Source organism: Hypanus sabinus, chromosome 6 (genome assembly GCF_030144855.1).
Source record: "Hypanus sabinus isolate sHypSab1 chromosome 6, sHypSab1.hap1, whole genome shotgun sequence".
NCBI lineage: Eukaryota > Metazoa > Chordata > Chondrichthyes > Myliobatiformes > Dasyatidae > Hypanus > Hypanus sabinus.
Window position 1 is genome coordinate 168,081,722 of NC_082711.1, and position 135,687 is coordinate 168,217,408.

Sequence of the window (135,687 nt, forward strand, 5' to 3'; positions counted from 1 at the left end):
CATCTCCCCTCTCCTCTCCCCCGTCCCCCATCTCCTCTCTCCCAGTTTGTAGGTGAAGCCACAAATCCCACAGATGGCATTGATGCTGCCTTCCCACAGGAGCTTCTCTCTCTGATTCTACATATAAAAGAAAAGTGCAATTAATTACGAGGAGTAGTCTGAATGCCTTTTCCTAAAGCTGAGAATGTTACCCCAAACCTTCAGTAGCAATTTATTCTTAACTACCACTTTCTTTAAAATTCTTCTTTGCAATCAACACAAAGTCTTGGTAGATAATTTACTTTTTAAAAAAAAAGCATTTTAATTAATTCCAAATAATTAGGATTACAAGAAGGTAGATTGGCAAGAATCAATTATATTCACCACACTTAAGATTCAGTTTAATATACTGTATATCAGGTTAAATATCACTGGCATACATAATGAAATTTGTTGCCTGTGATACTACATATACCACTGTTATATGTATGTTACAAATGATAAATGAGTAGGCGAGGGAGCACTGTAGCATCTCTCCTGGAGAGGGTGCTCTCTCCACTGCACCCTCTGCTCCATTCTTCATGCATATCAAAACGCAGACCTGCCACCAGGAATGGAAAAGTGTTTCACATAATCTGGTGGGGCTGATGGGAACACCTCAAAAATTAAATTAATTAGTGTTTCTAAGTACAAACTCATTAGACCCCACCATGTCCTTTATAGATAGTCAGACACTTCTCAGATTTTAGAATCTGCCAGAATTGGACTCTCAGTCCGCTTAGTCTCAAGCCAAATTGAGCTTGTGTCATATGCAAACTATGTGCTCAAGGATGAAATGTAGTCAAATCTGTCACTGGAAGCTCATGGGTATGAGGTGCTCAGTGCCAGGGACTACTGTAGCTCGGATGACGTGTACCAGCCGCTGTTCTCCTTTCAGCTTAGAACGTTGTATTCACTGCTCACAGGGCAGAGTCATCCACACTGGGAAGACCAAGAGTGTGCAATCACTCCTGAAATAAAGGGCTGACAAGAGGGTCTGAAACAAGATCAAAGTGAACCATGCAGCGTATTGATAATTGGTTCATTATTGTCACATGTGCAGAGGTACAGTGAAAAACTTTGATCTGCATGCCAAATTACTCCAAGTAGACTTTGTTGACCATTTGTCATCAAAAGTGACAAAACTTTGTACCTACATGTCCAAGATGGTGGCATGCCCAGTCATTGCAGCCACACCAGCTCCAACTCACGGTGTAATTGTTTGTCGGAGGTATTTATCAGGAGAACTGCATACACAGGGCCCTTAGCATTGTCAATGATCCCTCCCATCCATCCAACAATCTCTTTGGCCCCCTGCCAGCAGGCTGGAGGTACTGGTGTGTTAAGGACAAGAACTGTTAGGATCCGAACAGCTCTTTCTCCCAGGCTGTGAGACTATTGAACCTCCTGCCGCCACACAGGCATTGTCTCTTATGAAGTGCCAGTAGTGTGAACAGTTTACATTTTGACTTGCGGTGTAAATGCACCTTATTATTAGATAATTTTTTTGTGGTAAACTGTGCGCTGTGGATGAGTTACATGTACTGTATAGTGCACCTTGGTTTGGAGAATTGCTATTATTCAACATGTATACAATTGAATAACAATAAATCTGGATTTGACTAAAAACTGGATATGTTCATCATGGTATTACAAAGGGGAAAGCAGTGACAGATAAACAGGATATAGGGCTACTGTTACAGGAAAGTACAGTGCAGGTAGACAAACAAAGGCGTGAAGGCCATGAGAGATCAGGAGTTCATCTTTTATCGTACAAGCAGTCTGTTCAAGACTCCAATAACAGTGGTAGAAAGGATGAAATTATTAGGACTTCATTCCCTGGAGTGTAGGAGAATAAGGGAAGATTTGATATACAAAATTTTGAGGGGTATAGATAGGGTAAATGCAAGCAGGCTTTTTCCACTGAGGTTGGGTGAGACTAGAACTAGAGGTCATGGGTTAAGGGTGAAAGGTGAAATGTTTAAGGGGAAGATGAGGAGGAACTTCTCCACTCAGAGGGTGTTGACACTGTGGGATGAGCTGCCGGCGGAAGTGGTGGATGCGGGTTCGATTTCAACATTTAAGAGAAATTTAGATAGGTACAGTATAGTACAAAAGCCTTAGGCATATATATGTAGCGAGGGTACCATCTGCCCAGAGCAACTGGTTTTAAGGCGCCAGTGGCCTGCCTTTGCCCCTTCTCCTGTCAGTGAGAACAGCTCTGCCGGGCATAAGAGCTATGCCTCACGTAAAGGCCAGGAGTTGGACCTGGTTGTCAGAGGCTGTTTGAGACGCATGCCATGAAGAGCATTTGTTCAGCAATGGGAGCTCGTCCCCACTACCACCCTTTGGCTATGACTACCTTTGGTTGTGAACTATGCACAACTATACTGACACCTTTCTACAGACGTGCAGTAGAGAGCAACCCAACATGTACAGATTTAGAGTACAAAGAGTACAGATTTAGGAGAAAGGAGCCATGTGAATTTGATATACCAAGATCAGGTGCCAGGTACGGAGGGGCCACTGCATATGATCGGAAAAGGCTGCAGAGGGTTTAAACTCAGCCAGCTCCACCAGGGGCACAAGCCTCCCCACTATTGAGGACACTTTCAAAAGGTGATGCCTCAAAAAAGGTGACATCCATCATCAAGGATCCCTATCAACCAGGTCATGCCCTCTCCTCAATACTACATAAGAACTAGAAGCAGGTGTCGGCCATCTGGCCTGTCAAGCCTGCTCCGCCTTTCAATAAGATCATGGCTGATCTGGCCATGGACTCATCTCCACCTACCTGTCTTATTTCCATAACCCTTGATTCCCCTACTGTGCAAACCTCCGCTACTTCATTGGGCAGAGAATTCCACAGATTCACCACTCTCTGGGAAAAAACAGTTCCTCCTCATCTCCATCCTAAATCTTGAGGCTATGCCCCATCAGGGAGGAGGTGCAGGACCTGAAGACACACACTCATCATTTTGGAAACAGCTTCCTTCACTCCGCCACCAGATTTCTGAACGGTCCATGGACCCACGGATGCTGCCTCTCTACTTTTGCTTTCTTTTTGTGCTACATGTATGTATTTTTATTATAACTTATATTTTACGTATTTCCCTGTTCTGCTGCCACAAAGCCACAAAACAACATATTTCATGACACACAGAACTGTGCAAAAATCTTAAGCACAGATAGGGTTATTTGTCAACAAATAATATTTGTCAACTTGGAGCAGAGAGTGAGTTTGTAAAACTGGCGGGAGCAAAGGATGTTGGGGATGGCGAGGGTGGAGCACCGCAGGTGGGGTGTGGGACAGGGGGCAGAGGAGGAGAGCCAGGGCTTGGGGGCGTTGGGGGTTGCAGTGTGACGGGATGCAGACACACCCAGCCCTGAGGCACCAGGCAAGGTCATTTGACTCCAGCCAACTGGTTTATTGATCATTACGGAATGCTTCTCTGGTGCTTCCTGCTCCCTCCCTTCTCCCATCCCTTTTTCCCAACCATGATTCCCCTCTCCCTTCCCCTTTCCCAGTCTCAGTCCACAATAGAGACCCATATCAGAATCAGGTTTATCACCACTCACATGAAGCATGAAATTTGTTTTTTTTGGGGGGGAGAGGCAGCAGTACAGTGCAATACATAAAATTACTACAGTACCATGCAAAAGTACTAGACACTCTAGCTGTATATATGTGCTTAAGAGTTTTGCACAGTCCTGTACATCAACGATAAGAAGACTGATTCTGAGGGTGTGGAATAGCATGTCCTACCCAATGCATACATGTCTAATAGGCATGGATCAAACCTATTGCAAAACGTGGGATTAATGTCCAAATAGTTATGCAAGAAGCCTTCATAGAATTATTGAATTGTTGCAACAAGGGAAGAGCTCGTTTAACTCATTGGGTTAAGGCTGGCTGTATCGAGAGCATCCCGAGCAGCTGCATCACTGCCTGGTTCGGGAATTTCACTGTCTCAGATCACAAGACCCTGCAGCGGATAGTGAGGTCTGCTGAGAAGATCATCGGGGTCTCTCTTCCCACCATTACAGAAATTACACTACACGCTGCACCCGCAAAGCTAACTGTATTGTGAAGGACCCCACGCACCCCTCACACAAACTGTTCTCCCTCCTGCCATCTGGCAAAAGGTATCGAAGCATTCGGGCTCTCACGGCCAGACTATGTAACAGTTTATTCCCCCAAAGCCATCAGACTCCTCGATACCCAGAGTCCAGACTGACATCTACATCATTTATTATTATATTGTAATTTGTCCTCTAGTGTGCCTATTGTCTTGTTTATTAATTATTGTACTGCCCTGCACTGTGTTGTGCACTTTATGTAGTCCTGTGCAGGTCTGCAGTCTAGTGCAGCTTTTATGTTGTTTTACGTAGTCTAGTGTAGCCTTGTGCCGTCTCACATAGTCTAGTGTAGTTTTGTGTTGTTTCATGTAGCACCAGGGTCCCGGAGGAACGTTGCTTCATTTTTACTGTGTACTGTACCAGCAGTTTATGGTCAAAATGACAATAAACTTGACTTGACTAGCAGAGCAAACCAACATTCCCTTTCACTTCACATACAATCAGTGCCTACTTTATTAGTACAACCTGTGCCTAATAAAGTGGCCATTGAGTGTCTTCTGCTGCTGTAGCCCATGACCTTAAAGGTTTAATGCACTGTCTATTCAGAGATGCTCTTCTGCACACCACTGTCGTAACACATGCTTACTTGAGTTACTGTTGCCTTCTAGCAGGCTTGAACCAGTCCGCCCGTTCTCCTCAACGAGGAGTTTTCACCCACAGAAATGCTGCTCACTGGATGGGTTTTTTTTTTGTCTTCTGCGCCACCTTCTGTTAACCGCAGAGACTGATGTGTGTGAAAATCCCAGGAGCTCAGCAGTTTCTGAGATACTCGAACCACCCCGCCTGGCACCGTCATTCCATGATCAAAGTCACTTGGATCACGATCCTTCCCCCTTCTGATTTTTGGTCTGAACAACAACAAGCAGGTGTACCTAATAAAGTGGCCACTGAGTCTATATAGAAAGACTTAACATTTTTGAATGCACTCAGTACCCAAAGGCTCTGGAAGTGGCGTGGAAGGAGCAGGCAGCGTCATCGAGTTCCTGATTCTGGAACCAGTTATCTGGATTGCACCCCATATACTTAACCACAGAAGAGAATGAATGGCCCGCCTAACTCCTCGCCCTGACAGTGCCACCAAGCTCAACGGTGAGAGTTACTACTCGGTACTTATCAGCTTTCTTTGTTTCAAGTGAATGTTTACGCTCTCTAGGTCAAGCTGATAAGATGCAGTTCAAGGTGATAGATCTTAAGCATTTTATTAGGCCAAAGAACATTCAAGATTTGAGAATGTTTAATGTCACTTCCATTACACAGGTGTACAGGAGAATGAAAAAATTGTTACTCTGGGTAAAAAAAAACAAAATAAGATTAAAAAACACAATAAATATAAACACAACAAATAGCTTTTATGGGTATTCTATGTGTATGTACATAAAGTGTCTGTACCTAGGTGACTCTGACAGGAAATGGGGGGGGTAAATGTGGACAGATAGGTTTGTGGGAGGAGGTGTTGATCAGCCTTACTGCTAGAGGAAAGTAGCTGTTTTTCAGTCTAGTGGTCCTGACATGGATGCTACCTAGCCTCCTCCCTGATGGGAGTGGGACAAACCGTCCATGAGCAGGGTGCATGGGATCCTTCATGATGTTATTGGCACCGTTCGGTGTCTATGCCCTTGATGGCGGGTAGGTTGGTGCCAGAGATGCGTTGGGCAGTTTTGACCACCCGCTGTAGAGCCTTCCGTCCACTGCAGGGCAGTTTCCCTCCCTAGCAGTGATGCAGCATGCTAGGACGCTCCCTGCTGCATGTCCAGGGAATGATCTGAGGCTATATGTGCATAGTCTAGCTCTCTTCAGCCTCCTCAGAAAATAAAGATGTTGATAAGCTTTCCTGATTGTGTTCTGGGAGCATGAAAAGTTGTGCAAATCGTGTCCTCCCAGGAGTCTGAAACTGCTCACAGTGTCACCAATGTAAAGAGGGGTGTGAGTGGGGCGAGTTCTCCTGAAGTCAATGACCATCTCCTTTGTCTTGCTGACATTGAGGAAGAGGTGATTTGCCTGGAACCAGGCCTCGAGCTCTTCCACCTCCTCTCTGTAGGCCATCTCATCGTTGCTGGTAGTGAGCCCCACCACAGTCGTGTCACCGGTGAACTTGACAATGTGGTTGCTAGGGTGTTTGGCTGCGTAGTCATGTGTTAACAGAGCATACAGCAGTGGGCTCAGAACACAGCCCTGGGGGGCACCCATGTTGAGGATGGTGGAGCAGTTATGCATCTTGATTATCTGAGGGCTGTAGGTTGGAAAGTCCAATACCCAGTTACACAGCGGTGTGTTTAGACCAAGGGGGTGAAGGGTGTTCGCCAACATCTTACATTAACTTGAGAAGGGAGGTGCAGATTTAATTTCATGGGACAGAACTTACTGTCAGTGCTGAACACTTCTACTGTTAGCCCCCGGAGGGACGTACCGCAGAGAACCCCTTCTTCTGGGAACTTGTGAAAATCAGAATTGGAATCAGGTTTATTACCACTGACATGTCACGAAAATTGTTAACGCAAGGGATTCTGCAGATGCTGGAAATCCAGAGCAAGCCACACAAAATGCAGGAGGAACTCGGTGGGTCGGTTGGCACCTCTGGAGAGGAACAAAGTACCGATGTTTCGGGCTGAGACCTTTCATCAGGAATGGAAAGGAAGGAGGAGGAAGCCAGAATAAGAGGGTAGTGGAAAGGGAAAGAGTACAATTTGACAGGAGCTAGGTGAGGGAGAAGGTAGGTTGAAATTTATTGTTTTGCTGTAGCGGTACAGTGAAACACATAATGCAAAATATTATAAGATACAATAAGAAATATTAAAGAATAAATAAACTAGTGTAAAAAGAGAGCAAGATGGTGAGGTAGTGTTCATGGGTTCCTGGTCACTGATGGCAGAGGGGAAGAAGCTGTTCCTCAGACAGACACACTTTATTGATCCCGAGGGAAATTGGGTTTTGTTACAGTTGCACCAACCAAGAATAGTGTAGAAATATAGCAATATAAACCATAAATAATTAAATAATAATAAGTAAATTATTCCAAGTGGAAATAAGCCCATGACCAGCCTATTGGCTCAGGGTGTCTGACACTCTGAGGGAGGAGTTGTAAAGTTTGATGGCCACAGGCAGGAATGACTTCCTATGACACTCAGTGTTGTATCTCGATGGAATGAGTCTCTTGCTGAATGGACTCATGTGCCTGACCAGTACATTATGAAGTGTTGAAAGTGTGCCTTCAGGCTCCTGTACCTCCTCTCTGATGGTGGTAATGAGAAGAGAGTATCTCCTGGTGGTGGGGTTCCTTAATGATGAATGCCTCCTTTCTGAGGCATCGCCTTTGGCAAATGCCCTTAATGCTGGGGATGTTGGTGCCCATGATGGAGCTGTCTGAGTTTTTACAACCCTCCAATCCTGGGCACTGCTGTCTCCGTAGCAATGATGTAACTGGTCAAGATGCTCTCCATGGTACGTCTGTAGAAATTCGCCAGACCAAACGCCAAACGTACCAAATCTCCTCAAACTCCTAATGAAATATAGCCATTGGCGGGCTTCCATCATAATCACATCAATATATTGGGCCCAGGATAGATCTTCAGAGATGTTGACCAGCAGGAACTGTCCAAAGGGGAGGGATTTTTCCCCATGGCTAGATACGTGCTTCGTAAGAGCCCTTCTCATGTTGAAAGGGCAAAGAGGAGAACCAATTGTTTAGAGCCAGATAAAGAGCCACCCACAAAATGGGAAAAAATTAACAGCTGATTAGTTACGCGTTTTTGCTTAAAACACTCAAAAATTTTCCAAAGCTGTTACTGTGCCAGAAGGAGGCAATTTCCCAATACAGCTTGTGCTAGCTTAACATCCACGAATACCATCAATTCCTTGAGCCCACTCATCTCCATAGCTCGACAAGCTGTTCTTCCACAACTGCCTATTCTATTTTCTTTGTAGGCCTGGCTTTTTTTCTCCTCTCTTATTCACCATTCCTTGGCTCAAAACTGTTCTGAACAAAATCACATCTTCCTCACATCCCTGGTATGTTGGTCAAACGTTTACAAAATTAGCCTGTGATCCTTTTAACCATGAACTGAGATCTTTGAACCGGGCTTTGTTAACTGAGAAAACAGAGAATCAAGAACGTGAGATTCTGCAGGTGCTGGAAATCCAGAGCAATACACACAAGATGCTGCAGGAACTCAGCAGGTTTGGCAGCATCTATCTAGAGGAATAAAGAGGCAATGTTTCAGGCTGAGACTTTTCATCGGGACTGGAAAAAAGGGGGAAGACAGTGGGGGGTGGGGGAAGGAGTACAAGGTGATAAGTAAAACCAGGGTGGGGGAGGGGGAGGTGAAGATGGGAAAGGTAAAGGGCTGAAGAAGAAAGAATCTGGTAGGAAGGAGAGTGGACCACGGGAGAAAGGGAAGGAGAGGGGGCAGCAGGGCAGGTAATAGGTAGAAAAGGAGAAGGGAAAGGGAAAGAGGGGACCCAAAATGGCGACAGCAGCACAGACTGTGTTGGCTGTTGGTGGAAACGATGCATTTCATAGCATGTTTCGACATACAGGTGACAAATAAAGGTAATCCCTATAAGGTTAATACATTGCTTTTGAAGAGCGTTGCTGTTCTCCTGAAAATAAAATTATTAAGCACTGCTATGATTTTAACCTCATGCCATGGATAAGAATTTGAGCTGCATCATAGATTTCTCTCTGTTTCTGGAAGAGGTCCCAGCCACTTCCATCCCTGGGCATCTTTCCCAATGGATCTTTCCAGCAGCTCCTATCAATCTGTGAACTTTGGTGTAACACAAGCAAATAGTCCGTCCACCCGAGATCATGGGTGAAATGGAAGGGGTTGTGTGTAACCCGCTGTCCTACCGGAAGGGAGGATGGGTTTGCATAAACGAATGGTCACTTGATAGGCTCACGCTGACCAAGCTGATTAGATGTCAGATGTGGATCAATATCTCAACCCAGTTCCTCATGAAGAAGTAGACTATGGCAGGGAAATGATTCTAACAAACAAACTCAAATCATTCACTTATCATTCTTGTTCTGTAAAAGGGCCACACCATCAATCATCAATGTGTCACAGAGAGCGCTGGCAACACTGAACCCGGGTGCAGAGGAACAGCAGACTCCCATATAGAGATGGAACTAAGAGGTTGTACATGGGAATTCCTGCAGAACATTGGTAGCACAACCGAGTGACATTGTGAGACAAATCATTCTCAACACAAGGACCCTGAGATGAGCACTAAATGGGGGTTCACTTTAAATAATCAGAGTACGTGGAAAACCCTTACCAGTCACAAATAATGACAAGATTAAACAGAAGGGAGAATGGCTTAACGACTCTACTTAAGACAGCAATTAATGAATACAGGTGCTCAAGAAGCCCAACATTCTATGGTTCACTGCAGAGGCCCACAGGGCTCTCAACACCAATGCCAGAGCAAGGAAAATCAGAGATACACTGTACAAGAATTGGAGAAAAGCAATTTGGGTCAGATGTAGGTCACAAAAGACCCTGACTGGGATTTAAACACTATGAGAGTTTAAAATGATTATATTGTTGGTATTAAGATGAAGTAATTTCTATTGACACAGGTGATCATGGTCTCATAACCATTATCGTTCTTGATAAATTTTCCTACAGGAGAGGCTTGCCATTGCCTTCTTCTGGGCAGTGTCTTTACAAGACAGGTGAGCCCAGCCATTATCAATACTCTTCAAGGATTGTCTGCCCGGCGTCAGTGGTTGTATAACCAAGACTTGTGATCTGCACCAGCTGCTCATATGACCATCCGCCACCTGCTCCCATGGCTTCACCTGACCCTGATCAGGGGAGCTAAGCAGGTTCTGCACCTTACCCAATGGTGACCAGCAGGCTAGTGGAGGGACGGAGTGCCCTACACCTCCTTTGGTAGAGATGTACCTCCACTCCACCTTGCCACACAACAAGGCACAGAATGATGATGATGAATTTCTATTGGATCACTCAAAATTCCTTTGTAAAATTAAAAAATATTATTGTGGTTTAACAGTACAATTTAAACTATTTAATTTGCAATTCATGTTTTTCATCTGTGTAATTAAGCACATTTTAATGTGATGTTATAATGCAAATATATTAATCAACATATAAAATCTTCTTCGTGTTTCAGTTATTTCTTTATATTTATTTAATTACTGGGATACAGCACAGAATAGGCCCTTCCAGCCCTTTGAGCCATGTTGCCCAGCAATTTCCCCAATTTAACCCTAGCCTAAACATGAGACAATTCACAATGATCTATTAACCTACTAATCAGTACATCTTTGGACTGTGGTAGGAAACTGGAGCACCTGGAGGAAACCCATGTGGTAATGAGGAGAGTGTAAAAACTCCTTACAGACAGCAGTGGGAAAATTATGTCATAAACTTTTTAAAGTTCATATATCTTCTTCTCTATTTTGTGTTTTTGGTGCCTTTTTAAATTTTCTTTGCAGCTACTTGAGGATTTAACTAAATCCTTTTGAGTTTCAAAACTCCTGCACACAAGTTGGGATGAAAAAGGATATGAAAAGTGGAAAATGTCACTTTGGTGAAATAGATGGGGGAATTTCCCAAGAGGGATCATTTCTAGAGTGCCTATGAGATGGCTTTTTAGAGCAGCTCGTGGTTGAGCCCACGAGGGGATCAGCTATTCTGGTTTAGGGTTTGTGCAATGAAGAATTGATTAGAGAGCTTTGGGTAAAAGAACCCTTAGGGGAAAGTAAACCATAATATGATCAAATTCGATTCTCTGCTTAGGAGTGTGTGAAAATGAGTGGGCAAGGAAAAGGTGGTAAGGCTAAGAGCAAGCCCAAATCTCGCTCGTCCCAGGCCAGACTGCAGTTCCTGGTGGGCCACGTTCACAGGGACCTGAGAAAAAAATCACTTGAGGAGAAGCTAAAGTCAGATATACAGAAGCATGAGAAAGGAGTTGACCAGAATTGATTGGAAAAGAATACTGGCAGGGATGACAGCAGAGCTGCAATAGCTGGAATTTCTGGAAGGCAGAGGGTATATACATCCCAAAGAGGAAGAAGTTTTCTAAAGGAAAAGTCCCACAACTGTGGCTAACAAGAGAAATCAAAGCCAACATAAAAGCCAAAGGAACGGCATATAATACAGCAAAAATTAGTGGGAAGTTCAAGGATTGGGAAGGTTTTAAAAACCAACAGAAGGCAACTAAAAAGTTATTAAGAAGGTAAAGATGGAATACAAAAGTAAACTGGGCAATAATATTAAAGAACATACCAAAAGTTTCTTCAGATACATAAAGTTTGGAAGATGCAAGCGTGGATATTGGAACACTGGAAAATGATGCTGGAGAGGTAATGATGGGGGCCAAGGAAATGGCGGATGACCTGAATAAGTATTTTACATCAGTCTTCACTGCGGAAGACACTAGCAGTATGGTGGAAGTTCCAGATGTCAGGGTCATGAAGTGTGTGAAGTTACCCTTTACTAGAGAGAAGGTTCTTGGGAAACTAAAAGGTTTGAAGGTTGATAGGTCACCCGGACCAGATGGTGTGCATCCCATGGTTCTGAAAGAGGAGATTCTGGAGGCATTAGTAATGATCTTTCAAGAATCATTAGATTCTGGAAGGATTCTGGAAAACTGGAACATGCAAATATCACTCTACTCTTCAAGAAGGGAGAGAAGCAGAAGAAAGGAAATGATAGACCAGATAGTCTCACCTCAGTGGTTGGGAAGATGTTGGAGTCGATTATTAAGGATGAGATCTCAGGGTACTTGGGGGCACATGATAACATAGGCCATAGTCAGCATGGTTTCCTCACTGTAAACCCTTCTTGAGCTGCCAAATCTGTTGGAATTCTTTGAAGAAATAACAAGCAGAATAGACAAAGGAGAATTAGTTGATGTTGTGTACTCAGATTTTCAGAAGGCCTTTGACAAGGTGGTGCAAACACAAGGCTGCTTAACAAGCTACAAGCAAATGGTATTACAGGAAAGATTCTAGAATGGATAAAGCAGTGGCTGATAGGCAGGAGACAAAAAGTGGGAGTAAAGGGAGCCTTTTCTGATTGGCTGCCTGTGACTAGTAGTGTTCTGCAAGGGTCTGCTTAGGGACCAATTCTTTCTTCATTATACGTCAATGATTTGGATTATGAAATTGATGGCCTTGTTGCCAAGGTTGCAAATGATATGAAGATAGGTGGAGGGGCAGGTAGTTTTGAGGAAGTACAGAGGCTACAGAAGGACTTAGACAGATTACGAGAATGGGCAATGTAATAGCAGGTAGAACACAGTATTGGGAAGTAGATAGTCACACATTTTGGAAGAAGAAATGAAATGGATGACTATTTTCTAAATGGAGTGAAAATACAAAAAACATGAGGTGCAAAGGGACTTGGGTCCTTGTGCATGGTTCCCTAAAGGTTAATTTGCAGGCTGATTCTGCGGTAAAGATGGAAAATGCAACGTTGGCATTCATTTCAAAAGGACTAGAATATAAAAGCAAGGATGTAATGCTGATGCTTTATAAGGCACTGGTGAGGCCTCACTTAGAGTATTGTGAGCAGTTTTGGGCCTCTTACTTAGAAGGATGTGCTGAAACTGGAGAGGGTTCAAAGGAGGTTCAGGAAAATGATTCCAGTAATGAATGGTTTGTCATTTGAAGAGTGTTTGATGGCTCAGGCCTGTATTCACTGGAATTCAGAAGAACGAGGGGTGACCTCATTGAACCCCATTGAAGCCTTGATACAGTGGATGTGGAGAGGATGTTTTCTATGGGGGGGAGAGTCTCAGACCAGAGGATACAGCCTCAGAATAGAGGGGAATCCTTTTAGAACAAAGCTGAGTAGGAACTTCTTTAGCCAGGGAGTGGTGAATCTGTGGAATTCTTTGCCATGGGCAGCTGTGGAGGCCAAGTCTTTATGTATATGTAAGGCAGAGTTTGGTAGACTCATGATTGGTCAGGGCATGAAGGGATACAGGAAGAAAGCAGGAAATTGGGGGGCTGAGAGAAAAATTGGATCAGCCATGTTGAAATAGCGAAGCAAACTCGATGGCCTAGTTCTGCACCTATATCTTAAAGTCTTACGGTTTTATGGTTATTCTCTTCCCAGGTTGTTCTATTTCCTGCAGCACCTGACCAAAGGCCATAAATAGCCAAGTTTCTCTAAATTATAATCCCTGAGCAGAGGATTTCAAAAGATTTTGATTTCAATATCGCACTTTATACCACTGTAAACACAAACAGAATAGAACTTTGTACTTCATCATATGAGTGTACCTTTTGTGTCTTAATAGTTAATACATTAAATGCTATATTGGCCTAACAGACTTGGGCACTATACTTAACATTGCGCTATTGTAACATAATTGCCATTTGTTGGGAAAGCTGGAAGTTGATCCCTTTCATTGTTTCGGAAATAGGAAGAAGTGAAACTTATTTTGGGCTGTAGTCATGGAGAATTGGCAAGAGTGCCTTACACTCAATGATTGAAAGGGAATGCCAAAAGGAGGGCAAAATGAACCAATGACCTGCTACTCTCTAATTTGTGTTTACAGCTCATGTTTATTTCAGTCTTTTACTCAAGGTCAAAATGATGTTTTATTTTTATGTGCACAAGGACATAAGAACAGGTATATTGAGGCAGTATCACAGGCACAAAACATCATACACCCAGTGGCCACTTTATTAGGTACACATGTACACCTGCTTGTTAATGCAAATATTTACTAGCCAATCATGTGGCTGCAACTTAATGCATACAAGCATGCTGACATGGTCAAGAGGTTCAGTTGTTGTTCAGACCAAACATCAGAATGGGGAAGAAATGTGATCCAAGTGACTTTGACCATGGAATGATTGGTGGTTCCAGACACCATGGGTTTGGGTATCTCAGACAATGCTGATCTCCTGGAATTTTCATGTACAACAGGCTCTAGAATATCCAGAGAATGGTGCAAAAAAAATTAAAAGCATCCAGTGAGCAGCAGTTCTGTGGGCAAAAACACCTCCTTAATAACAGCGGTCAGAGGAGATTGGTCAGACTGGGGCTGTCAGGAACTCAGGTGGCCACACGTTACAACAGCAGTGTGCAGAAGAGCTTCTCTGAATGAACAACGTATCGGACCTTGAAGTGGATGGGCTACAATGGAAGAAGACCATGAAAGTACACTCAGTGGCCACTTTATTACGTACAGAGGTATACTCAATACTTACAAGAAAGAACACAATTAGAACAAAGAAAAATAATTCCATTTTAGTGCAAAGTGGTCATATGATTAAGGTTGTGCAACCTCTTTCTATGTTATATAGCTATGGAGCTATGAGGGAGGAGCTGGCCGAAGTTCAATGGAACAATACCCTAGCAGGGAAGACAGTGGAACAACAATGGCAGGTATTTCTGGGAATAATGCAGAAGGTGCAGGATCAGTTCATTCCAAAGAGGAAGAAGGATCCTAAGGGGAGTAAGGGGTGTCCTTGGCTGACGAGGGAAGTAAAGGGCAGTATAAAAATAAAGGAGAAGAAGTATAACATAGCAAAAATGAGCGGGAAACCGGAGGACTGGGAAGCTTTTAAAGAGCAACAGGAGATAACAAAAAAGGCAATATGCCAAGAAAAAATGAGATACGAAGGTAAACTAGCCAAGAATATAAAGGAGGATAGTAAAAGCTTCTTTAGGTATGTGAATAGCAAAAAAAATAGTTAAGACCAAAATTGGGCCATTGAAGACAGAAATGGGTGAATTTATAATGGGAAACAAGGAAATGGCAGACAAGTTGAACAGGTACTTTGGATCTGTCTTCACTAAGGAAGACACAAACAATCTCCCAGATGTAATAGTGGCCAAAGGAACTAGGGCAAAGGATGAACTGAAGGACATTTATATTAGGCAAGAAATAGACTGTTGGATAGACTGTTGAGTCTGAAGGCTGATAAGTCCCCGGGACCTGATGGTCTGCATCCCAGGGTACTTAAAGAGGTGGCTCTAGAAATCGTGGACGCATGGTAATCATTTTCCAATGTTCTATAGATTCAGGAACAGTTCCTGCTGATTGGAGGGTGGCTAATGTTGTCCCACTTTTCAAGAAAGGAGGGAGGGAGAAAACAGGGAATTATAGACCGGTTAGCCCGACATCAGTGGTGGGAAAGATGCTGGAGTCAATTATAAAAGAGGAAATTACAACACATTTGGATAGCAGTGGAAGGATCAGTCCGGGTCAGCATGGATTTATGAAGGGAAAATCATGCTTGACTAATCTTCTGGAGTTTTTTGAGGATGTAACTATGAAAATGGACAAGGGAGATCTAGTGAATGTAGTGTACCTGGATTTCCAGAAAGCTTTTGATAAAGTCCCACATAGGAGATTAGTGGGCTAAATTAGGGCACATGGTATTGGGGGCAAAGTTCTGACATGGATTGAAAATTGGCTGGCTGACAGGAAACAAAGAATAGCGATTAATGGGTTCCTTTTCGGAATGGCAGGCTGTGACCAGTGGAGTACCGCAAGGTTCAGTGCTGGGACTGCAGCTGTTTACAATATACATTGATGATTTAGATGAAGGGATTAAAAGTAGCATTAGCAAATTTGCTGATGACACAAAGCTGGGTGGCAGTGTGAAATGTCAGGAGGATGTTATGAGAATGCAGGGTGACTTGGACAGGTTGGGTGAGTGGGCAAATGTATGGCAGATGCACTTTAATGTGGATAAATGTGAGGTTATCCACTTTGGTGGCAAGAACAGGAAAGCAGATTACTATCTAAATGGAGTCAAATTAGGAAAAGGGGAAGTACAACGAGATCTAGGTGTTCTTGTACATCAGTCAATGAAAGCAAGCATGCAGGTACAGCAGGCGGTGAAGAAAGCTAATGGCATGCTGGCCTTTATAACACGAGGAATTGAGTATAGGAGTAAAGAGGTCCTTCTGCAGCTGTACAGGGCCCTGGTGAGACCCCACCTGGAATATTGTGTGCAGTTTTGGTCTCCAAATTCGAGGAAGGACATTCTTGCTATTGAGAGAGTGCAGCGTAGGATCACAAGGTCAATTCCCGGAATGGCGGGACTGTCATATGTTGAAAGATTGGAGCGACTGGGCTTGTATACACTGGAATTTAGAAGGATGAGAAGGGATCTGATTGAAGCATATAAGATTATTAAGGGATTGGACAAGCTGGAGGCAGGAAGCATGTTCCCGCTGATGGGTGAGTCCAGAACTAGAGGCCACAGTTTAAGAATAAGGGGTAGGCCATTTAGAACAGAGATGCGGAAAAACTTTTTCACCCAGAGAGTGGTGGATATGTGGAATGCCCTGCCTCAGAAGGCAGTGGAGGCCAGGTCTCTGGATGCATTCAAGAGAGAGTTAGATAGAGCTCTTATAGATAGCGGGGTCAAGGGATATGGGGAGAGGGCAGGAACAGGGTACTAATTGTGTATGATCAGCCATGATCACAGTGAATGGTGGTGCTGGCTAGAAGGGCCGAATGGCCTACTCCTGCACCTACTGTCTATTGTCTTTCAAGAACCAAATGGTTGAAGGGAAGTAGCTGTTCTTGAACCCAGTGGGACTTTAGGCTTCTGTACCCATTGCCTGACAGTAGTAATGAGAAGATCTCACAGCCCATCTGGTGGGGATCTTTGATAATAGATGTTGCCTCTTTGAGGCAGCACATACTGTAGATACTACAGATGGTGAGGAGGGATGTGCCCGTGAGGTATTGCCGACTATTCTCTGCATCCTGACACTCTTGTACATTCGAATTGACATATCAGACCATGATGCAACTGGTATACTTTCCGCAGGACATCTATAGTAGTTTACTATACTGTTTGGTGACAAGCTGAACTTCCTTAAGCTTCCTAGAAGTTAAGAATGCTGGACTGATCTTCCTAATGATTGCATTTATATGCTGGGCTTAGAACAGGTTTCAGAGAATGTGAAGCTGCCGCAGTTCCTGGTTGCTAAATTAAAAGGCAGGGTGGAGATACGTCTCTATTAAAAGAGGTGTAAGGCGCTCCTTTCCTCCTCTAGCCTGCAGGTCACCCTCGGGCAAGGTATACCACTTGCTCAGCCCCCTGATCAGGGAAATGCAAAGCTTGGGAGCAGCTGGTGTATATCACAAGACCTGGTTTTTCGACCACTGACACCAAGTAGACAATCTCTGAAGAGTATTGATAATGGCTGGGGTCACTCGTCTTGTAAAGACACTGCCCAGAAGAATTTAAATCACTTCTGCAGAAAAAAAATTGCCAAGAACAGTCATGGTCATGGGAAGACCACGATACACACACATAATACAACACAGTACATAACGAACAAGCGAAAGTGGAAAGGGGGTAAGAAAAATACAACACACCCTTCCATGGTGCCAGATTGGTTCACTAGTTCAGCAGATTGCATCTTCAAGCCCTGCTTCATGACTTAGCATCAGCTAAGTTCTAAGGGAGTGCTCCATGTTGGGGCGTGCTATCTTTCTGCTACGAGGTTAACCTAAAATATCTGTTTCAGCCAAGGCAAAGACCTGACTGAAGCCTACTTGATGAGTTGAAGAAAATTTTTAATAATCTTTTTAAACCCAGGGTTCTTGGATGCTCAGATGTCAAATATATTAAACACTGAGATAATGTTTTTTGGCACTGGAGGAACAATCTAGAAATATGGATGAGTCAGGCTGAAGGTGGAACGGCATATTAAACAATTCTGCCTCTCTGTAATATTTCTTATGATACAAAGAATAAGGCGTTTTCCTGGTCTTGTGAGAATATTTCTCAATGGTAGATTAAATTGCTAATTATCTCATATGCTGGTGGTAAGATTTTTTATTGCACACAGTAATATCAAGAAACTGTGGCGACCCACTTCCTAGTGCACTCGAACCGGCTCACAAATAGCCAGCGCGCTGGCACAAAGGCCAGTCCCAAAAGGGCGCCAGGTCTGCTTCACCAACAAAGGGAAAAGCCTGCGGGGGATTGTGAGTACGTGCCCCTACAGCATCCGCGCCCGGGGAGGGTGGGATCAGGGAGGCTTTAAAGCAAGGCTGTGAAGTTTGAATAAAATCTTTCTTTAACTGCAGTTTACCGACTGCGTGTCGTTATTTCAGCGCTGCATGTAGCACACCGCTACAAAACATGCATTTAAACTACATTATTTTGTTATGAAGTCTTCCAGTATATCTGCAGGGCATGAAAGCATCAGCAAGTGTAAGTTCCTTTTTAAGAGAGGTGGAATCCCAAACATTATCAGAATGCAAATCTTCATGATCTACCCACACCCTCTAAAATCTGTTGTCTTTTGTTAGACTTCCATATTACTAATTTATCAGGAAGATTTACATGTTAATCGTTGCTCAGCCGAAGGAAAGAGAAATTTGCAAGTAGATGTGAAACTAGTTGAATACTTGCAGAAGGACAAATCTAAATCCAGTTACAGCAGAGTAGATCCCACTGCTGAATTGGCATGTAGAATTAAGTTTCAAAAGGTACATTTAATGTCAAAGAAATGTATACAATATACATCCTATTTTTTTCTTCACATTGTTATTTTTCTTGTAGTTTAACTTTCCTATGCTTGTTTGTATTTCTATAACTGAACTTTGTAATTGTTCAGTGAATTTTCCCGTAATTACAGGGCAGTTGCTTCTGTAGTTTCTAGAAGTTCCTTACTTTTCTGCTGCAGAAAAGTAAGAAACTGGCTATTTTACAGGTTAGTTGTTATCACTGGAATTTTGTTATTTCCAGTCTGAGTATGGGATGACCACAACTTCTTTTTCCTTTGACTTTGTTTTCACATCCCTGCTGTTTTATTTGTTTCCAGCTCTTATAAGACTTGATAAAATGATCTTAAGCAGTGAGTTTTATAAGATCATAAGACATAGGAGTAGAATTAGGCTGTCTCTGAATCTGCCATCAGAGACTGTCTACCAGTCATCAGTGGTTGCATAACCAGGACTTGCGACATGCACCATCTGCTCATACGGTCTTCCATCTCCTGCTCCCATGGCCCTAATTGGGAGGCGAAGCGGGTGCCACACCTTGCCCAAGGGTGACCTGCGTGTTAGTGGAGGGAAGGAGTGCCTTACGCCACCTTTGGTAGAGATGTATCTCCACCCTGCCACCCCAAAGACTGTCTCGTACAGATTATTGATAAAACTATCAGAAGCAACAAGTTTTATGCCTTGTTCTTGACTTCTGAAGAGCCATTGGATCACAACGTCATCAGGATCCAACACCAGCTGTACTTGAGAAGGCAGGCAGGGGACTTCTAACCTACTCTCCAACTGCAGAGGCAGCAGAACACAAGGACAGCTTAAAATGCATTCCAGCCACTCCACTAAATAGGCCTCACAAATCTGGCTATGGGAACAGGGAACACTGCTGAACTGGGATATTCTGGACTGCATTTAGATCCAGAAAACTAGTGCCACACTCCAATGATTTTCACCCTTTAGCTGTGAGACTGTTAAAAACGATTTTACTTGTCAAGCAAAATGAGAACCTAGTTTCAGGAAACAAATAGTTAAACTGTATTGTAATATGCAGGGTGTACTGATTGAATTAAATGCGCTCGATAACTGTGACCCTGCTGTGCAATAAAACATTTTAATGACTTTTAACTGGCCTTGTTTTACCAGGTGCCTTTCATGTTCAATAAGATTGATGAGACACCCACTGAGAAAGTTTGGATATCTGGTTTTCATCTTAGCTGGGTGCATTTATGAGATCTTTGTTATGCTCTGCACAGTTACATCTTGTCCTTAATATAAGGTGCTAATAAGGGTCACTAATGAACACCATAGCCCTCCTAAAGAGGAAAAGTCCAAAAATTAATAATACTTCCCTATTCTATGCAGGATGGAAAATAAACTATTATAGATAAAAGAAATGCACCTTGGGTGTCTGAAACTATTTTGGACGGCCTTGGTTGATCCATACAACAGCTGGAATATCTATTTCAAAGAGTGAACAGGGAGCACAGAAGTGGGCACGTATAGCTATCTTATTGCTGGGATTTGCACCCCAGCTACTCACTTCACTTCATAATCACTGTTATTAAGAGTCATCTACCTAGAGCTGAACATCAACATCAGAATCAGATTTATTATCACTGACGTAGGTTGTGAAATTCCTTGTTTTGCGGCAGCAGTATAGTGCAGTACCTAAAAAGAAATACTGAAGTTACATTAAGAAATATTTTATCTTTCAAATCTTTTTATTATTATTCAAAAATAACACAGGTGCAATGCCTCAAAAAAAAAAGAAATTAGCTTAAAGATTGAACATTTTTGTGAATAAAGTAAAACCCTACTGAGCAAGAAAAGTGAGGGGAAAAAAAAAGAAACCCATTCGGGGTACAACCCCGGTGCCATGCGTCATACCGAAAGCTTCCAAAAATAAACATTAAACCGCCAACAAGAAAGAAAGATATATCAGAAAAAAATTTACACTTAGATTGTGAAGGAAATCTATCAGTTAACTGAAATGATAATAACAAGCAAATGAGCCCTATCTCTTCTCAAAATCAAATAAAGGTTCAAAGGTTCGACTTCTAATTTTCTCCAAGCTAAGACACAGCATCACTTGAGAGAACCATTGTGACAAGGTAGGAGCTGATATATCTTTCCATTTCAACAAAATGGCCCTCCTAGCGATCAATGTAACAAACGCAATAACATTCAGACACGATTTGAAAGAAGACATCAATCTGCCTTCTTTAAATACCATGGATATTTTGGGGAGTTATTCCAAAAAGCACAGTCAATTTATTAGGTTGTTAGGTATTCTAAAAAATTATTAGTACAAAGTAGCAAAATCATGAGGTTCATGGGTTTTTGTTCACCATTCAGAAACCTGATGGCGGAGGGGAAGCAGCTGTTCCTAAAACGTAAAGTGTCTGTCCTTGTGCTCCTGTACCTCCTCCCTGATGGTAGTAATTGGAAGAGGGCATCGGGACAGTGAGGATCTTTAATGATGGATCCATCTTCTTGTGGCGCGGCCTTTTGAAGATGTCCTCGAGGGAGGGGTGGCTAATGCCCAAGGAGGAGCAGGTTGAGTTTACAACCCTCGACAGCTTTTTACGATCCTGTGCAGTGGCGCCTCCAGACCAGACAGTGATGCAAACAGTTAGAATGCTCTCCATGGTACATCGGCAGAAATTCTCTTGGCAAACACACTCTTAATGAAGCTGAATGGAAACAGCTCCGCACCAGAAGAGCCAGTTTGATCTTGATCCCTGATCAACTGTTGTCTTTGCACAACAAATAATCATTAGATACATCATTAATGAGCTCAAGGACTCTTTATCTCATTTTGTTTTTGCTGCTTATCGCTATTTATTTATATTTGCATTTGCACAGTTTATTGTCTCTGCACTCTGGTTAATTCTTTCATTGATCCTGTTATAGTTACTATTCTACAGATTTGCTGAGTATGCCCGCAGGAAAATGAATTTCAGGTCTATATACGGTGACATATATGTACTTTGATAATAACATTTAGTTTGAACTTTTAAATGCTTTGATATGCAGGTCATTGAGGCACAGATGAACTTGTAATAATGCATTGTTCTTGCTGATAGTTCCTCTCCCATAGCAAAATAACTCATTTTATAGGACAAGTTATTTTATGTCTGATGGCTTCCCTCATTCTAGCTGTTAAATAATCCACATGTGACCACATGTGAAAAAAACTTGTCCAGTGGGATTCAATAGTTAATAGTCAGTATTCAGTGCTAATGCTGTTCCCACAATGGGGATGATTGGGTAATACACCTGTCAATCAAGTCAGGGGTCCACGTTGATGCAAAACTCAGAGATTCATTTTATGCACATAATTTGTATGTAATCACCCACCATTCTGTGCATTTTTGTTTCCTGGTGAAATCAGTCGGCTTATGTTGCACTGGTTTCTATCAAGAAGTTTCTATCCTCTGTTCTTACACTAAACTTAGCCCACTCAGAGAGCTGGAGAAACTCGGCAAGTTAGGCAGATTTCCAGCTTCTGCAGAATCTTGTGCTTACAGTAGTAACACACACAAAACGCTGGAGGAACTCATCATGTCAGGCAGCATCTTGAGAGAGGAATAAACTGTCAATGTTTGGGCCAAGATGCAGAGGAGAAAGAGTACAAGCTGACAGATGATAGGTGAGGCCAGGTGAGGGGGAAGTGAATTTCTACAGCATGGAGAGCAATCTAACTGTCTGGTCTGGAGGCGCCGCTGCACAGGATCAGAAAAGCCTGCAGAGAGTTATAAACTCAACCTGCTCCACCATGGGTACTAGCTTGCACAACATCATAAAGCTGTGCCTCAAAAAGATGGTGTCCATCGTTAAGACCCCTCATTTCTCAGGACATGTCCTCTTCTCATTATTACAATCAGGGTGGGGGGGGGTGGGAAGAAGCAAGAAGCAACTTGTACTCCTTTCCCTCCCCCATTTTCTTATACTGGCTTCCTCCCCCCTGTTCTTTCCAATGCTGGTGAAGGTTCTTGGCCTGAAATGTCAACTGTTTATTCCTCACCATAGATGCTGCCTGACCTGCTGAGCTCCTCCAGCACTTTGTGTGCGTTACTCTGGACTTCGAGCAACTGTCCAATCTCTTGTGCTTATGCTTAAAACATACTGTATTTTCTGAATGAATTGACTTTGTGGGTGATGAGTTTGTTTTCTGTGTGCTGGTGCTCTATCTACTCCATTGACATCTTGCTAAAAATAGACATTTTTGAGTATGCATGCTCCAGTATAGCTGTCTAATAACTGATTCAAAGAGTATTAGAGAAAGAAACCACATATTAGAGCATATAGCCCTAAAATTCAAATGTTTTGAAACTGTTTTATAATTGTAAAAGGGGAATTATTTTCTTACGATTATTTGTGCTGAAGCTAAATGAATTAATAGTTGTTTGCCTGAGTCTTCCACTAAGAACTTTTGTAGGTCATTGATGAGAACGAGTCACCACAGTAACAGGATGTTCAAAGTAAATTTATTATCAAAGTTCATATATGTCACCATATACAACCCTGAGATACATTTTCTTGAGGGCATACTCAATAAATCCGGTAACCACAGTAGAATAATAACTATAATACAATCAATGAAAGACAGCACCAACTTGAGTTTTCAACCAGTGTAAGAAAGACAACACTGTGCAAATACTAAAAGGAAAAAAAATAGATAAATAAGCAATAACGATCGAAAACATGAGATGAAGAGTCCTTGAAATTGAGTTGATAGATTGTGGGAACATTTCAGTGATGGGGTGAGTGAAGTTAAGCCCTTTAGTTCAAGAGCCTGATGGTAGAGGGGTGATAACTGTTCCTGAACCTGGTGGTGTGAGTCCTGAGGCTCCTGTAGCTTCTTCCTGATGGCAGCAGCAAGGAAAGAGCATGTCCTGAGTGGTGGGAGACCCAGATATTAGATGCCGCTTTCCTGAGACAAAGCTCCATGTAGGTGTGCTCAGTGGTACAGAGGGCTTTACCTGTGATGGACTGAGCTGTATCCTATACTTTTTGTAGGATTTTCCATACCAGGCTGTGATGCAGCCTGTCAATATTTTCTCCACCACACATCTATAGAGTTGTGAAAGTTTTTGATGTCATGCCGAGTCTTCGCAGACTCCTAAGGAAGTAAAGGTGCTGACATGTTTTCTTTGTAATTTCTGGGCCCACTACAGGTCCTCTGAAATGATAACACTGAGGAATTTAAGGCTGTTGACCCTCTCCACCTCCAATACCCTGATGAGGACTAGCACACGGGCTTTGAGTGAAATAAAATATCTATTTCAGTTTCCGCTCTATGGCATCCAGGAACCATTTCTCTAAGTGAGCAGCGGGGACCTGCCATTCTCTGAGATTATAGAAACATAGAAAACCAACAGCACAATACAGGCCCTTTGGCCTACAAAATTGTGCGAACATGTCCCTAACTTAGTATCATTCAAGATGCCTTTAAAGAGTCATAAACTAATAATTGTTGCTGTACAAGGGGATCATAAGAAATATCCAGATTCAGATTTATTTTCATTCAGTCACTGAAACATACAGTGAAATGTGTTGTTTGCACCAACATCCAACACAACCCAAGGATGTTCTGGTGGCGGGGGGTGGGGGGGGGGGGTCAGTCACCACACATTCCAGAACCAACATAGCATGCCTACAATTTCAATAGAACAACACAAGTGACAACAACAACAACAACAGGATAACTACAGCAAATAAAACAAGCCCCTTGTCTCCTTTTCTACCCCCCACACACACAGACAAGCCTCCAACCCCAGGACAGGCTGCTTCCAGCCTCCAGTGGACTCGTGGTCTTGCAGATGTCAGGTTATACACGCTGACCCAGGACTTCAATCACTGGGCCTCGACTTCCTGCCTCACTGACTGGGCTTTTGGCTTTTTGCCTTTGATCTTCAGAATCGACCGTACAACTTGCCAATGACATAACCCCAAACCGCAGGCGGAGGCTCATCTGTGGAGGGAAATGGACCGTCCATGTTTCGGGTCAAGATCCTTCATCCAGACTGAAAGGGTAGAGCAGGCACAGCTGTATAACAAGGGGGAGGGTTGAGGCAAGATCTGGCAGTGAGTGATAGGTGGGTTGAAGTGAGTACGGGTCTTTGGCAGATGGAGTCAAATGGGGGAGGGAGGGGTGGAGCAAGTGACAGAGGCTGGGAGGTTTTGGTTGGTGGGGGGGTGGCCTCAAAGTTAGATAAAAAATTACCCTCTTTAATTGCTTGCTGCACCTGAAGAATCTCCTTGAGCAACTTGAGCAAACACATCCAAGTTCCTCTGAATAAGTAAAACGCCCAATCTCTCAGCATCTGACAGCACAGTGGTTAGTGTAACAATTTATAGTGCAGGCGAACCGGATTCAATTCCCATCACTGCCTGTAAAGAGATTGCATATTTTCCCTGTGACCGCATGAGTTTACTCTGGGTCTAAAGATGTGGTGGTTAGTGGGTTATTGGACATTGTAAACTGTCCCTTGTCTAGGCTCGGGTTAAATTGGGGTTGCTGGGTGGTGCAGATTGAAAAACTGGAAAGGCCTATTTCGCACTGTATCTCAATACAACAAACATAAATAAAAATTAAAAGTCTGACTAACGCTCCCTCCCGTTTCATGTACGTGCACCAAAGTGGATAACCTCACTTTTTACCGCATTCCCTTCACCGTGTTCTTGTTCACTCACTCAGTTTGTCTATTGCCTCCTAAAGCCTCTTTACAAACTGCTCCAAGTTCACAATACCACTGAGTTTATTATCATCAATAAACTTAAAAATTTGACATTAAATTCTCCTCTGCCAAACTGTTGAGATAGATTATGAAAATCTGGGGCCACTGATGCTTACAGTAGCCCTCCTGTCACAGCCTACCAATTGGGAATGGCCCCTTTATTCTCACTCTGTAGCTTCTGTCCAATAAGGTCAGTGCAAGTCAGTACAGTTGTATGCGCCCTACCCCATGCCTGGCACATTAGTATCTGAGAGTTTGGGGCCAAGGACCTGAGAAGCAGCCTGTCTTGGGTTTGGGGAGGCCTGTGTTTGTGATGGTGAGAAAGGGGTTTGATTTGCTGTTATTGTTGTTGATGCTGTTTGTGCCGTTGTTGTGTTGAGTTCTGTGTTGTTTTGCTGAGCATTGTCAGCATGCTGTGTTGGAACCAGACTGTGTAGTGACACTACAGGCTGTCCCTTCCAGTGCAACCCCTCCCCCCCCCCAGCACATCCTTGGGTCTGACAAGTAATTTTACTGCATGTTTCAATGTACATGTGATAAATAAATCTGAAGTCTGAGGGGAATTATATGCGTTAGCATCAGAACAATACGAATGGGACCTTCATAGTTGGTGTGCAATGAATGGGCTGTGTCCATACTCCATAACTACTTCCTAGTTAGGATAAAGGACGAGTTGGAGGAGAACTTGCCAGTAATGGCATTCCTATGAATCCACTGATCTTATTCTTCAAAGGTGGTGGAGTTTGCAGGCTGGGGAGAAGCTCTATTTTCTCTTGGGAAGGGCAGATTTTGTAACTGTGTTATGTAAAAGTCTGAAGGAGTGGTGAGATCATTCAATTATGACAGTGTCTCAAATTACACACTAGCGAATACATTTCCTGTGTGAAGTTTTGAAGGTTTATGACAAATTTCACTCACATTCTGAGAAAAAATAACTCTGAACTTTTACCTTATAGAATCCATTGAGCCGAACATACTCAGGCAAAATAAATCACGTTTTTGCACTAGAATTTAGAAGCGATTCATTTTCAACACAACACATAAACGTAAGTTGTACGTTATGGAAGTTAGTATATCGTGACATAACAGTATACGTACATAATAATTTTGAACTCTGTAAATAATTATTCGGGAAAAAAATTTGTCATAATGACAAAAAATGTGCATTGAGTTGAAGCGCAGCCTTTGATTTTGTGCCTGGAAGACGAGGGTGACGCGAAGTGCTTTGTAGGTTTCGAAGGAAGCAAGATTGAGAAGTCCCGCCGGCGTTTGGGCGCCTTTCGCCAGCCGTACACAGGCGGGTCCGCCCACCCTCTTCTATTCGCCTTGGAGAAGGGTCGGAGGGTGGAGAGAGAGAGAGAGAGAGAGAGAGGAACCCTCCTGACACCACGTGTGTTGGCAGCCGAGCCGGCGCCGTCCTTCCGTCCGCTGTCCCCCCGCCGTGCGGCTGTTGACAGAGTTTGAACTCGGCGCACCAGCCCGCGGCTTGTGGCGAGCAGAGGCGGCCGATCCCGAGGCGATGGTGAGCAAGACGGACGAAGCGTGCCCGGCAGCGGCGGACACCGGGGAGAGCAGCGAGCCGGGACGAGACATTAAACGAGAGGCGGGTGAGTTAAAGGTCAAAGGGATATTAACCCTCCGGCCCGGCTGATTGACCGGGGGAAGGAGCGAGGCAAGGTTAGCGGGGGGAGTCATTTAAATCGCACCCTCCCTGCCCGTGCGGGGTTCGCTCCTTGCACCATTTCATACCTGTTTATTATTAGATAACGTGAGCTGCGCAGTGTAGAGTTAATTGGGGCTGGAGTGTTAACTTGATTATGAATGGGGTTAATGAGTTGCGAGCGGCTGAGGGAGGGCAACTCGTGGTGAATGGTTATACAATGATCCTGAAGTTCAAACCGAGCATTTGTGTGTTGGGGGTGGGGAGGGTATCCCTGGGGTGGTGGGCAATGGGGGAAGGTGGACTGTTGCTCTTTTTGCCGGGGAGGTGGGCAGTTGTGGGTTTTGTTTGGGATGGTGGATAGCGGAAGGAGGATTTCCCTGGAGTGGTGGGCAATGAGGGTGGGGGGGAAGGTGGACAATTTTCCGCCGGGGAGGTGGGCAGTGGGAGGGATTGGTTTGGGAGATGGGCAGTTGTGGGTACTGTTTGGAGTGGTGAGCAGTCGGGGGGAAAGGTTGCCCTGGGGGGTGGGCAGTGGAGGGTTATTTGCCTGGTGAAACGGACAGCTGGGGATTTCGCCCGGGGAGGTGGACAGTTGGAGGGTCTGTCTGGGGAGGTGGAGGGGTTTGGCCGGGGGAGTTTGGAGCTTCTGGATGTTGAATGAGGGCAGCTGTTTGAATTGTGGGAGCGTTGTAGTGGGTCTCGGGGAAGTGGGGGGCTTCTTGTGCAGGAACGGGTGCTGAGGGACCCTCGGAAAGGCAGACACGCGCGGAGTGACCGTATGGGGAGGAGGTCAGGCGGGCTGCGGGACCCCCGCGGCACCCTCAATGTTGCCGGCCCGGCGACCGTCATTGCCGACCGCCGCTCCGCTGGCGTGTGTGTCGGAGCCTGGTTATGATGCGCTCCCCCCTCCTTGTTTTCTACCCCCACCTCCCTCTCTGGTGAGTGTGGGGCGACCCGAGCCCGGGGACAACCTGTTACCCCGACCTCAGGCCGCCTGCTGAAGGTCACCTTCACCCTCGCTGCTTGCTTGGGAGAGCGGCCCCGCAGCCTTGATCGGCAAGCCTGGGGTCGGGCTGGAGGGTACCGGGAGGGGGAAGGGGGCTGCAGCCGCAGTAGGGAAGGAACACCACCCCTACCCCTCTTCTTGCCTCTTTAAACTGCCCCCGTGTTCTCCCCCTCCCCCGCTAAAGGAAATGTGACCCGGAAGCGAATGCTGGCTGGTTGCTGGGGGGGAAGCTGATGACGTAGGGGGCGGGGTAAGGTTACCAGGCCGCCTGAGTGGAGTTGCTGTCACCTCCCCTGACCTAGATGCCACCCTTCTGCCCGGACAGACCCCTACAGACATTGACCACCCCTCTGCCCCTCATGGATGCAGTTGGATGTCACCAGTGCTGGTCCCTCGTGAGTCTGGACATTCACTCTCTCCCCCCCCCCCCCCCATCTCCATTCCCCTGACCCCTTTCACCTGAACTTGATACTAAACCTTTATATATTTTCTTTTTGTCTAATCACCCACATCTGCGATGGTTCAAATAAACATTTGCACTGGGTAATATTAGAATAGAGAACAAGATTTAGGTCAGTAAACACAAAGTACACTGCAGATGTTGGGGGTCAAAGCAACACATACTAGCTAGAGGAACTCAGCAGGCCGGGCAGCATCCGTGGAAACGAGCAGTCAACGTTTCGGGCTGAGACCCTTCGTCAGGACTGAAGAGGGAGGGTGCAGGGGCCCTATAAAGAAGGTGGGGGGACCTGGCACCTACCAGCCTTCTTCCCACCCTCCCCCATTCTCTTCATAACTTTGAACAGATTAGATTGCATGGTCTGGGTTTTGGTGTCTCTTAAATAGTTATTTAATAGCACCAAACATAACTAATGATAATAACAATAATGCAGTTTTTTTGGTTATCCAACTGGGCATTATCAACTCGATTATAAATCTTTGGTTATTTCAGAGATCTCTTCATTTACCTGTTTTGTAAAAACAATTCATATTGCCTTACACCCTGATCACCTTTCCAATTTCTGAACCGTGCTTTTCTCTTGACTTTTCCTTTGCTGTGGACCACTGTACTTCTCTCCCTTTTGGGGAGGGGCGGGGTAGGGAGAGGGATAAATCTAATCAGAGTCGACTGTGAAATGTATCATTCACGTCAACGACCAAGGCAGTCTGAGGATGTGCTGGGGACAGCCCGCAGGTGTAGCCACATTTCTGGCACCAACATAGCATGTGCACAACTTATTAACCCTAACCTGAGCATCTTTAGAATGCAGGAGAAACTGGAGCGACAAGTTCATGGGGAGAATGTGCAAACTCTGTAGAGAAGCAGTGGGAATTGAACCCCAATCTTCTGATTGCTGGCTCTGTAAAGCATCACAATAACCGCTATGCTACCATGCATCTTGGATTCTGTCTCTTCTAGTTTCTTTATGCTGTGGCTACAATACACCGAGAGATCAAGATCTGCTGCTTACTTAGGGCTTGATATTCTTTTGCCTGGATTATCAATGAATTTGCCAGGCTTTACTGATCAGACGTGCATGGTCACTAACTTATAGCAAGGAAATCAAGGTTCATACTCTCTTTAAATTCCCATTATTTAGTTGGTCCCTGGCTTTTGTTTCTGATATCCTTTGTCATCAGTCTATTTTGCATCCATTCCAGAAGTAATCCTATATCTAATTCCTATTTCAGGAGCTTTGATCTGTTTTGGAAGGATGTCATTAAACTGGAAAAGATTCACAAGGATGATAGCTAGACTGGAAGGCTTGAGTTTATATAGAATTGCTTGAAAGACTGAGATTATTTCATCTGGAACAAAGGAGTCTGAAAGGGGACCTTGGAACTGTTTAAATCAGTAAGAATGTAGATTATGTGGAGAATCACAGTCTTTTCTCCCTGGATAGTGGGTCTAAAACTAGAGAATGTAGATTTAAGGTGAGAGGGGAATGATTTAAGAGACCTGAGAGAAAACTTTTAAGTTCAAGTTTAATTGTCATTCAGCCATACATGAATACAGCCAAACAAAAGTGTTACTCCATGGCCAAGGTGCAAAACGCAGTACTAACAGTCATACACAGCATGACACATATAAGACATCAGTAAAATACAGCCAGACAAAAAGGTGTAGGCCATGACCCCAAGTCCATAAATGTTGCAGCAATCTTCAGTTGAGTACTTTACAGCTTGTCGTCTTCCGAGTGAACACTGGCAGCACCTCCTCCAGCTTGGACGCTGCACCATGCTGCCACTGGTGGAGCGCAGTGACTCTGGCGCCTCTCTCCTAGGCAGCTGTAAACAGACAACACTTGAGACCTAATCCTTGCTATAACCGGGGATGCGTAGTTCCCCTGCCGTCCGCCAATAAATCAGTGAATCGGACTTGGAGCATTCTACATTAACAATGTCCACAGTGTCTTGCAATCACAGGGAAAGTGACTAAGACTCACAGTTAGATTGCCCGCGATCTGCACCATGTCCAGCTCCTTCAGTTTCTTTGCCAATGAGCAGTTCGCTGATGGGGTGGACCTGCAGTACTTTAAGTTCTTGATGTCCAGCTGTCGTTAAAAAATAAGTTTATAAAAGACAATAACACCTCTGGTTGACCCCTTAGAAGCTGCTGTGGTCAAACGCACCGCCATCTTACCAGAAATTCCACATAGTGGTCAGTTCAGGGAATAAGCTGTCAAAACAAAACTACAGGCGGGTATAATTACAGTCTTTAAAAGACAATAGCAGGTATATGGATGGTGAAGGTTTGGAGGGCTGTGGGCCAAATACAGAGGAGGGGACTAACTGGGATAGTCAGCTTGGGTGGCATGTATGCATTGGGCTGATGGCCTGTTTCGTACTGTGCAACTCTGACTGGGCTTCTCTCACCTACAACATGGTTATCTGTAACGCCTCTGATTTTCCCAGCAGGTGCTGTGCTTGTTCATGCCCGTCCTTCAGTTTGGCGATCCCTGCTTACCAAGAGTCTCCAAATCTGGCTGCTTCCTTGTGTCATTTATCTTGAAAATACTATTCACAACATGGATGATAACTGAAGGGCTTCTGCTTATTCTCAGCTATGTTCCCTTGGTGATCCACAGTCACTGGTTTGACACATTTAATATTCCTGACAACCTAAGATCCTAGGTCATGTAAAGAACGAGCAATTCTAAAGTCACCAGCATTATTGAAGATTTGCTTGTGGTCAGCCTGCATCATTTTGTATGAAGGATTCTTGATAAACAGCGTCCTACACCACTCATTGGGCTGAGCTTTCTGCTGCATACAATCTTCAGTTTCTAGATTATAGGACAGGTTGTACTTTTATCTTCAGCAGATTCTATCTCTCCCCACTCCTGATATCAATGTAAATTTCACTCTGAAGCATTGCCTTGATTGTACAAATCAGATGGTTGAAAAATCTCAAGTAAAACCTTTTAGTTTGCTGCTAATTCAACAGTGTTTCCCAAAGAATAACTATGTGTCATTGGAAAGCTGAAAGCTCACTTTAGTTTGGTCAATCATCTGAAAGTGAAAAGTTTCCTTTTTCCAACGACATTAATTCACCAGATATTTTTCCTTTGGTTTCAGTTCCAAGTTTGTCATTCAGCCATACATGAAAATACAGCAAAAGGATACAGTGATTCAAAACCAAGTTGCACAAATTCCTGAGTGTGATGGCCTGTAGATTGATGGTGCATGGGATGAATGTATTGGAGCCATGTTTCTGCAAGAACAAGCACACAACAGTTCCTCATCTCGCACAAGTGCAGCCGCAGATGAACAAATAGTATGGCTTTCACATGATCCGACTGATTCTGTTCAAGTTCTCAGTCTCTCTTTTAATCCAAGAATTCTTCTGCTTAAATTGTAGCTTTATTACCGGAAATCAAATTCTCATTTCCTCTAGACTAGCTAATATTTGAAACTCTTGGCACACTTCTGGATGAGGAGCGTTTGATGGCTCTGGGCATGTGCTCACTGGAGTTTAGAAGAATTAGGGGAGAATCTCATTGAAATCTACTGAATACGAAACTCTTAGAGTGGACACGGAGAAGATGCTTCCTGTACTGGGGGAGTCTAGGGGCAGAGTGTACATCCTCAGAATAGAAGGAGATGAGGAAGATGTTTAGTCAGAGGGTTGTGAATCTGTGCAATTCATTGCCACAGACAGCTGTGGAGGCAGTCTTTGGGCATATTTAAAGTAGAGGTTGGTAGGTCCTTGATTAGTAAGGATGTCAGATGTTATGGGAAGGCAGGAGAATGGCTTTGAAGGAGAGAAGTTGAATCAGCAATGTTTGGATGGTGGAACAGAATTGATGGGCTGAATGTCCTGGATCTGCTTCTGTTTCTTATGGAGCATCAGGAGCTGTTCTGATTCTTGCTGTTCTTGCATCTTTTGTGTTTTTCTCTGCAGTAACCTCTCTCTGCACTGTCATCCACTCGCTGGTTTCTGAAACTTACATGTTTAAGCCATTGTCTATGCTCCAGGTATTTCAGCTAATTGGAGGTTTCTTGTGTATCTTCCAAGCTAGCCTGCCAGTGTGCTCTTCAGTGTTTCTGGATCTCCTTGCTGCCCAATACTGTGATCCTTTCAAAAAGAGTCTTATCTGTCCAAAAGATTTAGTCTTTTCCTAAAATTTATAGTGCAACTGTCCTTGTCCAACACTTAACAGTCCTTGTCACCCAGGAATCAGTTTTATATGAATGGGAACAGTATCACAATCCAGCAAAATGAGAGATGGAGGACGTATTTGAACACCCTCGTGCGTTACAGAATGACTTGATATGGTGTCTACACTTATGTTAGTTACCTCAATCAACATTTGGCCTTTAAATGAATTAATATTTAGGTGATATATATATATATATATATACCAGTGAATATTCCCATTTCAGCCTCTTCATTCCCAGACTTGATGTTATGTTTGCTGCCCAGAGCTTGTATTCCGTTGACTTGTCCCTTTATCTTCAAGGTATACCAGGACTACCACCTCAATTGGCCTTTATCATCGTTTGGGGACTTGCATACTTCTGCAATGCGCCCAACCCTGTGGGACTTAATACTGAGCTATCTTGAATGCCTCAAAGTTGAGGTAGCACTGCAGCTATGTCCACACTATTGTACAGGTCAGAATGCTGGCAGAAAGCGACCTTGCTAAGCTGTCAATCATCCCATAGGTAGTAGTTAACTACTCGAATGGGCACTCTGAGGTGAGGTGGCTCCCATGCCCTCTGTATCAAGGCTTCTCACATTTTGTACCAATATGACCCATAGCTTTCTTGCTTCAGCACTCCTGCTTGACTGACCGCATCAAGCTTGCTCATGGCATTGATGTGATTCACCCTTTTAGGAGAGAGCCGTATCATCATTATGTTGTTTTGATCGGACCTCAGATTCTTGTTATGAGTGGAACTGCCTCATGTTCTTAAGCACTCACTCCATAGAGAGTGCACGTTCCTTCAATCTTCAGGTTCCCAGACCTTAAATCCCATCCTCGCTTTGAATACTCAAAAGTTTACAATAGAATCTGGTTAAAATGTGCCTTCAGGTTACACACTGTCTTTGTATATCACATTGGTGATTCTGGTGCCAGTAGATTTGCCAGCACTTCCAATGATTTATACCATGCAGCTAGCAACAGCTTAGTTTTCTCCAAATGTTTTATCGTATTGGAGAGGGTTTAAAGGAGGTTCACAAAAATGATTCTGGAATTGCAAGAGTGGAATATGAAGGGTGTTTGACTCTGGGACTGTATTGGCTGGAATTCAGAAGAATGGGGGGAGGGGTATTGAAACCTATCAAATGTTGAAAGGCCTTGATAGAGTGGATGTGGAGCGGATGTTTCCTATGGTTGGGGAGTCTAAGATCAGAGGACGCAGCCTCAGAATAGAGAGGCATCCACTTAGAACAGAGATGAGGGGGAATTTCTTCAGCCAGAGAGTGGTGAATCTGTGGAATTCATTACCACCGGCAGCTGTGGAGGCCAAATCGCTGGGTATATTTAAGGGAGAGGTCAATTAGTCAGGGCATGAAGAGGTACAGGGAGAAGGGAGGAGATTGAACTGAGAGGGGATCTCTTTGTGCAAATGGACCTTCAATTTACTCACTGGCAGACTACAGTTTGGATGAGCAACGATATTTCTTTCACACTTGACATCAGCACAGGTGCACCATAGGGCTGTGCGCTTTGCCCTCTGCTCTACTCTTTATACTTGTGATTGTGTGGCTAAGTATAGCTCTAACTCTGTATTTAACTTTGCTGATGACACCACTGTTATTGGCTGAATGAAAGATGGTGGTGAACTGGCATTTAGGAAGAAGTTTGAAAATCTGGTTGAATAGTGCCACAACAACAAACTCTAACTCAACATCAGCAAGACCAAAGAGCTGATTATCACCCACAGGAGGAAGAGGCCGGGGTCCATGAGCCAGAGGTGGAAAGGGTCAGTAAATTTAAGTCCTTAGTCTTATCATGTCAGAAGACTTTTCCTGGGATCAGCATGCAACTGTCATCACAAAGAAGGCACAGCAGCACCTCTACTTGCAAGTTTGTGTCGATTTGGCATGTCACAAAAAACTGACAAACTTCTATGGATGCACGGTGGAGACCATCGTAACTGGTTGCTTCAAGTCTGGTGTAGAAACAGCAATAACCGGAACAAAAAAGTTTGCAGGAAAAGGCGGACATGGCCCAGTTCATCACAGGCAAAGCTCTCCCCACCATTGAATGCACTTGGAGCACTCCCATAAGAAAGCGGCCTTTATCTTCAAAGAACCCATCCTGTCCCCCCAGCCATCTAGGCCTTGCTGTCTTCTCACTACTACACTACCACCATTGAGCAGGACAGAAGCCTTGGGTCCCACACCACCAGGTTCAGGATCCCCAGAACCATCAGGCTGCTGAATCAGGACAGTTAACTTCATTCACCACTGGTTCTTTGACCTGCTGTCACTTTCAAGATCTCTTTACAACTTGTTCTCAGAATTATTTTTTATTTGCACAATTTGTCTTTTGCATATTGGTTGTATGTCAGTCTTTCTTTCTATGTATAGTTTTCATGAATTCCATTGTATATCTTTTCCCCCTGTAAATGCCTGCAAGAAAATGAATCTCAAGGTAGTAAATGGTTGCATTTTCATACTTCAACATTAAGTTTGTTCACTACCAAGAACCTTCAATGATATTAATCATGAGGTACAACTCCACACGTTTCATTTTGCAACATGTGGCTAAATCTGCTTGTGCTTTAAATGAGACATCCACTTCTTAGCTGTTGTGGCTTCATTTTGAGAACCCTTTTCTCTAGTTCCATAAGCTAGATCACTTCCAGGGCTCCCTCAAGGAGCAGCATCCCTAATTCAATTCCAAGGCAGCAGTTTTGGCAAACAAAGATACTACTATAAATAGAAGACAGATTCTCAGCTAAGAGCAGTGTCATTTCATTTGATGCCAACCTTGCACAACAACATGAGTCTTAATTACTCTTTCAGCCTAATAGCTTGAGACTGGATGGTAAGGAATTGTACGCACTGAATCCAGTTGAGCTTGACAAATTGAAATACTCAGAAGGTCAAACTTCTCTTCCCTCAGACGCTGCACCGTGTTTGGCATTACGTACTTGCTGTACTGATGGAAGGCCTTTGTGACCAAATGTTGGTTGCTCCCTGAAATACTTGCTCTCTTTAGTTGAACCTGTAGGGTGTGTCAGTTCCTGGGAATGACAGGGTTAATGTATGAGGAGCACTTGATGGTTCTAGGTGTGTATTCATTGCAGTTTAGAAGAATGGGGGGGGGGGGGGAGGAGTCTAATTGAAATCTATCAAATATTGAAAGGCTTAGATAGAGTAGATATGGAGAGAATGTTTTCTATAGTGAGGGAGACCAGGACAAGAGGACACAGCCTCAGAAAGAAGGTCTTCCCTTTAGGATAGATAAGGAGAAATTTCTTTAGCCCAAGGGTGGTGAATCTGTGGAATTCATTGCTACAGACGGCTGTGGACGCCAAGTTACTGGGTATATTTAAAGCAGAGATTAATAGGTTCTTAATGTGTAAGGATATTAAAAGTTACAGGGAGAATGCAGGAAAATGGGGTTCAGAGTGAAAATAACTTGGCTGTGATGGAATAGTAGAATATACTTGATAGGGCGAATGACCTGATTCTGCTCTTATGTCTTATGGTTTGTATGCTCATTTAAAAATCCACGTGCACTCAAGAGTTGGGATTGGTATTCATAGATTTCTTGAATGCTGCATTGTTCACTAGCAACATTTGGTAATACAACACGGTTGACCACTCTACAGGTGTTCCTCAGAAATGCTGATAGTTTTTGCAATTATTTTTGTCTTGGGATGTTGTTGTTCTCTGTGTCCAGTCTTGTATCAGGATGGGCTACTTTTCTTGCCCCAGAATTCTTTATACTTTTAAACTGTCTACTGAGGCAGTGGTTTCACTCCCTGCCTTCAGACGCTATCTTGGGAGCTCTTCAGTCAGAAAGATGGATGAAGATGGGACTTGGCTGTGCTTGTGATGTCCTCCTCATGTAGGGAGATTACCAGCCCTCTTCATATTAAGCACTTGAAAAGCTGTTCACGTGTTGGGCAACAGATGAGGAAAGGAGACGAGACAAACCGGTCCATTCTGGGTAAGTTGATGTTAAGTTATGAAGGAAAAATTTGCCACTTTTTTTTAACTGAACAATTAAAGTTGTTTGATATCTAGCTGATATCAACTGGACCAAGAAATTGATCAATCACCCATTAATCTGAGCAATATACAGTACAAATGCATGCCTTGCTAGCTGAGAAACCTGTGTGCAGTCATTGATGTGAGGATATTGAAGAAAGATATCAAAGATTGGGTGGGCTCTGGGTGCGCATCTACAGGTGTCCTCTTTAAAGTTTAATGCTTCCTGCCTGTGAGGGTAGCTTGTGGGGTGTTCACATCAAAGCACCGATTGTGTTTTGATTGTATCTGCTAGGGTTATACAGGTCTTAATTGACAGCAGTGTCTGGCTTTGTGCATGTAGCTGTGTGCGCACATATCCTCCAGAAGGAGCAGTCATTTAAAACGTGAAGGTGGTGAGCACGGGTATGTTTTGTCATTGTACACTACAGAACAGAAACAGTTCCTTTGGCCTAGATGGTCCTTGCTGAACTATTAATCGACCTGCATCGGGACCATAGTCCAACATACCCCTCCCATCTACATATCCCATCCAAACCTCTTAAGCGTTGAAATGAAATCCGCATCCACCATTTCCACTGGCAGCTTGCTCCACACCTTTGCCACCCTCTGAGTAAAGTTCCCCCTTATGTTCCCCTTAACCATCAATACAGCTGCAAGTTCCCAGCCGTTGATTTTAAAGTGATTTTGTGTTCAATGCAGCACCCATTATCAGGGACCTCCTACCCGATCACTGTCCAGGACATGCTCTCCTCACTGCTGCCATCAGGTACAAGAGCTTCAGGACTCACACCACCAGGTTCAAAACAGTTACTACCCCTCAACCATTAGGCTTTTGAATCTTAAGAGGATAACTTCACTCAACTTTGTTTACCCCATCATTGAAATGTTCTCACAACTAATGGACTCACTTTCAAGGACTCTTCATCTCGTGTTCTCAATATTTATTGCTTATTTATTATTATTATTTCTACTTTCTACAAACCCCATTTCCAGAAAAGTTGGGATATTTTCCAAAATGCAATAAAAACAAAAATCTGTGATATGTTAATTCACGTGAACCTTTATTTCAGAATCAGAATCAGACTTTAATTGCCAAGTACCTGTGCACATACAAGGAATTTACTTCCGGCAGATGTTGCCTCTCTGCTCATAACAATAATAATGATAAATATAAATGAAAATATAGATTATACATACAGGTAGTGCAATCCAAGTAATAGTTAGCCGACAGTTAACCGGCAGTTAACTGTTCAGCAAAATGACCGCAGTAGGGAAAAAACTTCTCCAGTGCCTAATAGTCTTAGTCTGGAGGGATCTGAAGCGCCTACCAGACGGAAGCAGTTCAAACAGTCAGTTTTGTAACTGACAAAATTACAAAGAAAAGATTTTCAATAGTTTTACTGACCAACTTAATTGTATTTTGTAATTATACACAAATTTAGAATTTGATGGCTGCAACGCACTCAACAAAAGTTGGGACAGAGTTAAAATAAGATTGAAAAGTGCACAGAATATTCAAGTAACACCGGTTTGGAAGACTCGACATTAAGCAGGCTAATTGGTAGCAGGTGAGGTATCATGACTGGGTATAAGAGTAGAGTCCATCAAAGGCTCAGTCTTTGCAAGCAAGGATGGGTCATGGCTCACCCCTTTGTGCCAAAATTCATGAGAAATATGTTAGTCAGTTCAAAAGGAACATTTCCCAATGCAAGATTGCAGAGAATTTAGGTCTTTCAACATCTACAGTACATAATATTGTGAAAAGATTCAGAGAATTCAGAGACATCTCAGTGCGTAAAGGGCACGGTCAGAAACCACTGTTGAATGCGCGTGATCTTCGAGCCCTCAGGCGGCACTGCCTAAGAAACCGTCATGCTTCTGTGACAATTGTAGACACCTGGGCTCGGGAGTACCTTGGAAAACCATTGTCACTTAACACAGTCCGTCGCTGTATCCAGAAATGCAACTTGAAACTGTATTACGCAAGGAGGAAGCCATACACCAACTCTATGCAGAAATGCCGACGAGTTCTCTGGGCCCGAGCTCATCTCAGATGGACTGAAAGACTGGAACCGTGTGCTGTGGTCAGATCTCAGCTAGTTTTCAGAAAAACGGGTGTCGAGTTCTCCGTGCCAAAGATGAAAATGACCATCCTGATTGTTATCAGCGAAAGGTGCAAAAGCCAGCATCTGTGATGGTATGGGGGTGCATCAGTGCCCATGTGAAGGTATCATTGACTCTGAGGTGTATATTAGGATTTTAGAGAGACATATGTTGCCATCAAGGTGACATCTCTTCCTGGGATGACCATGCTTATTTCAGCAGGACAATGCCAGACCACATTCTGCATGGGCTACAACAGCGTGGCTTTGTAGACACAAGCGTGTGCTTGACTGGCCTGCTGCCAGTCTAGATCTATCTCCTATTGAAAATGTATGGCGCATCATGAAGAGGAGAATCAGACAACGGAGACCACTGACTGTTGAGCAGCTGAAGTCTTATATCAAGCAAGAATGGACAAAATTTCCAATTGTAGATCTACTACAATTAGTATCCTCAGTTCCAAAACGATTAAACAGTGTTATTAAAAGGAAAGGTGATGTAACACAATGGTAAACATGCCTCTGTCCCAACTTTTGTTGAGTGCGTTGCAGCCATCAAATTCTGAATTTGTGTATATTTACAAAATACAATTAAGTTGGTCTGTAAAACTATTGAAAATCTTTTCTTTGTACTTTTGTCAGTTAAATAAAGGTTCACATGAATTAACATATCACAGATTTTTGTTTTTATTGCGTTTTGGAAAATATCCCAACTTTTCTGGAAATGGGGTTTGTAGTTGATTGTACAGTTTTTTCAATTTAAAGTAATGGTACAGCGAATCTGCTGAATAAATCATATTCAATGATCTGTAAGTAAATTTATGATTGTAAACTAATTTTGCTTCATATTCCATCTGGAAGATGTGCAATATTATTGAATGTTTGTCGGTGAAATAATTCATTGTGTTGATTACCCAAGCTTGTATCATGATAAATGCTGACTTGTTTGAGGGTAACAAACTACAGACTATCCCTACGGAATCTGTGTGCTGTTATATTGTTTAATCCTTGTTGTCTAGCGTATGCCACAACTGCCCTCACTTAGAAAATAGTTCTGTCAAACCTACTACCATACATCTTAAGTTTTAATTGGTCTTTGATATTTGAGCCTTCTACAGTTGTAGACAATTTGCCAGGATCGTTGAACTTTGTGAATTCCCTTGTAATAATCTTCTCTAAAGAAACTAAACTGAGCTTTGACAGCCCTTCATCATGCAGTGGATATGAATGACCTTTGTGGTTTCTGCAACGGTCCAAGGACAGTCATGTTGGGTGACCAGAATTGAACGTGTTTCCTTTCATTTGCTGTCTTTCACTTTGAAATAAAACCCAGTATCTTAACTGTGACCCCAAAAAAAATCCTGGAATAATATATCATTTATAAGTAGTTAGGACAAGGACAGCAACATAATGTCTAAATGACTCAGTCCATAATAAATTTCCCTCCCTATCTCCAGAACCTCTTGCAGTCTGTTATCTCTGCAATCTTCCAACACTGGCCTCTTGCTCAGCCTTGAATTAAGCTGCCAAGGTAACACCCAAGAATTCCATCCTACTAAATTTTATCTTCTGTAAAACAGCCTTTACTGAAACTTGTGGTTATTGGTCCTAATATCTCCTTTTGATTTGGTATCTGATTCTGTTTGACATTGATCTTGTCAAGCATGTTGACCTGCTTTGTGGTGTTAAATGTTCTATACAATGTGGTTATTTTATTAGGTGTATGAGGTACCTCATAAAGTCGACGAGTGTATGTTCACGATCTTCTGCTGCTGTAGCCCATCCACTTCAAAGTTTGATGTACGTTCAGAGATGCTCTTCTACAAACCACTTTTGTAATGCATGGTTAATTGAATTACTGTTGCCTTTCTGTCAGCTTGAACCAGTTTTGGCATTCTTCTCTGACCTCTGTCATTAACAAGGCACTTTTACCCACAGAACTGCTGCTCATTGGATGTTTTTTTTTTGCACAATTCTCTGTAACCTCTAGAGCAGGGTTCCCAACCTTTTTTATTCAACGGACAAATACCCTTTAAGCAAAGGGTCCATGGAGCCCAGGTTGGAAACCCCTGCTCTAGAGACGGTTGTGCATGGAAATACCAGCAAAAATCACAATTTAATGGAAAAACTCAAACCACCCCGTCTGGTACCAACAATCATTTTACAGCCAAAATCCCCTAGACCACATTTCTTCTCCATTCTGATGTTTGGTCTGAACAACAATTGAACCTCTTAAACATATCTGTATGCTTTTATGCATTGAGTTGCTGCCATGTGATTGGATGATTAGATGTTTGCATTAACGAGCAGTTGTACAGAGGTACCTACTAAAGTGGCCACTTTAGTATGAAGGTAGGTTGGTGCTGCTAAGCAACAGCATACTGGTCACTCAGAAATGATATTCATAAATTGCATTGCACACCATGCAATATTTTCTTGTCAGGCTGCAATAGCAAGAACATTTATCCTGTTCTCCATTTTTAAATTATAATATTTAAGATGAACATTGGCTTTATTTGTCACATGAACATTGAAGCATATAGTGAAATGTGCTGTTTGCATCATGTTAAATCTTTGAGGATTGAGCATGGAACAACCACGAAGCAATTGTTGCCATGCTTCCAGCGCCAGCATAGCGCGCCCTCAACTAACAAACCCTAGCCCATACATCTTTGGAATATGGGAGGGATCTGGAGCATCCAGAGGAAATGAGGTGGTCATGGGGAGAATGTACAAACTCCTTGTAGAACGTGGTGGGAATGGAATTGCAACTGGTGATTGTTTGCTCTGTAAAGTGAATGCTCTCGTGCCGCCCCAAAATACTCTACCCATAGCAGGCATTGCTGAGATTTGAACTTGGGATCTCCTGGTTTACTAGACAGGCACTTTAACCAAATAAACCACAGTGCCTTCTCCATAATTTGCAATTAAAGATCAATATCAAATCTTGGTGAAGGTAATTAAATAATATAATTTTTCTTCAAGTTGCTGATGCATTACAATTACTTTGATTCATGTATTATACAAATATACACTAATTTATCCTTATTTTGCAATTCTCTGAACAGGATTATGAGTGTTAGATCACAAAAATATCCAATTTTATTGAAATCAATGTCTATTTTTATAAGTATGCTAACGTAAAAGGCAGGTGTATTGAGGTCACACGTGTGAGCTTAAATTTCTGTTCTGCCTAAACTAGTGTGCAGAGTCATGCTCGTAATCAGTGCTTGATAAGTTTTTGACCTGTGCAAGGTAGGGGATTTGATGGGGTCAAATGCTTCTACTGGAATCAGCGATGGAAAGAGTAAGAAAAATTGGATGTGACATGATATGTACATTTGTATCTTCCTGAAGCTAGCTGATTATGTAGAACTGGGTACTTTCAATACCTGTTGTAAAACTTGTAGAAAGATGGGATTGGGAAGAGATAGGAAACTTCATTTGTTACATTAAGCTGGCATGTTAAAATCTCTGTCATATCAATTGGAAGAATAAGCAAAACAATATTGGTGTCCTCTCCCAGCCAGCATTAAGACCATAAGACATGGGAGCAGAGTCAGCCTGCCAAATGTGCTCCACCATTCCATCATGGCAAATTTTATTATCCCTCTCAACTGTATTCCTGCCTTCTCCCTGAAACTTTTGATGTTCTTACTAATCAAGGACATATCAACCTCTGTTTTAAATATCCTCAGTGACTTGGTCTCCACAACTACCTGAGTTAATGAATTCCATAGATTTCACCATCCTCTGGCTAAATAAATTCCTCCCCATCTCTGTTCTAAAGGGATGTCCTCCTATTCTAAGGCTGTGCCCTCTGGTCCCAGACTCTCCCACTATTAGAAAAAAATCCTCTGCCTGTCCATTCTATCCATTAAGGCTCTCCCTGACAACTTTCTTGCGTTCACGTGCCCAACGTCAGACACATGAAAGACCTATTCTATTCCAAGTGTTATCCTGGAAAGACGTTGCCAGATGGACAAAGGAAAAGATACAAGGATGTCCTCAGGGTCTTTTAGTATAAATGCAACACCCCAATGATTCTTGGGTTTTTCAGGATGGAAAAGGAACATTTCCAATGGTTGTCAGAGCCACATAGCCATGTGTCAGCATCACAGAAACCCGATGTAGATACTGGAAAGAATGTACCACCTCACAAACAACCTATCTCTTTGTTCTGCTCAGCACCGTTGGCCTCATTGGCAGGATCTCCTAAGCTTCCAAGATGAATCCTCAGTCCCAGATGACCACCCAAGAAATAGTCACTGGAGCAACACATGGTGTTCTCCTGAGTCATCTAGAACTACAAGGCTGAAAATCTAGTTCCTGACAGATCAATACCAAAGGTTGGTACAGTGGCAGAATTGGCCAGTTTTAGGATTCAGGAGATGGGCTACAAGAGCTCAGCACCCATACTGATCCAGTCGCCTGTAGGTGAGGAGGGCATGCAGGAGGGTCTGGTCTCTTTATTCCTTGGAGCATATGAGACTGAGGAATAATCTTGCAGAGATACATATATAAAATCATGAGAGGCATAGTTAGGGTGAGTGGTTTCTTCCCACCCCCTGAGGGTTGGTGAATCAAAATTAGAGGACGTAGTTTTAAGGTTAGAGGTGAGGAAGGTTTAATAAGAACTTGAGGTGTAACGTTTTTTTTTCTGCACAGCAGGTCGTAGATATTTGGAACCAATTGCCAGAGGAAGTGGTTAGATGGGTAAATTAGAAGTATTGAGAAAGTTTGTAGTGTTTTAGGTCAGTATGGGTAGAAGGGCCTTTTCTGTGCTGTACAGCTCTATGTCCTACATGTAAAGTGCAAGAGACTGTAAACTAGAATCTCAGTCTGCTGTAGAGCAATGGGCCATTCTGCTCAGAAAGGGGAGAGGACAATCGCCATTATAATTTAGGTCATATTTTAAGAATTTAATTTTTTAGAAAATATCAAATTTATTTTTGCATTGCTTAAAATGTCAAATGTAAGAAAGCAGCTATTTGAATAGTTTTATGCTCTGTTTGTTCAAATATCTACTTAGATTCAGCACCAATTCTTGCCTTATTTACATGGCATGTATGTATTGATGTTAATATGCATGACATTTTTCACTCTGCAGTGTATTGCATTCAAAGATTTACTCCACCTATCACTACGAGTCTTAATATGTGCCTAATAAATCACAGGGACTTGTGTGATAATAAAAATAAATCTGGTTGTACCAGGGCAAGCTTGTGTCTCCCTAAAGACTGGTTGAAGAAATATCTGCGCAGCATTGTGTGGACAAAGGACGATAGTGTTCTGAACTTAGTGTGATCTATTTCGTCAGGGAATTGAGTTTTATTTCCTTCCCTTATCAGCGTTTGTTCTTGAGCTTCCCCTAGAGGGCGAGGTTTGCTGTACTCACTGGTATGTGTGTGTATGAGATGCAAGGATAATCTGGCTGTCCCTGGGTGTATGACAGAATGAAGCAGATCAATTTTAATTTACACCGGTTGAACACAGGCTGAATTACTTTGCAACGAGCAAGTTGAACAAGTCGAGAAGTGTGTGTTAACCCCTTGCCTTTCCACCATGTTTTGTACAATACTAATGTTTGCTCCAAAGTGTCGTCATTTTATTTGCTTCTTATAATCAGCAAACAAGATTGCACCAGACCTGAAATCTCAAACTTGCTGAATCTAGATCTTTTTGTTTTTGAACATAAAACATTACAGCACAGTACAGGCCCTTCAGCCCATGATGTTGTGCTGACCTTTAACCTATTCTATGACCTTCCCTCCTACATAACCCTCCATTTTCCTATCATCCATGATGTTGTATCCCTTTTGACCTGTGGTTTTAGCCTAACATCCTTTTTCAGCCATGTTCTTGATGACTGGAGCTTTTCATGATCATTGAGAAACAGTCTGGCTTTGCATTTAATTACTGTGTTTCTTTTCAAACTTTTCAAAAGTTCACAACTGGTTCCTGACCCTCTTTGAGATTTCCATTTATATACTGAAGCAGTTAATTTTTTTTGTGTTCAGTCCTGCACACTCCTAATGATTTCACTCTCCCAATCCTTCTCAAAAATTAGTTTAATGTTTGTTGAAAAGAAAGTGTTTTGTTTAATATTGGGTGAGAGCTGTACATGCATGTTCTTGGATTACTTTAAGTTTTTCCAGATTTGATATGCTTGCCAGTTTTCTGTTTCTATAACTGAATGCTACAACACAGAAGCAGGCCCCTCGGCCCATCTACTCTGTGCCGAACTATTATGCTGTCTCATCCCATCAACCTGCATCCAGACCATAGCCCTTCTCGGCCCTCCCATTTACACACCTATCCAAATTTCTCATAAATGCTGAAATCAGACCCACACCCACCACTTCCGTTGGCATCTTGTTCCACACTCTCACCACCGTCTGAGTGAAGAAGACCCCCTTCATATTCTCCCATTGTTTAACTCGAGGCAGCAATTGATCTCGTGTTGAATGTATTGAGGCTTCGTATAAGAAGTCTTGCAGTCTGACTCAAGTGGAAGCTAGTGTGTGTGAGTGGCCCTCTAGTTACAGCTCCTGAAGAAATGGTGTCTTTGACATTTTCTCACAGCCAGTGCCAGCAAAAGCTTTGAACAGGGCTGTTTTTCATGAGTCTCACGCCACATGGCTGAGTGGCCTCTTTTTTTTCGACGCGATTCTGAGGTGACTTGGATCTTAGTAAATTACAGCAATCTTCCCTGGGCCAGGAAGATTTTTGTTAACGCTGCTGAACTATTGGCAGCTTTACAAGTGATGGCAACAATTCTGTTTTAATTTTCACAACATGCAAAGAGACGGGATATTCTGCCGGGACCCGTGTCCTCGATGTCCACTGCAAAAGTGTACCGACATGTGAGAGATCTGCTCAGAGGCATGTGGGTAGCTTGGCTGTCACAGCTGCTGAGAAGTTTTATTTTAGGTCGCTGGAAATATTCGGTAGGCTCTTTGTCTCAGTTCAGACCTACACTGCCTTTGCCTGCTCTGCAAGCTGGAGGTGCAGGCTGCTGCTTGGAACTGGGTTCACTCTAAATCCTGTTCATTCGGAGCACATACCAAGTAGCTTTTCCGTGTTCTGCTTTTAATCTCACTGCTCTTCAGTAGCACTGCTAGTCTGTGAGTGGGTGACTGGCCAGTTATGGGAAACAGCATTTTTGCTTGCTGCAGGCTTCTTACAGACTTGATATTGAGGTCACAGCATGAAGACCCTTGCACCGACTATTCTCTGCTGTTGTCTGCCTCTCAGGGAGAATGTTGCATTGCGTCTAATGATTTTGCCGGCCGGGATGAAACTGGGCCAGGGGAGCTGTCTTCACAAGGTTACCCTGACATTATCTTGAGCAGCAACTTTAGCCTGAAGCATGACTTTGCTGCCTTGAAGGATGGGTGTCCTGGTAGTGCTAAAGGAGACTTGGTTTTATCAGACCAGAAGGACAGTGGTTTGACTAGTGCAGTGTACTTGCCAACTTCACAGTGCCTGCCTTCTACCTCAAACAACCTTTCCTCTGCCCTTGAAGAGATTGCGAAACAGGTGAAAGACCACGGCTGCCAGCCTCCAGTTTGGCTTGCTCGTAGAAAGTCAGAGTACTCCAATTGCAGTGCAGACAACAGATTGTGTGGTGAAGAGGCTCCCCTAGAAATAGCTGACACAACAGATGTGGGAGAGGGAATTATTGGCTTGGATTCATCAAGTGAATTATTGAGCTGTAACCAGGAGTGTGATTTCATGCAGAAAGGTGACAAACGTTTTGAATTTAAAACCAAAGCACCACTGAAGCACCTCTGCAGAGAGCGGGTCGCCAAAGCTTGCGATGATCATCCCGTAAAAGATGATATTATTGGCTGCCTAGCTTGTTACTCACCAAAACAAGCCTCCCCTGTACTATCGACTCTTGCTGCGACGACTTCTTCCCTCGAGCATGCAAAACAAGAAACGGTAAAAAGCCAGGTGGATTTAGCTCCAGAAACAAATGTCGGGAATGGAAACCTGCCGGACCAGAAGGCCATGGAAATACCGTGTGCCAACCGGTTACCAGGCTCAGTGGGTTTTTCGGTTACCTCAGAAGATTATCAGGTTTCAAAGGGACTCCACCAACAAGCAAATCTAAGAAAGCGCAGAAAGAGGAAGAGACTCCTGCACGCAGAGTCAGGTGGATATGAAGGAAGAGAGAAAGGACAATCACAATAAAGATCTTTGATTAAAGTGGCCTGTTAATGATATAAATTCTGCATCTGTGACCAGCTGATGTGAGCTGCCAGCAGTAATTCTGGCCATGACCAATTATTCAGTGTGATATTTGACAGCTTTTAATTATTTTCTTGTGATTGGATGGCACATTGTAACCTCTGGAGAACTGAATTCCTTTCTTATTCCCTGGCCGAGCCATGCATAACTATTTTGTTTCTGATCCTGGTGTTCTAGAGATAAAATGTTAGCAAGAAATGGAATGAACAATGTACTTGCAACCCATCTTTAGTAGTAATTACTTTGCAAAGATGGCTTAAGAGATGTGAGGGAATATGTGGGGAAATTACCTGCCACTCTTACTTATTTTATTTTTTTGTAAAAATTTATTTACAGTGTGGAACCAGCCCTTCCCACACAATGAGCTGCACTGCTCAGCTGCACACCTGTTTAACTAGCCTAGTCACAAGACATTTTACAATGACCAATTAAACCTACTAACCAGTACATCTTTGGACTTTGGGCGGAAACTGGAGCGCTTGAAAGGAAACCCATCTAGTCACGGGAAGAATATACAAACTCCTTACGACACAAATTGAACTCCAAACTCCAGTGCCCCCAGCTATAACTGCATTGCGCTAACTACATGGCACCCTTCTCCACTGCTGCCTCCAGGCTCTTGTCTTGGACTGCATTGTAAATATGTTGAATTCTAGCTTGACGGCGGGAGGATAATAGTCTTGCTAATTCCCGAGTCCACGGCTCCTTTTTAATTTATTCACCTAAAGACCAGTTTTCAGTGGTTGGCCTTAGCTGTTTTTGAAATGGCTAAGCCATTTCTGTAGGAAGTCAAAAGCCAACCCTGTGGTGGTGATTCTGAAGTTGTTTTCTGACCACAGGCAACAGACATCCTTCCTGAAAAGGTATTAATGAACTGAATCGGTCTTTGCAAGTCTAGTTGTTTCATGGTCTGGTGTTAGTTCTAACTTTAAGGATGCATCCAGTGAACTGAATTTGAATGCCTAGTTTTGTCTCTTAACAACATCGATGTAAGAGAAAGAGCAGAGGTCAGGCTATATGGCCCTTCAGGCCAGTTTTAGCATTTGTAAGCTTTTAGCCAATCTGAACTTGGCCTTTACCCAACCTCTGTCTGAATGCTCCCTTTTATAGTTCAAAATATCAGAGTAGGATTGGAACTACTTTCTCTTGGTCATCAGTCCAGCCCTTTGGATCACTAGTCCAATAACTTAACTATCATCCCTTTGTACCCCTTGGATTGTGTCAATTGGGATGGCTTTAGAAAATAGTCCATATTGCTTATAGAGGTTAGGACCTTATTCCCTGGAGCACAGGAGAATGAGGGGAGATTTGTTGGAGGTATATAAAATTGAGGGGTATGGATAGAGTAAAAGCAAGCAGGCTTTTTCCACTGAGGCTGGATGAGACTAGAACTAGAAGTCATGGGTTAAGGGTGAAAGGTGAAATGTTTAAGGGGGCCATGAGGGGGAACTTCGTGAGAGTGGGGAATGGGTTGCCAGTGGAAGTGCTGGGTGCAGTTTTGATTTTTAACAATTAAGGGACGTTTGGATATGTGCATGGATGTTAGGAGTATGGAGTGCTATGGTCCAGGCGCAGGTCAATGGGAGTAGGCAGAAAAATAATTTAACATGGAGTAGATGGGCCAAAGAACTGTTTTCTGTGCTGTGGTACTCTATAATTCTCAAGGTGCATTGTATCACTAACATGTCCACACTAGGTCTGCTCAGCCCTTTTATTGTGGTCTCTTTACCTGAAGCATTTTGTGCACAATTGGACCCTTAGTGACCTATTAATGTGAATAAATAAAAGGAGTTAATTTCTTGCAGCTATCAAATAGTTAATTCTGCATGAAATATTGGGGTGGCATTTAACCAAATGGTTTGCCATGAGTGAATTTTGTGTTGTTTGACTGCTGTTTCAATAGCACAGAGAAGGATGCAGATGTCTGTGATAATGCATTTATTTCCCTGGAGCATCCTTAAAATGTTTGTGCAATGAAATATGTATATGTATCACAACTACCAAATGGTTCATCATGAAGATAATCATTTGGCTAATCTAGAATGTTAGTTTGTCCTGTATTTAAAACACACTTCTGGACTCTTTCACCACTTGCCTGTCTTTTAAAAAATGCTTTTGTACCAATCATGCTTCATTAAATATTACCAATCCATTTAAACATAGGGGAAACAGAAGTACTCTGCCCGTTTTATTAGGTACAGGAGATGCCTATTACAGTGAACACAGAGTATATTTCTGTATTTTCGTGGACTTGTGCTGCTGTAGTCCCTCCCCGTCAAGTTTCAGAAATGCCCTTCTGCACCCATTGTTGTGACTCATGGCTGTTTGAGTTACTGTCACCTTCCTGTCAGCTTGAACCAGTCTGGCCATTCTCCTCTGACTTCTCTTATTAACAAGGCACTTTCACCTACAGAGCTGCTGGATTTTTTTTCCCCACAATATTCTCTGTAAACTCAAGAGACTGTTATACGTGAAAATCCCAGGAAATCTGCAGTTTCAGACTCAGACTTCCCTGTATGACACCAAGTGTTATTCCATGGTCAAAGTCACTTAGATTGCATTTCTTCCCCATTCTGAAGCTTGGTATGAATAACAACTGAACCTCTTGATCATGTCTGCATGCTTTTATGCACGCGTTGCTGCCATATGATTGGCTGATTAGATATTTGCATTAATGAGCTGGTGTGCCTAATAAAGTGGCCATTGAGTGTGTGCCAAGACGTGTAGGAACAGGCATTCATTGAATCTTGCTCTAAATTCCAGTATCTGCGGTCTCTTGTAACTTTCATTCACCATGGAGCAGTAGCTTTAAGCTCTTAAGTGACTTGAATCACTTAAGTGTGGAAAAACTGTGGGTGCACCTTGGGTTTCAGTTGTCTCAATTGCTGAATGTTTATGCACTTGCTGGTCATGTTGATCTTGATTCTTGCTGTCTTACTAATGTGTTTCTGTGTTTCCATGTTCTCGTCTGCTTCTGTCATCTGAAGGGTAGCAGAACATCTCCAAGTAATGTTGAGTGGAATCAAGTAATGTACTTTATGTACTGGAAGAATGCTCTTCACTCCATTGACTGGGCTCCATCATGAGAAGGATGTCAGAAAACTTCCTTGCATCTTCTCACATTCCAATGCCACATGGGTTTAGAGCATGATATGTTGGCACTGGAAGCATGGTGACAATTGCAAATTTCTATAGATGCACCGTGGAGAGCATTCTAGCTGGTTGCATCACCGTCTGGAATGGAATTTCCACTGCACAAGATTGGAAAAGGCTGCAGAGGGTTTCAAACGCAGCCGATTCCATCGTGGGCTCCAGTCTTCCCAGCTTCCAGGTCCTCTCCAGAAGGCGATGCCTCAAAAAGATGGCAACCATCATTATGGATCCTCCCCCACCACCCATCAGCCAGGACTTGCCCTCTTCTTCTTATTACAATCAGACAGAAGGTGCAGGATCCTAAAGGCACATGCTCAACATTTTAGGAACAACTTTTTCCCCTCTGCCATTAGATTTATGAATGGACGTTGAAGCAACCCATGAACCATACCTCACTATTTTGGCTCTTTTGCAACACATATTTAATTTATCAATTACAAGAAGAATTTTTTTTTCTGTATTGCACTGTTCTGCTGCAAGGGAATAAATTTCACGACGTACAATATTAAATCTGATCCTGAAGTTCTGGTCGTGGTATTATAGGAAGAATGTGGAGGCTTTGGTGAGGGTGCAGATGAGGTTTACTCAGATTAGCAGGCATGTGTGATGAGGAGAGGTTGGACAAACTTGGAGTGTATTTCTCTGGAGTAGTGGAAGCCATTGGGAGATCTGATAGAGGTTTATAATATGAGAGGTACAAGTGGATTACAAGAGCAAGGCCCCACCATGTGTGATCTGACAAGACTGAGTATTAGTAATCCATATTGTTACTGCCATGTTTCTCAAGAACAAAATTTACTTATTGAACAATAACCTGCTCCATTTTTCTGTGGCCTGTTAGTATTGTGCAAGTGGAAGCTAGACATATCGGTGACATTTTGCATCAGCTCAGAGGTAATCAAAAGTTCACAAGCACCAGGAGGTCTTTACTCTGCCTGGTAAATCACACTGCACTATTTCTGCTGCACTATTTCTCAATTATTTTTGTGAAATCTTAAGAATTTTAGTAAGCTATTTGATCGTAATAAATTTCAAACTAAGTTATAGAACTTAAATGATAGAAAATTCAGACCCTTCTGCTCACGATTTGCGCTGACCTCAACCTCCTCCATTTTATGGCATGGTACAGGAGTTAAGCATTTAGCATAATGCTTTACATTGGCTTCAGTTTCTGCCGCTGTCTGTAAGGAGTTTGTAACTCTATATGTGTGGGTTTCTTCCGGGAGCTTCAATTTCCTCCCACATTCCAGAAATAAGACATATGGGTTTAGGCTAGTAAGTTGCAGACATGCTACTTTGGCGCCAAAAGCCTGGTGACATTCGTGGGCTGCTCCCCAGCACCCCCTTGGACCATTGGTCATTGACGCAAATATCGCATTTCAGTGTATTTTCAAAGTACATCTGGCAGAAAAAAGACGATGGTTAAGCTTTGGCTAATAATGCAGCGGGCTGGGCTAATAATCAGAGCTATAATGTCCCACTACAGCAACTGGGCACAGAAAGCTGCTCTTAGAAGTAAGTTAAATCTATCTTTCCCAGACTTCAGAAGAATGTGAATTGACTTACTTAATGATGCTTGAAAGGCAGGTTAGAATGATGAGTGGAAAAATTCCTTTTGGTTGAAGGATTGCGTTTCAGAAGTAGCAACTGCCTTTTTAATGGGCAGGGTGGATTCCCTTAATGGAGAAAGCCTGTGCGTGACTTTGTTTAATGTGGGGAGGCTGATGCATGGGCAGCTACCACGTGATCTTTGACCGGTTGGGGTCAGAGTCAAATGGCATGGAATGCAAGAAGACTGGGGACCTTTTCACTGCCCTTGTGGTGTGTCATCATCTTCTACCAGCTCCACTGCTGAGGTATTGGTTGGATCGCTCTTTGTCTGGAATCTTCCACTTGACCTTGCCTCCATGGATGACTGTAGCAGGAGCTAAACTCTGAAGCAGGGGTTCTCAACTTTTTTCTGTGGCATGGATGAAAGCCATTAAGCAAGGGGTCCATGGACCCCAGGTTTGGTCCTGATGAAGGGTCTTGGCTAGAAACGTCAGTTGTTTACTCTTTTCCATAGATATGCATGGCCTGCTGAGTTCCTCCAGCATTTTGTGTGTTTTCCCGGGTTGGGACCCTCTATTTTAGATGCTATTGATCTCAGGAACTCACTAGCCTCTTCACCATGACAAGGTGACAATCCTCTGAGAAGGACTATTTAGTAGTGTCCTCCTGTAGATAGTTACAAATCTTTGGAATTCTCTGCCTTAATGTTGTAGATTCTGAGTCACTGAACATATTCAGGAAAGAATCTAAAAATCAAGGGTCAAGGGTTAATACAGAAGACTGTTGAGGAAGATTCATGTGTTACATGTACAAATGCATTTTGTGTGTGTTGCTCTGTATTTCCAGCATCTGTAGAATGTGTTTATAATGTGGTGGTTTGTTGAATGCTTGAAGGGTTGCAAGACTATTTGCTGCTTCCAATTCATAGAACATGATTTGAAGAAGAATCTTTTTTTTTATGTTGGGTTGTTAATGGAATAATCAAGGGCATTTCATTCTCCTGAGAGCTGGACGGTCTTAATATATTCAAATGGTGTTAGAGACAAAGTCCTATTCTGCTGTTACAGTGATGATGAGACCCACTTGCAAGTGATTATCAATCACTTGGTAGTTTAGTCTAACCAATATGTTGATTATTGGAGGTGTTGAGCATGTTGTTTTTCTATTTTCTGTCTTTAGCCCATTCTTCAGGAATGCCGTTAGTGAACGGAGACAGCGGACACAACCACCCAGAGGCAGATAGCCACAATGAGAAGGGAGATGGTGAGACTGGTGCGGACGATGGGAATGAGCAAGAAGTCATCGTTATCCAGGATACAGGATTCACTGTTAAGATACATGCCCCAGGGATAGAACCATTTGATCTGCAGGTGAGTGTCATAGCAATCCAAAGTTCAGCTGGTTTTAAGGAAACCCACTGGGTTTTATAAGCATCCTCAAACTATTTATACATAAAACTCATCCAAGGAGAAACTTGGTATTGGATAATTGTATTGAAAGGTAGAACAGGTTTGAAGGACTGAATGGTCTTTTTTGTTTATAAGTGCCATTTAGCACTTTTCTTTGCCTTTTTCCTAATCAAGGAGAGAAAATAACACTCTGGAAACAAAATAAACAGGACACTTCAGTAATGGGTACCAAGACTGTGCCCCTCTGTATAAAAATGATGGTGTTATTGTGTCAAATTTTCCTCCAAAAATGGACTTCCATGTTCTTCACACTGGTTAGTCAATCTAGCATTTTAGATAGTTCCCTGAGCTCAATAATATCAATAAAACAGATTTAAGAATTTCAAAAATCAGAGGTGACGGACCTTGAAGGCAAGTTGAGGTTGTAATGGGAAAGTGGTGAATGATGGATTTTTCAGGAAGCTCTTAAAGATGATAGACAATATAAAGTTTTGGAAGAGAATTTGAATACCTGATGAATACACTTTCTCACTGCCAAAGTGCCCTAGGAAACCACACCATGGGAAATGTGAAGTTTATATTCTGGGTTGGGTGATTTTCAAACACTTTTTTTTAAGGATGTAGAATGAAGATTTTTGGAAAAGAATCAAAATTGGTATGAGGATGAAATTTATGCACAGCAAGTGCTTGTGACCTGAAAAGATTTGCTGGGGCAGATAATAGACTTGCTGAGCAGAATGATCACCTTCAATATTGTCATCTTTCTAATTCTACGATAAGAAATAAGAGCGGGAGAGCTCCTTGCCCTTGACTAAACCTTATTCTTGCTGACTAGGTGCTCATATTTGAATTTTTACCAGAGTGCTGTACCATCACCTTCAAACTTCCTTACTCTTCATTAGTCATTCTCTTATCGATTTACTCGGCCAGTTTTCAAACCTTATGCTCTCAAAATGGGTGATTTACCTTTTTGCACAGTGCACTTCCATCTGTCACTGTTTTGTTCAACTACTTAACTAGTTGGTGCCTCTGTTACTATCATTATGTGTTGTGTTATGTGACGTAGGTGATCATGGTCTCATGACCATAATTGTTCTTGGCAAATTTTTCCTGCTTAAGTAGTTTGCCATTGCTACCTTCTGGACGGTATCTTTATAAAGGTGGGTCACCCCATCCATTATCAATACTTCTCAGAGATTGTCTGACGTCAGTGGTGGCATAACCAGGACTTGAGGTATGCAGCAGCTGTTTGTATGGCCATCCACCACTTGCACTCATGGCTTCACGTGATTGAGTGCCTAAGCAGATGCTACACCTTGCCTAAGGGTGTCCTGCAGGTTAGCAGAGGGAAGGAGTGCCTTACACCTCCTTTGGTAGAGATGTATCTCCATCTTGCCACCCTGCCTCTGTTAAACCACTCATAATAATATATATGTTTGACCTGGCTTTGTTTCAGCAGCAAATATGTGTAGGTTACATTCAGTCTCCTTGTTCAAGGTTGAAATAAATTTTATATAGTTAAGGACCAAACACTGGTTCTTTCCACCCTTCATCAATTACATGCTACCAAGTCACAAATAATCTCTGTTTATTCATACTTATTGTGTTTTTTTTTTAACCTTCTCAATCTATGCTAATATCTTGCCCTGGTTTAGAAGTCACTAACCAATTCCTTTTGAGTAAAAATTGTAACATTGCTGCTGAATCTGTGATCAGCCAACCTAGTAGGTTATTTGGTGAAAACCACAAATTCTGAGGTCACAACTTTTCCAATCCTGTTCTACAACATCTCCAGCTGTTTCTGTTTTAGAAGGTGCTTGTGGTAGGCTTCCACATACCTGGCATGTATGTCAGTTCGTTTTTTTTTATTTTTGCAGTGTTACTGAGCTCTCAAGTACATTTAGGGAAGTGATAATGATTGTGCAAGCTTTGATCTGAACCTTGGCGTTTTCTGCTTTCAGTAAGCAAGTGCATACTTAAGTGAGGGCTCATGGAACATTCCTAGCTGCACTTGTGATGAAGTCCACAACAAGTGTTGGGAATAGATGCGGCACTTGCAGACTTGAAGGTTAACTCTTTCAGAGTTGAGTCTGTTGGGATTAGTTAGTGACCATATGGTCCAAATCAATGTAATTAATTTCCTGGTTTCCTCCACCTCTGGAATGCCAAGGAAGGACAGCTGGCATCATTCTGGCTCGGACGATAATTATAACTGGTTTAGGTGCCATGTGTGCAAATGTAATGATGGCTGAGTTGGCTCCCAGGATTTCCCAGCTGGAAGCTACTGTGAGGAGCTGGAGGCAGGGTTAGTAAGGGAAGTGAGTGCATTCAGTGTGACGTGGAACACTGCTAGGTTTCATTTGAGGAGCAGCTGTACTACAGCAGTGTTTCTCAGCTGAGGGCCTTCAATGTCACCTTGGTTTAAATCATTCTAATTTTCATAATCAATGAACCAAGCTCCTCCTACAGCCCATGGCTACCATATATAGCCATGGCTCAGTTAGTGTCACAAAGTCCAGTCTGACACCCCAAGCACTATGGAGGGAGTGCTTCTGTCTGTGGTATCTTACTTTGAGATGAGGAATGCCTGTCAGTCCTTTTGAATGGAAGCAAAAGATTTCATACCACTGATCTGAAGTCGAGCAGAAAGTCGTGTTTGGTTACCTTAGAAAGGAGGTTCCCATGGTATAAAAAAAATTGGGAATTCCTGCCTTGGCATCGGTTTAAAAAAAAGTAACATGTCTTTATCACTGCTCTTTGTAGTGAAAAATAGCTTCTATAAAATTATTGATAGTATAAGAAGAATTTCTACATTATATCCTACTGTTATTATGTAGGAATGTCACCTTTGCTATATTATGACATTGACTTCTTTGGCTGTGAAGTACACAGATTTTCACTATTTTGATGATTGATGGGGGCAACGTGTGATCAGACTACAGCTGCTTTTAGACTCTAAAGTGCAGCTTCTTTCATTTCCCCAGCGGCCCAGCTCACTGAATGGTATCCGATGCAAACAGAAGTTTCAATATAAGATTGAGGATTTCACATTTCGCATGGAAGGTGGAGTGTGAACACAGAACAGCTCAGCAAAGCACTGGCCCTTCGGCCCCTGATGTTGTGCTAACCCTTTAACCTACTCCCGTTCCCAAGGTCAATCTGCCACTTCCAGCCACATGGCCCTCTCTTTTCTCTTCATTCATGTGCCTATCTAAAAGTCTCTTAAGTGTTCCTAATGTATCCACCGCTACCACCACCACCGGCAGTGCGTTCCATGTACATTACTTTCATGTAAAATGAAAACCTGCCTCTGACATCCCCTTTATCCCAGTACAGTAATGTCCCCTTGTATTGCCGTAGCTGTGGAAATAACATTCCAGATCCCTTTCAGATAGCAGAAGGAGGTTGGTGATTAGGCGGACAGCAGGAGATGATTAAGTGTCAAAATGGCAAATCACAAGGCTAAATGAACTATAATTAAAGGAAGATCATTTGGATGGGATATACAGTGGAGTTATTAGAGTTAGGGGCAGGTGGTAGTGGTGAGGACATAGAAACGCACGCCTCCACTGCTTCCCAGTGAAAAGGTGTGGTAAGCTTCTGGGAGTGACGGAAAGAAGTGAGGCTTATCAGCCACACATCAATTCAGTGATGGTTTCCATGGCTGTCTTAAGTCACAGGGCCATTCAGTCCATCAAGTTTGCTCTGCCAATAAATCATCTCAACCCCATTCTCCTGCCTTCTCTCCCTAACCTTTGACACCCTTACTAATCAAGATCCTGCCAACCTCTGCTTTAAATATACCCAATGACTTGGCCACCACTACTGTCTGGCAATGAATTCCACAGATTCACCACCCTCTGGCTAAAGAAATTCCTTTTCATCTCTGTTCTAAAGGGACATCCTTCTACTCTGAGGCTGCATCCTCTGATCCTAGACTCTCCCACCATAGGAAACATCCATTCCACTCTATCTAGGTCTCTCAATATTCGATTAGGTTTCAATTTAAGTCTATGTTTCCACCGCATACAAACTTGAGATTCATCTCCCGACAAAACAAAGAAACCTAATAGAACCCATTTTTAAAAAAAAAATGCTGCCAAATACTCGATGTGCAGAGAGAAAAGAAACAAATCGTGCAAGTGATAAAAGTAAGCAAATGGCATTCAGAACTGTATCCTTCACGGGCTCCAGAGGCGATATTGATCAGTGTACTGAGTACTCAATTTACAGGCTAGGGTTAGCAGCATCCTCATTTGTTTGTCATTGCTTTAACGCAAGACCAATTGGAAAAAGGAAATTAAAATATTATGAAATAAGGAGGAAGAAAAGGTTATTTTGAGCTTCAGTTGAGCACCCTTGTAGGAATTCGAGGAGCCTACCCATGCATAAACTTTGAAAGTGGCAAAGTTTTTTTTAAATGGTTGATTTGTTGTCAAAAATTATGATAATTAATAGGTAATTTCAACTCTTAGAATAACACCGCCACTCAAAGATCCTTCAAGACCTTGCCCGGTTTTAACCTCCAAAAATTCCCCAATATCCTGACAGGGTGGATGTAGACTGGGCGTTTCCTCCAGAATTTAAACTTTTAAATATTCTGAGTCGCCTACAAGCAAGGTAACTGCAGGTCAAATGGGAATGTGAAGTTGCGTCAGCTTTCAGAGCATTCCATGATATTAAATTGTAGAGTTGGATTGAGGGCAAGAAGTTTGCTAGTCCTGGCTTGTATGATCTTATTGTAATTCTGATTTTCAATATGTAAGTCTGAGATTTATTTTCTTACGTAAGTCCAAGAAAAACAGTAGAATCAGTGCCATTGATTGCTGTCTGCCATTGGTGAATCGGGTGTCATCTGTTGTGGCCAAAACCTTTCTATTTCTCCAGTCTGTCACTCTGCTGATGAGCTTTTAAACCTACCTCAGGTCAAGATTTAGCAAAGTTAAAAATCGGAAAAATCAGACATTATTAATTTGAAATACAAGCAGAAAATGCTGAGAACACTCAGTAAGTCAGAGGGAAAACGAATCAAAGTCTTTTCATTGAAATTTGGGAAGAAGAGAAAACAAACTTACTGAAAAATTATCTCCTTATTTTTACCAATAATGCTGCCTAACCTGCCAAGTTTTTCCAGCACTTTCTTGTTTTCATATCAATTTCAGTTTGTGTTGGGTATTGTATTTATTTCACTCCATGGCCACGTTTCATCTTTTTGTAATAAAAGCTCCTGTATCAAACAAAACTTCTTATATTTCCTAATTTATTTTGTTTTGGGCATAGGTTTCTCCTCAGGAGATGGTGCAGGAGATCCATCAAGTTCTTATGGACAGAGAGGATACTTGTCATCGGACCTGCTTCTCTCTGCAGCTGGATGGAAATGTTCTGGACAACTTCTCTGAGCTCAAATCAATTGAAGGCCTACAAGAAGGCTCTAATCTGAAAGTGGTGGAAGGTATTGACTTGGCATACTATACCATACAGTGTATTAATGTTAACTTTAGGATCAGGCAGAACTAGGTAAATCAGCTGGGAATTAAACAAAATTTGTCAGGAAGTTATTATGATCCAAATCTGAGCTTGAGTCCTATTATGTTGGCATCATTAGCACTGCTATTAGTTGTTTAAGTTGCACTGTGAACATTGCCTTCTGGTCTTGGTCGATGCCATGAGAAGATGGGGGATTATTGAGAAAAGGTGGAAGAAATGTGGATATTTCAGCTTGGAAAGAAGGCAGTTAAGAACTAGTTACAAAATCATTCTTTTGAAAATATTTCAAATCAAGAAGCCTGTATTGTGCTGTGCTGTAGGCTTTCTATGTTTCAAACTTCAAGAGATTAAAATCGGTTTTGAAGCATATTGGTTAAGGCTCTTTATGTTCGGTCTTGACATTGATCCAGAGTTGAGAGTTCAAATTCACCAGTGTATATGTGAAACCATATTATAGCTTCCTTAATCACACACAAAATACTGGAGAAACTCAGCAGTCCTGATGAAGGGTCTCGGCTCAAAAAATCGACCCTTTAATCCTCTCCATAGATGCTACATGACTTGCTGAGTTCCACCAGCATTTTGTGCATGTCTCTCTGAATTTCCAGCATCTGGAGAATCTCTTGTGTTTCCGCTTCATTAGTAAATCCAATGACCTTGCATATGTACGACACCATTTGGGTGGGTCTGGTAACTGCCAACTGAGTTTGGCGGCAGTTAGGTGTGGTCAGTAAATGTGACTGTTCAAGAATAAATTAATAAAACATTTTTATTTAATTTTCAGGTAAGATGAGGAGCACTTAAACAATAGGCAGCTAAACTGAGTAGCTTGCTGGGATTTAGAAACTTAATAAAATGGGCTGAACAAGTTTTTCTTTCTGACTTGAATTGTGTTGAAGAAGAGCTGAAGTGGAGCAGATTAGTCATTCTATCTTTTTTTGTTGCATGTGCATTTTCTAAGAACCTTACACTGTCCGGGAAGCCCGAATACATGTGCGGCATATCAGAGACCTTCTAAAGAGCTTGGATCCATCTGATTCCTACAATGGTGTGGACTGCAATTCCTTATCATTCCTGAGCATGTTCACTGAGGGGGATTTGGGAGGTAAGAAATTGGACAGTGGTGTGGATAGGTAGTGGACTGTGAAACAGTAAGTATATTCTTAAAGGCTTTGAAGAGGTCCTGCTCCCAGCAGAACATGACTATGTTTGTCGTGGCTTAACTTGCTAGTTACTCTCTTAGCAGGCTGTAGATGTTACTTTAATGTATATCTGGGACCCATCCCTATACAATTTATGAAGTAGACAGGAAGTGTTTATAGAAAATGTGATCTTAGATTTACACTTTTACAGGGTCTGGTTGGTTTAGAGAACTCATCCAGAGGGCAACATGAAAGATTGTTGAACTGCACAGAGATATTTCACTAGGCAGCTGAAGGTGGTCTTCAAAACAGTAAGACACAGAAGAGAGTTGGGCAGTTCGGCCAATTGAGTGTACTATCCCTTGCTATCCCTTTCAACTCCAATTTTCTGCCATCCTCATAACCTTTGACATCCTGACTAATCAATAATCTGTCACCTCCATTTTAAACATATCCAATGACTTGGCCTCCACAGCTATGTGTGACAATGAATTTCACAGATTCTCCACCCTCTTTATAAAGAAAAAAAGAAATACCTCCTCATCTCTCTTCTAAATGGATAACCCTCTATCCTGAGGCAGTGCCCTCTGGTGCTAGACCATCCACTATAGGAAACATCCACTCATTCTGTCGTGGTTTTTCATGCCCCAGAAATGACCAAGAGACGCAGAAGATTCTTCAAGAAGGGTTAAACTTTAATTTGCAAGTCAAAGCTGAGACTGTCATTGAGCTAGTCGCTGATTGCCCACCGATCCTTGTACATAGCATTTTTTATAGCAATCTCCTGGTCCAGTTGCGTTAGCATATGTAATCGATCTATAGTTGCGTATTACACGTACTACACGTACATCATGTCCTTATTGTTCCTATCAGTTGGCTTAATCATGTTCTAATCTACATCTCTTAACTACCTCTCATTAACATACCATTGTCTTCTACATATAAGACTTCAGTCTCCTACCAAATTGGGTAAATGCATAGCAAATAACTGACTTCATAGTTAAAATTTATACTTTTATACTCTTTTATACTCCAATAATACTTGGTAGGTTACAATGAGATTTCCTTTCCTAGCCCCCCCCCCCCCCAACTATCTTTCAAAGCTGTTGTGAGTACAGGTCCAAAGCCATCAAATTCTACATTAAACATTTAATTCCCGGCATCATCCTCACGAGCCTCCTACAACCCTCTCCAATGTCAGCACATCCTTTCTTACTTAAGGGGCCCAAAACTCTGATCAATGCTGTATAAAGCCTCAACATCACACTTTTGCTTTTATAATCTAATCCTTTTGCAATGAATGTTAACATTGCATTTGCCTTCCTTTCCACCAACCCAAATTTCAAGTTAACTGTTGGAGAATCTGTGTTTTAAAAACGTTAAAAGAAAGCGGGGTGGGTGATGTGAAGGCTCCTCTTCATTGCCCAGTGTATCCAGTGCCACCCCTCTGAACTGGTGGGCGAGTATGAAAGTGGGTGTTTATTACTGCTGGGGACTCGAACAGCAGCTGCCTGTCTGGTGTGTGAATAATTGTCACTTGAAGGACTGCTTTTGGAGCAGTCCACAAACAGATCCCCTGGGGGAGGAAGAAAACAGTAATTTTTAACTTTGGTTATTAAACTGTACTTTATTAAAGCTAATGGAATTCCACAATGTGGTTGTTTTTGCAATTTACAATGGTGGACCTTGCAGTCGGCAGGTATTCTTCATTTCCGTGCGGATTGAGCTGTTGACCGTTACGTGATTGCTCTTCACGAAGTGGGGGGTGGGAATAGTCAGCCCTGACTTGCATTGTTCAGCTGTACAGATGTTTGAATTCTACACTGATCATCTGGAAGTTGATGTTTGATAGAGTTTGACAGCTGTGATAGGAGCTTTGGTTTCAAGAGGTGGCGGGTGACAAAGGAGTCATAACTGCAAGTAAATTGTGCAATAAGGTGCCTGATTTTTAACTATAAATTTCGTCGCAATTTAAAACTTGTCCATCACTTATGTTCTGCTGAAGTCTGAGAACACTGCTAAAAGGCGATTTTTTTTTAATCACTTCTAATCGAAAGCAATAAATTCACCCATTATATTTTAGTTTTGAAAACTTACTTTTTTTTAGAGAGTGGAAAGCGTAAAAGGAAAGGTTCTGAGTTAGAGCAAATAGACTGCACGCCTCCAGAACACATCCTCCCTGGCAGCAAGGAGCGCCCTTTGCTCTTCCTCCAGCCACAGATCAAGGATGCAAAGGTAAGGTGAAAGCAACACGCTGTCAATGCTGAAATTAAAAGCAGTCAAGGGCGAATACACCCAGCACAGCTGGCAGCATCAGTGGATAGGAGGCAGTGTTTCAATTCAACAACTTCTTGATCAATGTACAAAAATATTTGTCTTGAGGTTGTGCTGGTGATGTATTATTATGTGAATGTGAGCCATTGAGGTTGTTGCTCTCGTATGTGTTGTGTTATTGGGCAATGCTGGCAACTGTCAGTCCAGCATCACTTGTGTTTGTTGTCTGCCATTGGCCTTTGCTATAGGTGCGTGTAGTATAGCTGTAGTGTTACCTTGTGAATAGTCTACAGGGTTGAGGCGGCACAGTAGCATCATGATTAGCATAACACTTTACAGTATCAGTGATTTGGGTTCAATTCCCACCATTGCCGGTAAGGAATTCATATTTTCTCCCCATGATTGCGTGGTTTCCTCTGGGTGTAGTTTCCTTCCACGGTCCAAAGACCTACCAGTTGGTAGGGTAATTGTTCATTCTAAATTGTCCCATGATTTGTCTAGGACTAAAGTGGGGGTTGCTTCCACTCTGTATCTCAATCAATTAAAAATAATAGTTCCAAGTAATTGTGAATCTGAATTTTCAGTTAAATAAATAAAACGTTTACCACAAGCTCCTAGCATCAGCATGTCCTTTAGGGAAGAAAATATTTGCATTTGCACAGCTTGTTGTCCATTGATCCTGTTTACAGTTACTGTTCTATAGATTTGCTAAGTACGCCCACAGAAAAAGAATCTCGGTTGTATGTGGCGACGTGTACGTACTCTGATAAATTTTACATTGTACTTTGAAGTAGCTGAAATAATTTAATTTTTAACCTAGTCGAATATCCAACATGCAAATGGATTCACCATTGGAATTTGTTACTTTAGGTAAAACGTTTAGCAATAAGTGCTGGGTTGGGAGTGTCAAATTGATTATAGATTGCATGGCAAACTGCACCAGTGTACATGGCAGTGGGTGGCAATATTAGTGGCACCCTGTTCTGGATTTGCCATATTCATTAAACAGCAAATGCTGCGAAGGCCCTGGAGCTCACCAGCATCCCAGCTGGGTTCCAGAATGAGAAAAGGTGTTTTAAACAGTTGCAACACTGGCATCTATCAGTTGTCTAGCTATGTCCTTTTCATGAAAAAGCCACTCAAATCTGATCTGACCAGTTACCACCCAGGCTTCAGCAAAGTGATGAGCAACTGATATCACGAGTGCAATCAAGTTGCACGTATTCTCTGAGAACTTCCTCACTGATGTCTAGTTTGGATTTTCTCCTAGACCTCTCATCTTCAGGTCTTATTAGAGCCTTGCTGGAAACCTGGAGCAGAGAGCTGAACGCCAAAGGGTGAGGTGTGAATGGTGGCTACTATTGTCATCATGGTGTCATTTGACCAAGTGTGATGTTAAGGAGCCTTGAAGTTAATGGACATCGAGGGGAAAGCACTCCAGTGGTTGTATGCATAGTGTTAGATTCTCTTATTTTCTGATCCTTGGGGTTCTTCCAGAAGTCAAAAGTGGCGAGCAGTCTTAATTCCAAGATTTGTTTATCTTAGGGTACAAGCAAACAGGAGTAGTAAGCAAACTAAATAAAGAGCTGAGAAACGATACTAAGAGGGGAACTAATGCTAAGCGGTGTAAAACAAAGTAGTAAAGATGACGCTTCTGAGAATTCTATATCACTTTTAGAGATAAGATAAAGAAAATTCCTTAGATATTGATAAATTAGTTAATAGGCTACATAATTAAGGCAATTACATCACCTGGGTAATGTGCTAACACTTAACCTATGAAAAATGAGCCAGGTGATAAAACTGTTTAGCTGCTGTACCACTTGCTGCCAGTGAGTTAAAGACATGAGTTAGTTCAAAATAACAAATCTTATACAAAGTATTATTAGAAAACAAAACAATGATTTCCAGCAATAGCTTTGCATGGTTTTAATTCCTTCTGTTCCTCCTATTCCACAGCCTCTGCAGTGCCTGAAAGTGTTGACCATGAGTGGCTGGAACCCTCCTCCTGGTAACCGCAAGATGCATGGTGATCTGATGTACCTGTATGTGGTTACTGTGGAAGATCGGCATGTTAGCATTACAGCTTCAACACGGGGTTTTTACACCAATCAGTAAGTACTGTGTGCCTTCTCAGAGCAGATTGCCATCTATTGTGAATTTCCTTTCTCTGCTTTCCTGCACCCTCTGCTTAAGGATGGGAGATTTGGTTTTTCTTAAGATAAGTGTAATTAGAAGCTTTGTCTGAGGGGAACTTGGAATGCATGTGGGGAGGGTGATGCTATTGTGGAAGAAATATTTTGCTGGAACTCACAAGCTTGGTGGTCCTGTACCTTGTGTACTTCTTCCTGTATCCTCTGGTTCTGATTTAAAGGAACAATTATTAACGGCAACTTTTCATGTGGTTGAAATTTAACATAGTTTCAGTAAAAGCAAATGAATTTGTGGAAGTTTCCCACATTGAATATTTTAGCTACTGCAGCTATAGCAAGCCTGTTCACTGACACCAATAGTTCTTCACAGTGCACCAAATTCCTGCGGAGTTGAAGCCCCACCAGAGTCAATGCCGGCAGCTACCAGTTTGATCTTGCATGTACTAGCATATGTCAGCAGTTGTGTTTATTAAATATGTTGACTGATCCATCATGGGAGGCACTATATTGGTTGTTTAACACCATCCCATCTACCTTTCTGAAACTGCCTCCAATGGAGCGAAATAGTCCAGCAGTCTGCACTCACATATAATGTGAGGCATGTAATGGTTGCTCTGTTACAAACACTCCCTAATTTCTGCATATTTTCTCCCTCTCTTATGACCTGCCTCTCTTGCACACAGTCTGGCATAGCCTAACCCAGGGGTGTCAGTCCTTCGAGAGTGTTTGCCCAAATAGGAGATAAACTTCTGGGAAAGAAATAAACTTATTTCGCATTCCATATTAATTTTAAACAGAGATTATCATTGATTAATGAATTAGTTAAAATAGTTTTAGACTTTTTTTAAGGAAAAAGGTATACCCGTTACTTATTTATGCCTACTTTTTGTTTTGCTATTAATAAAAATATAACGGGGATAGATTGAAATAAATAAAGGATTTTAGAAAACCTGTTCAAAAGTTAATAACTTTTTAAAGACAATTGAAAAAATTGACACAATTTCTAAATGGTATTATAACAGTTTATTATCTAATACTGATGTGTACAATGTGCAAGGATTTCAAAATGTATCATCCAACATCACATGTTCTCTCAACCGTCAAGCTGGCATGTGACGTTTCATGGGAAAGCATCTCGCTGCTCTTGTAAAAAAAAAGTAAATATCATTTACTGCTTCATTTGGCTGTAAAGATGATCATTATGTATCTTTATAATGGGTGAGATTTACAGAATCAGAGTATGACATTGCATGTCATGCAGCAGTTTTTGTGCAATTCATCTTGGGTACATGTGCCATAGGTTCCTCTCCCTGCCCTCCCCTGTCCCTAGCCCCTAATAAATGATGAAAAGGTTGTGTTTTTACAACCACTACTCCCATTCTGTGACATAATATTAGTGATTATTAATATATCAATGATGTAAGCAACTGTAGCCATATTTTTGTAATATATTCTTGTATAATAAGAATTGTTAGTGAAGCTTTTGTACATTTGTATTGCGAGGTGAGTGTAGGAGGGTCACTTCTATTCATTTGTATGTGAACTGCACAATGTTCGTGCTGCAATCTGCCATGGAAATGAATAAAATGTCAGTCAGGGAGAGGTCATTTGGAAAAAGATAAATCACTTAATGCATGCACAACACATGCATGATCCCTGGAAGAAAACTTGTGATTCCTATCTCAGTTGGTAGCACTTTCTACCTTCATGGAGGTGGTATCTTTTAGGTAAGTCTTCAATCAGGGCATATAAAAGACTCTTTCTGAAAGAATGATGTGAAGGCTTGTAAGTCTTGGTCTTCGTCCTTTGGTATGACTTGTGTGATGATCGTGGTGGGATATAATTTAAAGTGATCATAAAGAAAGCTGCTATTAGTTATTTTTTTGATGATTTGTCCACTTGCAACAGGTCTACAGCCTACAGCTTCAACCCCAAGCCAGCAAACCCCAGCTTTCTTAGCCATTCCCTGGTGGAATTGTTAAGTCAGATCAGTCCTACTTTCAAAAAGAATTTTGCTGCCTTGCAAAAGAAGAGGTGAGAGTTGCACTTGTACATGATGACTTTTCTGTTTTACAGTTATGTATTGGGAAGTTTTAGCATTGTTTCCTAATAATGGTGGGTGCTTGTTGCGCAGATTATAATGGAATTGACTTGAATGTGCTTTTTCTTTTAATGTGTGTTCTTTTAGAAGGGAATAAAGCTGGTGGTCGCAACTCAGCCCAAGTTGTTTGACTCAACAAACCTAATAAAGCAATTCTAATTCACAATGTCATTGCCACATTCACTGATCCATATCCTTTACAGATCCTGCCTAGGCTGTAATTAGAGGGTGAGACTGGGATTATTGCCTTGAAGTTAGCAGCTAATAAAAGCATTTAACAACAGAGTTGCCATAAAGATATTCACAACTTTGTGTATGGCAGAACTGAATGCAGGCTCAAGGGCATGATGATAGGCCAGTGCAGAGTATTGATTTGGCCATGTGAGGAGCACAATGTACAGTTCTGTGCTTTTTTCTTTGAATGCCATTGTACTGGAAGTGGAACAGTTTAGATGGTTAGATTAGACTGCATCCACCTTTCAGACAACCCTCAAGCTAGTGGGCAGATTTAAATCATCTGCAGTCACCAGACCCTCAGTAGATTCACAGGGCCTGTAGGGTCCAGTCAAGTTGAGTTTAGTTTGTCTCTGGCTCCTGACAGTCTTTGCTTTCCCAAGCAGAGGGCTGATTGAGCCAAATTTCCTCCCTCAGCACACGGGCAGTGAGATGTAACTCGATGGTGATAGAGCTTTGTTCCTGGAACCTGTCTGAAGATGGAAACTCATCTTTGGCCAAACATTGTCAGTTTTTAAATGTCTCATATGACACAGTTATAAAAACTATCAAAATTGCTGTAAATGATTCAAAAAAAATTGAAATCATTTGGAAATAATCATTTAAAATAAATTTTTAGAAAAGACTGGCTAATAGGTCGTAGAGGTGAATTTGCCAGCATAAAACTGGGGAATCTCAGCATGTGTGGCTCTACTTCTGAACTGCATGAAGTCCAGTACTGGAGTAGACTGGCAGATGTGCCACGATCACTGGGTCCACATAATTTCGGGATGCTCTTACCTGTGTGTGACACAATCTTGACTGTTCACGTTCCAACTATTGGCCTTAGCCAGCATCATTCGATCTTTAGTCCTGTGCAGAGCTAGAAATAAACCTATTCAGTCGTACCATGTACAGTCAGTGCTTTGGGGCAAGAGCCTTCATCAGGACTGGAAATCAGGGAGGGGAAATGCCAGAAGAAGTGGGTGGGAGGGGAAATACAAGTTGGTAGGTAATAGGTGGGTGGAGATGAAAGGTTACTCCTGACAATTCTCAGCCCGAAACATCGACTGCTTATTCCTCCCTCAGATGCTGTCTGACCTGCTGAGTTCCTCCAGCATTTTGTGTTACTTTGGATATCCAGCATCTGCAGATTCTCTGGAGTTTACTATTCAGTAGCACTATTTGTGCATTTGGAATTAGCTGCTTTACTGCAATAGATTGCAATTGGAGTCATATTATCTTGAAATGCACAGTTGCTACTCATTGTGGAGCTGCATGGGGCTGGATGTGAAATAGTAAAATACTGACCTGTGCACCATTGATCTGTAGGGTTCAGCGGCACCCGTTTGAGAGGATAGCAACTCCGTTCCAGGTGTACAGTTGGACTGCACCTGCAGTGGAACACGCCATGGACTGTGTCCGCGCAGAAGATGCATACACTTCACGCTTGGGATATGAAGAGCACATACCAGGCCAGGTATTCCTGAGTAGTTTCATAATCAGTGCACCAGACAACACAAAATGTAGCAACCAGCTTGCTCCCATTATTGGCTTCCACTCCTTATTGTCCATCCCAATCTATTTCATTGCAGTCATGTACTATGGACAGCCTGATTAGAACACAAATTGTGCAAACACTACTCACCTCCACCAATGTTTTTTTTTTATTACTGAAGTTACTCCCATGATGTTATAGATGAGGAATTCCAGGATTGTTACTCAGCAGCAATTGGGAATCCGTAATATATTTCAAAGTTGGCTTGGTGTGTGACTCCAAAGATGTTTTGCTCTCATTTGCCCACAGCTCTGATTGATCTCAAAATGGAAGAGGTCAATAATTTGTTGAGGTGGTATCGAAGTAGCCTTAATGGCCTGATGCAGTGTAACTTATAACAGCCACTAGGCATCAGATGTGGATGAGGTGCCAGGCTACGGGATGGTTCTGTTAATGGTCTTGAGCTTGAATTTTGAAGGTTTTAAAATTTTAAAGATTAGTTTTATTTATCACATGTGTTATAACTGTGAAAGGAGTCACCAGAGAGATGTAGCTGGTAGATATTAAAGTCTTTATTTGTGACATCAACAAGCTGACAGCCTTTGAAATTACGTGAGACTTCCACACCCAGAATTACACAAAAAAATTAAATTTTTAATATGTTGAAGAACAAAGGTCAATTTCTAGTTACAATGCCCTCATAATGCTTCTTTTGAATTGCATGTAATTTTTGAAATGCCTGAATGGTCTTAAAATGAGTGTTAATTACTGTGGTCTCTAAGTTGTATTCGTGCAATGGGGTGTTGATTGCATTCATGTAGATGCAGACATCTCAAGTCAATTGGATATTTCCTGTTCCAAGCTGCATTTTGCATCAGAGCTGCATTTTATATTTAATATAAAATTCATAGTTGGATCTGAAGGTAGGTTGCTGAAGGTTATATTTGCTATATTGCATCTCCAAAATATGGCCTAACAACATGCACATTGAAGCAAACTGTGAAATACGTCGTTCGTATCAAATAAAATCAGTGAGGATTGTTGCCACACCTCCAGCACCGATGCAGCAAGCGCACAACTCACTCACTCTAACCATATGTCTTTGGAATGTGGAGAGAAACCGGAACACATGGAGGAAACCCACACGGTCAATGGGGAGAACATACAAACTCCTTACAGGCGGTGGAGGGAACCAAACCCTGATCACTGTAAAGTGGTGTTTTAGCTACTATATTATTATCTTGCCGGTACAGCTGGAGTAGAAGTCTACCCAGAAAATGGGACATTTGCCATCTGCAACGGGATCCCACCGCCAAGCATATCTCTTTCTCTCTCTCCCCCCCACCCCCCCAAATCCCCACATCAGCTTTCCGCAGAGAAAGCTTCCTACACGACTTGCTTGTCCATTTGTCCCACCCACTGATCTAACTCCTGGCACTTATCCTTGCAAGTGGAACCTGCCCCTACACCACCTCCCTCACTACCATTCAGGGCCCTAAATAGCCCTTCCTGTGAGCCTGAGTCTTGTACTGTGTCCGGTGCTCCCGGTGCAACCTCCTGTATATCAGTGAAACCCGACAAAGATTGGGAGACCATTTCACTGAGCACTTGCGCTCTGTCTGCCAGAAGAAGCGGGAGCTCCCAGTGGCCACCCATTTTAACTCCACTTCCCATTCCCATTCTGATAGGCCTCCTACACTGTCGCAATGAGGCTACGCTTGGGTTGAAGGAACAACACATTGTATTCTGTCTGGGTAGCCAACCTAATGGCATGAACATCAATGGCCTGTTGCCCTCTCCTTCACCAGTCCCCATCCCTTTCCCCCCCTCACCTTATCTCTTTGCCCTCCTCACCCCTTTTCTTTCTACCATGGCCTTCTATCCCTATCTAACAGACTTACCCCTTCTCCAGCCCTGTATCTCTTTCACTTCACAGCTATTTACTTATCCCTCCCCCTCCTCGTTTCACCTATCACCTTATTTCTCTCTTCCCTCCCCCCACCTTTTAAATCTACTCATCTTTTGTTCTCCAGTCCCTGCCGAAAGGTCTCAGCCCAAAAATTCGACTGGACGGTGTACTTTTTTCCCCCACAGATGCTGCCTGGCCTGCTGAGCTCCTCCAGCATTTTGTGAGTGTTGCATTTCATCACGTCTGATTTGTGGCCCATTGTTGCTGAAGAAGCTCAGGAAGGCAGCCATCTCTGGGATCTATATTGCCTGTCCTGCTCTTATTAGTAGTTAGTCTGGATAGGGTACTGGTCAACAGTAAAGTTAATAGCAAAGCCATCAATCCTCATGTGTTGATGGTAATACTTGTGAGCCTCCAAGAGAGGTGATTAGGAATTGGTTAGAAATGGCCATTCCCAGCAACATGTAGGATAAATGTTGTTTGCCTTTTATCAGCCCAGGGCAGATGAATTGCTTAATTTTCTAAGGACTTGTGAACAGAACTGAACGCTGCTGAAGAAGGTGGTGCCCGGGATAATGCACAGAAGGACTTGTGCAAAGTTGTGCTGGGACCAGTGATACTTTTTTCCACCAGCAGTGAAGAGTTTTCATTGATTCCCACTAACCTCAGATATAAAAGGGCTCCCAGTTCAAGCGTAATTATTTTACCTCTCTTTTACCCGTATTTGTACCTAGATTGTAATGAATTCCAGAGCAGGCAAAATCTAAATTGGGCACCTGGGAGATATTGGTGCTCCAGTGATCATTTTACATTTGAATATAAATATCCAGTCAGAATTTTTGATTATCATTTTGACTTGGAAGCAAAGAATAACAATGTGTTGCTGTGTTCACTGTGGGTTGTGCCCACTGTTTGGTTTGAGTTAATATTTTCAGCTGGAATGGCCCCAAGGGAGCATGGTATTGGGGGAAGGTGCCACCTGCTACAAATGTGTCAGCCTTCCCGTTTCTGAGCCAGGTGATTGTGGGATTGGACACATAATCTAAATTGACATTTCAACAAAGCATTTTGAATTTCTTATTCATAAGCTGCTAAATACTGGTAAATTAAAATATCAAAGTTCAAAGTAGAAATATATATACATGTCACCATATGCTGCGCTGAGAATCATTTTCTTGCAGGCATTTACAAGAAAATAAAAATATGCAATAGAATATATGGAAAAACCATACACAAAAACAGCCAATGCACTAAATAAGTAAAAATACTGAGTGAGAACATGAGTTGTGGAGTCTTTGAAAGTACGTCCATAGGTTGTGGAATCTGCTCAGAGTTGAGGTATGTGAAGTTGTCCATGCTGATCAGGAACCTTGTGATTGTAGGGTAATAATTGTACCTAAACCTGGTGTTGTGGGACCTAAGGCTCCTGAACCTCCTGCCTGATGGTGGTAATGACAAGGGAGCATGGCTTGGATGGTTGGTGCGGAGAGGGTCTGTGATGCATGATGCTTTCTTGAGGTATTTGTCCTTGTAAATATGCTCAATAGTGGGGTTGGCTTTGCCTGTGATGGACTGAACTGTCCCCGCTACTTTCTGTAGAAGGTATTTTTTGGTCTCCTGGCCATCTGTTCTCTCTAAACCATGTGTTTGGTTATTTGCAAATTAATTGCTTACTATTGATTATAAAAAGAAGTGGTGTATTCATTTGTAAACTAGTGTGTGCGGAGGATGTGATGAAGCGCTACATAAATGTGCACACGTTGCTTTAAATATTTGTTGGGGATTGTAGCCAGTTCTCTGTCAGCCTTTATCTGATTTGTTGTTAAGGTCTGGGAATCATAACTTGAGCTGCATTATTAACTCAAGTAATTTAGTGTAGGATTCAGTGTTTTAAAAAAAACACACACATACACACACACAAATGAAATGTTGTCCTCATAAGCATACTGTTCCCTTTTGTCCTGTATGTTTGCAGACAAGAGATTGGAATGAAGAACTGCAAACTACCCGAGAGCTCCCCCGTAAGAACCTTCCAGATAGACTTCTCCGTGAACGTGCTATCTTCAAGGTAAAATGCAATTGATCTGCATTCTCATTTATAGTCATGTAATTGTCTGCACTGTTATGCATTTCCTCTGGTCTTATTCTAAATGTCAGATTATTTTGATATTTGACAGCATTTGAGTAATTTTCCCCCTCTGTGCCTGCTGTTCAGAGTAATGGAAACAAAGTAATTTGTGTATCATGATAATAGCCCTGGGGTTTCTTTCTGTCATACCTGATATCCATCATTGTAGAGCTGGCTGAGGGTCTAGACTCTTGTCTGCCTCTGGATACAATCCAGCAAGGTAGGATTGAAATTGACAGAGAGATTGCTCTCTCTTGCTATGTCTAGGTACCCTTACTGCCAGTCATAAAGCAGCAGAGCTCTGAGAGTTGGGAAGAACAATTGTCGACTCGGTATATCATTTTGATATACTGTATTTCACTTGGTCCAATTATTAAATATCAGCATTTGTAAGTAATCTGAGTAATTTGCATTGTGCCCTTGTTCTGACCTCCTGCGTGATGGTCTCCCAGGTGTTTTTGTTTATTTCCTTGCAGTTAGAAGAGACTGGTGTCCCATTGGTCTCTGGAGGGTGTGAGAATGCCATGCCATCTGGTCTGTGCGATGTGCACGTCCCATTCTAGTGACAGCCCTGAGATTTATTCCCTTGCATTTGTCTTTCAAAAGGTGCACAGTGACTTCGCTGCAGCTGCGACTCGAGGAGCAATGGCAGTGATTGACGGCAACGTCATGGCCATTAATCCTGGTGAAGAAACCAAAATGCAGATGTTCATTTGGAACAACATCTTCTTCAGCTTGGGCTTTGACGTTCGTGACCACTACAAGGACTTGGGTGGAGACAATGCGGCCTATGTGGCTCCCACCAATGACCTGAATGGAGTTCGGGCCTACAATGCAGTTGATGTGGAAGGACTTTATACACTCGGGACCGTGGTTGTGGACTATAGAGGATACAGGGTGACTGCACAGTCAATCATTCCTGGAATTCTGGAGCGAGAGCAGGAGCAGAGTGTTATATATGGGTCCATAGACTTTGGCAAAACAGTTGTGTCTCACTCCAAGTACCTAGAGTTGTTGGAGAAGACAGCTAGGCCTCTGAAGATACAGAAGCACAATGTACTGAATGATAAGAACGAGGAAGTGGAGCTGTGTTCCTCTGTTGAGTGCAAAGGGATTATTGGGAATGACAGTCGCCATTACATCCTGGACTTGCTGCGTACCTTCCCACCAGACTTGAACTTCCTCCCTGTGGAAGGTGAAGAACTCCCAGAGGAATGCATTAAGATGGGCTTTCCAAAGGAACATCGGCACAGGCTATCCTGTCTTAGGCAGGAGCTCATTGAAGCCTTTGTTGAGCACAGGTAAATTTGGAAGTGTAAACTATGTTGCAGTGGAGATATATTAAGAGATATTACCAGGGTGGGGTTGTCAGTTTGGGGCAGAGCCACAGAAAAGGCCAATTTTGGTTCTGCCTCCATAGTAGCAACTAAATCTGATTATACTTGATGCATCCTACAAACAATAGTTCCTAAAATCCCATCACCCTCAAAGCATAAAGAGAACAAACTGGAGCTTCTCTCTCTTCGTATATATGCACCCCACTGCCTTCTACTGGCTGTTGTTAAGGCTGAGAGCTGAACATTTTGAGAGGAGATTTGGAGTAGATTCTTGGAGCAAGAAATCTCTCTTGGTGCGTGTAGATATATGCTGCACAATCTATGACAACAGATATTTAGTTATTTAAGTTTGTTAAGTGTTCCTTTTCATTACGTGATTTGATACCTGTCATTTGAACATAAGACAGTACAGCACAGTACAAGCCCATTGGCCCACACTGTTGTGTTGCCCTTTTAACCTACTCCAGGATCAATCTTAACCCTTCCCTCTACATAGTCCATTTTTCTTTCATCCATGTGGCTACCTAAGAGTCTCTTAAATGTTTCTAATATATCTGCCTCTACTCTTGGCAGCATATTCCACATTTCTACCACTGTGTGGGGTGGGGGGGCAGGGAAACTACATCTGACTACCCTCTTGTACTTTCTTCTAATGGCCTTAAATTTATACCCCCTCGTATTAGCCATTTCTGCCTTGGAGAAACGTGTCTAGCTGTCAACTAGGTCTGTGCCTTTTATGATCTTGCACGTTTCAATCAAGTGATTTCAAGTGTCACTTTACTCCAAAGGAAAAAGCCCTAGCTCATTCAACCTATCCTGTTGTGCTCTTGCATCCTGATAAATCTCCCCTGCATGCTCTTTTAAAGCTTTCACATCTGTCCTAAAATGAAGCAACCAGAATTGAACAGAATACAGCATGAGAGTGTAATACTAAAATCGCCAAATTTGGCTGCAATGTGCTTTTCATTTCTTGAGTCGTGCAGCCAATGTGTTGGGTCACTATAGACCACCAGCAGTTATTTTCACTGGCTCTTTCACAAATGTTCCAACCCTATGTTTCTAATGAACCAAGCTCTTATAATGAATTTGTTAGATTCTGCGAAGTGTGAAGGTTGAGTGTTCTTGATTACCTCTCTGTAGTGCATGGCAGTGACTTTTACTGTAAAGTACATGACATTATGGCCTTTGTGTGATTTGGTGGTTTCCATATGAAGTTTAATTGAGTTGCAGGAGAACAGTCTAACACAATTAACTCAGACTAAATGACACAAGTTTTTACTTATATACGAGGAAATCTGCAGATGCTGGGAATTCAAGCAATACGTACAAAATCCTGGTGGAACGCAGCAGGCCAGGCAGCATTTTCTGTGTGTTTTTACTGTATATGATTGTTTTGCTAAGACGTACACAGAAAATGACCAGGGGTTTCGGATTAAGAAGGACTGTGTGGGTCCTTGCATTCTTGTAAAATTTATTATTTTATCAAAACGTACAAAAAAGCTGGATGAACTCAGCAGGTCAGGCAGCATCCATTGAAAGAAGCAGTCAACATTCTTTCAACGAATGCTGCCCGACCTGCTGAGTTGATCCAGCTTTTTTGTACGTCTTGATTTGACCACAGCATCTGCAGTGTGTTTGGTGTTTATTTTTATCAGTTTGACTCTGTAAGATCACAAAGCTTTGAAACAGATTTTTTACCTTTTAAAGTTTGTATATGGAAATTGATGTAGGAAATGTTTTCAGCTTGTGTGTGAGCTGTGTCATAACTGACCTGAGTGTGCATAACACTCTTAATCTGGCATCATTACCTTTTTAGACATTCTGGACCATTTTCACCATTCTCCTTTCACTCAGTGTTTACCATTTTAAATGGCTCTTAAAATAACCCATTTACACATACTACATCAGCTATTACAGTGTATTGTAGTTGCAAGATTCAGACACTGGGTGCCTTTTGTTTCCAAAGTCCATTCTGAATCTATTATTTGTGTAATGCAATTCTATTGTTTTAATGATCAATTGCTACTTCAGTACGAGCTTTTGGAGCTTATTTTTCTGGTGTATAACTTCCTCCCTGCTCCTCCCAGGTACCTCGTCTTCATGAAACTGGCTGCCTTGCAGTTAATGCAACAAAAAGCCAGCAAGCAAGAGAAGGATTGTCCCACTGTGACGGAGAACGGTAGCTCGTGCACCCCCGAAGCTACGGAAATCAGCAAGACGATGTCTGAAGATGGTAAGGCTGAGGAAAACCTTTCGGGATTAGATCAAGCTAGAAATCTTGCAGAGTCCATTGCGTCAGAGGATGGAACAGGTACTTTGTTGGGAGCTGTCCTGTTGAACAGCTGTGATCTAATGGGTTTGGTGGTGCTCTAATCAGGATGCCATTGATTGCTTTCAACACCAATCCTTCATCTCATATGTGCGGTTGACTCCTGGATTTCCTCCTCCTGTCTGTAATTCAATCTACACTTTGTTTAAAGTCTAACATCTCAGTCTTGTTAAAAGACCCTTGAGTAAATTTGAATGTTGACCCTCCATAATATACTTAACCACCCACTTTGATTTTCTGTGTATCCTTTCTGCTCGTAATTTTCTTAGATGCATGTTTGATTTTAAAGGTGGTTGATTCGGTGCATTTGTATTGGACACTCTGCAGCCTTTCTTTTGGTGTGAGTTGGTTTTGAAAATATCTGACATTTTGTCTTTAATGCTTACAGTTGACCCAAAGAGTAAAGAAGTCATTCTGAATGCCTGCAAAGCAGTCGGATCTGTCAGCAGCACGTCCTTTGATATCCGCTTCAACCCAGACATATTTTCACCAGGTTTGTAAAATCTACAACGCACTTGGCCTTGCATTGCCTTTCTGGGACAAGGCAGTTCTGACAGCAGTGATCTTACACTAGGAAGCACTGTATTGCCATATTTATTTCAACATCCTCCTGTCAAAAATACAGAAGACAGCTTTGTCAGTTGCACCAATTAAAAGTTTGTAGTTCATTGGACTAAGGCTTGTCATTTGAGTCATTAGTTTACACGTTAGTGTTGAAAAATTGATTGAAATGTGTCCATGTCCGTTTCTGTAACATTAATGATTTATTGGAAGAACCCAACTCTTTGATGCTGTTAGGTGTTAAGTCGATATATCCATGGGGAGAAAGAAGTCTGGGATTTTGACAAATAAAATAAACTCTCAGAGGTTACTTCTGGGTATAAGAGTGTGGAACCCGGTGTTGTCTTTTGCTGCTGTTGCTGATCAACTTCAAAGTTTGATGTGGCTCTTCTGTACATCAGTGTTGTAACATGTAGTTATTCCATTCAGTCTGGACAAGTTTGGCCATTCTTCTCTGACTTCTCTCATTAACAAGGCTTTTTCACCCACGTGACTGCTGCTGACTGGATTTTTTTTTTTTTTGGAGTTGCTGTTTTATTTTTGCACCATTCCCTGTAAGCTCCAGAGACTGTTGTGTGCGAAAATCCCAGGACGTCAGCGGTTTCTGAGATACTCAAATCACCCCATCTGGCACCAACGATCATTCCACTGTCAAAGTCACTTAGATCATTTTTCTTTCCCTATTCTGTTGTTTGGTCTGAACAATATCTGAACCTCTTGACCATGTCTGAATGCTTTTACGGAATGAGTTGCTGCCGTACCATTGGCTGATAAGATATTAGCATTAACGAGCAGATGTACAGGTGTATACTGAGTGTACATAAATTGTAAGATGTTTTATTATTTGGAATTACGTGATTGCAAGAATTTGAACAGGAACAAAAGAATTACATTTGTTTATTTGAGACCGTTCTGTAAAGCTGAACAAAATTGTTGCTATTAATTTTAATGATCCAGAGTGAAGCCTGTGTTTTTGAAACACCATGGTAGTAGGTGATGTTCAGGGCAAATGATCAAGCTTAGTGTTGTAGCAATAATGAGTGCTGCAGATATGTAAGGGGCTGTGCCCTGCATTCCTCACACCCTGTGTGCTGTAGGTATGTTGTACATGGAGTGCTTCATCTTGATGATATTCTGTTTGTTGCAGGTGTTCGTTTCCATGACACCAGCAGTGATGAACTCCAGAAACAGAAGCAATTGCTAAAAGATGCAGCAGCCTTCCTGCTCTCCTGCCAGATTCCAACGCTGGTAAGAACTGAATGTGGTGCTGCTATCACATCCTGCTGGTCAGAACCTTCTCAGTCAGCCACTTGTACAGCAAAGCACCTACTCCCTCTTCAGTGCCATGTAATCCAATTAGCTGACTTGTTCTTGTGCGATTTTGGCTAGTATTGTTCCACGATAGGAGTATGCTCAAGTTTTCACAGAGAACATAAATAATTCCTTTCATTAACAGAATGGTTGTAGCATGGTGGCTATTTGGCCCATTGAAACTATCCCTGCAACCCTGCGAATTCTTTCCTTTTGGAAAATTGAGATTCCTTTTGAACACCACAATTGAATCTGCTTCCTTTCCTCTCCTGGGAGTGGCTTCAGACTCTAACCACTTAATTGTATACATGTTTTTTAAACAAAAATAATAATAATTCCTCACAAACAAGAGAAAATGCTGGAAATCTAAGCAACACACACAAAGTGCTGGAGAAACGGAGCAGGCCGGGCAGCATCTATGGAAAAGAGTACAGACAACATTTCCAGCCTTTAGTTCTTCTGCTAAACCCATCATTCTATAATCCTTGGTTTCCCAACCACTCCAACATTTGAAGCAGTTTTCCTGTGTTTTAAGTGAGATCTCCAGCAACCCCATTTGTTCTGAGGAAAACAGGCCCAGTTTCTCTAGTGTAGAAACCTATGTGGTCACCTCAGACATTGCTTTCTATGTTATAATCTCTTAGTAAGCACACTGCATGAAACACTTCTTCAAATGTGCCTTCCTTGCTTTTCTAGTCTCTGTTTATAAAGACCAGGATTCTGTATACTTAGCTGCCTTCTCAGTCCGCCCTGCCGCAGACAACAAGTTATGTACATACACCCAAGATATTTACCCTTTCAGAACTGTGTACTGTAGCTTATTGTTTCTGGAAATAACTTGGGAAAATGTGTAGCTTGGATGGATTGGGTTGTTTTCTGATTTTGGCAACCCATTTGCAATCGTTTCGCCACCATACGAGGAGCATCCTCCAAATGCTTGGCTTTTTGTATACTTATCAATTAGTTGATTGGAAGTCATTACGGAAACCTGAACCTACATCGCAATTGAGTTTCCATCATGACAATAACTAATCAACTAATTTGTAAGTATATAAAGGCCAAACATTCGGATGACAACAGTACAAATGAATAGTGGACTGATGATGTATCATATGTGATACAAGTGGATTACATTGCTTCTTCTTAAACTTCCTATCAGAAGGTAATACTTCATATTTCATATGGTTATGTGTCTGTCCATTTCACCTGTCTGTATCTCTTTGCAGTCCACTGCCATTCTTACAGTTCATTATGCCACAATTTTTACATTGTAAGTTTGGCAATTGTGTCATGTACTTTAAAGTGCAAGGCATTAAAGTGCATTAACAACACAGCAGTGGTCTCGATGTCCACCTCTGGGGAACCTCACTCTGTACCTCACCACTCCTCCACCATCTAAAAGTCAAACCCTTTTGCTACCACTTTTTCCTGTCAGTTTTTGCCAGTTTTCTTTCTACACTACTATTAACCTTCACAGATGAAAACTATTGTAATAAGTGCACCTTATCAAGTTGCCTTTTGGGTGGTGGGGTGGAGATGTGTCACTACCAGAGGAGGTGCAAGACACTCCTTCCCTCCGCTAGCCTCCAGGTCACACTCGGGCAAAATATAGCACCTGCTTAGGACCCCCTCCCCACACCCCACCCAATCAGAGTCACGTGAAGCCTGGGAGCAGGCGGTGGATGGTTGTCGAGCAGCTGGTGCACATCACAAGTCCTGGTTATGTGACCACTGACACCAGGCAGGCAATCTCTGAAGAGTATTGATAGTGGCAGGGGTCAACCTTCTTGTAAAGACACTGCCCAGAAGAAAGTGAAGGCTAACCGCTTCTGTCAAAAAAAATTGTCACCCACATCATACAACACGCCACATAATGAACAAATTACAACTGGGAAACCAGATGGAAATGACATAAGTGAATTTTTGAATTGGGACTGCTAATTACTGGCCGGTGCCTGAGGGTTTCATTGACTGAGATAAGCACGTACAAAATGCCTCTCAATGCGTATTTGTAATTTTGATTCCTTGTGGAGCTTACAAATTGCTCTTCAATGTGTTGACCTTCTCGGTTGTGCTGCGTGTGCCAGAAGGAGTGAAAGTGTGTCTTTCTTTACAGATAAAAGACTGTGTCGACCACACTGTGCTTCCAATGGATGGTGCCACCTTAGCAGAAGCCATGCATCAGCGAGGCATCAACATCCGTTACATGGCCAAGATAGTGGAGTTTGTTTCAAAGAGTCAAGCAAGGCAGCAGTTAGACCATATCTATGTACGTACATTTTGGCTATTACTTGGTTTAACAAAACTATAATACTGAAGAAATTTTTTAAATTTTTTAAGTTTACTTAATCAGAAATCATTATCTTAAAAATTAAACTAGGTATGACACATTTGCTAACCTAGACTGCTGATCTTGTAGAGATGTATAAAATTGAGGGGAGATGCACACACCAGTATTTTTCCCTGGGAGGCTCTGAGGGGCAGCAGGTAGTGCGATGCTGTCATGGCTTGGGGCATCAGCATTCGGTTTTGGCATCCTCTGTAAGCATTTTTCTATGTTCCTTCCTGTGTATACGTGGGTTTCCTCTGGGGGCTCCAGTTTCCTCCCACGGCCCAAAGATGTGTTGGTTAATTGGTCATTGTAAGTTGTCCTGTGATTAGGCTAGGGTTAAATAGGTGGTTGGCTGGGTGGTGCAGCCTGCTGAGCCAGGAGGGCCTGTTCTACACAATACTTCCTAAATGAAATTAAATAAATCAAGAACTTGAGGGACCAAGGGGCAACTCTTTGTATGCAGTGGATGGTAAGTTAGTGGAATGACCTGCCAGAGGAAGTGATTAAGGCAGGAACAATAACAATAACACCTTTTGGAAAACAGTTGGGCATGTATGTAGATAGGAAAGGTTCCCAACCTGGGGTCCAAGGACCCCTCTATTAATGGTAGGGGTCCATGGCATAAAAAAGGTTGGGAACCCCTGTTTTAGCAGGATATGAACCAATTGCGGGTAAATTTTGTTTTAATTTTGGACGGCCATTTTGTTCACAAGGATCAGTTGACCTGTTTCTGAGTGGTATAACTAAAGTGTCAAAGGCTGTATCCTGCCACAGCAACTGAGGAAATTCCATTCAAGAAATTAAAGTGATCTGGAGTTAGAAAGCAAATAATTCAAATTCTGAGACTTCAACATACCAGGGTGTCATTAAAGCATGGCTGATTCATTAAGAAAGGAAATTTGCAGTGCTTACAGGTTGTGGCCTATTTGAAACTCCAGCCTCTCAACAACGCAGATGACTCATTACTGTCCCCTTTAACGGTACAGCAAGCTGTTCAATAATTAGGGAAAGGCAGTAACTAAATAATTGCTGGGACCTAATAACTTTTTTTTTAAAAACAGCAATCTGTAGTTAAACACAATTATTCAAATTAGCATTCAAAACAAAATTAAGCATTTCTATTGACAGATTTAATTTTTGTTTTACCACTAGAAACTTGGAGTGACTGAATTAATCACCCGATCAGCTAAACATATCTTCAAAATATATCTTCAGGTAAGTGAAAGAAATGGAAATATAAATTTGAACAAAATGGTAAGGTGGTAACGAGCAGCGGCATAGCAATGAAAGCATCACCATTTAGGACAGCTGTTTGTAAATGGGTCTGGAGGCTGGGAAAGAAGATGTATAATGTGAAGATTAGGAAGGCATGGCATGGCAGCGCAGAGGCTAGCGTAATGCAATTACAGAGTATGCAGTAAGATTGAGGATCAATCCCTTCACTGTCTTTAGGGAGTGAGTATGTTCTCCCTGTGACCATGTGGGTTTCCTCAGGGTGCCCTGGTTTCCTCCACATTCCAAATATGTACGAGTTGGGGTTAGTGATTTGTGGGTGTGCTATGGTGGCCCCAAAAGCACAATTCTCTCTGGTTTGTTGCAAACGACACATTTCACTGTATGTTTTGATGTGCATGTGACAAATAAAGCTAATCTTTCTTCTGTCTCGTGTCATTGAAAAGTTGGCATAGGAGTATCAAGCAGAAGGGCCCTCTTCTGGCCAATATTTCTGATTGAACACAATTTAATAGCAAGTGCATTTTGACTTGCCACACTTGTATTACTTTATTTCTTCCTCACCTTTACCCTCTGTTTTCCTACATTGTACTGCTCTCCATAGTCAAGCTCCGTTTGAGGAGTTTACTTCATCTTTCCTGATGCCTTGCTGTCAAAGTTCAATGTAAATTTATCAAAAGTACATATATCTCACCATGTGCTACCACTGAGATTAATTTTCTTGCAGATATTTACAGTAGACACAAAGAAACACAATAGAATCAATGAAAAATGATATAAAAGCAAAAACGGACGAACAGCCAATGTGCAAACAAGACAAACTGCGCATATTTGAAAGGATAAACAAATTGTGGATTCCAGTTAATTGGGACCATTTTGGCCCAATTAGCTGAACCTTCATAGAAATAAAGACAAACTGAGTAACAAATTATGAATTTAACTGAAGTGCAGAACAAACTGGAACATTACTAAAAGTACTACAGTGCTATAAAACCGAGTTCCTAAGTTATTGACAGAGGAATTCATTCATTGTGCACAATGAACAAAATCAGTGCAGGCACCTAACGTAGATAATGGACTGCCTTCAGAAAATGCTTTTGATGATTGCGTCCTCCAAATCTTCATTTTCATTGTAACATTCAAGATGATCGAATGTATATTTATAGACAAATTTTTTGCCAAATTCCGGCATCTGAAGTCTGGATGCTTGAAACTACATTGAGCAAACCAGTTAAGAATGATCTTACTGCTTATTTCTTGCCAACTATCAGTGACAAAAATCACTGTATTTGGAACACAAACTGACACTACTTTAAAAACTGATCGTTCTAAGCATAGTGTAGCGTGCACAAAAGTGCGCGTGACTGATATTAGTTAGAAACTGTTCAGCAAGTCTCCTGCCCCAGTTAAGCAGATGAGTGTTCCAAATAAACAAAGGAAATCCAGTAATTTTCTCAATTTGTTTTCTGTTGTTTGAGTTGTCCCATATAAATGGGTGCCCAATTAACCAATAGTCTAATTAACTGTAATCTACTGTAATCATTGATAAATAATATTGAGGACATGAGTTGTAGAGTCATTGAAAGAGTCCATGGATTGTGGAATCAGTTCAGTGAGGTGAATGGTGTTATCCATGCTGGTTCAGGAGTCTGAAATGTAATAAGTGTTTCTGAAACTGTTGTTGGGCCTAAGGCTTCTGTACCTTCTTGCTGATGGCAGTAGTAAGAAGAGAGCATGGCCTGGGTGGTGAAGGTCCTTAATGATGGATGCTGCTTTCTTGTGGCAGCGCTCATTGCAGATGTGCTCATGTTTCTGTGGTAGTTATGTTGCTGAAACAAAAAAAGCAGCAGGTTTATTTTGTTCATTTGTGGGTCGTCTGTGTCATCAGGAAGGCCAGCCCCTACCTGCCTTGATAAAAGTGGTGTTGAGCTGGATAGTGAAGGTACTCCTGTGTTACTTTAGGTGAGGAGCTCCGGGAATCTGATCCAGCAACGGTAAAGTCACTGCTGCTTCTGAAGGCTCCGAGATCCACAGTTCAGTTTTGTCAGCAGAAGTGCAAAAATTTCCTGAAGTGATTATTCGCAATGCCTCTATCCATAATTTGCACCACTATTTTTGCAGAAGCGAAGAGCACAGGCACGCTTTTACACATGCACTTGTCTGTTATGGCAACGTAATGTGTCCATAACAGTAATGGAGTGTCCTCTATAATACCATTAGACCTGCTTTCCTAATACAAGTGGTAATTGGCATCTTCCCTGACTACAGCTTTACCAAGTCCTTTTCTGTAAAATGTATAATGTGTGCTATTTGGGAGTAATTAGGTCTTGCATTTAAGCAGTTTCGAGATGGTAGAGATGCATTTGCTCTGTGGTGCTGAGGCCTGTGTGAGGCTGGATGCAATTATGAATTTTACGTTTGCTGTTGGATTTCAGTTCATAGATTTAACTCCATCTTGAACTGCGTGTTTATCTTTATTCATAAGGCATAAGGGCAGACTTAGGCCATTCAGCCCATTGAATTAACTCTGCCATTCCATCATGGCTGATTTATCATACCTGTCAACCCCTGCCTCCTCTTTGACTTTTCAGTTAGTAACAATCAAGAGGTATAACTAGATCTGAATCAACTGCATGATTGGACAGACAATCTGAATCTTTCAAGCCAGCAACACCCTCCTCTGCCATCTGTCCCCAGCTACTCCCGTGGGGGGCACTCCACAACATCCTTTCATCCCGCCAGATTTACCAACTCGCTCTCCACTCCACATTGATAAATGCAGTACCTTGCAAAAGTTTTAGGCACTCTAGCTGTATAAGACTTTGCACAGTACAGTTGTTAAAGCTGTTTTTCCCCTTCACATTAAAAATAAGACCATAAGACATAGAAGCAGAATTAAGCCATTCAGGCCATTAAGTCTGCTAATTCTATCATGGTGATTTATTATCTCTCTCAACCTCATTCTCCTGCTTTTTCCTCATAACCTTCGATACCCTGACTAATGAAGAACCTATCAACCTCTGCTTTAACTATACCCAGCGACTTGGCTCCACAGCTGTCTGGCAATGAATTCCACAGATTCACCACCCTATATTCACTGACGTAGAATCCTAAGATTTGAAAACTCATAAATGGTTTACAGATGACACTTGATCCGTGCACATATTGAAATTATAAGTAAAATTAAGATTGGCTAACTCAACACTAGTAAAAGTTGAGAGTGGCAAGCTGTTTTCCATAGATTTGACTCAACCAAAGGAATTGTGTGCCAAAAAGGATTTGTGTGCACAAATTTTGTCCACTAAGGACTTCTTTTATTTAATTAGTTTCAACCATCTAAGAAAGCAAATGGCACATTGGTGTTTGTTGCTAGGGGGATTGGAGATTTTGAAATAGAGAGAAGGATTGTTACAATGAGTTTGCATACTGTGCAATTTTGGTCACCTTGTTTAAGAAAAGATGTACAGACATTGGAGGCAGTTCCTGACAAGTTCATCAGCTGCTTCCTGGGATGAGAGGAAAAATCAAAACTGCTGGAGGAATTCAGCAGGACAAACAGGAGACAAAGAGACAGTTGACATGTTGTCTTGACCTCAGATATTGACCATCCCTTTGCCTCCACAGATGCTGTTTGATTTATTAAGTTCTTGCATCAACTTGTATTTGTTTTAGATTCCAGCATTTGTAATATCCTGTCTCATGGGATGAGAAGATTATCCTATCACAAGTAGTTAAAAAATAGAATCAGAAATGTGTGAGACTGAGTTGGTGTTAAGATGTTTCCACTAGGGGGAGAGTCTTCAACGAGGGAGCACAGTTATATGGTATAGGACAGTAATTTAAAACTGAAAAGTGTATGAATTTCTTCTATCGGAGGGTGATGAAACTCTGGAATTCTCTGCCCCTGGCGGTTGTGGAAGCTAGATGGCTGGGGATATTTAAAGAGAAGGTAGATGCATTTTAGGAAATTTGGGGGAAGGGGCGCAGTGCATGGGACTGGCACAGGAGTTCAGACCTGCAGAAGATCAGCCATGATTCTATTGAATGGGGAGCAGCATTGAAAACTCCTTCTCCTAGTTTGGAGCTTGGGAAATATAATTCCAGAACTTTTTTTTCCCCCAAACTACTGTTTTAGTGTTGGATTTTTTTCCTCTTATTTTATTTATCTTTCACAGAAGGATATATGTGTGCCCAGTGAGAGGGAGCTAGCAAAATCACGTGGCTATCACCAGACCAGAACATACTGATAGTTAGCTGGTGGGTTGTGAGCCCATTTATTTGAATGGGCTTGTTGACTTTCTTTTAAAAGTCAAACTTGGGTGAGATTTTTTCCTATTTAATTAATGTCTACCCATAGTAGTTTTGCTTATAAATGCAGATTATGCAGGTGCTGGAAATCCAGAGTAACATGCACAAAATTATGGAGGAACTCAGCAGGTCAGGCAGCATCTACGGAGAGGAATAAACAGCTGACGTTTCAGGCTGAGACCCTTCATGAGGACTGATGAAGGATTTCAGTCTGAAATATCAGCTGTTTATTCCTCCCCATAGATGCTGTCTGAGATTCTGAGTTCTTCCATTATTTTGTGTGTGTTGCCATAGTTTTACTTGTAGTGGTCCTCCTAGAGTAGTACGATTCCTCTCTGTAAGCTTGATGGTTTTTGACTGACAGTCCACTCTATAAGATGCTTTTAAAAGTTTTAACTAATTTTCCATCCTTTTATTTACTCAGGGTGTGGAGCTGTCTGGTCTGTCTGTTGCCATAAGCCATTTCCTCAACTGCTTCCTCAGCTCCTTCCCAAACCCCATTGCTCACCTCCCGACTGATGAACTGGTCTCGAAGAAAAAGAGGAACAAGAGGAAACCCCGGCATCTCGGAAATGCCGATAACACAGCCTGGGCGAGCACCACCCCCCAAGAGCTGTGGAAGAACATCAGCAATGAGACCAAGAGTTACTTTGACTTCAGTATAGATTGGTATGGATATTGAATCATTGTATTGGAGTTGAGGGGGCTGAAGTGCACATGCTGTGAAATGACGCCTAAACATTGGTACCATATACGGCACTTACTACTTCATATTTGTTTCTTTTGCCTTCTGTCCTTTCTCAGAGAAATAATTTTCTGCCTTGGGGTGGCATTGAAGCGTACTGTTCTGTAAAATGCGTCCAAGGTTGAACCTGTACATTTGAGTGTCAGTGGGCTGTATGGATATGCAGGCTTCTTCCTGAATCAGGCTTTATCATGATTGACTACTGCTCAATGATCACAAGAGTTTGAGGTAGTTAAGGTCCTCTCTTATGATGGCTGGGCAGGGCTATACTTGCAGAGCAGAAAGTTGAACTCCACATCCCTGTTTTTGGCAGCAGGATGGCCAAAGGTTCCATTAATGGCCTTGCGTTTGGGTGAAGAGCCATAACCTATGGGCTTGCACTTGTCTCATCCTTCACTTCCATCCTGAGTTGAAGAAAGATACACTGAAGTGGTGAAGATTCTGGCAAAATGTCAACAAATATAAGCCTGTGCATCATAGTGAATCTAGCATAAGATCTATCATATTTGGAGTCAACTGCCTGCGTGAAGAGATAAACAGAACTGTCTGATATACTTGGTGAATTACTGATAGGAATTAATTAGGCTCCTAATAGAAGATTCCCTGCCTATTAATTTTTGTTTCTCTTTTATTTAGTGAGAGTGTGGATCAGGTGGTAGAGAAATATGGCCTACAGAAAATTAGTCTTTTGAGGGAGATCTGTGTGAAGTCGGGTATACAGGTAAGATAACGGGTTTATATGGCTATGTGTCAAAGCTATCCAGTTAGAACCATTTCTCCACAAGCATCCCCTAACCCTACAAGTATTTCCTTCTCGGTCTGATAATGGTTGTTGTTATTGTAAATGTTACATTTGAAGTATTTCTGCCAGCTTTAGATCAGATCATTATGGCCCCTACCATGTCCTCCTCAGCCAATGGTTCCAAAGAAACCACTGGCTAATAAGCATAAACACAAGATTCTGCAGATGCTGGAAATCCAGAACAGCAGAGCCTCTTGGTTAAGTCTCCCTATAGTGAGGGAGAATCCCAGGGGCTTCTATAGGTATTTTAAAAGCAAAAGGATAACGAGGGACAAAATTGGTTCTCTTGAAGGTCAGTGTGATTATCTTATGCATGGAGCTGAAAAAGATGGGGGAAATCTAAAATCGGTTTGCTGTTTAGTTGAGAGACGGCCGCAGCTTGTGTAGAACTGAGGCAACAGGAGTGAGGTCATGGACAGTACCTGGGTTACAGAAGAGGAAGTGCTCGCTATCTTGAGACAACTTAAGGGTGGATAAATCCCCAGGGCCTTTCAAGGTGTTTTCCTCAGACATTGTGGGAGGCTAGTGCAGAAATTGCAGGGACTGTGGCAAAAATGTTTAAAGCATCTCTAGCCAAGTACTGGAGGACTGAAGGGAGCAAACGTTGCTCAAGAAAGACTCGGAGAATAAGCCAGGAAATCAAAAGCAGACATTAGTCGTGACTAAATCATTGGAAAGTATTCTAAAGATCAACATGTGTAAGTATTTGGATAGGCAGGGCCTGTTAGGGATGATCAACGTGGCTCAGAGAGTCATATATCGTGCCTAACTAATCTTTTTTTTTTCTGATGGGGTTACAAGGAATGTTGAAGGAAAGGCAATGGACATTGTCTACATGGGTTTTATTAATGTCTTTGACAAAGTCCCACATGTGAGGCTGGATAGAAGGTTCAATTGCTTTGCTTTCAGGATGAGTCACTAATGGATTGAGCATGGCTTCACAGGAGAAGCTACAGAGTGGTAGTAGGTGGTTGTCTCTCTGACTGTGGGCCTTTGACCAGTGGTTTGCTGCAGTGATTGGTGCTGGGTCTATTGTCATCTTAATCATTACTGATTTAGATTATACTGTAAGCTGGATCAGTGAATTTACAGATGAAACCTTGACTGGGGTCGTATTGGGCAGTGAGGAAAACTCTGTTAAGAGTACTGATTGTTTACAAAGCCACCCTTGTAACTTCAAACTGATTACTCCTGCAGTTTACATTTACCTAGTTTTGCCTATCACTTGCTAACTTGTTTTCATCCCCTTTCTCCATCTTCTTATTCTAGCTTCTCCTTTCCGGTCCTGATGAAGGGTCTCCAACCTGAAACGCCAACTGTTTCTTTCATTCCATAGCTGCTCTGTTCACCTAGCATTTTGTGTGTCAGCAACTGAAGACTGGCTGGCTCTGATTTTGAATTTGTATCTGCTGTGTTCCATTACTCCTAAATTGCTAGAAGATTAGTGCAGATCTGAGGATTGCACTATGCTTAAATGTGAGGCATGGACCAATTGTAGCATTGTTCCTCTCTGCATTTAACAAATCCCAACCCCCATCTGTTCTCCATTCCTTTTGCCAAAGTCTTTTAACACAAGGCTTTTGGTTATTGATTCCTTTGTCATTGGAAAGAGTTTCTCATCTTCTCTATCGCAACATTTCATCAATTTGATACCTCTGTTGAATCTCCCTTTGACGTTCTCGCTGAGGGGAATATTCTCAGCTTCAGTGTTTGTATGCAACTATATCTGTTGATTATCATTCTAGCACTCTCTCCAAAACCTTAACATCCATCTGTGCGTGCCAGCCAGGTCAAACCAGTGACTTCTACAGGTTGGGCTCGATAGTGTGTATAGAGAGGGCAGTTTGGTTCAAGGGCTCGTGCAAGAATTTAAATGCACTTGCATTAGGAAGGGCACGTGTGTGTATCAGTACCATGAGGGGTCTGAGATGATACTTTGTGTCCCTGCTTTTCGTCCCCTCCCCCTTACCACAAATCTTGTGCACCCCCCTGCTGTTAGTTTCACCAAGAATTAGATCAATGTGATCAAAAGTTTAATTATTTTTGTGAAAATTTGCACTACTAATGTGTATAAACATTCACCAGCCTTTAAGTTGGACCTTGTGGTAAATACACTGTCCAACGTCAACTACACTGGTCTGGTATGGGATCTAACTGACACCAAGTTCAATAAATGGTCTTTACTGAAAAAAAGAATAACTGGATTGTCTCTAGTTGTTCAGTAAGGAATCATCAGTTTGTGTCACTAACAGTCTGCTGGAAGAACTCTGGGTCAAGCAGCATCTGTGGGATGAAAGGAGTCATCAGTGTTTTGGGTCAAAACCCCTACAAGCAGTCACCTTCCAGAAGAAGTGCAACAACATCATCCTGTATGGCCCTATATTGTGGAAATAAATCTCATTGGTCTCCAGTGGTGACTGATGACAAGAAAACATTGGGATCAGATAATTAGGAATTAAGTACATTATTCATCTTGTATCAGAAAAGCGGGGAAAGAGGATTAAGGGGGAAATTGCTGTAAAGTAAATTTAGAGCAATTATATTTATGTATTATTTATTTATATTTTTAAAAATTAACTAGTTGCAAAAGTTATGTAGAACCCATGGGATCGTCCAGGTTGTAAACTGTATTTGGAGTTACATGAGGGACAAAATGAGCATTAGCATCTTCTACTGGAGAGTATTTTTAAACCTTGCAATCTTAGTGAATAATAACGTAGAAAAATTCAGTACAGGACAGGTCCTTTGACCCACAATGTTGTGCCAAGCCAATTAAAGGGCTAACTAAACTAATTCCTTCTGCCTATACGAAGTCCATAATCTTTAACTTTCCTCACATTCACATGCCTTTGAACTGGTATTTTTTTTTAAGAAGCAGCCTGGGATCACTCAGCAGTCTATATTGAAAGAGAATAGAGTTGACATTTCACATCAGCAACCCTTTGTCAGTACTGGATCTGGTGTCTTTTTAAAATCCTTTCCTGCAATCTGACACTGGATTACTGCAATTTTTTTGATGAACTCGTTTTGGTTTTATAGATTTTGCTCAAGGAATACAACTTCGACAGCCGGCACCGACCAACTTTCACAGAGGAAGACATCCTCAATATCTTCCCAGTCGTCAAGCATGTGAATCCCAAGGCATCTGATGCCTTCCATTTCTTCCAAAGTGGGCAAGCTAAAGTTCAACAAGGTACAGTATCCATAAGGCAGGATCTGCATGGGCACTGTAGGGGTGATACTTTCAATTGATCTCCATTTCCTATTTATGTGTAGACATCAAAGTTCAAGGTAAATTTGTTATCGAAGTATGTATACAGTATACAACCGAGAGATTCATTTTCTTGCAGGTACCCATAGGAAAATAAAGAAATATTATAGAATACATGAAAAACCATACATAACAAAATACTGACAAAAGTAACCACACGTAACAAAGACCAACAAGCATCAGAATGGAAGTATTAAACAGAAGAGACAACATACTGCTGAGTGGATTATGCAAAGGCAGATATTTACTATACGGGGTTGATGTGTCACCTAATGAGCCCTGGTTTCCCATTTTACCAACAGCAACCAGTTTGGTCAATAATCTTCTAGACGCTAAAACGTCATGCTTAATCTGTTAATTAGCATGATGGCACACAGGGTGTGGGGTTGTGATTATAAATCAGTTTGTTTCATGTTCCCCAACTGTCACTCTGGCACAGTGCCACAATGGAGGTTTGTTTTTAATTATTTGGCAAGCTCTTAGCCTCAGCTGTGTTATCCAAGAGAGGCAGAACGTCCCACTCCATAGAACAGAGAGGAGGTTAACCTTGTGATTGCTATTAAGAGCAGAAGGCAGTGAGCAGGCACCTTGTATGTCTTCTCAGCTGGATGCTGGTGCAATTTTTGTGTGGAAGGACTACACAATGTTGCATTTCAAACCCCATTGCTACATTCAGCCGATGACGATGAAAAGGAAGCCAGTTAGTGTTGTGAAAATAGGTGGAAGGTCCTGGTGCTCACTGTCCAGTTTCATCATGACGTTACAAGATGGGGAGTGTAACATTGTTGTCTCAGAAGATAATAATTTCCAATTGTTTAGATTACTATGTATAGTTTTTCATTCCATTGTATTTCATTGTTTTCCTGTAAATGCCTACAAGAAAATGAATCTCAGGGTTAGAATATGGTGACTTATACATACTTTGATAATAAATCTACTTTGAGCTTTGACTTTTTCTTTCATTAAATTAATTGACTATAAAATCTTTGATTTTAATTGACTGGAAAAACAGCTCTGGGTTATGTCAATTGAAGCAGGATCTAGTACTTCAAATTTAAAATCTGTGGTGTTTAAAGGCAAGTACATTGATCCATGCGTTGTATCTACCTTGTCTCCAGCATAGTTATAAGAAAAACCTTGAGAGAGAATCTCTAAAATGCAGGTTTAAGTAGTATGACAAATGTATTTTCACTTCCATTTCACTACCAACTTTGGGATGACAATATCTTGAGTTACCAGCATAGGTTGACTTTTGACTAGAGTAGCTGGGAAGAAGTTTAGATTGGTGGGGTGTTGATTTAAATAATGATCAGAAATGTTGGCCATGAAACAATTGGATTATTGAAAAACTGACATTCTACAGAGAAGAGAACCTTTGCCATTTTTCTGTTCAGAACGTGAGACTCTAGAGCTACTGCATGCAAACTAAGCTACTTGAACCTAGCAAGTTTCAGTCCAGGAGCAAGCAGGGGCAGGCAGAAATTTATTGTCGCAGACAGCTTTGGAGGCCAAGAGATTAGAACTAAGGTTGATGGGTTCTTGATTAGTCAGGATGTCAAAGGTTATGGGGAGAAGGCAAGAGAATAGGGTTAAGAGGGATAATAAATCAGCCATGATGGAATGGTGAAACAGACATAGTGGGCTGAATGACCTAATTCTGCTCCTATATCTTATAGTTTTAAGGCCTAAATGCCATTCCCACCAGCAACAGCCATATTGTGAGAAAGATCTAAAATGAAATCATGGAAACAGTTAGTATTTCAGGATGGCAGTATTTCACTAACATGTCATTGGGATTTCAAGCATTTTTGTGGGTTTTTTTATTTCTAGGCATGGGTCTTTCTGGACGTTGACTTTGGCTGACTTGAGTGACTGTCATAAAATGAATGCAGAAATTAGATGTAAATATTTGTCTTTACAGGGTTCTTGAAAGATGGCTGTGAGCTCATCAATGAGGCCTTAAATCTTTTCAACAATGTGTATGGTGCAATGCACGTGGAAATATGTGCTTGCCTTCGGCTCCTAGCTCGGCTAAATTATATCATGGGTGATTACAATGAGGTACGTCTTTCAGTGACTTGTAGCTACATCTAGTGGGGAATAAACTAGCTGATCCAAGTGTAGGAAATTGTTTTAACTTCAGCCACCTGGCATAGCAGTGTAAACCTGGGTATCTGATCTCCTTACTAACCTACTATCCTGGTTCACCTTGTGGCAGGAACGAATACAATTGCACTTAGTATACTGCATTTAGCACATTGTTAAAATGCCATCATGTTGTGGATGTTGGAGAGGCAAATTTAGGAAATGGTTGTGAAAGAGAAAGATATTTAGGAAGGATTCAGAAGAGGAGGCAAAAGGGTTTAGAGTGGATATTCCAACAACTAGCTCCTAGATGGTGGGGTATGGGGCTTGTAGATTAATACAGCAACTTGTCCGTCTCAACCAATGTGCTCACCCAAACTAGTCCCATTTAGCCTACATCCCTCTAAACCTTTTCTCTTCATAAACTTGTTCAAATGTTTCTTAATGTCCTTGTTATATGTGCTTCAACTGCTTTCTTTGACATTTTGTTCCATGAAGAAGTTGCCCCTTGGGTCTCTTTTTAATTTGTTTCCTTCTCACATTTAACCTATGCTTTCTAATTTTTGAATCTCTTTCTCTGGGCAAGGGCCTACACATTCACCCTATCTAACACCCTCATGATTTTATACCTTTTCTCTATAAGGTCATCCCTCAGTCTCCTATGCTGCAAGGTATAAAGTCCCAAGCAGCCTAACATCCCTCTAGTCCTGGCAATGTTTTTGTAAATCTTCTGTGCACTCTTTCTAGTTTATACATCATTTAAGCCCAGCTACAAAACTGAATTGCACAACACATTGCTGTTTTAGTTAGAAGATCATAAGATGTACTGTATGAGCAGAATTAGGCCTTTTGGCCCGTTGAGTCTGCTGTGCCATTTCATCATGGCTGGTCCAAGTTTCCTCTCTGCCCCAATCTCCTGCCTTCTCCTGTATCCCTTCATGCCCTGACCAATCAAGAATCTATCAACTTCTGCCTTAAATATACGTAAAGACTTGGCCTCTACAGCTGCCTGTGGCAAAGAATTCCAGAGATTCACCACTGCCTGGAAAAAGAAATTTTTCCTCATCTTTACTCTAAAATGATGCCCATCTATCCTGAGGTTGTGTCCTCTGGTCTTAGACTCTCCTACATAGGAAACATCCTCTCTTCCTCCACTCTATCAAGGCCTTTCACCATTCGATAGGTTTCAATGCGGTCACCCCCCATTCTTCTGAATTCTAGTGATTATAGACCCAGAGCCATCAAATGCTCTTCATATGACAAAGCCATTCAATCCTGAAATCATTTTCGTGAACCCCTTTGAACCCTCTCAAATTTCAGCCCATCCTTCCTAAGAAGGGGTCCAAACCTGCTTACAGTACTCCAAATAAGGACTCACCAGTGCTTTATAAAGTTTCAACATTATATCCTTACTTTTATGTTCTTGTCCTCCTGAAATGAATACTAGCATTGCATTTGCCATCCTCACCACAGACTCGACCTGCAAATTAACCTTTAGGGGCTCCTGCACAAGGATTGCCAAGTCCCTCTGCACCTCAGTTATTTTTATTTTCTCTCCGTTTAGAAAATAGTCGATCCTTTCATTTCTTCTACCAAAGTGTATGACCATACACTTCCCTACACTGCATTCCATCTACCAGTTCTTTGCCCATTCTCATAATCTAAGTCCTTCTGTAACCCCTCTACTTCCTCAAAACTACCTGCCCCTCCACCTATCTTCCTATCGTCTGCAAACTTTGCAATAAAGTCATCAATTTCATCATCCAAATCATTGCCATATGATGTAAAAAGAAGCGGTCCCAACATAGTCATCTGTGGAACCACCACTAGTCACCAGCAGCTGTTCAGAAATTTATTCCCACTCTTTGCCTCCTGCCAATCAGCTGCTGCTTTATCCATGCTAGAATCTTTTCTGTAATACCATGGTCTTGTGGCTTGTTAAGCAGCCTTGTGTGTGGCACCTTGTAAAAGGCCTTCTGCAAATCCAAGTACACATCATCAACCTTTTGTCTATCCTTCAAAGCATTTCAACAGATTAGTCAGGCAAGATTTTCCCTTGAGGAAACCATGCCTATTTTATCCTGTGCCTCCAAGTGCTCTGAGACCACATCCTTGATAATCAACTCCAACATCTGCCCAACCAGTGGATTCTGACTAACTGGCCTGTAGTTTCTTTTCTTCTGCCTCTCCCTTCTTGAAGAGTGGAGTGACATTTGCTATTTTCCAGTTTTCCAAAATCTAGTGATTCTCGAAAACTCATTACTAATGCTTCCGCGATCTCTTCAGCCACCTTTTTCAGAACTCTGGGGTGTACACCATCTGGTCCAGGTAACCAAGAACCTTTTGTCTAGTTATGGTAACTTCATTCATTTCATGCCCCCTGTTACCTGGAACTTCCACAGTGAAGACTGATGCAAAATACTTGTTCAGTTTGACGACTACTTCATTGTCTCCCATTACTTCCTCTCCGGCATGGTTTTCCTGTGGTCTGATGTCCATTCTTGCCTCTCTTTTACACCTCATAATTCTGAAGAAATTTTTGGTATCCTCTTTAATATAATTAGCTAGCTTACTTTTGTATTCCTTCTTTACCCTTATGGCTTTTTTAGTTACCTTCTGTTGGTTTTTAAAAGCTTCCCAATCCTTTAACTTCCCACTAATTTTTGCTCTTATTATATGTCCTCTCTGGTTTCTTATGTTGGCTTTGACTTGTTAACCATGGTTGTTTCATCTTTCCTCTAGAATATTTCTTCCTTTTTGGGATGTATATATCCCGTGGCTTCCAAATTGTTTCCAGAAATTCTAGCCATTGCTGTTCTGCTGTTATCTCTGCCAGTTTTCTTTTCCAATCAATTCTGGCCAACTCCTCTCTCATGCCTGTAATTCCATTTACTCCACTGTAATACTGATACATCTGACTTAAGCTTCTCCTTCTGAAATTTGATAATATTATGATCACTTTCCCCTAAGCATTTTTTAACCTTAAGCTCTCTAATCAATTCTGGTTCATTGCACAACACCCAAACCAGAATAGCTGATCCCCTAGTGGGCTCAACCACCAGCTGCTCTAAAAAGCCATCTCATAGGCATTCTAGAAATTCCCCCTCCTGTAATCCAGTGCCAACCTGATTTTTCCCAATCTGCTTGCATATTGAAGTCACACATGACTATTGTAACATTGCCCCTTTGGCATGCATTTTCTAACCCCCATTGTAATTTGTAGGGTACATCTTTACTACTGTTTGGGCTCTGTATACATCAGGGTCTTTTTATCCTTGCAGTTCCGTAGCTCTATCCACAATGATTCAACTCCACTTTCCATACCTGTGTAACCTCTTTACCTTGGACATTATGCTCCCACCTATAATCTTTCAGTCATGATTCAATAATGCCTAATGTCATGCCTGTCAATCTGCAACTGTGCTGCAGAATACCTTCAGTGCCTCTTCTCCTGCGCCCCTGCCCCTCCCCCAACAGTATCCAAAGTGATCTACCTGTTGGCCACAGGGGTTCTCTGCACTGGCTCCTTAAACCCCTTTTCCCTTCCTGACTGTCACCCAGTTTCCTGTGTCATACACCTTGAGTGTAGCTACCTCTCTGTATGTCCTATCACCACTCCAGCCTCCCGAATGATCTGGAGTTCATCCAGTTCCACCTCCAATTCCTTATAAACTTTGAGAAACTGCAGCTGGATGCACTTCTTGCAGTTGTAGTCGTCAGGGGCACTGGAGGTCTCCCTGCCTTCCCACATCCTGCAAGAGGAGCATTTCACTATCCTGCCTGTCATCCCTACTGTCCTAGATGAACAGGTATAAAGGGAAGGAAAACATTTGAGCTTTTCTTTCCTTTGCTTCCTCTAAGTGAAATCTCTCTTTATTGAAGCCTCTGAGAGCTAAAGGCTTGAAATCACCTCTCTGGCTATGTCCACTCAGACAACAGTCTCTGCACTTCCCCTTCCTTTAATTTGCTCTTACTAATCAATCCCAGGTGACAATTGGTCACTGGTCAAAGTTCTGTTATGCTGCTGTGACCTGCTCCTGCCTTTTATCCTCGGGCAGTGGACCTGATTGAAGTCTCCCCCTCGGCAAACTTCCAATATCCAGATTGGCCTCTGGTCAAAGCTCTGGTACTTATGCAGGATGTTGTCATTTTTTCTGGTTTTGTCTGTCTTCAAATTGATGTGCTAATGAAAAATCTATTTGCCAGTTGAGTAAGCATTCAGTTATGTATTAGAGAATTGTGGCTACAGTGTTAAGGCCACATCTCCAATTCTTCTCTGCAACTGGACCCTTATTGGATTGCCTTGTACGTTTTTATAGTGGATTGTATTTGCAACTTGTAATTTTAGTTCTTTGTTTTTATTGTTTTTAATTAAGGCTCTGAACAACCAGCAGAAGGCAGTGCTGATGAGTGAAAGAGCACTGGGTGTGGATCACCCCAACACAATCCAGGAATATGTAAGTAATCATATTTTAAAACCTAAAGAAAGTTGCTCATGCAGCCATGTTGCTTTTATTACTACTGTAACCACCATCTCCAAACTAACCTGCAGAGGTATTTTAGGAGTGTAATCAATCTGTTAAAATAGTGCAGTGGATTAATTGACTGTCCAGTTTCAATATTGTCAGTGTGGCCATGTTGCATTTTCAGATCCTTGTGGCTATTGTGGTATCAAGGATCAACTTTATTTGCCATATATATTTGTAGGTACAGTGGATTTGGCTAATTAGGATAATCAGGACCAATACATTTGGCCTCAGTTAGCTGAAGTTTGATGGAAATGGTTAAAAAGGTATAAAAAAAAGACAAACTACCTGTTAACAAATTATTAAGTTGTGTACTTAAATGAAATACAGAACAAATTAGAGCACTACTAATACTACTACAATACTATAAAACTATTAGTTCCTAATAGTTAACAACAACAGGATTCTTTGTAGTTCCTAACTTGTTGAAGTAGTGAAATTCATTGATTTCTTTTTTCACTCCTGGCCGTTTCTGGTATCTCCAAGCCTGAATGCTTGAAACTGCAGCGAGCAAAACAATTCTGAATTGTCTTACTACTCATTTCTCACCAACTTTCAGTGACAAAATTCACTGGGTTTTTTGAACACACATGATGGATGCTATTAACTGTTCACTCTATGCACAGTCTAACCAGCCATGCAAGTGCACGTGACTTGTGCTAATTAGAAATTGTTCAGCAAAAGCATCCTGTCCCAATTAAGCAGCATAATGCCCAAAATTAAACAAAGGGAATCCCAGCTACTTTCTCAGTTCTTGTTCTTTAAGAGTTGTCCCAAATAAGCAGCTGCCCTGAAAAACTGTTGAATCAATTAACCAGGATTGACTGTATGAGGAATTTGCTGTGGTGTGTTGGCGCGACATGCAGCAAAAAGAAACACCATTCACCAATTAAGAAGTGTTATAAAGTCTGGATGTCAAGCCTCTGGAGGGAGTGCAGAAGGGCTTTATCAGGATGCTGTCTAGATTAGAGGGCATGTGCTGTATTGTTGGTCAAATTTCAGTTGTTTTCACTGGAGTGGTGCAAGATCTGATAGAAATTTATAAGATTAGGAAAGGCATAGACAGCATAGACAGACTCTTTTTCCTGGGGTTGAAATGTCTAATACCAGATGCCATGCATTTCAGGTGAGAGGAGGTAATTTCAAAGGAAATGTGGAGAGCAGGTATTTTATACAGAGTGGTAGGTGCCTGTAGTGTGCTGTCTGGGGCAGTGGTACAGTCGGATACAGGGACCTTTAAGAGATGTTTAGCTAACGGAAATGGAAGGATATGGACATTGTGTAGGCATTTAGATGGCCATTTGATCACTAATTTAATTGGTTGAGCACAACATTGTGGGCTGTTCTGTGTTAAGTTAGAAGTCAAAGTATGAATATGGGATAAAATGTGAGCTTTTAGATATGAAATTTACTGGCAAGGAGATTATAGTAGTGTCTGTTTTACCAAAGCGTGAATGGTGAATGCTACTTTGTTCATCTTGTGTTAATTGAGCTGTGAATTAATCATTTTAAATAGCATTGTCGAGCCTGCTTTATTTGTGTGCATAATATACAGGTATTTTACAGGTTAGTAAGTGTGAAGCAGACAGCAAAGCTTTGAAGCAGAACAAGGGGAGTTTATCACTGACAGTGCAAGAATGGTTGTATCATAATTTTTTTCCCCCAAAGTATCGGGTCACAAGGTAGCATCCTAATCAAAATAAAATAAATGGATTTCCTAAATATAAAATTAAAATCAGAACAAAGGTAACAAGCAGCTGAAATAACAGTCATTGGTCAAGGTTGACCATGGATATTGAGTCCTAGCTGTCTAGCTACATGAGTCAGGGCAGTGTGATATGGAAAGCAGACTGTTGCCCATGCAGCAGGCTCCCCCTCCACGCAGCTGATCACATAGAACAGTACAGCACAGTACAGGCCCTTTGGCCCACAATGTTTTGCCAACCCTTAAACCCTGCCTCCCATATAACCCTCCACCTTAAATCCCTCCATAGACCTGTCTAGTAGTCTCTTAAATTTCACTAGTGTATCTGCCTCCACCACTGACTCAGGCAGTGCATTCCACACACCAACCACTCTCTGAGTAAAAAAAACCTTCCTCTTATATTCCCCTTGAACTTTCCACCCCTTACCTTAAAGTCATGTTCTCTTGTATTGAGCCATGGTGCCCTGGGGAAAAGGTGCTGGCTGTCCACTCTGTCTATTCCTCTTAATATCTTGTACACCTCTATCATGTCTCCTCTCATCATCATCCTCTCCAAAGAATAAAGCCCGATCTCCCTTAATCTCTGATCTTAATGCTTACTCTCTAAACCAGGCAGCATTCTGGTAAATCTCCTCTGTACCCTTTCCTAATCCAAAGGAAAATAAATAAATATAAAATATATAGTTTATATTGGTCACAATTCTTTCAAGACAGCATCCTAATCAAAATAAAATGAGTTATCAAAATATATTTTAATTTATATTTTGGAATATAAAAATATATTACTTTTGTTGCTCAAAAGTAATTAAATAAAATAAGTGGCTGAAGTAATTATTTAAGTAGAATTATAGGCATTTAAGTATTTATTTCCATTTGCAGTGCAGTGATTAGCAAGAATTTAACTACAAATTGAAAAGTGTGCTGTTCTGCTTAGCAGGTTAAGGGTGCAAACTCTGTTACCTCACATGCAAAAATAAAAAAAGATTGCGGTCTGAATTCATTGGCCATAGTTCTTCCATGTCAGCTGGATTTCGATGAAAGCTCAGGGCTAAATACTTGTAGCATGGTGCGTTGCCTATTCAATTATTGAAAATAATTCCAACAATATTTAACGACATTTCTCTGGGGATTAGCTATCATTATAGAATACAACAGCAGTGCATGGAGACCTAGTCCACAATCCCATGATGGATGTCTTAAGGGTATACTCTTAGTAGCCAGTTTATTAGCTATCTCCTGTACCTAACAAAATGGCCACTAAGTGTACATTCAGTCTTCTGTTGCTATAGTCCATCCACTTCAAGGTTTGACATATGTTCAAGGATCCTCACTAAATGTCGCTGTTGTAACTTGTGGTTATTTGAGTTAATGTTGCCTTCCTGTCAGCATGAACCAGTCTGGCTATTCACTTCTGACTTCACAAAGTATTTTATTCTACAGAGCTGCCACTCACTGAATGTTTGTTTTTTGCACTATTCTCTGTAAACTCTGGAGACTGTTGAGTGTGGTAAACCCCAGCAGATCAGCAATTTCTGAGATATTCAAACCGCCTTTTCTGGCACCAACAATCATTCCACGGTCAAAGTCACTTGGATCAAATTTCTTCCCCATTCTGATGTTTGGTCTGAACAACAACTGAACCTCTTGACCGTGTCTAAATGCTTTAATGCGTTGAGTTGCTGTCACATGTTTAATTGATTAGATATTTTCATTAATGAGCAGGTGTACAAGTGTACCTAATAAACTGGCCACTGAGTATTTTCAAATAACTGTCTTTACTGTAATTTTACATTTCAAAAGTGCAACTAGCTGTTTTATCTCACAGATTTTCTTGTCTAAAGATAATTAACTCCACATTTATCCTCTGCTACCTCAACCAAGTGATAATTATTTATGTTTAAGCACTAAATTCAATCACTCCTGCCTTCACATCCTTCTACAATGACCATTCTCCTGCCCCTGACCTCCACTCTGCAGACTGCTGCAGGAACAGTTCCCATTAATGTTTCTGTTCAGTGATTCAGTAAACTCTTCCATTTCCATTTGTGTGATACAGTTTCCTCATTTCTTAAAAAGTATAGATTTTCCAAAAACACTCAGATGGTTAGAATGCTCAAGTTGTTGGCTGCACTTCTCAGGTGTAGAGCAGGAGGACCATTTCTGACCTGTTTGGTTTAATTGCTTTGACTAATGCAAGAAAAGCTGTTTTGTACATATGCATCAGGCCCCAGTGTATTGATCTGTTTTGATCTTTGGCTGTCTCTTTGCCAAAGTTGGCTGCTATCTGGAAGGATGCCATTGCTTAGCTTCCAAGGTGTCTTAGGAGCAAGAGGAGAGCATTTAACCTCGAGTTGACACTGGCATTGATAGGAGTAGATATCACTGTTAACAGAGTGGTCCAAATGCCACATTATAATAATATTCAGTACTCGCCTCTATCTGGCCGCTGACCATAGTGATGGGATAATGCAAGCCAATCCCTGAGAGGTTTGTGTTTTAAAGCATTCTAACACTGGCTCAAAATATCCTCAGATTGCATTTTGTCAAACGGGTTTTGTTTCTTTTGTTTTGCAGATGCACCTTGCCTTGTACTGCTTTGCCAATGGCCAGTTGTCAACTGCCTTAAAATTATTGTATCGATCTCGCTACCTCCTGATCCTGGTGTACGGTGAGGATCACCCGGAAATGGCCCTGCTGGACGTGAGTATCTGCATTTTGGAGAATTCCAGCCCAGCTGCTGATGTGTCACTGAAGGGGGAAGAAAGTCTAACAAGCCTTGAAATAGAGCTTTATTGTTTTTGGAATCATTCATGCTCCAGGTATTGATTATAGGGTTCCAAGGTAGATCAGAAGATCTGTCTATAGTTTCAAAAGTTCTGCAGCATTTTGCTAAGTATTGACTGTGGGCTTACTGCTTAGTTTCCCATTCTTACTAATGGCTTTTATACCTTTCCTTTCACAGACTTCTGATCTTCCTTTCAAATTTTTCTTTTCAGAATTGGGGCAATTATTTTGCTAGCAGTAACCTCTTCCAGTTTTCTTTGCGTTAACTCTGAAGTTGTCTGCTGATCAACCCTTAAGCGTGGTTGCTCCGCACTATTTACAGCTTTAACTAATCTCCAATACTGCAAAGCACAATTTGCACACAGCTAAATATGGTGAAAGCCCTGAAATGACGACGTCTTTGATGCCACATCTTGCAGGCTACCAATCCCAGCCCTGGCTGAGCCGGACCACTTGTAACCTCAAATGTTGTGATCGGCGTCATACAAAATACGTCTACTTGAATGATAAATCTGCCTGGTCTTCATGTCCGTACCTGTCTTGGTTCATATCTGTGAAATCCTAACATACCATTGTTACCTGTCGACTTAACTATCCTAACACGTGCCTCGGAGCCCTCGGGCTGCTCCATAAAGAAGGCTCATTTGATCCTTGTCTTGTTTACCCATCTGAGTATTGAACTCTGCTCAAAAAACACAGTGTCTATCATATCCGACGGTGACAGGAAACAAGTGCAAGAGAGTTTTTAAAGGGGAAGAGCCATTGGGAGTCTGGATCCAGTGGTACTAGTAGTCATCATAATGAGATCTTCCTTGGTTGCTGTGGATGACATAACATCTGTGACATGTTGTGCCCTTCGCTCTCCACCTCTCCACAGAGCAATGCAGAGCCGCCTTCCTGGCCATTGGACCTCACTGTAGATCTCATCCACCCAGTCCACTGGAGCTGACTTCACATGCTAGAACAGGCATGCCCCTATCTCACTGGGGTGTGAGGCCCTTCAGCCACCCTCAGTTGATTTAGCCCGCCTGTTGAAGCAGTGTACTGCGGTGTAGCTGCTGTCACATGCAAAAAGTATATTGACTGGTTGCATCACTGCTTGATATGGAAGCATCAATGCCCTGAATAGAAGTCGCACAGAAAGTACTGGATACAGTCCAGTCCATCACAGGTAAAGCCCTCCCCACTACTGAGCACATCTACTCAAAAGCACTGTCATGGGAAATCATCTTTAAATAATCAAGGACCCCTACCACCCAGGCCTTGCTCTCTTCTCGCTACTGCCATCAGGGAAAAGGCTCAGGAGCCTCGGGACCCACATCACCAGGTTCAGGAACGGTTATTACCCCTCAACCATCAGGCTCTTGAACCAAAGGAGATGACTTCATTCACCCCATCACTGAAATGTTTCCACAACCTATGGACTCACTTCAAGGACTCTTCATCTCATGGTCTCAATATTTACTGCTTTCTTTATTATTAATATTATTTTCTGTTTGTACATTTGTACGTATATTTACTTTGAATTTGGAGCCACAGGTGGCAGCTGTATACCGCAGTAAAGAACTGATATTTAATAATCTTTTTTATTTTTAAGTACTTCGATGATCTTATCCCCAACCTGCAAAACAGTTCACTCCGAATTCTTTGTCCATCTCTGATTTTTAACCCCTCTTACAATGGTGGCTATGATGTGGTCCTGAGCTTAGCACTTCCCTGTTTCAAACTATTCATTGTCCAGTAGATATCTTCCTGCGGCTCTTTGTCAAGTATTCTGGGGCATCTCACTGTTAACTTTGTGAAGCTGAGGTGTAAATATTAGCCAGGATAGCAGACATTCAGATTTATTTATCACGTGGTCTTTGAAACATACAGTGAAATACAACATTTGCGTTAGCAGCCAATACAACCCATGGATTTGGTGGGAGCAGCCCACAAGTATCGCCAGCGTATTCCGACACCAACATAGCATGCCCACAATGCTCGGTAGAAAGCAGAACACAGTAAGTGAAGAAACAATGGCAAAATCTGTTCCTTTCCTCCCTCACTCCCACTCACAATGGCATAGTATCATTTACTTCTGCCTGAGAATAGTCAGGGCCTGGATTTTACCAGCCCATTCAACTAATATTTCTACTCAGGGAGAAATAATCCTGAAGACTTGTGCAACAAACTACTCTAATTTATGAGTGCATTTGATATATTTTCTGTTGCAGAGTAATATTGGTCTTGTGTTACATGGTGTTATGGAATATGACCTTGCCCTGAGGTTCCTGGACAGTGCGCTGGCTATCAATGGAAAATATCACGGAACAAAATCTCTCAAAGTTGCCTTGAGGTAATAAATTATTAGTTATCTTCTGCTTTAAAAAATTTAATCCTTTCCTTTCGTAATAGTGAAAACTATTTTAAGAATAATCTAAGAATGAAATTGTTTTGTTTTCTTTCCCCTCTATTTTTCCCTCCCCCACTGCTCGTAGCCACCATCTGGTAGCACGTGTTTATGAGAGCAAAGCAGAGTTTCGATCGGCGCTACAGCACGAGAAAGATGGTTACACCATCTACAAAAACCAGGTCAGTCTTGCAGTTTCAGTGTGATCTACACATCTCATTTGCACCTTGTCACTGTCGAGCTTGGTGTTAATTATGCCATCTGCAGTCTATGTTTGCTGTGCACTCAAACTGAAGGAATATCTGTATTACTACCACTAGAATGTGTTAGGTCTACAGGGTTTTCTATTTGTTTTTAAATTAATTTCTCTAGCTTTTTGGGTTTCCCTTTCACATAGTCAATAAATTTCCCCCTGAGCTTGCCTTAATGTTGCCATCTCATCCCTTTTCCCTGCTAGCGATCCCATGATCAGCTGATTTGTAAACAGCTTTTCAGTGAATCTGCTTCTCTTTGGTGTCCGCTGCTTTCCCATGTCGTATACACTCAGTGGCCACTTTATTAGGTACACACCGTTAATGCAAATATCTAATCATTCGGCACCAACTAAGTACGTAAAAGCATGCAGACGTAGTCAAGAGGTTCAATTGTTCAGACGGAACATCAGTATGGGGAAGAAATATTACCTAAGTGTCTTTGACCATGCAGTGATTGTTGATGCCAGACAGAATGGTGTGTGTAAATCAGAAACTGCTGATCTGGGATTTCCACACACAACAGTCTCTAGAGTTTACAGAGAATGGTGCGAGCCTAGCAATTATAGGCCTGTCAGTTTGACATCAGTGATGGGTAAATTAATGGAGAGTATTCTTAGAGATGGTATATATAATTATCTGGATAGACAGGGTCTGATTAGGAACTGTCAGCATGGATTTGTGCATGGAATGTCACATTTGACAAATCTTATTGAATTTTTTGAAGAGGTTACTAGGAAAGTTGACGAGGGTAAAGCTGTGGATGTTGTTTATATGGACTTCAGTAAGGCCTTTGACAAGGTTCCGCATGGAAGGTTAGTTAGGAAAGTTCAATCGTTCAGTATTAATATTGAAGTAGTAAAATGGATTCAACAGTGGCTGGATGGGAGATACCAGAGAGTAGTGGTGGATAACTGTCAGGTTGGAGGCCAATGACTAGTGGTGTGCCTCAGGGATCTATACTGAGTCTAATGTTGTTTGTCATATATATTAATGATCTGGATGATGGGGTGGTAAATTGGATCAGTAAGTATGCAGATGATACTAAGGTAGGTGGCGTTGTGAATAATGAAGTAGGTTTTCAAAGCTTGCAGAGAGATTTAGGCCAGTTAGAAGAGTGGGGTGAACGATGGCAGATGGAGTTTAATGCTGATAAGTGTGTGGTGCAACATTTTGGTAGGAATAATCCAGATAGGACATACATGGTAAATGGTAGGGCATTGAAGAATGCAGTAGAACAGAGTGATCTAGGATTAATGGTGCATAGTTCCCTGAAGGTAGAATCTCATGTGGATAGGGTGTTGAAGAAAGCTTTTGGTATGTTGGCCTTTATAAATCAGAGCATTGATTATAGGAGTTGGGATGTAATGTTAAAATTGTGCAGGGCATTGGTAAGACTGAATTTGGAGTATTGTGTACAGTTCTGGTCACCGAATTATAGGAAAGATGTCAACAAAATAGAGAGAGTACAGAGAAGATTTACTAGAATGTTACCTGGGTTTCCGCACCTAAATTACAGGGAAAGGTTGAACAAGTTAGGTCTTTATTTATAAAAGGTTGAGGGGGGACTTGATAGAGGAATTTAAAATTATGAGGGGGATAGATAGAGTTGACGTGGATAGGCTTTTTCCATTGAGAGTAGGGGAGATTCAAACAAGAAGACATGAGTTGAGAGTTAGGGGGCAAAAGTTTAAGGGTAACACGAAAGGTAATTTATTTACTCAGAGTGGTAGCTGTGTGGAACGAGCTTCCAGTAGAAGTGGTAGAGGCAGGTTCGGTATTGTCATTTAAAGTAAAATTGGATAGGTATATGGACAGAAAAGGAATGGGGTTATGGGCTGAGTGCGGGCCAGTGGGACTAGGTGAGAGTAAGCGTTCGGCACAGACTAGAAGGGCCTGTTTCTAGAGATGGCCTGTTTCTGTGCTGTAATTGTTATATGGTTAAAATAACATTCAGCGAACAGCAGTTCTGTGGGTGAGTGTGCCTCGTTAATAAGAGGGGTCAGAGGAAAACAGCCAAACTGGTTCAAGCTGACAGGAAGGCGACAGTAACTCGTATATCCATGCATAACGCATGGTGTGCAGAAGAGCATCTCTGAGCGCACAACGCATTGAACCTTGAAGTGGATTGTGTAGGGCAGCAGAAGACCACGAACACACTCAGTGGCCACTTTATTAGGTGTGGGAGGTTGTCTTTTAGAAAGGTGATGGGACACTGAATAGATACATCAGCATGTTTATAGTGTACATGGAGCTGGCTCAGCTAAGTGGACCAGTAGAGGTGGTTGTGGGTTATCCAGTTAAATAATGTCGTATATTGCTTTTTCTCCTGCCTTTGGTTGGGATGACATTATCAGTGTCACACAGTCAGGGTGGTGCCTCAAGATAAGGCATCTTTTATTATGTCTGAGGACTGACTGTGCAGAAAGCTGTTTCATTGCCCCTGTGTTAACAAGCCTGGACTAGAGCCTTACACAAATGATTAGACTTTAAAATCCCACCACTACAGCTGGAGAAATTAGGGAAAATTCTCTAAAAATTGAAGAAAATGTTAAAAATCAGCAAAACATTTGGTAATGACCACAATATTTGCAATTTCTTGTATATATAAAAAAAAACCTCTGATTCACCCAAGCCTTTTAAGAAGGGTTTCTGCTATGTGTACTTTACTCTGAAGTTGCCTACCCAGCCTAACCTGTCAGTTTAATTAGCACTGGTCCTGTCAGAGAATTGGAATTAAAATAACTTTGAGGCATCAGAGAGACTGGAGTTTGGACCAACAAGCAATCTTGATGAGGGGAAGGGAATTGTTTTGGGTCAAAATAATTTTGGTTAGAGTTATGGTAGATTACTGTATAAAATTGAACCACCATTGTTGGGGATTACTATACATTGTGGCTGTTTATTTTAAAGAGAGTTTGCATGTGTTTAAACATGCTTCCGTGCTCTTATTGGATATATTACTTCAGAAAATACTTGCCTCAATTTGTTCCTTTGAATGAGATAGATTATACAATAAAATGCTATTTTTGTGGTTGACAGCATTTAAGCCAGTTGTTAACCAAATTTAAAATCCTCACTCCTAAACAAAGATTTCAACGCCCACTGGAACCACTTAGAGGAAGTCCAAATTTATCATTATTTTCAAGACCATTATTTTGTAGGAACTGATTTGCATTCTAGTCTTTTCTCTTCAGGGTTTAAGTTCAGCCAGAGTGGAGAGTCAAAGAGATGGATTTCAAGTCTCCCTGTCATGCAGACTGCCTGTCCACCTGCCTGATCAGTGTTTGTTTAATCAGCATCCAGCATTTCTCAGATCTGGATGCTTTCCATATACACGCCACTTCTGCATTCATTGCTATTTTAAGTGAGCACTTTGGTGGGGTGGAATTTATGTGGTTAGAATCAGAACAAAATAGAATGCAAACCAGGGAACAAAGAACTGAAGAGAAGATCGAAAGAAATGTTACAAAATCAGTGTGAAGAGTTTAATGGGATTAACTCACTGTCTGTTCTCATTTCATGTACTCATTAGGTGTGTAATGTTCAAATATGCACTGTGGCTACTTTATTAGGTAACTCCTGAAGCTTATAAACTGCCCACTGCATGTGTGTTCATGGTTTGCTGCTGTAGTCATCCACCTCAGGGTTTGACATGTTGTGCATTCAGAGATGTGCTTTTGCACAACTACTGTTGTAACATGGTTGTTTAGGATACTGTTGTCTTCATGTCAGCTTGAACCTGTATGACCATTCTCCTCTGACCTCCCTTATTAACAAGACATTTTCACACATAAAATGACAGCTCAGTGGATGTGATTTTTGTTTTGTTTTTTTTTTCAACCATTCTCTGTAAACTGTAGAGATTGTTGTGCGTGAAAATCCCAGTAGATCTACATTTTTTGTGACACTCAAACTATCCTGTGTGGCACCAACAATCTTTCCACGGTTAAGGTCATTTAGATCACATCTCTTCCCCATTCTGATGTTTGGCCTGAACAACAACAGAACCTCTTGACCATGTCAGCATGCTTTTATGCATTGATTTGCTGCTATGTGATTGGCTGATTTGATAATTATTAAGAGCAGGCCTACCAACAGAACTGGCCACTGAGTGTATTTGCATACCAAATCTAAATTAACCTGCAACGTGGAAGTGCACGCCCAATTCTTTTGACGGCCTGAAGTATTGTGAATTGTGCAAACTGGTGTGGTTGTGGATTTGGTGCTGGGTATCTCTAAAATGGATCTACCTGCGTATAACAAAGCCCCAACAGAACTGTATTAATAATAATGTTTCAAATTTGCTCAGCTCTGAGACAAGGACTTGAAAGTGCATGCAATTCTTTTAAAATTAATTATCCTGTAAATACTTAATCTGTTTTTATCCGCCTCTGTTTTAATTTCTGACACAAACAAAACACGCCTGATCCACAATCTAAGTGGCAAAGCATTAGCATTTTGCACAGGGTATAATGATATAACAGCCATTTTCCCTCACTACAACACTCCCACACAGTGCTGCAGCCTTCACATTCAAACTGCAGTGAACTGTGGTGGTGAGACTGTTGGCATTAATGGAGGAGTGTTTTCTATTCCTGGCACTCCTCCTGAACGTGGGCACAATTTCAAAAGCACTATTTCTCTGCAAACAAGCCAATCACATCATAATAATTATTGCCGCTCCTCCTCGTGACTTGTGTTAGCACTGCCAAATTAAGAATTGGCTTCCTCGTTGTGGAGCTGCTTCTCAGCTGAGAGCCTTTCACAGATGGGCAAGGTTAACAGTGTCTCAGTAAGCAGTGTGATGCCTCGGGTGATCATTGGTTGGTCTCATTAGTGAGATTGTCCCGTGATTGTGATTAGGATGGCATGGCTGGAAGGGCCTACTCCGCGCCCTATCTCAATAAATAAAATTCCTGGTCTTTTTTGGAAAACTGACCTGGATTCTGGCTTAATTTTAATTATTACACTGTGCTGAGAATGCAGAGGGTATGGGGTGCGAGGGGAGGGATTTGGTGGGAACTAGAGGGGCAACTTATTTTGCACTGAGTGTGGTGTGTTTGTGGGGTGGTCTGCTGTAGGAGGTGGCTGGGGCAAGTACAATGGCAGCTTTTGAGGGTGGAGTTAGACAGATGCACAGATTGGAAATGTTTTAAAGGCTGTGGACCAAAAACTGGTGAATGGGACTAGCTTAGATGGGGCATCATGTTTAGAATAGTCTAGTTGAGCCAAAGGTCCTGATTCTAAGCTGTATAACGCCTGGACTATTCTGTCTTGTGCTCTGGCCATTGGTGAGTGAGAGCAGCTGTGAAGCAAGACTGCCAAAGGACCACATTAGGGTTTCCCCCAATAGCTTCATGGATTAATGCCCAGTTACATGGCACATCTAGAAAGATCCCGTTTGTGTATCTCAATAACGGTATGAGGCCTCTGTAGGTCAGAGTCGACCATGGATGTTGCTTCCTAGCTGTCTAGATACACGATCTAGGACAGTACAATATAAAGAGCAAACTGTTGCCTATGTAGCAGCTCCCCCTCTCCACACATCTGATGAACCCAAAAGAATGGCAGAGATCGATAGTTGGGCACCAGCAGCATTGCAGGAGTTACCAGTCAGCGTTGAACTCAATGTAGGACTGCCTTAAGGACTGTAACTCTGGACATTTCCCTCAGGGTTTACTCCCGAAGCCTCCCCATGAGTGGGTATGGCCACAGGCAGCAGAGGTTTGAAATCAGAGTTTTCCTTCTCCATCTCAATAGCACTTTTATTCATATGGTACATCCAGGGTAGTAAAATGTCCCATGGTAGGATCAGGAATTTGTGACCTGGGTTAAGCAGGATGTCATAGAATACTGTGTTGCCTTTGTCTTGAAGTTGGACGGGAAGTTACTGAGTTTTTCCACTGAGCTTGCATAATCATAGCCAATGGAGAAAGTAAGGTTCCTAAGGTTGGCAGCAACAAGTCACCTGGCATCTCCTGTTGGTTATCCAGAAAGGGGTTTATATCGACAGAAATTTGACATGTAGGTTAAAAGTTTTGAGGCTCTTAAAGAGAAGAGTCTCCACTAGTGGGTATTGCACAAGTGACTGACTTCAAGAGAGAAAAGAAATTGAGACATCCATAATATCTACAACATCTGCTCGACGTGTCATTTAATTAAAAAAAAATTCAATGCATTGTGAAATGTGTTTCGAAGAGAGAAACACTCACGGTTGATTTGGGTGATCTGCATTCCACATGGGGTACCTCTTTCAAATAAGTGGGATTTTTTTTCCTGGCTTGCCTGGTGCTTAAGAGTTCTGTGTAATTATCACATACACAAGCAAGGTGATGTGGAAACCGTGAGATGCAATTATTTTCACCAGCAGCTCATCACCTTGACTAATTCTTCAATTTGAATTGGGCAAGAGAACCTGGCTTATTACCAAGTTATGTTTTTCTCGTATGGGATTTTGAATATTTACATTAATCTGTACCTAGTTTACTAAGTCACTCCACAAAAGCATCAATTTACAAAATCTTCCCTTTTGAGTGTTTCTTTTAAATATGATAAACTCACTTGTATCAGCCCAAGTTGCATTTATTTGTGGCTGACAAGGACACAAAGGGCCAGTGGCCAACTCTGATGCCATAAATCTCTTATGATTTCCCCACCAGTTTAGTGCCCGGCACTGATTCTAACTGGTTTTCTGGGTGCTTACAGTAAGATTTCTCCATGGTGTTGCACTTCACTTATCCACAGGAAGTGGACATCACTGACAAACTAGTATTTATTGTCCGTTTTTTAGCTGCCCTCTGAACTGCCTCCTTGCTGCGTCTGTTCAAAGGGCAGTTAAGATTGAACCACATTAGTGGGACTGGAGTTACCTATAATCCCTTGTCCCTTCGTCAGTTAAGGATGACACATTTCCTAATGATGAACTAGTTGTCTGATGGCTGAGATGCACATGATACTGGAGGAACTCAGCAAGTCAGGCAGCATCTATGGAGGGGAATAAAGGGTCGATGTTTTGGGCTGAGACCATTCTTCAGCTTGTCTAATGGACTGCTGCTGAAATTTCTAATTCCAATATATTTAATTGCTTCAGTTTAAATTCCTCTAGCTAAAGAAATTTCTCCTCATCTTTGTTCTAAAGGGGCCTACTTGTATTTTGAGACTGTACCTTATAGTTCTAAATTTCTCCCCTCCCCCCCCCCCCCCCCCCACACTATAAGAAACATGCTCTCCACATTAAATGCTGGTGATGATAAATCTGATTCTGATATCCACTTTTTCTAGGCCTTTCAATATTCAATAGGTTTCAATGCCACTCATTCTTCTAAACTCCACTGAGTACAGACCCCTAGCCATTCTGGTATGTTGACCCTTTCAATCCTGGGATTATTCTTGTGAACCTCTTCTGAAAATCCAGGCCTCTGGATAGTAGTTCACTAACTTACACACGATGTACTGTCCCGTCTACACTAATTCTCACTATGGATAATGACTGGAATGTTACACGTGAAACTCCTCACTGATTCCCTTTCCCACCTCTCTCTTCCCAGCTGGGTGAGAATCATGAGAAAACCAAAGAAAGCTCGGAGTATTTAAAATACCTCACGCAGCAAGCTGTAGCCCTTCAGCGTACCATGAACGAGATTTACAAGAACGGATCAAATGCCAGTATTCTTCCACTCAAGGTAAGTTTGGTGTCATCCAGAAAGCAGGCCTGCTGAGAGATTTTCTTGCTATGAACTGCGAAGTTAGCGATTCTCTAAATGATAAAACAGCTGACTATATATTATGCATGTGTTGACCAGTAATAACAGGTGCAATTTAGTCCAGGTGTTTCCAAACTTTTTAATGCAATGGACCAACGCCATTATGCAAGCATTCCCAGTTTGGGAACCCCTGATTTGCTCATGTCCCTTCAATGAGGAAACTACACTAGTATCTTATTTTGTTTCTTATACTTGCTTCGCCCAATACCTGCACATCTTGACCATGGTTTTCTAATCATAAGTGCTGTTGAGAATCAGATTTATTATCAAGAGATTCTGCAGATGCTGGAAATCTTGCTAACAGGCACAGAATGCTGGAGGACTACTCAGCTGGTCAGGCAGCGTCTATGGAGGGTTGTCCTGGTGAAGAATTTTGGCTAAAACGTCGACTATTTCCCTCCATTGAGGCTGCCTGACCTGCTGAGTCCCTCCATCACTTTGTGTCTGTTGCTTAAATTCATCATCACTGACACATGACGTGAAATTTGTTGTGTATTATTCCCTTTTGATAATTCACTTCAATGTCGACTAGATCCCCTCATCATACGTAAGGATGGGCATTTGGAATGTTGCTGCTTATCCATCTCGGAAGTGTGACTGGTGTAGTTGAAGTTTGGCATCCTACCCTGTTGTAAGCTTTGTACTGCTCACAAAAGCAACTCAGAACATAGAACAGACATATAATTAACTAAATAGTACAGCACAGTAGAGGTCCATTGACCCACGGTGCTAAGCCAACCTTTTAGCTTGCTCGAAGATCAGTCTAACCTTTCCCTCTGACATAGGCATATGGATAATAGAAAAATGGAGGACTAAGAGTCTCGTGAATCTCCCTAATGTATCTGCCTCTACCACCACTCCCTGCAGGGTGTTCCATGCACACACAAGTCTCTTGTGTATCTTTTTTAAAAACTACCTCTGACGTCCCCTTATACGTTCCATCGATCACCTTAAAATTATCATGTATTAGCCATTTCTGTTCTAGGTAAAAGATGCCGGCTGTCCACTATATCAATGCCTCTTATCATTTTGTATACCTCTATCAAATCACCTCTCATCCTTCAAAGAAAAAGCCCTAGCTCGCACCATCTATCCTCATAAAACATGCTCTCTAATTCAGGCAGCATCCTGGTAAACCTCCCCTGCACCCTCTTTAAAGCTTCTGCATCCTTCTTATAATGAGATGACCAGAAATAAACAGAGTAAAATCTACTTCCTTGATGTCAGTTGCAAAACGTGTATGTACGGAGGAGGGTAGGGGTGGGGGTGTGTGTGTGTATGTATGAGAAATTTCAGAATGAATTCATTTTCCAAATGGAAACTGTTTTACTGCCCCATTCTACATCCCACTCTGGCCTAATAAGAGACTTAAAGATAAAATTATTTTTATTTACAGCATCCCCAGAGGGGAGTTTCCTCCTTTCACAACTAAATAACTGCTCACATCCAAGTCTCTCGTCTTGTTTCTGAGGGTGAACAGTTTTTTTCACTTGCTCTGAAAACAATAGTCCTCTAAGAAATCACCATCTCCATTGGCCACCAAGAGTCAGCAAACCCTGAGATTGACACCAAAATGTTTCCAATTTGGTGGGATTGTGACTTCAAAAACACTAGCTATTCTCTACTGATTTGAGGTCATTTAAAATCCACATCTCCTGGCTTTGTACCATAGGTTCATTGGCATCAACTTCAGGAAAACTACTATTATTTGAAGCCCTTCCTAATATTGATGTCAAGTAGTTAATCCTATCTGGATTATGCAGCTTTACAGAGACTGTGTCATTAGTAACATCCCTAGTTAATTCTCAGTTAGAGAGTCTTAACTTTAATGTTCTGGCTCAGGCAGAGAGAGTGGTAGTTGGACGAGGAGCAGAAGCTCCTGGCTGCAACTCGAGCTTTTGAGTCCGTTCTGAAGCAACGGGCAGTCTGCTGGTGGGACTCAGCAGGTTGAGTGGAATCTGCAGAGAGGAGTTGTTGATGACGAGGGCGATTCCTTCTCCCACCACACCCCACAGATTTCCCCCAGCAGATGGTTTCTTGCTGCAGGTACAATGAGATTAAATGCAGGAGAAAGAGGCCTCTGCTTCTAATCCTGCACTAAAAATCACAATCAAAATAATCTTCTTGTGTAAAACGTAATTTTTTTTAGACATGAGTGGTTTACGTTCCCCTTACTTTACCAAATGACAGAAATTTTTACTGGAGGTGGTGAGACTTCTGTAAAACGCTATACAGCTTTCAAAACAAAAGTTGCTTTTCTGAATGTTCTTTGACTCCTAGAAAACATTTCCATGAACTTTGGGAGCCAGGAGTGTATCTGGGCTGAGCAGTTTGAATGGGACTTGACTGTGGGGGGCAACATGGCTGATTTTGAATCTGCTTGTCTGATGTATGTGTTCACATTGTGGCAGGGTTTTGCACTACTTGGTTGTTTTCTTTCTCCCCTTTTCATCTCCCTAATTTTACCTCCTCCCCCATTCAGCCCGCAGATGTGTGTGTCAGTTCTGGTGTTTCTGCCTATGCTGTGCTGTGAGCAGCCAGTTCAGCCTATAACCACACAGCACACTAAGCAGTTTAACATTTCCAGCCAGGTTAACGCGCTTGTCAGCAGATCTGTCTGGGGAGAGGTTGTGAGAATTTACAGCCGCCTGCCTTGCACTCTGTTGCAAATAATTATGAAGCCTAGCTTGTAGTGGAGGTGTTTTTGATGGAGGAGTTAACCTCACCATCAGAATCAGGTTTACTTTTCACCAACATACCTTGTGAAATTTGTAGTTTTGTGGCAGCAATATAGTGCAATACATAAAATACACTGTATACAATAGGAAATTATACCCACATGCATATACTGTATGTGTGTTAAAATTAAATAAGTACAAAAAGAGGAAAAATAGTGAGATAATAGTCATGGGTTCATGGTCTGTTCAGAAATCTGAACGTGGAGGGGAAGAAGTTGTTCCTAAAGTGAGTGAACTCGGGCTCCTGTGCCTCCTCTCTGATAAAGAAGAGAGCATGTCCTGGTGTTTACAGACCCCTTCCCCATCCCCCCAAACATCTGTAACCCTATTACAAAGATCCCTGATAGTCCAAAATATCACTTAAAAAATAATAGCTTCCATTTTCTAAAGTCCCATGTGCTAAGTACAAATTATTGTTGATTTTTATTAGAGCTATTATTTATTAGAAACTTTTTGGTGTAGCCCAGCCAGCAGCTGCCTGGAACGGATCTCATTGGAGCTCTGTGGTACATTCGGGTCACAGGCCTAACACATGGAGCTTGACATTTAATTCCCTTGATAGGATTACTGCCTTCCTTAAAGACATTTGAGCCAGCATTAAAACATCTCTACAGCCTAAGGAACAGACGAGTGTTTGTGATGGTGGCAGAAATCAGATACTGTGGCAGTTCACTGGCAAATGTTCTCATGTGTTGTCTGGCTCAGTTATTCCTCTCGTGATTGTATTTACTGGGTTTGTTCACTGATCCTTATTTAAAGCAGGTCTCTCTCCCGCTGTTTTCATCATTGGGCAAGAATTTTTTGAGCAAAGATCTGCCAAAAGTGCTGTCTGCATTTGAACCTTTTGCTTATTCATTTTTGTGATCTTGGGTTAATTGTCCTCGGATATCAATGACCAGGATTCATAGTGAGATAATTCAACAACTGCGTGCTTTTAGTGTTAGCCAGTCATTTTCCCTCATATCTCTCTTCTCCCCCCCACGCCCCCCGGTCAATAGAATCGCTTTTACTGTGGAGCTTGAGGTTGCCATAACAACAGAATGGTTTCCCTGTGCTTTTAGCAGAAGCCTGAGGGAGAAATGTAAGATTCATCAACTAGGGAGACCCAGGTGTGACTGGCAGCCATTTGTCTCCTGCTTCCATATTGCGAAGGCTAGTAATCGCTCTTGCCTCTCTGATAGAAATGATTTCTGTATCTAATATATTGTGCAGCCTAATTCTATTGGTTCCTTCTGTGTACAGCTACCTCAGCAAATTAAAGTTGTATATCGAGGTTGTGGATTGACTTTTCGGAATGATTACAGCTCTCAAGGCCACTTTAGCCTAAGTCCATGAATGTTCAGGTAGCTCCTCTCCCCAAAGCCTGCTAATACTCTTCTCGGATAGTCCGAGCTGCCTTTTGAATGCTACAATTGAATTTGCCTCCAGTATCCGCTCGAGCAGTATATTCCATGACCCAGCCACTTGCTGTGTTTTCTCGGTGGGGGAGGAAGGGGCTGAATTTCTTAAGTGCCTTTCAGAACATAGAACTGTACAGGCCCTTCAACCTGAAATGTGTTGTTAAACTCTTAACCTGCTCTAAAATCAATTTAACCCTTCCCTCTCACATAGCTCTCTATTTTCTATCATCCATGCCCCTATCTGCAAGGGTGCCTTAGACTTTTGCACAGTACTGTAAATCTCTTAAATGTCCCACCATTCTCTGTAAAAATAAATTACTTCTGACATACCCCATGTACTTTCCTCCAGTCATGTTAAAATTATACACTCTTGTGTTAGCCATTTTGGAACAACGTGCTGGCTGTCCACTCAGTCTGTGCTTCACCTTCATTCTGTATCTGCTAGTTCTTTAATCGTTCCTCCTGTGGTTTTAAATTCCTCTGTTTGGTTCCTCTTGCAACCCCCTCTGCTCCAAGGGGAACTGGCCTGTTCCCTCTAATCTAATCATATAACCGGAATCCCCCCTCTTCCCATCGTTTTGATGAATCTCTTCAGCAACCTCTCCAATGTCACCACATCTTTCCAGAAGTGCTGCTCGGAGCCTGACACGAAGCTGCAGTTGTAGTTTTGGCTGAGGCTGGATCAGACTCAGGTTTATTATCACTGATAATAAACTGAGGTTCATCACTGATGAACACAGAATAGTACAGCACAGTCCTCCCATCTTTTTCATCCATGTGTCGATCTACGAGTCTCTTAACGTACCTGCCTCTTAACACCACCCCTGACACCCACACACCCACCACCTTGAGTTTTTTTAACAAAAAATACTACCTCTTGCATTACCCCTCCCCCCCAACTTTACTCCAATCATCTTTAAAATTATGTCCTCTTGTATATATTGTGAAATTTGTCATTTTGTGCAACAAAATCTGATGGCATTGGGGCAGAAGCTGTTCCTAAAATATTGAGTGCGGGTCTCCAGGCTCTGTACCTTCTCCCTGATGTCAGTAATAAGAAGCAGGCATGATGATCCCAGATGGTTGGGATCCTTATGATGGATGCTGCCTATTTGAGGCCGCACCTCCTGAAGATGTCCTCTGGTGGATGTGTTGTGTCTGTGGGGTAACTGGCTGAGGGGTCTACACCCTCTATAGCCTCTTTCAATCCGGCGCATTGAAACCGCCAGACCAGGCAGCATGCTCTCCACTGTACACCTGTAGAAATTTGCTGAGGTCTTTGGTGACGGAAACCAACTTACTTTTGAATTCAGGGGCTCTCCACAGCTTGGTGTAGTCGCAGCTCAGGCTATTGTTTTGCTTGTAGGGGGAGTTTCAGTCCTCACTAGCCCATTCCCAAACATTTCAAGGTGAACCAGGTTTTCCAAGCGGGGTTTAACTTGCACCTCCCTCCTCTGGTCCTGTAGCAGAGCACAGTTTGTGATTGTTGATTTACTGAAATGTGCTTCAAAACCACTAATTATCCTTTGTCTCCACCAGTTCACAGCTCCCAGCATGTCAAGTGTTTTAGAGCAACTCAACGTTATAAATGGGATTCTCTTCATTCCCCTCAGGTAAGGACCTAGCACGAAATTAGCTGCTCCAGAGACCTGATCTCTCGCGTTGTCTGTCTGATGTTTACAAGTTCTCACTATGACTGCACAAGTTTCCCTAGATGCTCCAGTTTCCTCCCAGATCCCAGAAGTTCGTAGATCAGTGGGCAATGTACAGAGTGTGGCAGATCTGTGGGAAATTTATGGGATTGAAAGTAGGATTGAGATAAACATGTATTTGACAGTATGTAGTTTGTGGGCCGAAAGGCCTGTTTCCTTTCTATTATGATTATATCCACCAAGCTGGTTCTAGCATAAGTAAAGTAAACCTTTCAATTTTGTTTCTCCACTCGTTTCCCATTGCCAGCTCAGAATTCTTTCCCAGGTATTCTGTTTGAAAGGCATCGTTTGATTGTCTCAGACTGAGGTGCTGGTTCCCCTCCCACCCATTTCTTCCAAGCTTTTTAAAAAAAAACATTTGCTTGCACGAGCTTTTGCTTTACAGCCAGAAGGAACTGGAGAGCCTGAAAGCTGAGGTCCAGCGGCGGCAGCAACTGCAAGAGGCGGGCAAGAGGGCAGAGTGGGACCACCCCAGCCAGGAGAAAGGGACTGAACCAAATCACAAGGAGGAGAGCCAACCAATTACCGAACCGTCCACAGAACAGGCTTCAGCATAAAAGGGTATCTTTCCGGAACCTTCTGGAGTCTAAGGCCTGTGATGACCTCTGTGCTGTGGGCTAGAGGAGACTTTGTGGCAATAAGTGCTGTGTCTCGCGTGTGCACAACCAAAAAATGCACTGGTACTATTCATGTGTTGCATTTAGTGTTTTTTTTGGAAAAGAAAAAGAATTTAAAATCCTGCCAATAGCAGATCTGAATAATATCAAAGCCTTAGCAGTGGCAGCAACTGCACAATGAGTTTTCTAAAAAAAATTATATTAAAAAAAATGCTAGATGTTTGGAAACTGTCACTTGTAAAGTTATACAACTCACTTGTACAGTCAGTAAAACAATCAGCCATTTGTAAAGTACATGTGTAATAATCTGAAAAAACTGTACATATATCAAATTCCAAATGAATGATCCTTGAAATACTTAAATACTCAGGTCATTATGTTGGAGAAGGGCACCAACTGAAAAAAAAATTGAGACTTTGATATTCAGAACCAACTTTTTCTGTTCAGTTTTGCAACTGTTAATGACTATTGCTGCTTTCCCAGCTAGTCCAGCAAATTTAGCCATAAATCTGATTTTTAAAAAACTGTACAGGGCAGTGGAAAGATGATGCTGTGACTCCCACCCCCACCACCCCAAAATCTTTCACCTTGATTTTCCTGTTCAATTTTTTTTCAAAAACTGGTGTCTTTTATATCCCAAAAACTGCCCAAAGGATTTCAAACATGTTGCTAACAGGATTGTTTTCTCTGGGAGACCTCCCCTCCAAACTCAAATTGGAAAAGTGTCTTTAAAACTAATGAATAATAATTAGAATCAATCTGTACTTGTTTTTTTTTCGTATCGCACTGTGACACGTTTCAAAGCTGAGTGTCTGAGGGACGGTGGGATTTTCTTACTACATGTGGTGAAGCCACTTGCATCTAAAGAGCTGATGTTGCACGGTGAACTCACGGGGAAACCTTTTATTTTCCGGTGATGACTGACCAAGAGAGATGGTCCTCCTATTTTTTAAAGTTAAAATCCCTTGAACAATATATGTATGTTGTGGTACTGATGATGCAAAGATACATTTATGAAGAGAAATAAGTGCTATATAGTATATTCTCAAATTGTATAATCGTATTTCATGTGATGTGATTATGAAATCATTACACAGTAACTGCCTCTCATTAAGAATGTGTAATAAGTGTTGGAGTAAGATCATTTTCTTTTTATCGGGGTAACCATGTGATTGTCTAAAAGTTGCTTCCCAAACTATAGTCTGGGTGTATCTGATCAATGCAAAATCATTTTTATTGCTGCACTCTTCCCCCACTGACAGTCAACGTTATGCTAGAAGCTTTCAGATTTTTCTCGCACATTGGTGACGCCTCTGAAGCGGTGGGGCTGGGACTGCGTGTCAGTGTGTGGTAATTTGGCAAATCTGTGTAGGAAGCAACAGATGCTGACGGGGAATCTTCAATGCAAAGCAACTTGTTCTTAAATTATTTCAATTCACCACCAACTATTGAATAAATGATGAACAAGAATATGTTGTTTACCTGTTCAGTTCACTTTATTAGCAAAGAAATGGGTGTTCTTTTTAAAACCTCTCATCTTGATTCTCAAACTTTGCTACACATTTTCTTTGTCATCTCTTAAAAGCCAACATCAATGTTTAATGTTTGTGATTACTTTTTTATTTTTAAACATTCCTTTAAGTCAGGAAGCAAAGACTCTGCTCGGACATAAAGGATCCAGTGCTACCCGCCCTGTATTCCTTAATCTGCACTTCAGATTATCAAGTATGTAAAATGTACTGCTGCTAGCTTTCCACTGCACATTGCCCAATTCACTCTCTCTTCCCCCCCCCCCACCACCACCCCGTATTTACAGTGTAAACGACATTATAAAAAGTTGGTCAAAGTTTACAGTGCAACGAGTGAGGTAGTGGAGAGGGATGAGGGTGTCTAACTAGAATAGCTGATCAATTGATTGTCTTGGAAGAATCTTTTAAGATGGTGTGAAGATTTTGTTTTAGTACCTCTATAGCACTTTACAGAAGGGAGCTTTTGGAAAAGCCGTTTGCAGGCTGGGTGGTTTCCACAAAGATTTTTCTTGCTGCCCACTTTGTCCTATAGTCATAGTAGCCTGCAGCCAATTTCAGTCAGTTAGAGTAGTTGCGTATTTAAAATAATTACAAGTGATTGCTGCTATTTTACAAATGTGTTACTGAGAATTCCCTTTGGGGAATTTTCCTCCTTTTTCCATTTGATTGCTGCTCTGAGGACTGAACAGAGCTTTCCGAGCCACCGACACGTTTGGGAGGTTTTGTGGGTGTCGGGTACAAGTGCTCTGGGGCTCTGGTTCCTAAAATCTGTTCAGCAGGAAGCCAAATGAATGCTGATGCTGAACAGACCTGAATATAACACTTTATTTCTTGCCTCAACTGAGTTACCCAAGGGTGACTTACTTTTTCAATCAACTTTTTATTTTAAATTTTAGATTTTGACATTGTAACTTGTATGTAAACCATAAAAGATTTGGAATTAGGCCTTTTGGTCCATCAACTCTGCTCCATCATGGCTGATCTACTATCCCTCTCAACCCCATTCTCCTGCCTTCTCCCTGTAACCTTTGACACCCGTACTGATCAATAACATAACAATTTTTGCCTTAAATATACCCAATGACTTGGCCTCCAGAGCTGTCTATGGCATTGAATTCCACAGATCACCACCCCTGACTGAAGAAGCTTTTTGTCACTGTTCTAATGGGAGGTCTTTGCATTCTAAGGTTATACCCTATAATCCTAGACTCTCCCGCCATAGGGAAACATCCTGTAGTATTGGCAAATGTTGAAAAGGAATTACAACATGCTGGATTCCAGAGCAGGGACGACAAGCTGCTAAACCAAATCCCAGACCTGGCCCTTTCCCTGGCAATCTGCAGGTGATTTTTTTTTAATGCAGATTCTGCCTCACTTTAACAATAGAGGATCAAATCTGGATTTGGTCAGCTGCAAAAGCAAACCTTCTCCTTTTTCCTAGATCCAGACTTGCACCTTTTCCCAGGTCTAACAATTAAATGTGATCATGACCAAACATTTGCACGGTGGAGGAAAAAAAAGCTCAATAAAACATTATCACCAGATTTAATTAGAATTTAAAAATAGAAACCCAAATCAGTTTTAAATGCACAAGTGGGTGGCTTGCTTAACAAGATTCTTGTAATTTATCGGTGCATTATGTGAAGTGACAGAGGCCCTAGTCAAGAAGCCCCCTGTCTGTATATCCATAATTTGGGTGCATACAAGTGAAAATTGAATGTGGCACAGCCAAAAGAAAATTAAGCCTGATGGTTGATCTGAAAAGATCCTCCTTGGTATGAAGGCAAAAAGGTGTGATATCAAGGGTACTAATGTGTCAATAAAGCATAGCTTCTGTACCATTGTCATTCTTCCCCACAGGCCAAATGGAAATCACATTTTCAAAAATGAGGGGCTAACGTTTAGCTGCTTAAACAAGCCTGTCTTTTGTAGTGTTCAAGGATTCTTTATCTGCCGATTTAATTCTGCTTGTATAATACAAATTAAAACTTCACTGATTATTAAAAACACAGGGAAAGGAATGACATGCACTCGGTGGCCACTTTATTAAGTAGAGGAGGGACCTTATAAAGTGGTCGTTAGCACACCATTTTCAAGGTTCAACATGTGCATTCAGAGATGCTCTTCTGCACGTCACTATTGTAATGTGTGGTTGTTTTGAGTTATTGTTGCCTTCCTGTCAGCTTGAACCAGTCTGGCCGTTCCCCTCTGGCATTTTCACCCACAGAGCTGTTACTCATTGGGTTTTTTTTTTTGCATACCATTTTCTGAGAGTTCTAGAGACTTGTGTGAAAGTCCCAGGAGGTCAGTATCTGAGATACTCAAACCACCCCATCTGGCACCAACAATCATTTCATGGTCAAAGTCCCTTTGGTCACATTTCTTTCGCCTATTCTGATGTTTCATCTGGATAACAATTGAGCCTCTTGACCATGTCTGCATACTTTTATGCATTGTGTTGCTGCCAAATGAGTGGCTGATTAGATATTTGCATTAATGAGTAGGCATACCTAATAAAGTGGCCAGTGCATGCAAATGCAACTCTTACAGAAAAACGTGCCATGTTTCTTGGCTACTATTTGATCAGTGTAAAAGGGTTGCTGCATTATTTTGGAGCGTTATCTCGTGCTGTGGCAGACTAACGTCTTTATTTTTGTACTTGTTGTTCTTTGTCGCCAAGTTTCTGACGTGTAGTAGCTCATGTTGCAAAACAAGCTGTCTAAAAGCCTCCTGTGAACTGTACCCCAGCCTTTTTCTTACAGCTAATAACTTCCAATCCCTCTGGTCTGGATTGAATAACATTTAGTGATTCTTCTGCACTTCTTCCTGATACCCAGTTCCACTCCCAGACTAACTGGTGAATTTTTGTTACACGCTCTCAAGGCCAGTTGCCCTGCAGCAGAGAATTCTGTTGCATTGTGCACAATTATTCAGACTCAACTCGTGAGTATCACTTGTTATTTGACTGAATGATAGGAAAGGGACGTGGGGGAATTAGAGGATAGGCCAGAGTTTTAATTCTCTGCCCTGCGCTGGAAGGATGTGGTATATCCGCGGTGTGGGCTGAAATGTCTAACCATGTGTCAGGCTAGCAGACTGGTATGATCGAGATTTGATGCCCGCACCCAACCCCTCTTTTTCATCCCCCACTGAGGGTCCGTGAGCTGTCAGCAGGTTCCAGAGTTGAGGGATGAGGTCCAATGCCTCCCTGGGTTCATGCTCGGTGAGACAGTCAAAGCCTGGTGTTCGTGGTCCTGCCTTTGGCAAGTATGGTGTTCAAGATCTCATGTTCGCTGATCAACTAGTCCAGGGGTCGGTGCTGAGGACTGTGGCCTGAGGGTCAAATCAGAAGTTCAGAGATCGAGGCTCATTGCCCCTGTGACTGCATGGGTTTCCTCCAGGTGCTCTGGTTCCCTCCCATGGTCCAAAGACCTACCGGTTGGTAGGTTGATTGGCCATTGTAAATTGTCCCATGATTAGGCTAGGATTAAATAGGGGGACTGCTGGGAAGTGTGCCTGACAGGCCCTTTTCAAACAAACATTAAGGACATTTAAGCGACTCTAAGATAGTCACATGGATGAAAGAAAAATCAAGAGGCATGTGGGAGGGAAGGGTTAGATTAATCTTGGAGTAGGTTTAAAAAGTCAACACAACATCATGGGCAAAGGGCCTCTACTATTCTATGTGCCAAATGAGCTAACCCGATTAGAAGGATTCTCTCTTGTATTTCTTGCTCATAAATAACTTACAAAGGAGAGTTGTTATCCTCAAAGAAGGGGAAATACACTATAATTATATAGAATTTCCCAGTCCTGATGAAGGGTCTTGGCCCGAAATTTGCTGATGACACAAAGGTTGGAGGTGTTGTGGATAGTGTGGAGGGCTGTCAGAGGTTACAGCGGGACGTTGATAGGATGCAAAAATCGGCTGAGAAGTGGCAGATGGAATTCAACCCAGATAAGTGTGAGGTGGTTCTTTTGGTAGGTCAAATATGATGGCAGAATACAATATTAATGGCAAGACTCTTAGTAGTGTGGATGGTCAGAGGAATCTTGTGGTCTGAGTCCATAGGACACTCAAAGCTGGTGTGCAGGTTGACTGTGTGGTTAAGAAAGCATACGGTGCATTGGCCTTCATCAATCATGGAATTGAATTTAGGAACCTAGAGGTAATGTTGCAGCTATGTAGGACCCTGGTCAGACCCCACTTGGAGTACTGTGCTCAATTTTGGTCGCCTCACTACAGGAAGGATGTGGAAACCATAGAAAGGGTGCAGAGGAGAATTACAAGGATGTTGCCTAGATTGGGGAGTATGCCTTATGAGAATAGGTTGAGTGAACTTAGCCTTTTCTCCTTGGAGCAGAGGAGGATGAGAGGTGACCTGATAGAGGTGTATAAGAAGATGAGAGGCATTGATTGTGTGGATAGTCAGAGGCTTTTTCCCAGGGCTGAAATGGCTAACATGAGAGGGCACAGTTTTAAGGTGCTTGGAAGTAGGTACAGAGGAGATATCAAGGGTAAGTTTTTTTACACAGAGAGTGGTGAGTGCGTGGAGGCAGATACAATAGGGTCTTTTAAGAGACTCCTGGACAGGTATATGGAGCTCAGGAAAATAGCAGGCTATGGGTAACCCTTGGTAAATTCTCAGGTAAGGACATGTTTGGCATAGCTTTGTGGGCCGAAGGGCCTATATTGTGCTGTAGGCTTTCTATGTTTCTACTCTTTTCCATAGATGCTACCTGGCCTCCAGCATCTTGTGTGTGTTGCTTATTGTATAGAAGCACAGATTGCCATGAAAAATCTGTTCATACCAGTGAAACAGATCAGGTAGAAGATATTTTCGATAGAAACTGTTCTGGAGCAACACGACACCAGCACAGCAATGGAAAAAACTAGTACATGGAATGTGCATTTCAAGAGATATCCATTACTTGCGAATGAAAAGTATGGCTCCTTGGTTTTTGTAATGGAAAATAGAAGTTACTTTCAGGAAACAGAGGAGCTGTGTTTTGCAATATATCTCTCTCTTTGCATTTAGGAAACTTAATTCCTTGGCAGCCCTGACACCCCAACTGACTGACCTATATTGCCTCTGTGAAAGAGTGGTCCACACAGTCTTAAGGTACATCTAAGTTGATCAAGTTTAAAATTACACAATGAGTGCTGCTTATCCATTTCACATTTAACATTCAAGATTGTTTATTGTCATTCTTCAATACATGAGTGTAAAGGAAAAAGAAATGATTGTTACCCTGGTCTGATGCAGCATAAAAAAGCACAATAAATATAAAAGCAATCCTATAAAAGACAATGCACAAGCAAAGTGCCCGTAGATTGGGGGGGGGGGATGTGGTACGGAGAGGAAGGGTGCTAAGGAGCTGTGGAGAGGGACGGATGCTGCTTTCTCTGGTGGACAGAGCGTAGGTGTTCAGCAAAATGGTCTCCCAGTCTGTGTCGGGTCTCACCAATATATAAAAGGCCGCACCGCACGCAGTATACCACACCAGCCGACTCGCAGGAGAAATGTCACCTCACCTGGAGAAAGCAGGATCTCCCAGTGGCCACACATTTTAAGACCACGTCCCATTCCCATTCTGATATGTCTATCCACGGCCTCCTCTACTGTCAAGATGAAGCCACACTCAGGATGGAGGAACAGGTAGCCTCCAACCTGATGACATGAACATTGACTTCTCTAACTTCTGTTAATGCCCCTCCTCCCCTTCTTACCCCATCCCTGATTTATTTATTCCCCCCCCCACTTCTCTCTCTCTTGCTCTCTCTCTGCCCATCACTCTTTGCCTGTTCTCCATCTCCCTCTGGTGCTCCCCCACCCCCCTTTCTTTCTCCTGAGGCCTCCCGTCCCATGATCCTCTCCCTTCTCCAGCTCTGTATCCCTTTTGCCAATCACCTTTCCAGCTCTTAGCTTCACACCATCCCCTCCGGTCTTCTATAATTTTGGATTTCCCCCTCCTCCTACTTTCAAATCCCTTACTATCTTTTCTTTCAGTTAATCCTGACGAAGGGTCTCAGCCCAAAACGTCGACATTGCCTCTTTCTGTAGATGCTGCCTGGCCTGCTGCGTTCCACCAGCATTTTGTGTGTGTTGCTTGAATTTCCAGCATCTGCAGCTTTCCTCGTGTTTGCATATATAGTGTATTCACTTAGTAGATGCACCTTTGGCAGCAATTACAGCCTTGAGTCTGTGTGGATAGGTCTCTATCAGCTTTGAACATCTGGACACTGCAATTTTTTCCCATTCTTCTTACAAGCTCTCTCAGATTGCATGGGGATCGTGAATGAACAGCCTTTTTCAAGTTCAGCCACAAATTCTCAATTGGATTGAGGTCTGGAATGTGACTTGGTCACTCCAGGACATTAACTGTTGTTTTAAGCCATTCCTGTGTAGTTTTAGCTTTAAGCTTGGGATCATTTTCTTGCTGGAAAACTAATCTTCTCCCAAGTTGCAGTTCTCTTGCTGACTGCATCAGGTTTCTGCAAGAATCTCCCTGAATTTTGCTGCCATTTATTTTACCCTTTACTTACTTTCAGAAGCCTTCCAGGTTTGTGTAGAATTCCCTAAAGTTTAATTTGCAGACTGAGTCTGTGGTGAGGAAAGCTAATGCGATATGAGAATTCATTTCAGGACAATGAGAATATAAAAGCAAGGATGTAATGTTGAAACTTTATAAAGCACTGGTGAGGTCTCACTTGGGGTACTGTGAACAGGTTTGGGGCCCTTAGAAAGGATGGGCTGAAACTGGAGAGGGTTCAAAGGAGGTTCACTTAAGTCATACCAGGATTGAATGACTTGGCATATAAAGAACATTTGATGGCTCTGGGCTTGTATTCACGGGAAATCAGAAGAATGAGGAAGTGACCTTATTGAAACCTATCGAATGGTGAAAGGCCTTGATAGAGAGGATGTGGAGTGGATGTTTCTTATAGTGGGAGAGTATAAGACCAGAGGACACAGAATAAAGGGGAGTTTTTTTAGAACAGAGATGAAGATGGATTTCTTTAGCCAGAGGGTGGTGAAAATAGCATTCTTCTAGGGTGCATCACAACCTGGTATGGAAGTTGTTCAGTCCAAGACCGGAAGAAGCTGCCGAAGATCGTGAACACAGCGCAGCACATCACACAAACCAATCTAACATCCTTGGACTCACTTTACACCACAGACTGTCGGAACAGTGCTGCCAGGATAATCAAGGACAAGACCCACCCAGCCAACACACTTTTTGTCCCTTTTCCCTCCAGAAGAAGGTTCAGGAGCATGAAGATTCGTACGGCCAGATTTGGGAACAGCTTCTTTCCAACTGTGGTAAGACTGTTGAATGGATTCTGACCGGGATCTTGGCCGTACCTTCCAAATATCTGGACCTGACTTGCACTACCTTACTTTCCCTTTTCTATTTTCAAATTATGATTTATAATTTAAACTTTTATTACATTTACTTCGATTTGTGCTTAAGGGAGCGCGAAGCACAGAATCAAATATCGCTGTAATGATTGTACGCTCTAGTATCAATTGTTTGGTGACAATAAAGTAAAGTATAATTTGTGGAATTCTTTGTCACAGGCAGCTGTGGAGGCCAGGTTTTTATGTATATTCAAGGCAGAGGTTGGTAGATTTTTGATTGGTCAGGGCATGAAGGGATATGAGGAGAAGGCAGAAGATTGGGTATGAGAGGAAAATTGGATAAACCATGAGGAAATGGTGGGGGCAAAATTCTGCTTTATCTTATGGTCTGAAGAAAGATTTTGGCACATTGGCCTTCATAGATCAAAGTACTGAGTACAGGAGGTGGGATGTTGTTTTGAAATTATATAAGACATTGGTGAGGCCTAATTTGGAGTATTGTGTGCAGTTTTGGTCAACTACCTACAGGAAAGATGTAAAGAAAATTGAAGGAGTACTAGATGACTTGAGTTATAAGGAAAGATTGTATCAGCTAGAACTTTGTTCCTTAAAATGTAGAAGATTGAGGGGAGATAAGACATTGGAGCAGAATTAAGCCATTCAGCTCATCGAATCCACTCTGCCAATCCATCATGGCTGATCCCAGATCCCAATGAACCCCATACACCTGCTTCCTCACCATAACCTTTGATGCCCTGACCGATCAGGAAACTATCAACTTCCGCCTTAAATATACCCACAGACTTCACCTCCACCACAATCCCGCAGATTCACTACTCTCTGGCTAAAAAAATTCCTCCTGATCTCTGTTCTAAAGGGCGGCCCGTCAATTTTGAGGCTGTGCCCTCTAGTTCTGGATATCCCCACCACAGGGTGGATCCTCTACATCCACCCTACCTACTCCTTTCAACATTCGGTAGGTTTCAGTGAGATCTGCGCTGCCAAAAATGCTCCTCATATGTTAACCCCTTCATTCCCAGAGTCATCCTCGTGAACCATCTCTGAACTCCCTCCAATTACATCATTTGATTTTGATGGAGGTATACAAAATTAGGAGGGGTATAGATAGGGTAAATGTAAGCAGGCTTTTTCCACTGAGGTTGGGTGAGACTAGAACTAGAGGTCATGGGTTAAGGGTGAAAGGTGAAATGTTTAAGGGGAACATGAAGGGAAACTTCTTCAGTCAAGAGGTTGGTGAGAGTGTGGAACAAGCTGCCAGCACAAGTGGTGCATGAAAGCTCGATTTCAACATTTAAGAGAAGTTTGAATAGTTACATGGATGGGAGTGGTATGGAGGGCTATGGTCCAGCTGCAGATCGATAGAACTAGGCAGTTTGAATGGTTTGGCACCAATGAGAAGGGCCGAAGGGCCTGTTTTCCATGCAGTAGTTTTCAATGACTCTATATAAATGCATAAGATAGCTTATATACATTGCTTATAGTGATGCTAGGCCAGGGGTGGGCAAACTTTTTGACTTGTGGGCCACAAAGGGTTCTAAAATTTGACAGGGGGGCTGGACCAGGAGCAGATGGACGGAGTGTTTTGTTAATACACCTCATAAGAGAAAATAAAATATCATGGGATATGTAGAAAACATGTGCTTTAATTTCAATTGAAAATGAACAAATGCATTACAACAAAATATCTGTCTTTGAAGTCCCATGGTATTTAGCTATTTATTGAAATGACTTTTAAAACACTGAAAATTAAATGAATAAAATACAGCTATCTTTAATAGTAACAGTTCTTATTTTAAAGCACTGGAAATTCTGTTATCCTTCAAGATATTATCATCATCACTCTCCTCCTGACTGTCTTTATTTCAAAAACGGTAGGAGATGCAGGTCTACTTGTCCTGCTCCTTCTTATTCAATTGTCCCCTGTGCCAAAACTCAACAACGACCAGCACAAAGACAGAACAATGACAGCGTGCCAGTATGCGGAGCGCGTTATTTGATCTGGAGCACATTTTTTTATTTTGAGAACGTACGTGCACCTGCGCACTACTCATGTCCATCACTTAACAGAAATGACATGTAACATGTAAGGCTTATTGAAAAAAATATTTTCAAATGCATTTTTTACATAACACAACGAAGAAACATATTTTTAATTTCAGTGGGAACAGTGTTGTTGGTCTCCCTTTTTAGCCAGTGCATCAAAGTCTGGATTTAGTTTTGTTGTGGCGATTCTCAGGATGGATCTGAGGTGTTGGTCAGTTAACTTGGATCTGTGGCTGGCTTTGTTGATGTTCATGACGCTGAACGCCTGTTCACACAAATAGGTCGAGCCGAACAAAGAGTAAAGCACAAATGTGGAGTAATACGCTGCACCTCAACAAAGGTCAATGTATATAGAGTGCGTCATCTATTGGGAAAACGCCAGAATTGCAGGGGAAAACGTTAACAAGGTTTATTAATATAATTTCATCAAGTTCTGCGGGCCGTAGTTTGCCCATGCCTGTGCTAGGCACAGGAGTGTCTGTACATAAGATGACTTTAATACGAATATTATGTATGTTATTAAGTTGATGAAGATCAGAGATTGCACTTGATGAAGGACAATGCACCAATGTAAGTACATTCATTAAGGAAGCACAATGCTTTTGTTCAGCTTGTAGTCATGAGTATGGAACTTTACAAATTTAGATCAATTTATCTATCACATAGACATTGAGACACACAATGGTGTGTCATTTGTATTAACAACCAATACCTGCCTGCTTACCTGTGGAAGAGACTGATTCCTACATCGACCTAATCAACTAGCTCAGAACCCCACTATTCTTAAATGGAAGTAAACCATCCTCAATCGCCAGAGATGAGGAAGCAGTTATGCCAGATTGTCTACATAGTTAGCTAATGACATGATCTATTTCTAGTTTCAGTGCACGTAATCCTTGCCAGCAAAAACTCCAAGACTTCTTTCTATAAACAAGGATTGAAATATTGTGTCTTTAATTATTAGCTGACTAGTTAATGAATCAGCTAGTTGTATTTAAAAGAAGGTATGCTGCCTGCCCCATTCTGAAAATAAAGAGGCTAACTTTCCTAGACAGAACAGCACAGAGATGAGAATTCAACCTCAACTAAAATCTATCGTGTGTCTGCATCATTTTATAGAGTCATATTCGCCCATCTTGTCACTTTGTGAGATACTCAAACCACCCCATCTGGCACCAACAAGCATTCCATGGTCAAAGTTATTAAATTGCATTTCTTCCCCATTCTGGTGTTTGGTCAAAACAACAGCTGAACCTCTTGACCATGTCTGCGTGCTTTTATACATGATTGGCTGATTAGATATTTGTATTAGCAAGCAGGCGTACGGGTGTACCTAATAAAGTGGCCACTGAGTGTAATTTCCACCCCTGACTGGCAATGGTTAATTGAGCTGAAGATGGTGGGGGGAGTTAACCAAATATAGACTCATATTACAATTAGTGGCCATTTTATTAGGTACACTTGCTCATTAATCACACCAGTATGATTTGGGGTGCAGAGCACTCATACAAGCTCTGAAAGGAGGTCTAGTATGAATCTTGATTAAACGACAATCCTATTCACTTCCCTCCATCAACAGTCTATTATTAATGATTCAAGCAGATGTTGTATAAGCCCATGGGGTTTTGTTCTAACGTTAATCAGAAATATAAATTGCTCATTTTTGTGGAATGACCATTTTCTGCTTCGTGTATCGTTATGAATAACCAACGTGACTCTGTCTATGGATTATTAATGGTCGTGGCTGGTGCGTGGCAGTACTCATGAATAAACAGAATCTGGGTAATTCCCTATCAGGCTTGGTAACCACACTGTTGGCAATGATTGAGATCGATTTGATGCGCAGAATTTATATCCAATTATCCTCCCTGGAGAAATCATTTGCCTTTTAGTGGGGGGTATTTGCTGGGTGAATTGACTGCTTTCTGTAGAGACTCTTTGCTTCGAGTTACACCTCTCCTTTGTTCGTTGGCCTGTGCACGGACATCATTAAGTATTGTCTCGGATAAAGAACTTGTTTTCCCACTTACACCAATTGCTTTGTAATTCAAACAGGGGCTGGGAGATTCAATACCTTGAAGTTCAAAGTAAATTTATTATCAAAGTACTTATATGTCACTGCGTACTACTTTGAGATTCATTTTATCGCAGGCACCCACAAGAAAATAAAATAATACAATAGAATCAATGAAAAACTACACATAAAGACATAACAACCAGTGTACAAAGGAAGACACTTTCAAATTCAAGATTCATTTATTATCAAAGAATGTATAAATTATACAACCTTGAGGTTTGCTTGCTCACAGGAAGCCACAAAGCAAGAACCCAATTAAAGAGAAAAAGAATAAAAGTAAAAATAAAAGACCTACACTCGATGTGCAAGGGAAAATACAAATCATGCGAGCAATTGAAGCGAACAACAGAAAGTTGTGCAAGTAAGAAAGAAAAATAAATAATATTGAGAGCTTGAGTTGGAGAGGCCTTGAAAGTGAGTCCATAGGTTGTGGAATCAGTTCAGAGATGCAGTGAGTGAAGTTATCTACACTGGTCCAGCAGCCTGGTGGTTGAAGGGTAGTAACTGTTCCTGAACCCGGTCTTGTGGGATCTGAGGATCCTGTACTTCCAGCCCAAGAGAGCATGGCCTGGCTGGTGGGGGGTACTAGATGATGGATGCTGCCATTTTGTAACAGTGCACAATGTAAATGTGTGGGATGGTAGGGAGGGCTGTATCCACCACTTTCTGTAGACTTCTCCATTGGAGTTTCCGCACCAGCCCATGATGCAGTCAGTCAGAAAACCTGAGAAAGATTTAGTAGGTGAGCCAGTCTGTGGAGAGAGAGAAATAAAGTATTTATTTCTCCAGTGCAGAACAGGCCCTCCCAATCCTATGAGCCTCAGTGACTGGCAACCCACCAATTTAATCACAGGTCAATTCACAACAACCAGTTAACCTACTATACAGGACGTGCTTGGACTGTGGGAGGAAACCAGAGCACCCGGAGGAAACACATGCAGTTCATGGGGAGAACATACAAACTCATCACAGGCAGCGCCAGAACTGAACCCGGACTCTGGAACGCTTCGGGCTGTAGTAGTGTTGTGATTTTGACCAGTGACCTTTCATTAGAAGTTGTTTATCTACCCCTACATTAACCTCTTTCACTTGATGCTACAACTCCACCAGAAGCAGACCCTCTCCTGCCTTTCTGCATGACACTTCCTGCTCATCTTTAAACTCCTTCGACTGACATTTTATTTTCAGTTCTGATGCAAGATGTCAGCCTAAAGAGGTTAACTCTATTTCACTCCCCATCTGTTGTGCTGAGCTTTCCCAGCATCCTTTGATTTCCTCCTTCTTCTTAAGCCCGTCACGCCTGCTGGGGCCACCATAACAGCTTGAAAGAGTCCTCTGACCTGGGCCAGTCTTTCAAGTCGTCCCCAGGTCTAGCCTATCTTCTAGGCAAACATCCTTCCTCTGCCAGGGATGAGGTCTTTGGAGTTTCTGTAGCTCTGGGATTCTACAGAATGGGGTTGCTACCCCCATGCCGATCCCTCCTCCTTCTGCATCCATGCTTGGGACTGTCCATGGCAGAGTTTGCTTTTATCTCATAAGCATGATTTATCAGGAGAACATTCAGTCTCTAAAGCCCCTTGGGGTAGAGACCTGTTCCTGCAAAATCTCCGTCCTTTCTCTTTCTCTCAGTAACCAAAGCTCCTCCACACTCCAAAATGTGAGTGAATTCCATTGCTTGAGATCAGCGAGCTTCATTTCCTGTCAGCTGTGGCCACCACCAATTTTATTGCCCCAACCCCCCCCCCCCAGAACAATTATTGGACCCAATCACAAACAGGAGAAAATCTGTAGATGCTGGAAATCCGAGCAATGCACACAAAATGCTGAAGGAACTCAGCAGGCCAGGCAGCATCTGTGGAGAAAAACGCAGTTGACGTTTCAGTCCGAGACCCATCGGGACTGCTGAAGAGTCTCGGCCCGAAACGTCAACTGTACTTTTTTCCATATAGGTGCAGCCAGGCCTGCTGAGTTCCTCCAGCACTTCGTGTGTGTTGCTGGCAATTTTTGGACCCAACTGTTTTTTAAAAATTGTAATTAGTAATTTTAACAATGATAATGACAATAGCAACAAATTGCTTTTTACCCTGCTTGCCTGCACGATTTGGGAAATGTGACCATAATACATTCAGCCCGTCGTGTCTGTTACACCATTCAGTTATGGCTGATTGAAAAATAGATAGGTTTGTTTGTCACATTGATATCAAAACCTACAGAGAAATGTGTCATTAGCATCAACAACCAACAGTTCAAGGATGTGCTGGGGCAGCCCACAAGCGTCACCATGCTTCCAGCGCCAACATCATTTGTTTGTTCATTTGTATGATGTGGGCGATCATGGTCTTTCTATGACCAAGATTGTTCTTGGCAAATTATACTGAAGTGGTTTGCCATTGCCTTCATCTGGGCAGTGCTTTTAAAAGGTGGGTGACCCCAGTCATTATCAATACTCTTCAGAGCCTGTCTGCTTGGCGTCAGTGTTGGCATAACCAGGACTTGTGATATAAGCACCAACGGCTCATACAGCCATCCACACCTGCTCACATCATCCTAATCGGGGGAGGGTGGGGAGCCAAGCGGGTACTACACCTTGCCCAAGGGTGACCTGCAGGCTAGTGGAGGGAAGGAGCACCTCAGAGGCATATCTGCACCCGGCCACCCAAGCATACTCCAAACTTACAAAGCCCAAGCTGTATCTCTCTGAAACGTGGGACAAAATGGGAGCACCCAGAGGAATTGAATTGACTTTATTTGTTACATCCTTCACATACATGAGGAGTAAAAATCTTTACGTTACATCTCTGTCTAAATGTGCAATCATAGTAATTTATAATAAATAGAACAGTCAATGTAACATAGAAATACACTCAGATCAGTGTGAGTTCATCAGTCTGATGGCCTGGTGGAAGGAGCTGTCCCAGAACCTGTTGGTCCTGGCTTTTATGCTGCGGTACCGCTTCCTGGATGGTAGCAGCTGGAATAGGTTGTGGTTGGGGTGACTCAGGTCCTCAATATCCTTCAGGCCCTTCACACCTGTCTCTGTAAATGTCCTGAATCATGGGAAATTCACAACTGCAGATGCACTGGGCTGTCCGCCCCACTCTCTGCAGAGTCCTGTGATTGAGAGAAGTACAGTTCCCATACCGGGCAGTGATGCAGCCAGTCAGGATGCTCCCAATTGTGCCCCTGTAGAAAGTTCTTAGGATTTGGAGCCCACACCAAATTTCCTCAATTTCCTCATTTGAGGTTAAAGAGGCACCGTTCTGAGGTCCTCAGTGAAGTGGATGCTAAAGAATTTAAAGCTGTTTACCCCCTCAACCCCAGGTCCACTGATGTCAACAGGGATTGAACCCAGGTCACTGGTGCTGGAAGGCGTTGCACTAACCGATGCGCTACCATGTTGTCCAGTCTGCACAAAGATGTCAAAAGATGAGGAAGCAGGTGATGTCTTGGAGCACTCAGCTCTGTTCTGGTTTTGGAGAACACTGCTCCTGGTAACATCTAGGGGCTCCCAAGATGGTATGGCTGCTTGGTAAGTGTGTTCAACATGAAGAAATGGGCAGAGCCTCCCACTTCAATAGCCTGAACAGTACGTTAATCCAACCAGAATGAGATCTATAGGACTGTATATTCTCCTTAATTATTGAGGAGAACTTGCTTTTCTCTTCAACACACACAAAACATTGGAGAAACTCAGCAGGTCAGGTAGCCTCTATGGAAATTTATAAACAGTTGACATTTCAGGCCGAGACCCTTCTTCAGGATTGGAAAGGAAGGGGGAGGAAGGGGGAAGGCAGTGGGATAAAAATGTGCGGTGGAGGGGAAGGAGGTGAAGGGGAAAGTGATAGATGAAGCCAGGTGGGTGGGAAAGGTAGAAGGCCGGAGAGGGAGGAATCTGATAGGGGAGAAGAGTGGAGCATGGAAGAATGGGGTAGAGGAGGGGACCCGAGGGGAGGTGATAGGCAAGTGAGAAGAGCTGAGGCCAGTGTAGGGAATAGAAGAAGAGGGTAAGGGGAGGGAATTATTTTTAACCAGAGGGAGAAAACGATGTTCATGCCACCAGGTTGGAGGCTACCTAGGTGGAATATAAGGTGTTGCTCCTCCATCCTGAGGGTAGCCTCATCTTGACACAAGAGGAATATTTGGCCACTGGGAAGTTCGGCTTTTGGCGGATGGAGTGGTGGTGCTCAATGAAGCAGTCCCCCAATTTACGACTGGTCTCGTAGAGGATGCACCAGACACAGTAGGCAACCCCAGCGGATTTGCAGGTGAAGTGTTACCTCGCCTGGAAGGAATTATTTAGGAGTGCTGAATGGAGGAGGAGGTGAATGGGCAGGTGTGCAGAGGTAAGTTCCAGGAGGGAAA

General features: G+C 42.1%; 1 protein-coding gene across 7 annotated transcripts; it reads left to right on the plus strand.

The window, feature by feature from the left end:
* The first annotated feature begins 26,741 nt into the window (after positions 1-26,741).
* On the plus strand, positions 26,742-119,761 carry cluha (clustered mitochondria (cluA/CLU1) homolog a). 7 transcript variants are annotated; one of them, XM_059973456.1, is made up of 28 exons: positions 26,831-26,968; positions 40,532-40,612; positions 43,001-43,161; positions 52,952-53,142; positions 58,462-58,633; positions 59,630-59,773; positions 61,918-62,045; positions 64,044-64,198; positions 66,146-66,271; positions 67,884-68,031; positions 71,934-72,026; positions 72,693-73,387; positions 75,511-75,734; positions 76,141-76,245; positions 77,461-77,561; positions 79,741-79,893; positions 81,109-81,171; positions 85,922-86,166; positions 86,879-86,963; positions 90,084-90,237; positions 92,237-92,376; positions 96,777-96,857; positions 101,206-101,331; positions 103,632-103,753; positions 103,896-103,989; positions 111,609-111,743; positions 117,502-117,575; positions 118,060-118,870. In XM_059973456.1, exons 4-28 carry the CDS (start codon positions 52,966-52,968, stop codon positions 118,229-118,231), a joined length of 3,912 nt encoding a protein of 1,303 aa, XP_059829439.1. In that variant the 5' UTR covers positions 26,831-26,968; positions 40,532-40,612; positions 43,001-43,161; positions 52,952-52,965; the 3' UTR covers positions 118,232-118,870. The 7 variants fall into 7 exon arrangements, with proteins under 7 accessions (XP_059829436.1, XP_059829438.1, XP_059829439.1 ...); XM_059973455.1 differs by lacking the exon at positions 40,532-40,612 and having other exon boundaries at positions 26,814-26,968; XM_059973457.1 differs by lacking the exon at positions 43,001-43,161.
* Positions 119,762-135,687: the final 15,926 nt, after the last annotated feature.

Bases quoted from the DNA above. Each gene is read 5' to 3' on its own strand.
- cluha (XM_059973451.1), top strand. From the start codon at position 46,550: ATGCAGAAAGGTGACAAACGTTTTGAATTTAAAACCAAAGCACCACTG. The intron at 75,735-76,140 runs GTACTTTGTTGG...TAATGCTTACAG, and splicing joins TGCGTCAGAGGATGGAACAG to TTGACCCAAAGAGTAAAGAA. The intron at 111,744-117,501 runs GTAAGTTTGGTG...TGTCTCCACCAG, and splicing joins CCAGTATTCTTCCACTCAAG to TTCACAGCTCCCAGCATGTC.